This window comes from Pleurodeles waltl, chromosome 1_2 (genome assembly GCF_031143425.1).
Source record: "Pleurodeles waltl isolate 20211129_DDA chromosome 1_2, aPleWal1.hap1.20221129, whole genome shotgun sequence".
NCBI classification, from domain to species: domain Eukaryota; kingdom Metazoa; phylum Chordata; class Amphibia; order Caudata; family Salamandridae; genus Pleurodeles; species Pleurodeles waltl.
This window is the reverse complement of record NC_090437.1, coordinates 891412520-891556698: the sequence shown is the minus strand read 5'-3', so window position 1 is coordinate 891556698 and position 144179 is coordinate 891412520.

The following is a 144179-nucleotide window of genomic DNA, read 5'->3' as shown; positions in this document are numbered from 1 at the left end:
CATTGTTCCAGCATACAACCTTTCTAGGGGCACCGGCCCGTTGTGAAATATAGACATTGTGAGATAATGTATCTGCTCTAGAGGTCTTTATTTTGTGTTCAGGAGCCAGATTGTTTGTTAGGTTTATGTGTCTGATTCAGAGAGCAGCAGATACCCTAACTAGAAATAGTGTGAATCTGAAATGACCAAATATAGCATGCCATGTCAGAAAGGGCTGCTATAAAGGATTATCTTTCTTTCAAAAATGGTTTAGTGCCTAGATAGACCTGCCAGTGTCAATACTCTGAAGATTCACAATTAGGACATCTGCTACTTGACTATTTGTATTATATTTGACCTAGACATCTCTGTACAACATTGACTAAGATTTACTGATTTTTATATATTATAATCTCAGATTTGTGCAATATGAATTTGCTTTTTTGAAATTCTGTTATAGGTTTATCTAATGTAACATTATATTAAATTGCTGTTATGACACCCTATATAGATAATGTACTAAATGCAGAATAATTGCTGAACATTTGGTGTACCTGTTTTAATAGAGTGTCGGAACATTGGGTGGTAGGACCTTTATGGATCCTCACTGGTTCCGGAATTTTTCTTCACAGAAATATGGGGAAAATCTGTGATTTAGCTAAGGTTTGTGTTTGAAGGGCATTCTGGGTAGGAAAGGGTACTAAGAGCCACACACTCTACACAACCATGTACTACTCTAAGGGACTTATTTTCAGAAATGTTTAGGTCCGGCAGGCTTCTGTGGATTCCAGTCGAGCCATGACCTAAATACCACAGATACCCACATCGCCAGAATGGGTCAATTTGAAAACCTTGATATTACCTTCTTGTGTTTGGGGCCTTCCTTTTCACGGGTAATAGCCTAGCCACACAAGTTGGATACTATTATTATTGGGAGAAGTGGAGGAACGCTATGTAGTAAAAACATTTGTAGATTCCCACAGATTCCATTAACATACTCTGCTTTCACCATTGTTTTGCTGTGACATCAACACGCACAACAGACAAGAGGGAAGTCCTGACTGACTTTGGAAAAAAAATGTTTATGGTGTTTTTAACAGAAACATTTTCTTTTGCAGTACTGTTGACGGGCCATTGCAATCCACTGTACTGTAAAGGTACTGCAATGGATGTCAACAGGTTATTCTCTGCCCTAAAGCAGTTAAAACTCACCAAATCCATGCATCTTGATGTCCTGTCCAACAGGAATTAACAACAAGCTGCAGGGATATATGGTGACATTGTACTAAATCCTTTGTTCCATGGTCATAGGGGAACCTTTCCAGTTGCAGACAGTCCCCAAGAAGGTAGGCTTCCAGGAATGGAGAATAGTGAAAAGCACAGTGGCTAAAGAAATGTGGTAGTTGCTGCTCATGACCATGTGCAGCCAAGAGAATGTTTCAGTTGCCACACATGGTCTATTGAGAAAAGCACTAAAGAGAGACTAAAAATATTGAGATGTGCAGAGAAGGTACAGAGAAGAGGTTCTAGAAAAGAGAGGGAAAGGAGAGAAAGAAAGACATAAGAGTAACTAGAAAGAGTAAGCAAGAATAACTGAGAGCAGGATAGACAGGAAGGGGAGGAAAGGTGGGAAAAGAGTGAGAGAGGGAGTGAGGACAGAGATTAGGAGGTGAGAGAAGACAGAAAGTAAATTAGAGCCTCTAGGAGCAAATAGCTAGGCACAGGTAGAGAAAAGGTGATTGGAGATTTTAAGTGGAAATTATGGCTTATTGTGCTTATTGTGCTTTTGGTTTTGCTAATACAGCTGGCCCAATGTGATTTCTTTTTTTTATTGTTTTTATTGGGTTTTTAGAAACATGCAAAAAACATTTTTTTTTAAACCCACAACATATATAACATTACATAATCTCATCTTATAGTCGTATACAGAGGCAGTGACCTTTCTTACATTTTCCTTTTAAGTACATCGCCATTCCAACAGTATTTTAGGTATCATTTTCCTGTGTACCTTTTCAGCCACTCAATACAGCCCTTACCCCCCTCTAATCCTAGAGCTAATAATCAGCTGTGCTACTACTAGTGAGCCCCGGCCTCCCCTTCTGTGGTGCTCTCATCTACTCTGGGGGACACCTGGGCACCCATCGCCGACCATGGGGCTTAACGAGTCGTGGTCAGCTGCGTTGTGGCATGCAATTCGTGTCCATCTTCCCCCTCGGCCCCCGTCGGTGTAAATAGGCCTGGAATGGTGGCCAAATATCCCTTGGGAGACTACACTGTGGGAGAAGTTCACCATAGGCATCTGACTGTAAATTACGATATATCATAGCCTTTATCCACTCCCCCAGTGTCGGCAAAGGCCCCCTGTCCCAGCGTATAGCTACTCGTCTTTTTGCATAAGCAGGCCCACTGCTATTAGTCACCTATATGTCAGGGGCAATTGTCTATCATCGCCAAGGAGGGCCAGCAAAGGGTCCATTACTATCCATTCATCTGCGATTAAACTCAATTTGCTTATATTGCCTGCCCAAAATCATGGACGCCCGGGCAACCCAAAGACATGTGTAGGAACCCAACTTCCTCCTCTGGGCATCTAGAGCACTTTGCATTGTCATGAAGACCATACCTGCACAATCTAGATGGAGTATAGTAAACCTGATTAAGATACTTAAAGTGTATGAGCCTATGACGTCCATTCAAAGATATTGGCCCTTATTATGAATACGGCGGGAAAGACCACTCCTCCGGCGATAGCGGTAACTACCGCCAACAGTCAGGCGGTCTTGGCCACCAAATTATGAACCACCTGAAAAACAGGCAGCCTGAGAACCACTCACCGCCAGCAGAGGAGTGCCGACAACAATGGCACAGGCGGCCACAGGCCGACGGAAAGGCCCTACCCGCCCATCAAATAATTAAGCACTAGACCACTGTCAGTTCCGGGGCAGGAACCACCGTCAGGCAAAGCCAGGTGGAAATTAACCAAAAATAAAGAAAGACTCACCGGAGGCTCACACAATGCGCTGAGGCAGACATCGAGAGAGAGTTGCAAATCATGCCAGTCCTGCTCCTTGACATATACCTCCACGACCGAGACCACCGACGAAGACGATGACGGTAAGTACTGCAACCTACTAAACAAGGGAAGAAAGGGCACAGTTACATACCCACCCACTCCACCCACCCTGCAAAGCACCCACAACCCCTCACAACAGCACAAGCCATACACCCCAGAGCAAGAGGTACTTACCAGACACAAGGCCAAGACAACCTGCCCATAGTACACACATGTGCACATCACCCCCCCACAAAGAAACTATGAACCACGGATCCAGAGTGTGCCAAAACCAACACTGGCCACACAAACCTTTTATTAAGCTCCAGGAGCAACAGAAGTCCAACAGAAGGCCAATGGCTAGTACATAGTTTAAGGTCCAATGGGCCCAAATGGCCCGAACTTGACTCCCACAATTGCAAATGGTACTCCACCCTAAAGGGGCAACAATGGGGCATGCAAGCACCTCGGGGAACAGGGGCAGGGGGCATTGGGGGTGGAGACATACGACTGGGAGAGGGGGCATGGCTTTACATTTGGGAGGTGGAGGGGGGTTTGGGTCTGGTCTTTGAAGCTGGTGGAGTGGCCTTGGACTGGGGTGCAGCAGATGTACCTGGGCCAGCACTGGTTCTCTTGCTCACAGGGGAGGTAGCACGGGAATGGGAAGGGCAGACAGGGGCAGGCTGTGACGTGGGAGGAGTGGACAGGGCAAGGAGGTGGTCCCGTTTAGGGACGAGACGGGGTGGACCAGTGGGTTCAAATAGGTAAAAACGGGATAGGAAAAGTTTTTTATGGGCAATTGGGGTGGACCTGGAGAAAGGAGTGGGAGTGGAGGTAGAGGGAGTGGTCTTGTCAGGTGTAGGTGTGCGTGACGTGGGTGCAGATGACTGTACAGTATGCTGAGGTGTGGTGGATGTGTGTTGGGTGGGTGTTTTGGAACGTTTGAGTGTCTTGGGAGGAGGGGAGTGGACACAGTGGGACAAGACAGGCTGCCAGTGTAAATGGATGTTGTCTGTGTGTCTGCAAGTTTGGTGAGTGTGATGAATATGTCAACCAAAGTCGTTTTGGTGAATGCAGGTGTGGTGTCTTGGGTGCATGAATGGATGTCTGATTTTGTGGTGACTGCCAGACTGGGGTCAGCAACAGTGAATGAGGGTGCAGTGCCTGTGAGTGTGCATGTAGAGGTGACAGACAGGGAGGCAGAAGACGTGGACACACTGGGGGAAGTGGATGTTGGTGTGTGCCTTTGTATGTTGGCTGTGTGTATGCCTGTAGTGGGAAGTGTGGTGCTTGTGTTTTTCAGTGTGCTTCTTGTGAGTTGAGGTGTGTGCATGGTTGTCAGAATGTGTGCTTGGGACGGATGAAGGGAGTGGGGTGCTGGAAGGGGTAGAGGTGGTTGGAGGGGGGACGGAATGACCAGGGACACTGGCTGCCATCAAAGAGGAGGCCAGAGCCTGAAAAGATCTCTGTAGGCCAGACATGGCACCGTGAATGCCATCCAGGTAGGCATTGGTCTGCTGCACCTCTGATGCTATTCCCTGGATAGCATTGACGATGGTTGTCTGCCCTACAGAGATGGTCCTCAGGAGGTCAATAGCCTCCTCTGTGAGGGTAGCAGGCCTGACTGGGGCACGGGATGAGGTGCCTGGGGCGAAGGAGACACCCACCCTTCTGGGTGAGCAGGCATGGGCAACTCGGTGGGGAGCAAAGTGGAGGGCAGTGATGGTATGGGGTGGTGGAAGATGACACAAAATGGGTGGGCCCGCTAGGGTCCGCCACCGCCAGGGAGCTCCCATCGGAGGAGGTATCAGAGTCACTACCTCCAATGGTAGTTGCCTCCCCCGTGGTACTCCCCTCACCGTCCTACCCACTGGTCCCCTTGGTGTCGCTCGACTCTGCCTCTGTGGAACCGTGGGCCGCTGTATCCCCACTCACCGGTGCCACAGCTGCTTTGCCAGATGATGCTGATGTACACAGACAACACAAGAGAACAGGGATGGGGAGACAAAACAGGAGAGACACTTGTAAATAGCTGAATGGAGGTACATAACTGGTTCACACATACACCCACCCTGCAAATATTCCACCATGCAGCACCTACCGCTATACACATGGCTATGCCCCTGACTAGTGTCCACAACCCTGCTCTACAGCTATTTCCTACAGACCAGAGGGACCTGAAGTACTGCTGACCTGTCCCTTACAACCTTACTTCCCATGGGGGCCATTATGTAAAATGACATCAGTCAGAGTCCCTGCCAATAGATAGCATACATACTACAGCACACTCACACATCCATCAAGGAGGCATACCGTGGTTTCTGTACTCACCCCCTTGTGTCTGCTGTGCAGCCTTCAAGTGCCCATCCAGGTCCGGATATGCCACCGCCAGAATGCGGCACGTTAGGGGGTGTCAGGGCCCGACGGGCACCCCTTCCTCATTGGGAGGACTTCCCCAGCTGGGCCTCCCAGGTCTTCTTCGCCCAGCGCTGCAGGTCCTCCCACTGCTTCCTGCAGTAGATGCTCTGCCGGTTGTAGACCCCCAGGGGCTGCACCTCCCTGGGGATGGCATGCCAGAGTCCCCTCTTCTGATGGGAGCTGACCTATGTGGGACACACAGAGAAAGTAACACAGAGGTCAGACAATGCCCATTAGATACAGCTGGCTATACTTCCCCTATGGGCCGGACACTCACAACAGCAAAACAGGACCTCACACATGCAGCATGTCATGAATCCCACGACTGTACAGTGTCAAACGTGCACACATGTTTGCAGCCATCTACCATCATTACAAACATCCATGCCCCCCAATCCACCTACTCACCTGTACCGCTGGTCAACCATAGAGCTTGGCATACAGGGGTAGGACCCCGTCCATGAGCTTGTTCAGTTCCTCCGTGGTGAAGGCCGAGGCCCTTTCCCCTGCCACTCGTGCCATTTCCAGGACCAGAGTCAGGACATAGCAGCACACTCAGTGGAGTACCTGCATGCACGTAATCTGGGCGTCAAGTGAAGCTGGGGTGACAAGATGGCATACGCTCCACGGTGGTGTGCACCGTCACCTCCGCCGGCGAATATGATACGCTAATATACCCCATTGACAACCATGTTAACCAATGAATGGCCACATCGCGGTGAACACCGCCTTACTCTTTTACGCCAACCGCTAGCGGTATGAGGTCACTTCCACTACAACATTTCTGGATTACAAGGGGCAGACATTTTGGCCATTACTACTCAGTTATTAATTTCTCATTTGCCCCATGCAGGCCCTATTGTCCCCAACCCCTATAGGCATGAACAAATATACATTTACTCACCACAACAGTCCTGATGTATCATTGAGGACATGCCACTCCAGTTTAACATCCTACTATGCATATGTGTCATCGACTTGTATGCCAGCAGTACTGAATATTTAACATGTTGGGCAGATGTATGTGTGTTCCTCTCATGTGTTCTCAACTCCTCCTACGTACAGAACCATGTGGCGAGGGAGAGCCCCATCGGTGCTACTATTCATGAACTTTGTGCATTACTGGATCCAGCACTGAGACTGGCTAATCGGAATCAGCATACCATCCCTACTGAAGTGCAAGTTTTATCTGCACTCCACTTCCTGGCCACTGGCTCATTTCAAGTGACAGTGGGCATGGGTGCAGGTTTTTCACAGCCAATGTTTTGCATTATACTGTCCAGATTCCTGAATGCATTTGTACGACACATACAGTCCTATGTGAGGTTTCCCCAAAGTGCTGACCTCCCTGCCATCAAGTCAGACTTCTATGCCTTTGCCATCATTCCCCATGTGATAGGTGCCATCGATGGAAATCATATAGCTCTCATCCTTTCACTCCATGAACATTCAATTGGTGTGTACTGCAGACCAGTGCATCTCACATGTGAATGCCATGTTCCCTGGATCAGTCCACGATTCCTTTGTATTGAGGAACAGCAGTGTGCCACACATGATGGAACAACTACTAGGGGACAGAAGATGGATCATAGGTAAGTGTGTCTGACACTTTTTGGCACATAGCAGACACCAGGCTGTCTGCAACTGTGGGTTGTCAGTGACAGTCCTGTTTTGCCCCCTTTTGCTGGTGATTCTGGCTACCCCAACATGCGTTGGGTCCTGACACCAGTGAGAAATCCTAGGACAGATGCAGAGAGGAATTACAGTGAGGCCCATGGACGTACTAGGAGGGTGACAGAGCGCACAATAGGTCTCCTGAAGGCTAGATTCCATTGCCTCCATATCTCTGAGGGATCCCTGGCAGGGAACATTTACATTGGTGAATAGGTGTTTTATTTGGTGTCAGGGATGCCATAGTGCTCTTTACAGTGATGGGAGTGGGCTACTGGTGGATGTCCATATTGGATACATGGTCTCAGTGATTGTTGGCAGTGGTAATATGTCCATCTGTTATTTACAGTTTTTGGCGTTGTTATTGCACGGTGTGGACGGTGGTTCAGTGGTACACTTGGAGGACAGTTCTTGTCAGAGTCACTTCTCAGAGGGGGCCTTGGTCTTGGCAGGTGTTCCAGTGCCATATCTGGGCCTGAGTGACCTTTTGGGTGCCTGGTATTGGCCTGTATGGGTTGAGGTGCAGGTCTCCTGTGTGTCCTCAGATGGTGGCACAAGTCCAGTTGCTGCTGCTGTTGTTGGCTGGGCTCTATTTTGGCCTGTAGTAGGGGATTCCTGGTCTGTGGGGGTCTTAGGCTGGGATGGGACAAGGTGCAGCAGTGCACCTGCTATGGCGGCCATGGTGGCATTGTGCAATTTTCACTGCTCCATAGTCTCTTGGTGTTGGGCTCTCTGCAGCCTTTGACTCTGCTCCAGGGTGGCCACTATCTGGGCCAATCTGTCCTCGGTATGGTGGTATGCTCCCAGGACCTCAAATATCACATCCTGGACTGCAGCATCCATCCTGTGGCCTCCCCCCAGGGCCATTGATGCTCTCCCACTGGGACTAGCCCTATGTGCCTGTGTCCCCTGCACAGGTCTGGCGGTACCACTTGTACTGGGGCCCTCGTCTTCCTGCCTGTTGGTAGGTGGTGACTGTGGTCTCTGTCCTTGTGTTCCACCAGTCTGTGGCCTGGATACACAGGTGTGGGTCCGGTTGTCCTGGCCTGATGTTGGTGGGTGTGTGGTAGGGGTGTCAGTGGTGTCCTGGGTGGGGCTGCTGGATGGTGACAGTCCAGGACTGTGCGAGGGGCCAGGGTATTCCTCACTCTCCAGGGTTCCCTCTCCAGTGGCCTGGGTGGTGCCTCTATGTCCATGTGGGGCACTGCCACTCCTTGTCCTGTCTGTCAGGGTGGCATGGGCGGTGGTGCCTGTTGGGGGGAATGGACATGTCTGTTACAATTGCATAATCGGATGGAGTGCACAGGGCTGGTCTGTTTTGTGCAGGTTTTATGCTTTTGGGCCATGCAGGGTGCCTTTGTGAGGTTGCCATTGCAATTTGCTTAGGATGTGATGGTGCATTGTGGGTGGTGTAGTGCCTTTATGATTACTTGCAGGGATAGGTGGCTGTGCACAGGGGGAGGTATGTGGGCCTGTTGGTGGAATTGTGGGCATGCAGGGTGACTGGATGTTGTGAATGTGGCCTGGGTGGGGTAGTGGTCCTGGTGGATGTTGGAGGGGTGGGGTGGTGCATGCAGTACAGGTGTGATGGATATGGGGTAATTGTAGACGACTTACCCATGTCTGTTCCTCCAGTGAGTCCAGCGAGGCCCTTAGGGTGCAGGATGGCCAGAACCTTTTCCTCCCAGTCAGTGTAGTCGGGTGGTGTTAGTGGGCGTTTTCCCCAGTCTTCTGGACTGCAACGTTGTGCGGGGATGCCATGGAGCTCACCTTCCCATGCAGGTCATTCCACCTCTTGCGGATGTCGTCCCTCGTGCGTGGATGGTGCCCCACTGCATTGACCTTGTTGACAATGGTCTGCCATAACTCCATCTTCCTGGCGATGGGTGTGTGCTGGACCTGTGCCCCAAATAATTGTGCTTCGTCCACCAGGGTCCTTAGCTACTTTTCTGTGAAGCGTGGGTGCTTGGGGGGTGCCATGGTGTGTGTTTTGAATGGTGTGTTGTGTGGATCTAGGTGAAAGTGCTGTGGTGTGGTTGGGTGTGTGATTCGTCTGTTCTGGTGTTTAGTGTCTGCTAGGTGAGTTCTCAATCTCAGTTGTCCTATTGGCGATGCAAAGGATTGTGGGATTTTGTCAGAGTCACCAGATCCTCGGGGTCTGTGCATGTTCCCAACACTTCCACCTCGAGACAGCTCCAATACTCTGATTAGAATTGTCACAGAGTCTAAGAGAGTCCAAGTGGGGAAAAGGGGATTAGGAAGGGAGCAGCTGGGAAGGAGACCTGTAGGAAGCAAAAAGGTTAGAACACACAATATCACGATTTTATCATATGAATCAATACTAGACTATGACTCTAAACATTGTCATTCTGAAAACATGGACAACTTAAGCATAGACTTAAAATGACTAGGCTTCAAGATGACAGGGTACCTGTGAGGGAATCAAGAAAAGTTAAATGCAACTTTCAAATTCAAGTACCATCCTTTGACTGAAGTTCAGGAAACAATCTGAATGATTTCTAAACCATCATATGAATCAGGTTTTGAGAAAACATATTAGGAACACACAACATTACATCTTGAACGCTGGCTTTTCATTCCCTCAAATTGCCGGAACATGAATTGGGCACATTGCAGATTTTCACATAGGTAGAAAATACCATTGAATGATTTGTGCACCACGAATAAATCAAATTAAAATTGGGAAATAAATCACGCGATCTGCCAACTCGAAAACCACCAAGTAAATGCCTTAAAATGGTAGCGCATAATGAACACCGTGATTGTTGAACACAGGAAAGGAATTGCGCGGCTTACCGATTCGAAAGTCACCAAACGAATGTCAGAAAATGGTAGCGTACAATGAATAACATGAATTACACACAGGGAAAGAATTGCGCGTGTTGCCAGTTCGAGACCACCATATAAATGCATAGGAATGGTAGCGCATAATGAATATCAAAGATTAAAGCACAAGAAAACGAATTGCGCGTCTTGCCGATTCGAAAGCCACCATGTAACTGCCATGGAATGGTAGCGCACAATGAATATCAAGGGTTAAAGCACAAGAAAACGAATCACACGTCTTGCCGATTTGAAGGCCACCATGTCAGTGCCAAAGAATGGTAGCGCACAATGAATAACATGAATTAAGCACGAGAAAAGAATTGCGCGTCTTGCCGATTCGAATGCCACCATGTAACTAACTAGAAATGGTAGCGCACTATGAATATCAAGGTTTAAAGTACACGAAAACTAATCGCACGTCTTGCCGATTCGAAGGCCACCATGTAACTGCCAATGAATGGTAGTTGTTAGACCTGACAGCCTTAGGGTAGTCACCCCTAACTTTTTGCCTGCCTCCCTCCACTTTGTGGATACTGTTTTTGCTGGTTTTTAGACTCTGCGCACTTTACCACTGCTAACCAGTGCTAAAGTGCATATGCTCTCTCTCTGTAAACATGGTAACTTTGGATCATACCTGATTGAACTATTTAATCTACTTATAAGTCCCCAGTAATGTGCACTCCAGGTGCCTAGGGCCTATAGATTAAATGCTACTAGTGGACCTGCAGCACGGATTGTGCCACCCACTTAAGTAGCCCCTTTTCCTTGTCTCAGGCCTACCATTGCTAGGCCTGTGTGGGCAGTTTCACTGCCACCTCGACTTGGCATTTAAAAGTACCTGCCAAGCATAGAGCTCCCCTTTTTCTACATATAAGTCACCCTTAATGTGTGCCCTGGGTATCCCCTAGAGCAGGGTGCTGTGTAGGTAAAAGGCAGGACATGTACCTGTGTAGTTATATGTCCTGGTAGTGTAAAAAACCCTCAATTCGTTTTTGCACTGCTGTGAGACCTGCTCCCTTCATAGGCTAACATTGGGGCTGCCCTCATACACTATTGAAGTGGCAGCTGCTGATCTGAAAGGAGCAGGGAGGTCATATTTAGTATGGCCAGAATGGTAATACAAAATCCTACTGACTGGTGAAGTCGGATTTAATATTACTATTCTAGAAATGCCACTTTTAGAAAGTGAGCATTTCTTTGCACTTAAATCCTTCTGTGCCTTACAATCCACGTCTGACTAGGTTTAGTTGACAGCTCCTTGTGCATTCACTCAGACACACCCCAAACACAGGGTACTCAGCCTCACTTGCATACATCTGCATTTTGAATGGGTCTTCCTGGGCTGGGAGGGTGGAGGGCCTACCCTCACACAAAGGACTGCCACACCCCCTACTGGGACCCTGGCAGACAGGATTGAACTGAAAGGGGACCTGGTGCACTTCTTAGCCACTCTTTGAAGTCTCCCCCACTTCAAAGGCACATTTGGGTATAAAACAGGGCCTCTGCCCTACCTCATCAGACACTTGCTGGAGAAGAAACCGGAACCAGAAACTACATCCTGCCAAGAAGAACTGCCTGGCTGCTCAAAGGACTCACCTGTCTGCTTTCTACAAAGGACTGCTGTCTTGCTGTTGCCCTGCTGCCTTGCTGAACTCTTGTCTGGCTGTGAAAGTGCTCTCCAAGGGCTTGGATAGAGCTTGCCTCCTGTTCCTTGAAGTCTCAGGACCAAAAAGACTTCTTCCTTTCACTTGGACGCTCCGTGCGCCGAAAATTTCGACGCACAGCTTGTTTCGCGGCGAGAAAAACGCCGCACACCGACGCTGATCGACGCGACGCCCTCGGGACGATCGAGACTTCGACGCACAACCTCGCAAGGACAAAGCCGCCCGACTTTCCCGGAGAAATCGACGCGACGCCTACCGTGAGTGCGAAACTTTGACGCACGGCCTCGCAAGGACAACGCCGCCCGACTTCCAAGGAGAAATCGTCGCGACGCCTGCCGTGAGACCAAACTTTCGACGCACGGCCTCGCAAGGACAACGCCGCCCGACTTTCAAGGAGAAATCGACGCGACGCCTACCGTGAGATCGAAACTTCGACGCGCAGCCCCGCAGAACGACGCGCAGCCGGAAAACAAGCAGGAGAATCCACGCACAGACCCGGGACATCTGGTAATCCCCGCGATCCACAAAAAGAGACTGTCTGCGCGCCGGAAAACGACGCCCGACTTCCCCGCGTGGAAAAGAACGACGCAAGTCTTTGTGTGCTGAGGAGAAATCGACGCACACACCCTTTTTCCACGCATCCCTTTTCCTGTGGCCCTCTGAGGAGATTTTCCACCAGATACCAGGTACTTTTTGCTTGAAAGACACTGTATTGCATTCTAAAGACTTAAGACACTTTATATCACTTTCCTGTGATAGTTCTACAATTTTCCATTGCATCTTTATTCTTTTTGACCTACAATTATCCTGATAAATATTATATATTTTTCTAAACACTGTGTGGTGTATTTTTGTGGTGTTATATGGTGGTATTGTATGACTTATTGCACAAATACTTTACACATTGCCTTCTAAGTTAAGCCTGACTGCTCGTGCCAAGCTACCAGAGGGTGGGCACAGGATAATCTTGGATAGTGTGTGACTTACCCTGACTAGAGTGAGGGCTTTTGCTTGGACAGAGGGTAACCTGACTGCCAACCAAAAACCCCATTTCTAACATTGGTGATCAGCGGTGAGGATAGGACTTGTATTTGTGCAGTGACATACAGTAGCTAAGTATTTCACTACCTACCCACAGTTGAAGGTCAACTTGGTTTTTATCTCTTTTTGAAAATCCGTTTTTTCCTGACAATTTTCAAAAACTAAATCCTCACTCAACATGTCTCTGACTGGGTCTCAGACAGGGGACTTTGACCTAGTCCAGTTGGATACATACACGGTCAAACAACTAAGAGGATTCTGCAGGGCATTAAGGGTACCCACCCAAGGGGCCTCCAGAAAGGAGGACTTTCAAGTGGCGCTGAGGGCCTGGGCAGAAGCCCATTTAGAGGATGATGAGGAAGAGGAGCCAGAAAATGGCCCCTCAGAAGGATTTTCACTATCTATGGATGGTGTTACCACTGCAATTGTGCACCCTTCCAGACCAGGGAGCAGTGTCTCCATGCAAAGCCTGACCGCAGAGGAAAGGAGAGAGGAAAGGGAGTTCCAATTGCAAATGGCAAAACTGAAAATTGAGGCACAACAGGAGGAGAGGAGGGCAGAAAGAGAAGCCAAACAAGCTGAGGCTAAAAGAGCAGCCAAACAGATTGAAGCTGAAAGGACAGCCAAACAGATTCAAGCAGAAGCTGAAAGGGCAGCCAAGCAAGCAGAAGCTGAAAGAGCAGCCAAACAAGTGGAAGCTGAAAGAGCTTTGGCTGAAAAGAAACTATTGTTAGCTCATGAACTGAGTCTCAAGGAGCTGGAGATCAAGGCAAGACAGTCTGAATCCAGCAATAATGGTGGCAGCATACAGACAGGACCTGCTGGAGAAAAGAAGGTTCGTATACCCAAAAATGTGGTGCCCAGTTTTGTGGTGGGAGATGACATAGATAATTGGTTAGCTGCTTATGAAGTTGCACTAAGGGCTCATGAGGTTCCTGAAGGGCAATGGGGGGTAGCTATGTGGGGTTATGTGCCGCCATTGGGGAGGGACACACTTCTCACATTGGATCCACCGGATCAAAACACATACCCACTCCAGAAAGCCACTTTACTTGCCAAGTTTGGGCTGACCCCTGAGGGATACCGTCAGAGGTTCAGGGACAGCACCAAACAAACCACACAAACATGGGTAGATTTCTTTGATTTCTCTAGTAAGGCACTGAATGGATGGGTGCGGGGCAACAAAGTAGCAGATTATAAAGGTTTATATGACTTGATCCTGAGAGAGCATATGCTTAATGTTACTTATACCGATTTGCGCCAGCACCTAGTGGATAGTAAGCTGACTGATCCCAGGAAGCTTGCTGAGGAGGCGGACCTCTGGGTTAGCACCAGAGTGTCCAAAAAGGTACCTGGGGGGGACTCCCACAAAGGTGGTCAGGGTTCCCAACAGAAGAAAGAGGGGGGAGATAAACTTACAGATAAGGAACTCTCTAAAGGCCCCCAAAAGAATTCCCAGGGAGGGGGTGGCAACCCTTCCTTTTCCAAATTTGGGAAAAAGCCAGGGACATTTGACAGGTCAGGAAAGTCTAGCCCCAAATGCATGGAGTGTTACCAATATGGTCACTACAAAGGCGATCCACAGTGCCCCAAGAGGGCACCGTCCACTACCGGACAGGCACCTGGGTTGACTAGTGTAGCACTCGGGGGGGAGATGGACCCAACTAGCTTTGGGGAGCAGGTAGAGATTTCCCTAGTGTCCCTGGGAGAAGGAGAAATGGTGCCCAAGGCCCACATGCCCAGAAATACTTCCAAGTACCGGCAGTGGGTCACCATTGATGGGCAGAGGGTGGAGGCTCTGCGTGACACAGGAGCCAGTATGACTACTATCAAGAGTCAGCTGGTGTCAGCAGAGCAGATAGTACCTAATGCATTCCACCAGGTCAGAGTCGCTGACAATCGCGAGAGTCACCTACCGGTGGCTCTGGTTCCCTTTGAGTGGGGGGGGGTCTCTGGTACTCTGAAAGTAGCTGTGAGTCCTGCCATGCCTGTAGATTGTCTGTTAGGCAATGACCTTGAGCACACTGCCTGGAAAGAAGTAGAGCTCAGGTCTCACCTGGAGATGTTAGGGTTACCTGAGTGGGTCTGCATGACCACACGGTCCATGGCTGACCGAGAGGGCAGTCAAGGGCATCTGGAGCCTGGAACGATGGCCCAGAGAGCTGCCAGGAGGAGGGACCAGGGGTGCGGGAAACCGGCCCCCGCTGTTCCCACAGTGGCTGACGGGGCTCCTGAGGAGGAGGCTTCCGAGCCAACTGGGGAAGACATCGCCGCCCTAGGTGACTTACCTGAGCTTGCTGGCTGGCAAGTTGAGGGTGGACCCACCAGGGAGGAATTCTGCAAGGCGCAGAAAGAATGTCCCACTCTAGAAGGTTTGAGGAAACAAGCCTCAAACCAGGCAGCCGGCGACGCCTCTGGCGATCACCACCTATATTGGGAGAATGATCTCCTCTACAGTGAGCCTAAGGTTCCGGGCTTTGGGGCAGCACGTATGCTGGTGGTCCCCCAATGTTACCGAACCTTCCTACTGGGTCTGGCTCACGACATTCCCCTGGCAGGACATTTGGGGCAGGGCAAGACCTTTAACAGGCTTGTCACCCACTTTTATTGGCCCAAAATGAGGACACACTCAGACAAATTCTGCAGATCCTGTCCTACCTGCCAGGCCAGTGGTAAAGCAGGAAAAAGGGTTAAAACCCCCCTGATTCCACTTCCTGTCGTTGGCACCCCCTTTGAAAGGGTGGGCATCGACATTGTTGGTCCCTTGGACCCCAAAACTGCCTTAGGCAACAGGTTCATCCTGGTTTTGGTGGACCATGCCACCCGTTACCCAGAGGCAATCCCTCTAAGGACAGTAACTGCACCGGTGGTGGCCAGAACCCTGATGGGGATATTTACCCGTGTGGGATTCCCCAAGGAAATAGTGTCTGATAGAGGCACTAACTTCATGTCTGCATACATGAAGTCTCTGTGGGATGCGTGTGGGGTAACTTACAAGTTCACCACACCCTATCACCCCCAGACGAACGGTCTTGTGGAGAGATTCAACAAGACCCTGAAAGGCATGATTGGTGGCCTTCCTGAGGCCATGAGGCGTAAGTGGGACGTCCTCTTACCATGCCTTCTCTTTGCTTACAGAGAGGTCCCCCAGAGAGGGGTAGGGTTCAGTCCCTTTGAACTTCTCTATGGGTACCCTGTCAGGGGACCCTTAAGCATTGTCCAGGAGGGATTGGAGAAAGCTCCAAAGACACCCCCTCAGGATGTGGTCAGCTATATGTTGGCCCTCCGCAACCAGATGACCCGCTTCTGGAAAGAAGCCCAAGATAACCTTGAGGCCAGTCAAGAGGTGATGAAACAATGGTATGACCAGAAGGCCACCCTGGTAGAGTTTCAACCTGGAGACAAAGTGTGGGTAATGGAGCCAGTAGAGCCCAGAGCTCTCCAGGACCGCTGGTCTGGCCCATTTGAAATAAAGGAGCGGAAAGGGGAGGCCACTTACCTAGTGGACCTCAAAACCCCTAGGAATCCCCTAAGGGTGCTCCATGTGAACCGACTAAAAGCTCATTGTGAGAGGTCGGAGATCAACATGCTTCTGGTCACAGATGAAGGAACGGAAGAGGAGAGTGAACCTCTCCCCGACCTCCTCTCTGCCCAAGAAGGTGATGGGTCAGTAAGCGGGGTCATTCTGTCTGACTCCCTGACTCTAAATCAGAAAGGAGACTGTTATGAGCTGTTGGAGCAGTTCTCCCCCCTGTTCTCCCTTACTCCTGGGCTGACCCACCTCTGTGTTCATGATATTGACACCGGTGACAGTCTCCCTGTGAAAAACAAAATTTACAGGTTGTCGGATAAGGTGAAGGCCAGCATCAAGGAGGAGGTCTCCAAGATGTTGACTCTAGGGGTCATTGAGAAATCCAGTAGTCCCTGGGCCAGCCCAGTGGTATTGGTCCCTAAGGCTACTACCCCAGGTGCGAAGCCAGAACTCCGGTTCTGTGTGGACTACCGGGGTCTCAACTCAGTCACACGGACTGATGCTCACCCCATCCCCCGAGCTGATGAGCTCGTGGACAGGCTAGGCGCTGCCAAGTTCCTGAGTACGTTTGATCTTACTTCAGGGTACTGGCAGATCGGCCTAACTGAGGGGGCCAAGGAAAGATCCGCATTTTCAACCCCGGATGGCCATTACCAGTTCCGGGTGATGCCGTTTGGGTTGAAAAATGCCCCCGCTACCTTCCAACGGTTGGTTAACGGGGTCCTAGCTGGCAAGAATGCCTTCTGTGCAGCCTACCTGGATGACATAGCTGTCCACAGTTCCAGCTGGGAGGAACACCTGCTTCACCTCAAGGAGGTGCTTCAGGCCCTGCAACAGGCAGGCCTGACCATCAAGGCCAGTAAGTGCCAGATTGGGCAGGGTTCCGTGGTGTACTTAGGACACCTAGTGGGTGGTGGCAAGGTGCAGCCACTCCAGGCCAAGATTGAAACTATCAAGGCCTGGCAACCACCCCGAACACAGACGGAGGTGAGAGCCTTTCTAGGCCTCACAGGATACTACCGCCGATTTGTCAAGGGCTATGGTACCATTGCAACACCCTTGACAGAACTCACTTCCAAGAAGCAACCTAGGTTGGTGAATTGGACAGAGGCTTGTCAGAAAGCCTTTGACGCCCTGAAGGAAGCCATGTGCACGGCCCCCGTGCTCAAGGCCCCTGACTACTCCCAGGAATTTATCGTGCAGACAGACGCTTCAGAGCATGGCATAGGGGCAGTTCTAGCACAGCTAAATGAGGAGGGCAGAGATCAACCGGTAGTCTTTATTAGCAGAAGACTATTACCACGGGAACAGAGGTGGAGTGCTATTGAAAGAGAAGCTTTTGCTGTGGTCTGGGCACTGAAGAAGCTGAGACCCTACCTGTTTGGGACTCACTTCCTAGTTCAGACAGACCACAGGCCCCTCAGATGGCTCATGCAGATGAGGGGTGAGAATCCAAAACTCTTGAGGTGGTCCATTTCCCTACAGGGGATGGACTTTACGGTGGAACATCGCCCAGGGGTTGACCACGCCAATGCTGATGGTCTCTCCAGGTACTTCCGCCTTAGCGATGAGAGCTCCCAAGAGGTCGGGTAGCTCTCCCCACTTTCAGCTGGGGGGGACACATGTTAGACCTGACAGCCTTAGGGTAGTCACCCCTAACTTTTTGCCTGCCTCCCTCCACTTTGTGGATACTGTTTTTGCTGGTTTTTAGACTCTGCGCACTTTACCACTGCTAACCAGTGCTAAAGTGCATATGCTCTCTCTCTGTAAACATGGTAACTTTGGATCATACCTGATTGAACTATTTAATCTACTTATAAGTCCCCAGTAATGTGCACTCCAGGTGCCTAGGGCCTATAGATTAAATGCTACTAGTGGACCTGCAGCACGGATTGTGCCACCCACTTAAGTAGCCCCTTTTCCTTGTCTCAGGCCTACCATTGCTAGGCCTGTGTGGGCAGTTTCACTGCCACCTCGACTTGGCATTTAAAAGTACCTGCCAAGCATAGAGCTCCCCTTTTTCTACATATAAGTCACCCTTAATGTGTGCCCTGGGTATCCCCTAGAGCAGGGTGCTGTGTAGGTAAAAGGCAGGACATGTACCTGTGTAGTTATATGTCCTGGTAGTGTAAAAAACCCTCAATTCGTTTTTGCACTGCTGTGAGACCTGCTCCCTTCATAGGCTAACATTGGGGCTGCCCTCATACACTATTGAAGTGGCAGCTGCTGATCTGAAAGGAGCAGGGAGGTCATATTTAGTATGGCCAGAATGGTAATACAAAATCCTACTGACTGGTGAAGTCGGATTTAATATTACTATTCTAGAAATGCCACTTTTAGAAAGTGAGCATTTCTTTGCACTTAAATCCTTCTGTGCCTTACAATCCACGTCTGACTAGGTTTAGTTGACAGCTCCTTGTGCATTCACTCAGACACACCCCAAACACAGGGTACTCAGCCTCACTTGCATACATCTGCATTTTGAATGGGTCTTCCTGGGCTGGGAGGGTGGAGGGCCTACCCTCACACAAAGGACTGCCACACCCCCTACTGGGACCCTGGCAGACAGGATTGAACTGAAAGGGGACCTGGTGCACTTCTTAGCCACTCTTTGAAGTCTCCCCCACTTCAAAGGCACATTTGGGTATAAAACAGGGCCTCTGCCCTACCTCATCAGACACTTGCTGGAGAAGAAACCGGAACCAGAAACTACATCCTGCCAAGAAGAACTGCCTGGCTGCTCAAAGGACTCACCTGTCTGCTTTCTACAAAGGACTGCTGTCTTGCTGTTGCCCTGCTGCCTTGCTGAACTCTTGTCTGGCTGTGAAAGTGCTCTCCAAGGGCTTGGATAGAGCTTGCCTCCTGTTCCTTGAAGTCTCAGGACCAAAAAGACTTCTTCCTTTCACTTGGACGCTCCGTGGGCCGAAATTTTCGACGCACAGCTTGTTTCGCGGCGAGAAAAACGCCGCACACCGACGCTGATCGACGCGACGCCCTCGGGACGATCGAGACTTCGACGCACAACCTCGCAAGGACAAAGCCGCTCGACTTTCCCGGAGAAATCGACGCAACGCCTACCGTGAGTGCGAAACTTTGACGCACGGCCTCGCAAGGACAACGCCGCCCGACTTCCAAGGAGAAATCGACGCGACGCCTGCCGTGAGACCAAACTTTCGACGCACGGCCTCGCAAGGACAACGCCGCCCGACTTCCAAGGAGAAATCGACGCGACGCCTACCGTGAGATCGAAACTTCGACGCGCAGCCCCGCAGAACGACGCGCAGCCGGAAAACAAGCAGGAGAATCCCCGCACAGACCCGGGACATCTGGTAATCCCCGCGATCCACAAAAAGAGACTGTCTGCGCACCGGAAAACGACGCCCGACTTCCCCGCGTGGAAAAGAACGACGCAAGTCTTTGTGTGCTGAGGAGAAATCGACGCACACACCCTTTTTCCACGCATCCCTTTTCCTGTGGCCCTCTGAGGAGATTTTCCACCAGAAACCAGGTACTTTGTGCTTGAAAGACACTGTATTGCATTCTAAAGACTTAAGACACTTTATATCACTTTCCTGTGATAGTTCTACAATTTTCCATTGCATCTTTATTCTTTTTGACCTACAATTATCCTGATAAATATTATATATTTTTCTAAACACTGTGTGGTGTATTTTTGTGGTGTTATATGGTGGTATTGTATGACTTATTGCACAAATACTTTACACATTGCCTTCTAAGTTAAGCCTGACTGCTCGTGCCAAGCTACCAGAGGGTGGGCACAGGATAATTTTGGATAGTGTGTGACTTACCCTGACTAGAGTGAGGGCTTTTGCTTGGACAGAGGGTAACCTGACTGCCAACCAAAAACCCCATTTCTAACAGTAGTGCACAATGAATAACATTAATTAAACATGAGAAACGAATCACGTGTCTTGCCGATTCGAATGCCACCATGTAACTGCCACGGAATGGTAGCGCACAATGAATAACATGAATTCAGCACGAGAAACGAATTGCGCGTCTTGCCGATTCGAATGCCACCATGTAACTGCCAAGGAATGGTAGCACACACGGAATAACATGAATTAAGCACGAGAAACGAATCGCCTGTTTTGCCGATTCGAATATCCACATGTAAATGCATGAAACAACCAAGCGCACATTCACACGCACAAGAGTCACATCGCTTATCATGCAAAGATTAGGCCCAAGAACTCGAGCGTCCTTGATAACGGGGTCGGGGACCCAGCCCGACCTCCGTTTTACTGCCCTGATCAAGGATCACCAAATGAAGTGAAAAGAGGGCGAGACCTGAAGGGTCAAAGTAGGCCACCGGAACAGGAGCTCAGGAAGTTGCTGCTGCTCTGCACCAGGACCTCTGAATAGTGAGCACTTGGAGCTGGGCTGGGCTGGCTCCCTTATATAGAGTCTTGGCCCAGCCCACAAACTACACCCAGGCATGCTGCAGGGAAAACTTCTAGAAGGCTCTGGAAGGGGACCACACCCTGACACAGTCTGAAAGCCTGCAGTAGTACATCACATGTGAACAGTATTTATATGCATGCTGAACATAAGTCTTCAAGATTAAACTCTGCAATGAAAAAGGTTAAACAACATCATATCAGTACAATGCATAAATTATGTTAGCTTGAAATTGCTAGGTTTTTGCATTTTAGTCGCCTGTAGAGTGCGCACTGCCCTGATGCTGACAGATGTGTCTGTGAGTGTTTTACAGTGTTGTGGATGTGTGTCAGGTGTGTGGGTTTCAAACTTGCCAATGTGTGCAATTCTTACTGTTGAGTTCCATTGCTGGCCGTGGCGGTCTGTACCGCCAATGGTCATTCGAATTCTACTGACTGCTGCGGTGATTTGAGCATCATTATTTGGAGAGCAGGGAGTTTGTGTGCTCGGCGGTGGCGGGGTGGGATGTCCTGCATCTTCGCCTACAAGGTCCTGGTGGTGACTAGTGGCTGGGAACTTTTTGACAGATTCTGATTTTTGCATCTTTATATGGCGGGTTTCTTTTCACCACCAATGGCGGGTTTCAGTTCATTGTCGCCACGGCGGGGAACGTGTTTACCGCCATGTTGATAATGCCCTCCATAGTCTTGGTTCTCAAGCAGCAGTATGCCCATTGTTTGTCAGCTATAATAACATCCAAGTCTCTTTGCCATGCTAATCGTGCTCTAGATATCTCCGATCTACTTGTTTTTTGTATAATCGTCAATGATATGACATGACCGGGTGCAGAGTTTTGCAACAGCGATGACTGAGCGGGGACCGCGGGTGGCTCTTGGAGATCATCTCCTAATCATTCCCTCATCCCGGTGCATGCCCTGTGGTGGTGAAACTTGATGAGAGGTGTGACCAAAGCCCCTCCATCTTGTACTTTTTCCCAGCTTCGCAGCCTGTCCTCCTCAAACATGTCTCCCAAACTAACAATGCCCAACTCCTTGAGCCCCCTCTCCTGTGACAATGGGAACCAGGTGCACCAGGCCAGCGGTGTCTCCAGTGCATATAGTAATGAGTTCGCCTGTCTGTTCATTAATTTCAGCCAGGCATAGGAAGTTGCGTTTAACTAATCCAGTTTCCAGAATTGTTGTTTCAGTTTATCGAAGACGACTTGGGGTAGTATGGATGAAGTCGTCATCCCCTGCTCCAGCCGAAGATGGGGCAACTGCGGGGTCCATGCACCCAATAGTGTGTGAAGTGATCCTGAGCGACCTAGTAGTACGCTTCCAAGTCTGGGGCACTTAGGCTCCCCCATATCATATGGGAGAGTAAGCGTCCGCCATCGCACCCTGGAATGTTTACCTGCCCAGGCCAATCTTTTTAAGAGAGCCCGTAGCCTGACAAAAATAGAACAGGGGAGGAGGATCGGGATGTTAAGGAACAAAAAAAGGAAGCATGGCAGCACCACCATTTTCATGATGGCCACTCTTCCGGCAAGTAAGAGTGGAAGTTTAATCCAGAGTTTGACCGCTTCCGACAGCTGCTGTATCGCCACCCCATAGTTATCTCAGAGGACGATAGCTGGGTCAGAGTGAATTTTAAACCCCAGATAGCGCACCGACTCCTCAGTCCACTGCAGTGGGTAGTCCGTAGATAACCTGGTGGTGCCAGCTGTCAGAGGGAACACCATGGATTTGCCCCAGTTTACGTGGAGACCAGCCTGGCCTCCAAACAACACCACTTCTGAGAGTACTGGTGGGAGATTCCGCGCCGGTTCTCTAACATATATTAATGTGTCGTCTGCATACACTGACACTATAAGTGTGTAATGAGTGAAGTGTAACCCTCTATGGGAATGGTAATCTTGCAGTGTGTATGCCAACTGTTCAGCCACTAACGCATAGAGGAAGGGGGAAGGGGGTAACCTTACCTCATTCCCCTCTCTATTGGAATTGGGGATGTCACCATTCCATTTAACTGTAGTCTGGCAACCGGTTGAGTATACAGCACCTCGATTAGCTTTATGAATATTTCTCCGACTCCCACTCATCACAGGACTGCCTGCGCGAAGCCCCACTCCACAGAGTTGAAGGCTTTTTTGATATCCAGAAACTCCGCCACCGCCTTAACTTTGGGATCCAGGTGCTACATTGCACCCAGGAATGTTTGTAGGTTATACGACAGGCTATGCCCGGGAACATACACAGTCTGCTCCTCACCGATCAGATGGGGGAGAAGGGGTGCTAGCCTATTTGCCAGGATTGTGGCATACAGCTTAGCATCCACATTCATGAGGGACAGCGGTCTGTATGAGGAGCAGCGATCCGCCGGCTTCCAGGGCTTTAATAGGACCACCAATAAGGCCTCCTGCATAGTAGGAGGCATACAGCCGTCAGTTGCCATCTCCTCAAACACTGTCACCAGGTGTGGTATAAGAATGTCTTGGTAGGCTTTATAAAAGGCTGCTGTCAGTCCATCTGTGCCTGGTGCTTTACCTGTCCACATACTTGCCAGAGCGATCCTGACTTCCTCCGGCTGCAGTGGGCCCATCAATCGAACCCTATGTTCATCTGTAAGCCACGACATGGCGATACAGGCTAGATAGTCCCCAGCCACCGCCTCATTTAGCTGTGAGCATGATCTATGTATCTTGGTATAATAATCATGGAACTGCTGTACCACTGACGGGGGATCGCTCCACACTTGGCCATCGTCATCTAGTACTTGCGATATTGTATTATCCTCATGGTGGGGGTGAAGAGTGGATGCTAGTGTAGCTCCAGGTCGTTCCCCTTTAGGCAGGACTGACCCCAGGAAGCTTGCGCAGGAAGCGGACCGCTGGGAGAGCACCAGGGTCCAAAAGAGGTATGGGGGAGACCACGCCAAGGGTGGGCAGGGTCCCTCTCAGAAGAAAGGGGAGATAAGGGCAAACAGGGGGAGTTCTCTAAAGGGCCCCAAACTGATTCCCAGGGTAAGGATTCCCAACCCCCCAGTGAAAAGAAGCCATGGTTCTCCAAAGGGAAGCCAGTGGCATGTGGTCCCCCACGTAAGTGTTATGCATGTGACCAGGTGGGTCATGTGAGGGGGGACCCCAAATGCCCCAAAAGTACACCGGCACCCACTGGTGCACTGTATGAAGTTGACTCTGTCTGCACTATTTCAAAGTGAGGAATAGTATGCACAGAGTCCAAGGGTTCCCCTTAGAGGTGAGATAGTGGCAAAAAGAGATAATTCTAATGCTCTATTTTGTGGTGGTGTGGTCAAGCAGTAGGCTTATCAAAGGAGTAGTGTTAAGCATTTGTTGTACACACACAGGCAATAAATGAGGAACACACACTCAGAGACAATTCCAGGCCAGGAGGTTTTTGTATAGAAAAATATATTTTCTTAGTTTATTTTAAGAACCACAGGCTCAAGATTTACAAGTAATACTTCAAATGAAAGGTATTTCAGGTAGGTACTTTAGGAACTTTGAATTAGCAAAATAGCATATACAGTTTTCACATAAATGACATATAGCTATTTTAAAACTAGACACAGTGCAATTTTCAACAGTTCCTGGGGGAGGTAAGTGTTTGTTAGTTTTTGCAGGTAAGTAAACCACCTACGGGGTTCAAGTTTGGGTCCAAGGTAGCCCACCGTTGGGGGTTCTGAGCAACCCTAAAGTTACCACACCAGCAGCTCAGGGCCGGTCAGGTGCAGAGGTCAAAGTGGTGCCCAAAACGCATAGGCTTCAATGGAGAAGGGGTGCCCCGGTTCTAATCTGCCAGCAGGTAAGTACCCGCGTCTTCGGAGGGCAGACCAGGGGGTTTTCGTAGGGCACTGGGGGGGACACTAGTCAGCACAGAAAGTACAACCTCAGCGGCACGGGCGGCTGGGTGAAGTGTGCAAACACGTGTCGGGTTTGTAATAGAAATCAATGGGAGACCAAGGGGTCTCTTCAGTGATGCAGGCAGGCAAGGGGGGGGGCTCCTCGGGGTAGCCACCACCTGGGCAAGGGAGAGGGCCACCTGGGGGTCGCTCCTGCACTGGAGGTTGGATCCTTCAGGTCCTGGAGGCTGCGGATGCAGTGCCTTTACCAGGTGTCGGGTCTTTGAAGCAGGCAGTAGCGGTCAGGGGGAGCCTCGGGATTCCCTCTGCAGGCGTCGCTGTGGGGGCTCAGAGGGGTCAACTCTGGCTACTCACGGTCTCGCAGTCTCCGGGGAGTCCTCCCTGAAGTGATTGTTCTCCACAAGTCGAGCCGGGGGCGTCGGGTGCAGAGTGCCAAGTCTCAAGCTTCCGGCGGAAAACGCATGTTGTTTCAAAGTTGCTTCTTTGTTGCAAAGTTGCAGTCTTTGGTGAACAGAGCCGCTGTCCTCAGGAGTTCTTGGTCCTTCTAGATGCAGGGCAGTCCTCTGAGGCTTCAGAGGTCACTGGTCACTGTGGAAAGCGTCGCTGGAGCAGTGTCTTCAGAAGTGGGGAGACAGGCCGGTAGAGCACGGGCCAAAGCAGTTGGTGTCTCCGTCTTCTCTGCAGGGTTTTTCACCTTAGCAGTCCTCTTCTTCTTAGGTTGCAGGAATCTATCTTGCTGTGTTCTGGGAACCCCTAAAGATTTGGGGGTATGTTTAGGTCTGGGGGGTTAGTAGCCAATGGCTACTAGTCCTGAGGGTGGCTACACCCTCTTTGTGCCTCCTCCCTGAGGGGAGGGGGGCACATCCCTAATCCTATTGGGGGAATCCTCCATCTGCAAGATGGAGGATTTCTAAAAGTCAGAGTCACCTCAGCTCAGGACACCTTAGGGGCTGTCCTGACTGGCCAGTGACTCCTCCTTGTTTTTCTCATTATCTCTCCTGGACTTGCCGCCAAACGTAGGGGCTGTGTCCAGGGGGCGAGCATCTCCACTAGCTGGAGTGCCCTGGGGCATTTTAACACGAAGCCTGAGCCTTTGAGGCTCACTGCTATGTGTTACAGTTCCTGCAGGGGGAGGTGTGAAGCACCTCCACCCAGAGCAGGCTTTTGTTTCTGTCCTCAGAGAGCACAGAGGCCCTCACCACATGGGGTCAGAAACTCGTCTCTCAGCAGCAGGCTGGCACAGACCAGTCAGTCCTGCACTGAAGGATTGGGTAAAATACAGGGGGCATCTCTAAGATGCCCTATGGGTGCATTTTTTAATAAATCCAACACTGGCATCAGTGTGGGTTTATTATTCTGAGAAGTTTGATACTAAACTTCCCAGTATTCAGTGTAGCCATTATGGAGCTGTGGAGTTCGTTTTTGACAGACTCCCAGACCATATACTCTTATGGCTACCCTGCACTTACAATGTCTAAGGTTTTGCTTAGACACTGTAGGGGCATAGTGCTCATGCACCTATGCCCTCACCTGTGGTATAGTGCACCCTGCCTTAGGGCTGTAAGGCCTGTTAGAGGGGTGACTTACCTATGCCATAGGCAGTGTGAGGTTGGCATGGCACCCTGAGGGGAGTGCCATGTCGACTAAGTCATTTCCTCCCCACCAGCACACACAAGCTGGCCAGCAGTGTGTCTGCGCTGAGTGAGGGGTCCCTAGAGTGGCATAAGACATGCTGCAGCCCTTAGAGACCTCCCCTGGCATCAGGGCCCTTGGTACCAGGGGTACCAGTTACAAGGGACTTAACTGGGTGCCAGGGTTGTGCCAATTGTCGAAACAATGGTACATTTTAGGTGAAAGAACACTGGTGCTGGGGCCTGGTTAGCAGGGTCCCAGCACACTTCTCAGTCAAGTCAGCATCAGTATCAGGCAAAAAGTGGGGGGTAACTGCAGCAGGGATCCATTTCCTTACATGCACCGTCCCAGGGTTTGGCCAGTGTAGCGCTTGGGGAGGAGTTGGTTTCAGGTGGGTGGGAACCAGCTGAGATGACCCTTGTCTCACTAGGGGACAGTGAGATTGTCCAGAGAACCCTAGTGCCTGAAAACACTAAGAAGAACAGGCAGTGGGTGACCATTAATGGACAGAGGGTGGAGGCTCTGAGAGACACACGAGCCAGTGTGACCACAGTGAGGAGTCAGCTGGTGTCTGAAGAGCAGATTGATCCCCGGGTACTTCACCAAGTAGTTGCAGTGGACAACTCAGAGCGCCTGTGCAGAGTGGCACAGGTTCCCTTTGAATGGGGGGGTTTCAGGTTCCTTGAAGGTAGCTGTGAGTCCAACCATGCCTGTTGATTTTTTGCTAGGCAATGACCTGGAGGATTCCCCTTGGAAGGAGGTGGAACACAGGTCTCACTAGGAGATGTTGGATCTGCCTGGGTAGGTATGGGTATCCACCCGGTCAATGGCAGCCCGTCAGGGTAATCAAGAGCCCCTGGAGCCTGAAACAGTGGCCCAGGGGACCGCCAAGAAGAGGAAGGGCAGGGGGCGTGGGAAACCGGACCCAGAAGTTCCTACAGTCCGGGAGGAGGCAGAGCCTGAGGGTGACGCCCCGGAGCCTACAGGGGAACAGGTGGCTGAACTGGGGGAGGTCCCTGAGCTGTCGCAGTGGCAGCAGGAAGGGGGGCCCACCAGGGAAGCATTCTGTGCAGCACAGTAGTCATGCCCTACTTTGGAGGGTTTGCGGCAGCAGGCGGCAGACGAGGTGGCTGGCAAGGAGCCAGGATCACACCTGATTTATTGGGAGGATGACCTCCTGTATAGCAAGCCTAAGGTTCCTGAGCCTGGGTCAGCCTGTGTGCTGGTGGTACCCCAGTGCTTCAGGGCCTTCCTACTGGGGTTGGCTCATGATGTGCCTTTAGCTGGACATTTGGGGCAGGACAAGACCTTTGAGAGGCTTGTCACCCACTTTTACATGCCCCTAATGCGCAGGCACTCAGATGCACATTGCAGGTCTTGTCAGACTTGTCAGGCAAGTGGCAAGAGTGGGAGGAAATGTAAAGCTCCCCTCCAGCCTTTGCCTGTTGTCAGTACTCCCTTTGAGAGGGTAGGCATTGACATTGTGGGGCCTCTGGATCCCAAGACAGCCATGGGCAACAGGTTAATCCTGGTCTTGGTGGACCATGCCACCCGGTACCCAGAAGCCATTCCTTTGAGATCAATCACTTCCCCTGTGGTGGGTCGTGCATTGATGGGGGTTTTTACCCGCATGGGGTTCCCCAAGGAAGTGGTATCTGATAGGGGTACCAACTTCATATCCACGTATATGAAGTCTTTGTGGAAGGAGTGTGGGGTAACCTACAAGTTCACCACCCCTTACCACCCCCAAAGTAATGGTCTGGTTGAGAGATTCAACCACACCTTAAAAGGCATGATCATGGGCCTGTCAGAGCCCATGAGGCAGAAGTGGGACGTCCTCTTGCCATGCCTTCTGTTCGCCTACAGGGAGGTCCCTCAAAAGGGACTTGGGTTTAGCCCCTTTGAGCTGATTTATGGCCATCCTGTGAGGGGACCCTTGAGTCTGGTTAAGGAAGCTTTGGAGAAAGCTCCTAGTAAACCCCCCCAGGATGTATTCAGTTACATGCTGGCTTTTAGAAACCAGAATGCCCGCTTCAGGAGTCTCGCTCAGGAGAACCTGGAAGCAAGCCAGGAGGATATCAAATGGTGGTATGACCAGAATGCCACTCTGGTCGAGTTTCAACCTGGTCAAAAAGTGTGGGTGATGGCACCAGTGGAGCCTACGGCGCTCCAGGATAAGTGGACTGGGCCATTTGAGGTGGTGGAGTGCAAGAGTGAAGTCACCTACCTGGTGGACTTGCGGTCTCCAAGGAACCCTTTAAGGGTCCTGCATGTCAACCGCCTCAAACCTCACTTTGAGCGGACTGAACTGTCCATGCTCCTTGCGACAGATGATGGGGTAGAGGAGGAGAGTGAGCCTCTTCCTGACTTCCTGTCTGCAGGAGAAAAAGATGGGTCAGTGGAGGGAGTGATCCTCTCCCCCTCCCTGACTGAGGAGCAGCAAGGTGACTGTCGCCACGTGTTGGGACAGTTTTCCTCACTGTTTTCCCTGATCCCAGGAGTCACAAACTTGTGCACACATGATGTGGACACTGGGGACAGTACACCTATTAAACAGAAGGTTTACCGGGTGACTGACAGGGTCAGGGCATGCATTAAGGATGAGGTATCCAAAATGCTTACCCTAGGGGTTATTGAGCACTCCAGCAGTCCTTGGGCCAGCCCAGTGGTATTGGTCCCAAAGGCTGCTGCACCTGGTGCCACCCCAGAACTCAGGTTCTGTGTGGACTACCGGGGACTCAATGCAGTCAGCAAGACTGACGCACACCCCATCCCCTAGCTGATGCGCTCATTGACCGGTTGGGAGCTGCCAAGTACCTCAGTACGTTTGATTTAACATCTGGGTACTGGCAGATTGCCTTAACTGAGGGGACCAAGGAGAGGTCAGCATTTTCTACACCAGATGGACACTTTCAATTTAAAGTGATGTCATTTGGGATGAAGAATGCCCCTGCCGCCTTTCAGAGGTTGGTCAACCAGGTGTTGGCAGGACTGGATGGGTTCAGTGCCGCCTACCTGGATGACATTGCTGTGTTTAGTTCCATATGGGAGGAACACCTGCAACACCTCTGGAGAGTGTTAGAGGCCCTGCAGAAGGCAGGCCTCACTATTAAGGCGAGCAAGTGCCAAATAGGGCAGGGTTCTGTGGTGTACTTAGGACACCAGGTGGGGAGTGGCCAGGTGGCACCCCTACAGCCTAAGATTGACACGATTTTGGCTTCGGAGCCTCCCAAGACCCAGACTGAAGTGAGAGCCTTTTTAGGTCTCACAGGATATTACAGAAGGTTTATTAAGGGATATGGTACCATTGTTACCCCCTTAACTGAGTTGACGTCTAAGAAGCAACCCAAGAAAGTGATCTGGACAGAGGCTTGCCAGAACGCTTTTGATGCCCTGAAGGCTGCCATGTGCACAGCACCTGTGCTGAAGGCACCTGACTACTCCAAGGAGTTTGTTGTGCAAACAGACACCTCAGAGCATGGTATTGGAGCAGTACTCTCACAGCTTAATGAAGAGGGCCTAGATCAACCCGTAGCCTTCATTAGCAGGAGGTTACTACCCAGGGAACGTAGGTGGAGTGCCATAGAACGTGAAGCGTTTGCTGTGGTCTGGGCACTGAAGAAGCTAAGACCGTACTTGTTTGGGACTCACTTCCGAGTTCAGACCGACCACAGGTCCCTCAGATGGTTAATGCAGATAAGGGGTGAGAATCCAAAACTGTTGAGGTGGTCCATTTCCATACAGGGGATGGACTTTATGGTGGAACACCGTCCTGGTACAGAGCACGCCAATGCTGATGGTCTGTCCAGGTTCTTCCGCCTTAGTGATGAGAACTCCCATGAGGTTGGGTAGTTGCTCCCCACTTTCAGCTGGGGGGGACACGTGTTAGACTTTTCATCTTTGGTGTGGTCTCCCTTAACTTTTTGCCTCTGTTCCCCAGGTTGTTGATGTGTGCTGGACTCTGATTTTACTGTTTTTGTTACTCTGGGCACTTTACCACTGCTAACCAGTGCTAAAGTGCAAGTGCTCCTTTACAAAATGTGTATGTGTTTGGTTTATCCATGATTGGCATATTTGATTTATTAGTAAGTCCCTAGTACAGTGCACTAAAGGTGCCGAGGGCCTGTAAATCAAATGCTACTAGTGGGCCTGCAGCACTGGTTGTGCCACCCACATACGTAGCTCTGTAATCATGTCTCAGACCTGCCACTGCAGTGTCTGTGTGTGCAGTTTTATCTGTAAATTCGACTTGGCAAGTGTACCCACTTACCAGGCCTAAACCTTCCCTTTTCTTACATGTAAGACACCCCTAAGGTAGGCCCTAGGTAGCCCCAAAGGCAGGGTGCAGTGTATGGTTAAGGTAGGACATATAGTAATGTGTTTTATATGTCCTGACAGTGAAATATTGCTAAATTCGTTTTTCACTGTTGCAAGGCCTGTCCCTCTCATAGGTTAACATAGGGGCTACCTTTAAATCTGATTAAAGTGTAGATTCCCTTTGGGAGGGGATGGACATGTGGAGTTTGGGGTCTCTGAGCTCACAATTTAAAAATACATCTTTTAGTAAAGTTGATTTTAAGATTGTGTGTTTGAAAATGCCACTTTTAGAAAGTGAGCATTTTCTTGCTTATACCATTTCTGTCACTGTTTGTGGATTCCCTGTCTGGGTCAGTGTAGGAAAGTACCATCTTGCCTGGCATGTTACCCCCATATTTCACTGTATATATGTTGTTTAAGTGTATGTGTCACTGGGACCCTGTCAGCCACGGCCCCAGTGCTCATAAGTGTGCCCTGTATTTGTTCCCTGTGTGATGACTTACTGTCTCACTGAGGCTCTGCTAACCAGAACCTCAGTGGTTATGGTCTCTCTGCTTTCTAAATTGTCACTAACAGGCTAGTGACGAATTTCACCAATTCACATTGGCATACTGGAACACCCTTATAGTTCCCTAGTATATGGTACTGAGGTACCCAGGGTATTGGGGTTCCAGGAGATCCCTATGGGCTGCAGCATTTCTTTTGCCACCCATAGGGAGCTCTGACAATTCTTACACAGGCCTGCCACAGCAGCCTGAGTGAAATAACGTCCACGTTATTTCACAGCCATTTACCAATGCACTTAAGTAACTTATAAGTCACCTATATGTCTAACCTTCACCTGGTGAAGGTTGGGTGCTAAGTTACTTAGTGTGAGGGCACCCTGGCACTAGCCAAGGTGCCCCCACATCGTTCAGGGCAAATTCCCCGGACTTTGTGAGTGCGGGGACACCATTACACGCGTGCACTATACATAGGTCACTACCTATGTATAGCGTCACAATGGTAACTCCGAACATGGCCATGTAACATGTCTAAGATCATGGAATTGTCACCCCAATGCCAGAATGGGGAGACAATTCCATGATCCCCGAGTCTCTAGCACAGACCTGGGTACTGCCAAACTACCTTTCCCAGGGTTTCACTGCAGCTGCTGCTGCTGCCAACCCCTCAGACAGGTTTCTGCCCTCCTGGGGTCCAGCCAGGCTTGGCCCAGGAAGGCAGATCAAAGGACTTCCTCAGAGAGAGGGTGTCACACCCTCTCCCTTTGGAAAAAGGTGTCAGGGCTGGGGAGGAGTAGCCTCCCCCAGCCTCTGGAAATGCTTTGATGGGCACAGATGGTGCCCATCTCTGCATAAGCCAGTCTACACCGGTTCAGGGATCCCCCAGCCCTGCTCTGGCGTGAAACTGGACAAAGGAAAGGGGAGTGACCACTCCCCTGACCTGCACCTCCCAGGGGAGGTGCCCAGAGCTCCTCCAGTGTGCTCCAGACCTCTGCCATCTTGGAAACAGAGGTGCTGCTGGCACACTGGACTGCTCTGAGTGGCCAGTGCCAGCAGGTGACGTCAGAGACTCCTTCTGATAGGCTCTTTCCTGTGTTGCTAGCCTATCCTCCTTCCTAGGTAGCCAAACCTCCTTTTCTGGCTATTTAGGGTCTCTGCTTTGGGGAATTCTTTAGATAACGAATGCAAGAGCTCATCAGAGTTCCTCTGCATCTCTCTCTTCCCCTTCTGCCAAAGGATTGACCGCTGACTGCTCAGGACGCCTGCAAAACCGCAACAAAGTAGCAAAGACGACTACTGCAACCTTGTATCGCTGATCCTGCCGCTTTCTCGCCTGTTTCCTGGTGGTGCATGCTCTGGGGGTAGCCTGCCTCCTTCTTGCACCAGGAGTTCTGAAGAAATCTCCAGTGGGTCGATGGAATCTTCCCCCTGCAACCGCAGGCAACAAAAGACTGCATCACCGGTCCTCTGGGTCCCCTCTCAGCACGACGAGCGTGGTCCCTGGAACTCAGCAACTCTGTCCAAGTAACTCCCACAGTCCAGTGACTCTTCAGTCCAAGTTTGGTGGAGATAAGTCCTTGCCTCCCCATGCTAGACTACATTGCTGGGTACCGCGTGATTTGCAGCTGCTCCGGCTCCTGTGCACTCTTCCAGGGTATCCTTCGTGCACAGCCAAGCCTGGGTCCCCAACACTCTAACCTGCAGTGCACAACCTCCTGAGTTGTCCTCCGGCGTCGTGGGACTCCCTTTTGTGTCTTCGGGTGAGCTCCGGTTCACTCCTCTTCCAAGTGCCTATTCTGGTACTTCTGCGGGTGCTGCCTGCTTCTGTGAGGGCTCCCTGACTTGCTGGGCGCCCCCTCTGTCTCCTCATCCAAGTGGCGACATCCTGGGCCCTCCTGGGCCATAGCAGCATCCAAAAACCCTAACCACGACTCTTGCAGCTAGCAAGGCTTGTTTGCGGTCTTTCTGCATGGGAACACCTCTGCAAGCTTCTTCACAACGTGGGACATCCATCCTCCAAAGGGGAAGTTTCTAGCCCTCTTCGTTCTTGCAGAATCCACAACTTCTACCATCCGGTGGCAGCTTCTTTGCACCCTCAGCTGGTATTTCCTGGGCATCTGCCCAATCTCGACTTTGTCGCGACTCTTGGACTTGGTCCCCTTGTTCCACAGGTACTCTCGTCCGGAAATCCACTTTGGTTGCGTTGCTGGTGTTGGTCTTCCTTGCAGAATTCCCCTATCACGACTTCTGTGCTCTCTGGGGAATATAGGTGCACTTTACACCTACTTTTCAGGGTCTAGCGGTGGGCTATTTTTCTAACCCTCACTGTTTTCTTACAGCCCCAGCGACCCTCTACAAGCTCACATAGGTTTGGGGTCCATTCGTGGTTCGCATTCCACTTTTGGAGTATATGGTTTGTGTTGCCCCTATACCTATGTGCTCCTATTGCAATCTACTGTAACTTTACATTGATTGCATTACTTCCTTTTGCTATTACTGCATATTTTTGGTATTGTGTACATATATCTTGTGTATATTTGTCATCCTCATACTGAGGGTACTCACTGAGATACTTTTGGCATATTGTCATAAAAATAAAGTACCTTTATTTTTAGTATATCTGTGTATTGTGTTTTCTTATGATATTGTGCATATGACACCAGTGGCATAGTAGGAGCTTTGCATGTCTCCTAGTTCAGCCTAAGCTGCTCTGCTATAGCTACCTTCAATCAGCCTAAGCTGCTAGAAACACCTCTTCTACACTAATAAGGGATAACTGGACCTGGTACAGAGTGTAAGTACCCCTTGGTACCCACTACAAGGCAGGCCAGCCTCCTACAGTCAGTTTGACAGTTGGGCTGGTTGCACCTCACACTAGACAGTGACACAAAGGGAGCTGGGGTGTAGCCTGCATATTCTGATGAGCCATCTGTGCTAGGAGGGAGGGGAGGAGTGGTCATTCACACCTGAAAGGGCTGTGCCTGCCCTCACACAATGCAGTCTCCAACCCCCTGGTGAGTGTCTGGGGCCTTGCCTGGGCAAGGCAGGATTTCACATTCCAAAGAGACTTTACTTTGAAGTAGGCCTACTTCAAAGGAGAAATTGGGTATAAGAAGGGCACCCAAAACCACAGACTTTAGAAACACTTCTGGAACCAAGAGGAACCTCTGCCTGGAGAAGAGCTGAATAGCTGAGGAAGAAGTGCTGCCCTGCCTGTGACTGCGCTTTGTGGAGCTTTCGTGCAGTGCTGCTTCTGCCAGAGGGCAAAGACTGGACTTTGTGTGCCTTCCATCTTGTGAAGAAATCTCCAAGGGCTTGATTTAGAGCTTGCCTCCTGTTGTTTGAAGTCTCAGGGACAGCAAAGACTTCTCTCTGCCAGCACCTGGAGTCTCTGGAGAGACTCCTGCTCTGACAAGTGGTGCCCTCTCCAGTCCTTGGGCCCTTGAAAGGAAAGCTGGTGGAAAACCAAGAAAATCGACTTCGGACGACTTCGGACCGACGCCGCTGCTGAATCCGGTGACGCCACCTGCACCCGATTTCGTGACCTTCGCTGGAATGCGACGCTCTTCGCAGGCCCGACGCCGCGGTAGCCCCTCTGAAGTCCGCAACTCCGTGGAAGTCGCCACACCACGTCGTGAGCGACGCCGCTCGAAGTGCACGGATTCAAAGTTTCGCACAGACGCCGCGATCCCCGACTTCACGCATCGGCTTGTTTTCACTCTTCACCAAAGGTACTGTACTTGGGGGTCTATGCGACTCCGTGTCCGGCACCGCTGGTATCGGCTTGTTGGGAACGACTCCATCACGACGCCGTGTTAACACCTCATCAAAGCATTTTTGTTTCTAATCGCTATTTTTGAGTTTAATATTTAAAAATTCATAACTTGACTTGTGTATGTTGGATTTTTGTAATTTTGGTCTTGTTTTGTTTAGATAAATATTTCCTATTCTTCTAAACTGGTGTTGTGTCATTTTGCAGTGTTTTCATTAAGTTACTGTGTGTGTTGGTACAAATACTTTACAACATGCACTCCGACGTTAAGCCTACTGCTCTGCCAAGCTACCAAGGGGGTAAGCAGGGGTTATCTGAGGGTGATTCTCTTTTACCCTGACTAGAGTGAGGGTCCTTGCTTGAACAGGGGGTAACCTGACTGTCAACCAAACACCCCATTGCTAAACACCTCCCCAGAGCTCGGGAAGGTCAGCCCATTATTGCAACCTGGTGCTCAAATCATTGTAAAATTTGGGGTCATCGTAATTGGGACCATAAACACCCACCACCAACAGCATGCACTTCCCTATAGTATATTTAGCCACCACGTAGCGACCAGCGGGATCTGCACACATTTCCTGCAGGCTAATACCCTCTCCTTTACGGACCCAAATTAGCACACCCCTCGCATGGGACGTGAATCCTGCCACACACACAGACCCCTGCATCCTCTGCTGCATCTCTTCCTTATCACTGGGGGCTAAGTGCATCTCCTTCAGAACTGCCACATCTATAGTATGTCTATATGTAGTACGTAAATATGGAACCACTTTGCGAATCTTTCTGTTATCATTGAGGCCGCGAACAATCCAGGTGAGTAAGCGTAGCGGCACAGGACTCGCAGAACATAGTTGTTCCACATACTTCTCCATGTTGTCTATCCGAGTGGACTCCACTACACCCACAGTGTAAGTAAAAGTTTGTCCACTTTCTTTTGGTTTGCCCCCAGTGCACTTTGCTCATCTTCAGCCTCTGACACCCTCCAATCAACCTGGTCCAGGCGCTCTGAATGCCCATAGAGCCTGTCCGACATACGATCCATCCTGTATGTCAGGGCATCTATTTTCCTGTTGATTTTTGTGAGGCTGTGCTGCATTACTGTCAGAATTTGCTTTAAATCTGAGGGTGTTTCTCTCTCAAGGTCTTCTAGTGTCTCTGCAGGTGCGTTCACCCCTTCATTCCGAGTCTTGTGTGCCTTTCGTGACTCAAATTGTAGTTTGGCTTGTATTTTACCTCTTTTGCCCATGGTGCTATTATCAGCTCCGCTGTTATCTCAGTCCTTCTGGGCCTAGGCATTCGTTGTCATTGCGTGTCCAGCACCTCCTCCGGTCTCAACCCTGTCTAAGTGCCGCTCCGTTACCCGGGCCGCTCTATCGTCACCTCGTACTTCGAGGCCTGGGACAGAGTCCTATCTCATGGTCTATCTTATGGCATACGATGCACTTCGTCCGAACCTTGTTATTTGATCCACATTGATTTTTACAAATTATTAATGGTACCAACTTATTTGTTACTACATCTTCTTGCTGAGAAGTGCTGATACCTTCCTTTATAGTGTATATCAGCCATGTCTACATTTGCTGGTATACTAGCTAGAAAGTACAACCTTCTTGTTTAGAATTCAAAGTTCTATTATGGAGGTGACTTGGCTTTCTAGTGTCCATTTCAATATGGCAGTCTAATAACTGTTTCATAACATGGAGTGTGACTTTTATCTGCACCTGTGGCAATACTGAATAGTTCCTCTGCAAGTACATATTTCCTATTTCTAGTACACATGGCAGGCATCCATGCTTTCTACATTCGCTAATCAGAAAAGTGCATGCTTGTAAACAATGTCAGTCATGTAGTGCCACTTTGACGCTTTTATGTAAGGAGCATACTGCATGTGAAAGGGATTAGCATGTCTAGAATCCCAGAAGTGGAGGATTCTGTAGCAACCAAATGGGAGGTGCCATGTAAGCATCAGCAAAGAGAGAGTAACCACTGAGCAGGCTTGTAAATGTAAGCTATCGTACAACCACTCAGAGCCTTAAAGGCAGTGCTGCCTGCCCATCCATCCAAGGCTCCTTTAACTGGAGATGAAACTAGTGTCCTCAGCCAGGCCATAGGCCTCACATGGACGTATCTAAGGCTCCCAAACTCACCTATCCTTTACAATGCCCAACTGTTCTCCTGGTCGATGTCTGATGAAGGTCTTCTTTTGTACAGCACCTGAGGTTAAAGCATACAAGCCTGAGCTTTTGTTTTTTTTTACATTTCCTGTGAATTTTTAGCAAAATATTCAAAAACATGTTTTTTTGACCCCCAACAGGTCTGGTGGGGTGGGAAGGGTATAGCTACCCTGTCCTATATATTGTTTATTATTTTTGCTAGAAGAAGGGACTGAGTTCTGATTGCTAAGATGGCTGCCACCACATGGTTGTTGATGTGGTGGCAGCCAATCAGATCTCATCTTATGATTTGTTGACTCTGCGGATTTTCTTCAGCTTGATATATACAATGTTTTTGACACTTAGGGCCATATTCACAAGACACAGGGTGGTGCAAAAAGTTCCTTGCTGCGCTACCCTGGGCCACCGGGAAAGGGCAGAAATGTGCTATATCTACCACATATGGCATGTTTCTGTCCTCTTCCCCTGTGGTGCTGCACAAATTGCTGCCATGCGCCAATGCAGGCATTGCAGGGATGATTGCTTTGGTGCAGGAAGGGATTTTCTTGCACAAAAACAATCAATGGATGCGATTTCCTCCTTCTATGTGTGCTGTTGAATGCAGCACACATAGAAAGAGATAAAAACGGGGAGAAATAAAGATATTTCTCCATGTTGTGTCACTCTTACGCCACCCCTGGGGAGGTGTAGGCTTTTGATGTATTTCCAGGTTTATGAAATCTCTTAAATCTGGGAATGCACCAAAATCCATGGGTGTCGGGTGAGAATACCCATGCAAATCACATGGAAACCCCTCCCTGACGCAAAGTACTTGCCCTGCGTTTTCTTACTCCATATCTACAAGGCCATGTAAAGCCATGCAAAGTAGCTTTGCTTGGCCTTGTAGATATGGGTGTGCAGCCTGTGCCGCCGGTGCATCACAAAAAGTGACACATCGGCAGCACAGGCCTCTTGTAAATAAGGGCCCTCATTTTTTAAGAAGCACTGAATGTATTTACACTCAATATTTAGGATCCAGAGTCTTTCTCCTGGAGGCCTCTCATGCTGCTGGGAAAACACTCTTTTTATGATTTTTTACTTCATTTAAGTTATGCAAGTCAGTGGTTTAAGCTGATCCAGCACAGAAAATTAAACAATGGAGTGCAGGCCACTGATGGTGAAAGTTTAGAAATGTACCCCGCATGCTAAATTCCTACCACCTATGTGAGCCAGTTCAGCTATGGTCAAAACGAGAAGCCCCTAAAAATATCAGATTCATGATTATGCCTTGCAAATCCGCAACTGTGGGTTGTGCAACTGTGCCATATGTGCAGTAATGTTTTTTTCACACTGCTAATGCTCTTTGTCACATTTGTTCAGCTATGCAATTGTGTGGGCAATATGTGGTAGGGGTTCTGAGTGAAAAATAATTGTTCACATTCCTGTAGGTTTTTCAAATCCAGTATGTAAAATGCACACAGCATGGAGAGGTTGCCTCCACTGAGGAGCACTGATATCTAGAGCGTGAAAAGATGTAAAGACTTATTTTTACACATTTAAAAGTATAAAAAACTATTTATTAGACACATGCCATCAGTAGTAAAGGCCTCTTTAGATTTTGGCACTAGGAGGCTACTGCTTCTGGGAGAGACCCATTGAAAATGCAAATGCTCTAGGACAACCAAATATATGAATTGATGGGTATGTTTGAAAACTTTGTAACACAGAGCTGACCTATCTCTAATGCAATTTGATCTAATGTAATATAATGTAAGGTGATTGGAGACCGCTGCTTGTCACCCGTCAGAGTATCCAGTCGCTGAGTAGGTGAGAGTAGGCGTATGGTGAGGCTGGGCCTGAGTACAAGCAGTCTCGAGGGTGCAAGAAGACTTATTGAAAAGACAGGTCTTCAGCTTCTTGGGGAATTCAAGAAGTGAAGAGGAAGCACTGATGTGTTGGGGGAGGTCATTCCAAGGATTGGCGGCCAGTAGGAAAATGATCATCCCCCCATTCTGCTTCTGTGGATGCTGTGTGTGTGTGTTTGTGGCTGGCCTAGGTGGAGAATAGTTGAACTCCCTATTCTGCTTCTGTGGATGCGAGAGGGAGGGTGTGTGTCTATGTGTGTGTGCCTGTGTCTGGGTGTGTGTGAGAGTGCAAGTGATGCTGAGCGAAGTTGTGTGGTGAGTTGGTGACTGAAGTGTGTGGGTCCCATGTTGTGAAGTGACGACTGCATTTCTGGGAAGTTTGAACTGATTGCCTTTCTGGATGGGGAGCCAGTGGAGCTCTCTGAGGAGTGGTGTGGGTTTGGCACTGAATGTCACTGGCAGTGGTGTTTGGATTGTTTGAAGTCTGTGAAGAAGATGGGTTGGGGTGCCAGCGTAGAGTGCAGTAAATCTGCTTGTGATTAGGGCCTGTGTGATGAGACCTCTGGTGTCCAGTGGGAGCCACTTGAAGAATGTATGTAAATGCAGAGGATCTGGAAGCATGAGGTGGTGATGCTGTTGACCTGGGACTTCATGATGAGGTGGTGTCCAGGATGAGGCCTAGCGTGGTTAGTTGGGTTGGATGTGGTCTGAGTTCGGCAGGACTCTAGATGGAGTCCAAGGTGAGCTCTTATTCCAAAATATCAGCAATTCAGCTTTGTTGGAGTTGAGCTTCAGCAGTTGTCTTTCATCCTATTGGCCACGCTGGCAATGCATTGTTTGAAGTTTGTCTTGATGGTGACAGTGTTGTGTGAGAGGGGAAAGATTAGTTGGGTGCCATCAGTGTAGGAGATGATGTTGATTCCATGGGATCTGATGATGTTAGATAAAGGAATCATGTAAATGTTGAAAAGTGTTGGGCTGAGTGATGATCCCTGTGGGACTACGCAGATGAGGTGCTTGTGCTGTCATGTGAACATTGTCAGCATGACTTATGATGTTCTTCCTGAGAGAAAGGCAGCTATCCATTTGAGTGCTTATCCTTGTTTTCCACTGTGTGTAGTCTGGTGATGAGTGTGTGGTAGGAGGCTAGGTCAAAAGCAGCGAAGAGTTTGAGGAGGTTGAGGGTGGTGGTCTGTCCATGGTCAAGGATGTTACGTTTGTCCCCTGTGGCAACGATGAGGGCTGTTTCAGTGCTGTGGCTGGTTCAGAATGCAGATTGTGAGTGCTAGCGCAGGTGTTTTACAAAAAATTATTAATGAGTATTGATGTCTTCTGAATAATAAGTTTGTGTAGAAATATAATAACGTAGAAAAATAATGCATGCATTTGAAAATGTGATTACGATGAAAGGCCACCAATGTTAACGAAATGTACTAATCAAGGATTTAATAATATAAAATGTTGATTATATGTTTGACTAATGTAGTAATATGTCATATTAAGGGTTATGCAGTAAGCTTTATTAAATGTAGGCCTTAACTTAGCGAGTGTCATGGCCTACTTGCCACTCCTCATGTCAAAGCTGTATTTCTTAACGTTTAAGAAAATGGCTATCCTAGAGAGTTAAACTGTGATTTTTATTGAATTGTTTAAATGTGCTCATAATGGAAGCTTTCTCATGCGAACCGACTGCTAGAAGATGATGTTCCTGTGAATTTAACATTTTGTGTGTAAGAATGACTTTCTCAGGGGGAAGAACAATGGAGATACTGACTGGAGTGGAGGCTGCAACAATTTTGTTACCTTACCTGACAAACCGGATGATGAGGAGATTGCAAGACAAACCAGTCAACAACATGTGAATAGAGGAATAGTAGAATTCATAGATTTGGAGTTTTAGTTTTATTGGACAAAGTGTGAACATGCGCTTAACTGACCAATAGGGATTTGGGAAGTAGTTTTAGTAGTTTTAATATAACAAAACTACACTGAGAGAAGACAGATTCATTGCCTATTTTCTTGCTGACTGTAAGGTCAATATTTCTTGTGCGTCTCAACAAGAGGCGTGCTTAACTTTAATGCTTAAAGACTTTGCGTTTTCTGAACTTTGATGCTGAATCCTGGTCCTTTCTGATCGACTGATGTTCTGAGGACGAAGACTGACTCTGCTTGCTGATCCACACTGAGGATAGGTATAATGTAGTAGACTGTTGATTATTATGCATATTTTCTTTTTCTTTCTAGGTACCAACTGTATTGTTTTGATAGAGCCATAGTTAGATTTTTTCCAAATTTGTGTTACTAAATTGTTTTCCATGAAGCCCAACATGCTGGTGCTAATCTGTAGTTAGTTAAGGATCCTCACTAATGAAATTATGCTAATAGGGATTAATGCTTGATGAATTTCTCTGCTAAACTTAATGTGTGTAATTACTTCGATGCAGTTGACTTTGTTATTAATTTGCATTGTAACTTTAGAATGTGTTGTAGTTCAAGCTTTGATTAGATTATGTTTTTTCCGCTGCTTTGGATAGCCAGCATTGTTTCTGTAAGTGTTTCATTTGATATTGAGATTAATCTACATGACCTTATCATTGTTATTTAGGGAAATAAATATTGTAACTTTTACTAAAAGGTGTGGTTATTCATGACTGAAAGGTCATGGTGTGTGACAATTACGGACTCCATTGATTATTGATGTTATTGATTATTGTGAATTGATTATTGATTATGTACTGGAGCTATGGTAAGAACATCTTAATTGTGAGTCAAAAGGTTCATCAACCTATTTGCGCCCCTTTGTGCGTTTACTTTTTAAGGTCAGACGCACTAGCATGAGTAACCCAGGAGTTTGCAGCATTCTGGATGGTCAGAGAGTTGTCTAATAATGGTCTTCTTGATGGCTTTGGCTGGGAATGGGAGCAGTGAGATGAGTCAGTAGTTGATGGGTACTTTGAGGTTGGCTGGTGTGATAAAAGGGACTTGTGCATTTGGTCCTAGGCACATGCTTGCATTAGCACAATGGTTGGTGGATGTGGCCCATTGCTCAAATCTTTACTAAAAACAATAGCTTCACTTAACCATTTGATACATATGACAACAGCAGAGTGCCAGCTACCACCTGTATCGGAGCTAAATAGAAGCAATGACCAAACAACCTCTGTGTTATGAGCACCCTTCTAGATGTGTGGAAGAAGGACTGAAAGAAGGTTGTTCTTTTAATGGTAGTCAGTTACGTGAGCAATTATAAAGTTACAATTAGATAAGTAGATAAGACTAATGCCCTATTAGGAGCTAGATTTTACAGCCTCAGTTCCCAAGTAGCATCTGTTCAGAACCAGGGAGGGCAATATGAGGGCATTATGCCCCAGATTCTGCTTTCCAGGGCTCCTCTCTCCTTCCACAAAATGTATTTTTTTTATTTTTTATTTTTTGTAATCACAAGCAAGCCTCCATGACAGTTTTTGAGACCAGACCAATAGATTGCACCAGAAACAATGTTTTCTCTTTTTCTGAAGTACATTTTTAATACTTAGGAATAGTTGTTGCTTACAGCTCCTGGGCAAAGTGGAAGAAGCATCCAGAGGTCCCCATATACAATTTTGCCCCCTTGCTTTGTACTAACATCTAACAAGCCAGCTTCAGGCCAACCCTGGCAGACAAAGATTGAATCTCTAGATGGAGCAAGATGGCACAATTGACAGCCTATGAGCAGGATATGACTCATATTCTGACAATACTCCAAGCAGGGCTGATGTGGACAAATCACAATATGCCCCAAACAAACCAAGATAGAATGGTATTTTGATACTCTCTAAGAAGACAATAGACGTTTTATGTAGCCTTTCAACCCCGTTTATCCTATCTCATTCACGTCAACATATCCTTGTTGTTATGGACATCCTAAAACTCATTAGGGCTCGCCATGTGATTGACCCTATTAATAATCTCCAGCCTACAACTGGCTTTCACACTGATAAATGTTGGTTATGTAGGTTGACAAAATACATCTAATAATGCATAATTGCCTGTCTGTAATTAAAGTATATTTACTCAATGGCTGCTGTATGTTTGCGACCTGGGAGTAGGTTTCACTATACAGAACTGTTTTTCAACTCCATGTGGTGTTATTTAGCATTTAAGTACATTGATATGTTTATCCCCTTGACTAAGGGTCCTATTTAGATGTCGGTGGATGGGGTAACTCCATCACAAATGTGACAGATATCAAGTCTGCCATATTACGATGCCTTTCTGTCCTATACGGGTCGTGATACGGTGGACGGGATATCTGTCACATTTGTGATGGAGTATTCCCTCTGCCAACATCTAAATCAGGTCCTAAGGGTCTGATTTAGTTTTCCGCAGACGGGTTACACCTCCACAACGGTGACGGATATCCTGTCCGGGAATAATGGGATTTATATTTTGGTGGACAGGATATCCATTACCGTTGTGATGGAGTAACTCATCCGCCGAAATCTTAAATCAGGCCCTTTAGGCCCGATTTAGATCCTGGCAGAGGTAGTTACTTCATCACAAACATGACGGATATACCTTCCAGCGATATTACGATCCCATTATAGCATATGGGGATCGTAACACGGCAGATGGGATATCTGCCACGTTTGTGATAGAGTATTTCCTCTGTCAGGATCTAAATCAAGCCCGACGTCTTTTACAACTCGCAGCTAATAACCCTCACCAGTAATAATCTCCTGGTGGTAATTGCACGTCCCTGGCGGTAATGCACAATTGCAACAGATACACGCAGTACGCCCGCCAGAGCATTAAATACATGTTACACTGTAAATTCATGCTTCTGGTGGTAATGCGCAATTGCAATAGTACTAGGCAGTATGCCCGGCAGAGCATTAAATACATGTTATTTAACACTGCCATGAATTCTTATTTGATGAAGGTCATATAATCCTATCCACTCCCTGACCAGATGAATTGATTATAGATATGTGTCTGTCCGTTAACCGTCTCTTCTCGCTGTCCTTCAAGTTCGATGGTGAAATGATTCAAGTTTTGTGAATCGTGCAAAAAGCACCTTTGTAATGAAGTTACACGTGAGCAACAACGTGCCGGGATTCTTTCCCTGCCTCCCTCCTCCACACAACCCCCAGGCCTTTCTCCCACACACATGCTCGCATTTCTTTCTCTCCCACTTGCAGAGCAGCATTCATATGCTACCTTTCCCGGCTCCCCTCCCACACTGTTCTTGCCACGCCGAAGCGTGCTCAGCGCTCGCTATTATTTCTTTAAGACGATTTCAAGAGGTGAAGGCCGCCTCTCTCTTCAGCAGGGTTTACAGCCTACCCTCTATTGTTACTCCTTCTGCAAGAGAAAATAGCAGAAAAAATGTCACTTCATTTTTAGATTAAATTCAGCTGGCAACATTTAGAATTGGAGATGTTGACCAGTGCATCAATTAAATTAGTTTAAAGATGTATAACATATGCAGGTTTATATTGTTTTCTCCATACATAAACATTTTTATCTTCCCAGCTGCTGAGATAATTCGCGGGTCTAATCTGACCTAATGTTAGCCCTGTGTAATCTAGAGGGAATGATTTAAAAGCCAGAAGGTGCCCCTGCTCTCCAGATAAGCTTGAAGAAACCCATCTGGTAAATGGGCAAAACCTTGATATTTTATTTTCTAAGCACCCCCTTGGTGTTCAAGGACAAACAGTCAAACGTTAGGCTAATTCTTCAGACAAGCTGAGGCTAATACTTTTAACACGAATTCAAATCTGAATGCTTATTTGACCTCTAACTATAAAATGAGGTCAAAGTGTAAATTTAAGCTAATAACATAATTGCTCGGTCCAGTGGTGCATGGAAGACGACCACTATAATATTTTCATGGTTTTCAAACATATGCAAATAAAAGCGTTTTCTTATTTTGAAAGCAAGTATTTAAAAATATATTAGCAGGATGGAAACTAAAAATCAGGCGCTTGTCGTTTACAGCTGAAGTAAATGGACAATAAATATTCCTGTGGGGCCAAAACAAACCTACACACATTTCTCTTTTAAACAACTGTATTATTATATTTGACGGAATAGTACCATCGAACCAACATATCGCCTGCAAACACACGGGTCATCAAAGATGAGAGCATAAAGCTAACAACATGAGCTGCAAGGTGACAAAGAGGACATGGTGTCAGTTCATAGGCTGTAGCAAAGCGGCTGCCACGTTACGCAGCAATGCTGAGAATAAGGACCCTCCACATGAAACACAGTAATTGGTGGCAGACACAATATTTATAGAGAGACCGACATCAGTTATGACCTAAGGACAAAATTGTGGGTGACTTAGAATAATAGCAGAGTAATGAACATCAGCCTTGAGGCGGGGAGAGGTACCAGAGTGGTTGGGCACTGATGGGCTCAATATGGGAGCGCAGCAGGACAGGCAAGACACAGTGGGTAGTTGTAGGTTGCGATGACTGCCAGATCATCAAGGGGGTCTAATATCATCTTTCATGGCTCCCTGCAGTTCAATCAACATTTCATCCCAGCATTCAGCAACAGAGTGCATGCGAGGACCCTGGCTTCTCTTTGTAGGCCGCACTCTCAGCAGGGACATCTTAAGGACTTTGGGGGCCCTGGATCAACCATATTTTGGGGGCCTTTTTTGGAACAGTTGTGAATATATGATCCAATTTCAGCTTTCATGCCCTATTTGGCCAAGGCCAAGTCACTGACAGTGCACGGACACACTTGTCTAAATTCAAAATATATTTTGCTCTAAAATTCAGGAATAGTGAAGTGTTTTCAATATTGTAACACAGCAGCAGCTCACTGCTATTACTTCAAATAGTCTCTATGAAATAATCAAATTTCTTTCATATCAAGTCCTGTTTTAATCTAAAAAAAACTTTTTATGGATGTTGCATGAAACCTAAACACAACATTTCTCTGCAAAATATCTGTAATAGACTCTCACACATCATCCACATTAAACATATATTAAAGGAAAACTGTATTTAAAGCTATCTGTTTAGGAATTATTCAAGGTCATCAGGGCAAGACTCCCTGCAGAAAAGAGCTGGCTCTCAAAGGGCCCCCTGAAAGGCAGGAGCCCTACTCCAGAGCCCACTTTGCCCATGTCTTAAGACGTCTCTGCTCTCAACCTTCATATACTTCAGCATAGTGCCCAGCCACTGATGCAAGTAAGGGAGGCAGTTACTCTTCCAGTTCAAGGCTATGAATCAATTGGCAAGCAGGAGAAAGAAGTCCACACATTTGGATTCAGCTCTGTGGGTTTTTGAGCGTTTGAAAAGGACTAGCAGGTTGCAATCGACAAGCATGGCGCCAGTTAGCCCAGTGATTTCTGATACGAGCTGCACCACCAATACCAAAAACTAGAGAGGTGGAGGCAGCGCCAGGTCATGTGTAATTGGTCAGCCTCAGGAGAACGACATCAGGGCCATTCACAATCTGCATCAGGCATCCATGTTATACAAGCATTTGCAATGCAATGGGTCTTGCGTTTACTTGAGTCAAAGCTATTAGCGTTGTAGACTCCTAACTGGACTTTTATTGCCACATAAACTGAAAAGTAAAACAATTCCACATAAGCGAGCCGACGGCCTCCATTAGTGCAAAGCAAACACATGAAAGGAAACATAAGTTTGCTGGCAGTGAAACGTATTGGCATAAGTGCAATTATCCATGTAACCGACAAAAGTACAATTATTCATGTAACCAAGTCGACGTCATGCAAAGCGCTCAACCACTGTCCAGCGAGATTGCACTACCTATGAACTAAAGAGAAAAAGTAGTCCAGAAACCATACCGAAAACATGGAGCCTAATATGTTTTCAGTAGTTGGGCGGTGCGCTCAAGGCGAGCTAAACACCAAAAAGGTATGCCGTATGCATGCCTTTCACTAATGAAATCAAGTGATTTGTAAAAGGCAAGCTGAAGAACCAACCAAACTGATGGGCAGGACATGGGTGTGGTTACAAGCCCGTAGAGAGATAACAACAGGGACTGAGCTCTTTGCGCTTGACCCTAAAAGTGTGGGAGTCAAGTGTGCTCAGTGTAATACAAACAATTGAATGCACTGGGCTTACCACCTCATTGAACGGTACAACCACCTTACCGCACAGTTTCATGGCACACAACACCATACCCCATCAAGATGGTCAATGGAATGCACAGGTTTGAATTTCCAACAGCGGTCAGTGACAATTTTATTGAGCATGGTTTAATTTTTACCTAAAACGGGTCTCGCATTTGCTCGCGTTAGAGCTATTAGAATTGTAAACGCCTAACTGGACTTTTCTTGCCACATAAACTAATAATAAAAGTAAAGCAATTTCACATATGCGAGACGATGGTCGTCAAGGGCGTGAAGGAGACACAGAAGAGGAAACAGAAGTTCGCTCACAGTGAAACTTATCGGCAAAAGTGCAATTATCCATGTTACCGGCAAAAGTGCAATTATCCATGTAAACAGAAAAAGTGCAATTATCCATATAATAGGGTCAATGTCATGCAAAGCGCTTGACTTCTGCCCAGCGAGATCACCAGAAACCAGCTGAAAACACGGAGCTTCACATATTTTCAGTAGTTTACCTGTGCGCTTGAGGAGGGCTAAACACTGGAAAAGGCATATATGCATGCCTTTCACAAATGGAATCAATCGATTTTTAAAAGGGAAGCCCATGAACTAATGAAAGTGATGGGCATGACATGGGCGTCGTTAGAACCCCACAGAGAAATTACAACATGGTAAAGACCGCTTGCGCGAGCTGGAACCCTAAAAATACTCCATCTTCGATTAATGCCAAGGAAAGATTATTCCCGTTATCAGATTATACTTCTCGAATTAGTAATTTGTTTTAATTGTACACTATTTTGTTTTGGTTTGTCCACTTTATGAACTTGGACAGTGCACAGTGCTCAGTGTTTAAGTGTGCGCCACTGAGTGATATACGTTTTTGGATTGCTAAATTTTAGCTGATGGCTTTCTCCATACTGTGCAATCTGAGCACGATAATGTGGTGCTGAACTGCTGGTTAAGATTCAGCTCCTGGACTTCAGTCCTCTGTTTAGCTAGGCTGAGTTTTCTGTTATAAATATGGTAGCAGAACAATGATCGTTACAAAACCATACACCATTATGGTAAAGAGACTATCTATCCGCGACATGATAATGAACCACAAGTTCACAATTTTAACATAAATATTGGACAATAAAAGATCGGATTACCTATTTAACACAATCTACATAATTTGGTAAGTAGTAGGCTGGGTTAAGCACAACCTCTACATGTTGTCTTCTACACCAGATGGTTTGCTCACCCTAATATCTGCAGGTACTAACCCTGTCTAGGGTGCAGTGGGGGTAACAACGTGATGTTTCTGCTCAGATAGGACTCTGTACAGCAAAGGTTCAAAGGTTCTGCCTAACAATAACCTTGTCTGAATTAGGTAGTGTTAAGGAGAGGGCGGGCAGATTAGTCCATGTTAACAGGACATGTTTCTAGCCCTAGTTTTCAGTTAACTAGTCTGAATTTTTTTAGTTGACTTCTTCGTTTACTTTCAGTGAAACCGAATAGGCTTGTGCACCCAACAGCAGCAATTTCTAAGAAGAAAGGGCTGGAAATAGGATGTGCGGCTGACACAGAACAATCTGAAAACCCTTGATAGGGGAGTATAAAGTCACACAGTGCTTAATTTGAGCCAGTGTTTGTAGATGTTACACCAGTGCTCATTTTTGGGGACCCAGGCATATTTTTCCTCATCATATATTGACCGTGAGCACGAGAGAGAGAAAAACACACAGGAAAGAAAAAGGAGGCGAAAGACGAATAAACGGGCCCAGAGGGGGAAAGCAGGGACCAGCAAAAGTGAAATAAAGGGGCATCAGTGCTTGGTGAATTCAACACTATGCAGCCTTGGTATTCAGTGCCCCGACTTTAATAGCTCCGCTGGATCAGAGCTTTGGGCAGGTGCACTCTTTCTTTGACAATGCACAGCACAAGCCTCACAGGTCTTCTTGGTTGGGCTGTCCTCTGGGACAGTATGATGAATGCTTTTTTGGTTCACTTCCATAGAACTGTAATAAGCGGTCGTATTCTGGTGCAGAGCAACAACATGAGACATTGTCTACGAGGCACAAAATACTTCTGATGATAGAAACTGGTGAAATAGCTACATCCAGTCCTGTTCCTCGAAGAAATATGTGAATATTTGTGTACAACATAAAACCATGCACTGAGACCAGTCCAGATGTGTTCAGGGCACATATAAAATGGCTTTTCTATTTGATGGACACCTGCTCCATTGACTCAGGTATCCCATCATTGCTTCAATTGACAAGAAGAAGGCTTTCAACTTTTTGGGCTTGGAATATTTGTTCCTGGTATGACAGAAAAATTGATTCAGACTCCCAATGCTTCAGTGGATTAAAAAAATTACTATAGGTCATCCCCAGTTGCCAGAGTGAGAAAGGGCAAGTTATTTTTGGTTGCGGTTCAGAAAGGCGGAGTCTTGTTTCAGGGGTGTCCTCTTTTTCCAATCTCGTTCTGGCTGGTGATGGGGCCACTGACAGTGATTATTTGAGGGATGGTCACGAGTCATGTCATACACATAGGCAGGGAGGTACATGCAATCTCCCTGATGTGCTAAAGTATTTTCAAGGCGTGAAAACTCAACTGCAGTGAGCCTAACAGCTATTGAAGGCTTTTGCCAAGGTCTCGGATTGTATGCGAATAAATCCAAGGTACTGTTTATTTCTCCTGAAGATGCCACGGGTGCTGGATGTTAATAGATTGCCCCGATCTCAGACAGCTAGGATGGAAACCTGATTCTGTTAAATACTTAGCGATATGGGTCTTCTGCCAAAAAAACAGATCGAATAGACGGTAGTATTTCAAGGGCCCTATCAGACACCTGCGGCTCGGTGGCTTTCTGAAGAAAATAACTTGTGTCAGTAATGACAAGGATAGCGATTGATAAAATGGTGCTTCTCCCGCACATCATCAATTTATTCACAGCAATACCTGTATAATTATTGGTTTGCTTCTTTGCCAAAATAGAGGCAGTACTAAAAGTTTTGGTTCGCTCTAAGACACGGGTTACCATTATCCAAACTGCAATGCCCCATCATTGATGGGAGTTTGGCTGTGGCGGCGCGGCTCCAGTGGATGATGTGCTCGAAGGCTGCCTCAGCACCCCCTGAAACCAAGCAGGTGAAGCTCTAGGAGACATTCCACTTTTGTACTGTGTTATCTCTGCACCCACACGTCTGCTCTTCTGATGAGCATTACCAGAAGTGGCCAACAGATGGTTGCACAGAGGTTCACATAAAACAAAAACAAAGATAGCATATGCCCCACACTGACACCAAGAACAATCACTAAACTTAGGAACTTAGAATTAAATACCGACATGCGTAGCTGGGAAGAGGCAGGAATTGCCACAGCTGGCGGTGTGTATAGCAACACAGAACTGCCCAAACTCCAGACACTGCAGCAGAAATGTATAATACTGGCAGCCCAACTCCTGACATTCAGTGCAGTTAGACGTGCCATAAAGAAACTGTATCTTCAACGGAATGCCTTTTTCCCGACCAGTACAGTTCTGGAAGCACCGTTGGAGTCTGGCCGCACCAGTGAGACACTCACCAAATTTTATCCAGCACTAAACCTAATGAAACTCGACTTCAGTACACTCTAAGTGACCGGGGTGAATGATTGAAACACATGTATCTCAGACCAGAAATCCAGAAATGGAAGTCCCGAGTAATATTTCTTTTCAACTAATTCAGAACAACATAATTTATTACATTTATTCAACACCTTGGCCAGTTGCATGAGACATTTCAGACTGTTCAAGACTGCTGCGCTGGATGTAGAGTGAATAATGAGGGTCTCCTACGGATGTTTTGGACCCACCCTGGACTGCAGTCTTTTTGGGCCCATACCACACAGGTCATACACATATCTACTAATAATATCCAACTAGGAAGTTGCCCAAAGACATGTGAAGCAAATTAGTACTGCCCATTTAAGCAACCATGATTTTTCTCTTACAGCTACCCGTTTTGTTTACCTCTACAGTGTGTGAGTCTCACTACCTAAGTCTCACTCACAGTAAATTCATGGTAATTGGACTGCATATGTTTACAGCCAGTGTCTGCCTTTCAAGATAAGGCTGCTGCTGCGCAACTACGGTGAGAGGCACTAGGATAGTTATATGAGAACACGTAGGCACACGCTTGTGCGCACATGTGCTGGCTGCATGTGCAGGACTACCATCGGCTGCAGCCCTGAAATTGTGCACAGGTTGCCTGGCATATAAGGGACTTTGCAAGGATTGGTGTTGACCTGGGGGAGGCCTTAAAATATTAGTGGGTGTTAGAAATGGGGTTTTTGGTTCGCAGTCAGGTTACCCTCTGTCCAAGCAAAAGCCCTCACTCTAGTCAGGGTAAGTCACACACTATCCAAGATTATCCTGTGCCCACCCTCTGGTAGCTTGGCACGAGCAGTCAGGCTTAACTTAGAAGGCAATGTGTAAAGTATTTGTGCAATAAATCATACAATACCACCATATAGCACCACAAAAATACACCACACAGTGTTTAGAAAAATATATAATATTTATCAGGATAATTGTAGGTCAAAAAGAATAAAGATGAAATGGAAAATTGTAGAACTATCACAGGGAAGTGATATAAAGGGTCTTAAGTCTTTAGAATGTAATAAAGTGTCTTTCAAGCACAAAGTACCTGGTTTCTGGTGGAAAATCTCCTCAGAGGGCCACAGGTGAAGAGATGCGTGGAAAAAGGGGGGTGTGCGTCGATTTCCTCTCAGCACACACCGACTTGCGTCGTTCTTTTCCACGCGGGGAAGTCGGGCGTCGTTTTCCGGCGCGCAGACAGTCTCTTTTTGTGGATCGCGGGGATTACCAGATGTCCCGGGTCCGTGCGTGGATTCTCCTGCTTGTTTTCTGGCTGCGCGTCGTTCTGCGGGGCTGCGCGTCGAAGTTTCGATCTCACGGTAGGCGTCGCGTCGATTTCTCCTTGGAAGTCGGGCGGCGTTGTCCTTGCGAGGCCGTGCGTCGAAAGTTTGGTCTCACGGCAGGCGTCGCGTCGATTTCTCCTTGGAAGTCGGGCGGCGTTGTCCTTGCGAGGCCGTGCGTCAAAGTTTCGCACTCACGGTAGGCGTCGCGTCGATTTCTCTTGGAAAGTCGGGCAGCTTTGTCCTTGCGAGGTTGTGCGTCGAAGTCTCGATCGTCCCGAGGGCGTCGCGTCGATCAGCGTCGGTGTGCGGCGTTTTTCTCGCCGCCAAACAAGCTGTGCGTCGAAATGTTCGGCGCACGGAGCGTCCAAGTGAAAGGAAGAAGTCTTTTTGGTCCTGAGACTTCAGGGAACAGGAGGCAAGCTCTATCCAAGCCCTTGGAGAGCACTTTCACAGCCAGACAAGAGTTCAGCAAGGCAGCAGGGCAACAGCAAGACAGCAGTCCTTTGTAGAAAGCAGACAGGTGAGTCCTTTGAGCAGCCAGGCAGTTCTTCTTGGCAGGATGTAGTTTCTGGTTCAGGTTTCTTCTCCAGCAAGTGTCTGATGAGGTAGGGCAGAGGCCCTGTTTTATACCCAAATGTGCCTTTGAAGTGGGGGAGACTTCAAAGAGTGGCTAAGAAGTGCACCAGGTCCCCTTTCAGTTCAATCCTGTCTGCCAGGGTCCCAGTAGGGGGTGTGGCAGTCCTTTGTGTGAGGGTAGGCCCTCCACCCTCCCAGCCCAGGAAGACCCATTCAAAATGCAGATGTATGCAAGTGAGGCTGAGTACCCTGTGTTTGGGGTGTGTCTGAGTGAATGCACAAGGAGCTGTCAACTAAACCTAGTCAGACGTGGATTGTAAGGCACAGAAGGATTTAAGTGCAAAGAAATGCTCACTTTCTAAAAGTGGCATTTCTAGAATAGTAATATTAAATCCGACTTCACCAGTCAGTAGGATTTTGTATTACCATTCTGGCCATACTAAATATGACCTCCCTGCTCCTTTCAGATCAGCAGCTGCCACTTCAACAGTGTATGAGGGCAGCCCCAATGTTAGCCTATGAAGGGAGCAGGTCTCACAGCAGTGCAAAAACGAATTGAGGGTTTTTTACACTACCAGGACATATAACTACACAGGTACATGTCCTGCCTTTTACCTACACAGCACCCTGCTCTAGGGGATACCCAGGGCATACATTAAGGGTGACTTATATGTAGAAAAAGGGGAGCTCTATGCTTGGCAGGTACTTTTAAATGCCAAGTCGAGGTGGCAGTGAAACTGCCCACACAGGCCTAGCAATGGTAGGCCTGAGACAAGGAAAAGGGGCTACTTAAGTGGGTGGCACAATCCGTGCTGCAGGTCCACTAGTAGCATTTAATCTATAGGCCCTAGGCACCTGGAGTGCACATTACTGGGGACTTATAAGTAGATTAAATAGTTCAATCAGGTATGATCCAAAGTTACCATGTTTACAGAGAGAGAGCATATGCACTTTAGCACTGGTTAGCAGTGGTAAAGTGCGCAGAGTCTAAAAACCAGCAAAAACAGTATCCACAAAGTGGAGGGAGGCAGGCAAAAAGTTAGGGGTGACTACCCTAAGGCTGTCAGGTCTAACATGTGTCCCCCCCAGCTGAAAGTGGGGAGAGCTACCCGACCTCTTGGGAGCTCTCATCGCTAAGGCGGAAGTACCTGGAGAGACCATCAGCATTGGCGTGGTCAACCCCTGGGCGATGTTCCACCGTAAAGTCCATCCCCTGTAGGGAAATGGACCACCTCAAGAGTTTTGGATTCTCACCCCTCATCTGCATGAGCCATCTGAGGGGCCTGTGGTCTGTCTGAACTAGGAAGTGAGTCCCAAACAGGAAGGGTCTCAGCTTCTTCAGTGCCCAGACCACAGCAAAAGCTTCTCTTTCAATAGCACTCCACCTCTGTTCCCGTGGTAATAGTCTTCTGCTAATAAAGACTACCGGTTGATCTCTGCCCTCCTCATTCAGCTGTGCTAGAACTGCCCCTATGCCATGCTCTGAAGCGTCTGTCTGCACGATAAATTCCTGGGAGTAGTCAGGGGCCTTGAGCACGGGGGCCGTGCACATGGCTTCCTTCAGGGCGTCAAAGGCTTTCTGACAAGCCTCTGTCCAATTCACCAACCTAGGTTGCTTCTTGGACGTGAGTTCTGTCAAGGGGGACACAATGGTACCATAGCCCTTGACAAACCTGCGGTAGTATCCGGTGAGGCCTAAAAAGGCTCTCACCTCAGTCTGGGTTCGAGGTGGTTGCCAGGCCTTGATAGTTTCGATCTTGGCCTGGAGTGGCTGCACCTTGCCACCACCTACTAGGTGTCCCAAGTACACCACGGAACCCTGCCCAATCTGGCACTTACTAGCCTTGATGGTCAGGCCTGCCTGTTGCAGGGCCTGAAGCACCTCCTTGAGGTGGAGCAGGTGTTCCTCCCAGCTGGAACTGTAGACAGCTATGTCATCCAGGTAGGCTGCACAGAAGGCATCCTTGCCAGCCAGGACCCCGTTAACCAACCGTTGGAAGGTAGCGGGGGCATTTTTCAATCCAAACGGCATCACCCGGAACTGGTAATGGCCGTCAGGGGTGGAAAAGGCGGACCTTTCCTTAGCCCCCTCAGTCAGGGCGATCTGCCAGTACCCTGAAGTAAGATCAAACGTACTCAGGAACTTGGCAGCGCCTAGCCTGTCCACGAGCTCATCAGCTCGGGGGATGGGGTGAGCATCAGTCCGTGTGACTGAGTTGAGACCCCGGTAGTCCACGCAGAACCGGAGTTCTGGCTTCGCGCCTGGGGCAGTAGCCTTAGGGACCAACACCACTGGGCTGGCCCAGGGACTACTGGACTTCTCAATAACCCCTAGCGTCAACATCTTGGAGACCTCCTCCTTGATGCTGGCCTTCACCTTATCTGACAACCTGTAAATTTTGTTCTTCACAGGGAGACTGTCACCGGTGTCAATATCATGAACACAGAGGTGGGTCAGTCCAGGAGTAAGGGAGAAGAGGGGGGAGAACTGCTCCAACAGCTCATAGCAGTCTCCTTTCTGGTTTAGAGTCAGGGAGTCAGACAGAATGACCCCGCTTACGGACCCATCACCTTCTTGGGCAGAGAGGAGGTCAGGGAGAGGTTCACTCTCCTCTTCCATTCCTTCATCTGTGACCAGAAGCATGTTGATCTCCGACCTCTCAAAATGAGCTTTTAGTCGGTTCACGTGGAGCACCCTTAGGGGGTTCCTAGGGGTTTGGAGGTCCACTAGGTAAGTGGCCTCCCCTTTCCGCTCCTTTATTTCAAATGGGCCAGACCAGCGGTCCTGGAGAGCTCTGGGCTCTACTGGCTCCATTACCCACACTTTGTCTCCAGGTTGAAACTCTACCAGCGTGGCCTTCTGGTCATACCATTGTTTCATCACCTCTTGACTGGCCTCCAGGTTACTTTGGGCCTCTTTCCAGAAGCGGGTCATCTGATTGCGGAGGGCCAACATGTAGCTGACCACGTCCTGAGGGGGTGTCTTTGGAGCGTTCTCCAATCCCTCCTTGACAATGCTTAAGGGTCCCCTGACGGGGTACCCATAGAGAAGCTCAAAGGGACTGAACCCTACCCCCCTCTGGGGGACCTCTCTGTAAGCAAAGAGAAGGCATGGTAAGAGGACGTCCCATTTACGCCTCATGGCCTCAGGGAGGCCACCAATCATGCCTTTCAGGGTCTTGTTGAATCTCTCCACAAGCCCATTAGACTGGGGGTGATAGGGCGTGGTGAACTTGTAGGTTACACCACACGCATCCCACAGATGCTTCATGTACGCGGACATGAAGTTAGTGCCTCTGTCAGACACTATCTCCTTGGGGAATCCCACACGGGTAAATATCCCCATCAGGGTTCTGGCTACCACCGATGCAGTTACGGTCCTCAGAGGGATTGCCTCTGGGTACCGGGTGGCATGGTCCACCAAAACCAGGATAAACCTGTTGCTAAGGCAGTTTTGGGGTCCAAGGGGCCAACAATGTCGACGCCCACCCTTTCAAAGGGGGTGCCAACGACAGGAAGTGGAATCAGGGGGGTTTTAACCCTCTTTCCTGCTTTACCACTAGCCTGGCAGGTAGGACAAGCCCTGCAGAATTTGTCTGAGTGTGTCCTCATTTTGGGCCAGTGAAAGTGGGTGACAAGCCTGTTGAAGGTCTTGTCTTGTCCCAAATGTCCTGCCAGGGGAATGTCGTGAGCCAGACCCAGTAGGAAGGCTCGGTAACATTGGGGGACCACCAGCACACGTGCTGCCCCAAAGACCGGAACCCTAGGCTCACTGTAGAGGAGATCATTCTCCCAATATAGGTGGTGATTGCCAGAGGCGTCACCTGCTGCCTGGTTTAAGGCTTGTTTCCTCAACCCTTCTAGAGTGGGACACTCTTTCTGCGCCTGGCAGAATTCCTCCCTGGTGGGTCCACCCTCAACTTGCCAGCCAGCAAGCTCAGGTAAGTCACCTAGGGTGGCAATGTCTTCCCCAGTTGGCTCGGGAGTCTCCTCCTCAGGAGCCCCGTCAGCCACTGTGGGAACTTCTGGGGCCGGTTTCCCGCGCCCCTCGTCCCTCCTCTTGGCAGCTCTCTGGGCCATCGTTCCAGGCTCCAGATGCCCTTGACTTCCCTCTCGGTCAGCCATGGACCGGGTGGTCATGCAGACCCACTCAGGTAACCCTAACATCTCCAGGTGAGATCTGAGCTCTACTTCTTTCCAAGCAGTATGCTCTAGATCATTGCCTAACAGACAATCTACAGGCATGGCAGGACTCACAGCTACTTTCAGAATACCAGAGACCCCCCCCCACTCAAAGGGAACCCGAGCCACCGGTAGGTGACTCTCGCGATTGTCAGCGACTATGACCTGGTGGAATGTATTAGGGATTATCTGCTCTGTGGACACCAGCTGACTCTTGATAGTAGTCATACTGGCTCCTGTGTCACGCAGAGCCTCCACCTTCTGCCCATCAATGAGGACCCACTGCCGGTACTTGGAAGTATTTTTAGGCATGTGGACCTTGGACATCATTTCTCCTTCTCCCAGGGACACTAGGGAAATCTCTACCTGTCCCCCACAGCTATCTGGGTCCATCTCCCCCCCGAGCGCTACACTAGTCAACCCAGGGACCTGTCCAGTAGTGGACGGTGCCCTCTTGGGGCACTGGGGATCGCCTTTATAGTGACCATACTGGTAACACTCCATGCATTTGGGGCTAGATTTTCCTGACCTGTCAAATGTCCCTGGCTTTTTCCCAAATTTGGAAAAGGAAGGGTTGCCACCCCCTCCCTGGGAATTCTTTTGGGGGCCTTTAGAGAGTTCCTTATCTGTAAGTTTATCTCCCCCCTCTTTCTTCTGTTGGGAACCCTGACCACCTTTGTGGGAGTCCCCCCCAGGTACCTTTTTGGACACTCTGGTGCTAACCCAGAGGTCCGCCTCCTCAGCAAGCTTCCTGGGATCAGTCAGCTTACTATCCACTAGGTGCTGGCGCAAATCGGTATAAGTAACATTAAGCATATGCTCTCTCAGGATCAAGTCATATAAACCTTTATAATCTGCTACTTTGTTGCCCCGCACCCATCCATTCAGTGCCTTACTAGAGAAATCAAAGAAATCTACCCATGTTTGTGTGGTTTGTTTGGTGCTGTCCCTGAACCTCTGACGGTATCCCTCAGGGGTCAGCCCAAACTTGGCAAGTAAAGTGGCTTTCTGGAGTGGGTATGTGTTTTGATCCGGTGGATCCAATGTGAGAAGTGTGTCCCTCCCCAATGGCGGCACATAACCCCACATAGCTACCCCCCATTGCCCTTCAGGAACCTCATGAGCCCTTAGTGCAACTTCATAAGCAGCTAACCATTTATCTATGTCATCTCCCACCACAAAACTGGGCACCACATTTTTGGGTATACGAACCTTCTTTTCTCCAGCAGGTCCTGTCTGTATGCTGCCACCATTATTGCTGGATTCAGACTGTCTTGCCTTGATCTCCAGCTCCTTGAGACTCAGTTCATGAGCCAACAATAGTTTCTTTTCAGCCAACGCTCTTTCAGCTTCCACTTGTTTGGCTGCTCTTTCAGCTTCTGCTTGTTTGGCTGCCATTTCAGCTTCTGCTTGAATCTGTTTGGCTGTTCTTTCAGCTTCAATCTGTTTGGCTGCTCTTTTAGCCTCAGCTTGTTTGGCTTCTCTTTCTGCCCTCCTCTCCTCCTGTTGTGCCTCAATTTTCAGTTTTGCCATTTGCAATTGGAACTCCCTTTCCTCTCTCCTTTCCTCTGCGGTCAGGCTTTGCATGGAGACACTGCTCCCTGGTCTGGAAGGGTGCACAATTGCAGTGGTAACACCATCCATAGATAGTGAAAATCCTTCTGAGGGGCCATTTTCTGGCTCCTCTTCCTCATCATCCTCTAAATGGGCTTCTGCCCAGGCCCTCAGCGCCACTTGAAAGTCCTCCTTTCTGGAGGCCCCTTGGGTGGGTACCCTTAATGCCCTGCAGAATCCTCTTAGTTGTTTGACCGTGTATGTATCCAACTGGACTAGGTCAAAGTCCCCTGTCTGAGACCCAGTCAGAGACATGTTGAGTGAGGATTTAGTTTTTGAAAATTGTCAGGAAAAAACGGATTTTCAAAAAGAGATAAAAACCAAGTTGACCTTCAACTGTGGGTAGATAGTGAAATACTTAGCTACTGTATGTCACTGCACAAATACAAGTCCTATCCTCACCGCTGATCACCAATGTTAGAAATGGGGTTTTTGGTTGGCAGTCAGGTTACCCTCTGTCCAAGCAAAAGCCCTCACTCTAGTCAGGGTAAGTCACACACTATCCAAGATTATCCTGTGCCCACCCTCTGGTAGCTTGGCACGAGCAGTCAGGCTTAACTTAGAAGGCAATGTGTAAAGTATTTGTGCAATAAATCATACAATACCACCATATAGCACCACAAAAATACACCACACAGTGTTTAGAAAAATATATAATATTTATCAGGATAATTGTAGGTCAAAAAGAATAAAGATGAAATGGAAAATTGTAGAACTATCACAGGGAAGTGATATAAAGGGTCTTAAGTCTTTAGAATGTAATAAAGTGTCTTTCAAGCACAAAGTACCTGGTTTCTGGTGGAAAATCTCCTCAGAGGGCCACAGGTGAAGAGATGCGTGGAAAAAGGGGGGTGTGCGTCGATTTCCTCTCAGCACACACCGACTTGCGTCGTTCTTTTCCACGCGGGGAAGTCGGGCGTCGTTTTCCGGCGCGCAGACAGTCTCTTTTTGTGGATCGCGGGGATTACCAGATGTCCCGGGTCCGTGCGTGGATTCTCCTGCTTGTTTTCCGGCTGCGCGTCGTTCTGCGGGGCTGCGCGTCGAAGTTTCGATCTCACGGTAGGCGTCGCGTCGATTTCTCCTTGGAAGTCGGGCGGCGTTGTCCTTGCGAGGCCGTGCGTCGAAAGTTTGGTCTCACGGCAGGCGTCGCGTCGATTTCTCCTTGGAAGTCGGGCGGCGTTGTCCTTGCGAGGCCGTGCGTCAAAGTTTCGCACTCACGGTAGGCGTCGCGTCGATTTCTCTTGGAAAGTCGGGCGGCTTTGTCCTTGCGAGGTTGTGCGTCGAAGTCTCGATCGTCCCGAGGGCGTCGCGTCGATCAGCGTCGGTGTGCGGCGTTTTTCTCGCCGCGAAACAAGCTGTGCGTCGAAATGTTCGGCGCACGGAGCGTCCAAGTGAAAGGAAGAAGTCTTTTTGGTCCTGAGACTTCAGGGAACAGGAGGCAAGCTCTATCCAAGCCCTTGGAGAGCACTTTCACAGCCAGACAAGAGTTCAGCAAGGCAGCAGGGCAACAGCAAGACAGCAGTCCTTTGTAGAAAGCAGACAGGTGAGTCCTTTGAGCAGCCAGGCAGTTCTTCTTGGCAGGATGTAGTTTCTGGTTCAGGTTTCTTCTCCAGCAAGTGTCTGATGAGGTAGGGCAGAGGCCCTGTTTTATACCCAAATGTGCCTTTGAAGTGGGGGAGACTTCAAAGAGTGGCTAAGAAGTGCACCAGGTCCCCTTTCAGTTCAATCCTGTCTGCCAGGGTCCCAGTAGGGGGTGTGGCAGTCCTTTGTGTGAGGGTAGGCCCTCCACCCTCCCAGCCCAGGAAGACCCATTCAAAATGCAGATGTATGCAAGTGAGGCTGAGTACCCTGTGTTTGGGGTGTGTCTGAGTGAATGCACAAGGAGCTGTCAACTAAACCTAGTCAGACGTGGATTGTAAGGCACAGAAGGATTTAAGTGCAAAGAAATGCTCACTTTCTAAAAGTGGCATTTCTAGAATAGTAATAATAAATCCGACTTCACCAGTCAGTAGGATTTTGTATTACCATTCTGGCCATACTAAATATGACCTCCCTGCTCCTTTCAGATCAGCAGCTGCCACTTCAACAGTGTATGAGGGCAGCCCCAATGTTAGCCTATGAAGGGAGCAGGTCTCACAGCAGTGCAAAAACGAATTGAGGGTTTTTTACACTACCAGGACATATAACTACACAGGTACATGTCCTGCCTTTTACCTACACAGCACCCTGCTCTAGGGGATACCCAGGGCATACATTAAGGGTGACTTATATGTAGAAAAAGGGGAGCTCTATGCTTGGCAGGTACTTTTAAATGCCAAGTCGAGGTGGCAGTGAAACTGCCCACACAGGCCTAGCAATGGTAGGCCTGAGACAAGGAAAAGGGGCTACTTAAGTGGGTGGCACAATCCGTGCTGCAGGTCCACTAGTAGCATTTAATCTATAGGCCCTAGGCACCTGGAGTGCACATTACTGGGGACTTATAAGTAGATTAAATAGTTCAATCAGGTATGATCCAAAGTTACCATGTTTACAGAGAGAGAGCATATGCACTTTAGCACTGGTTAGAAGTGGTAAAGTGCGCAGAGTCTAAAAACCAGCAAAAACAGTATCCACAAAGTGGAGGGAGGCAGGCAAAAAGTTAGGGGTGACTACCCTAAGGCTGTCAGGTCTAACAGTGGGCATTCATAGATAGGTAAATAGGGCTCTCTGGAAAATCTGTGGTGTTTTTCACTGTATTATACATATAGCTGAAACCTACCTTTAAGTGCAGTCTTCTCCAGTTAGACCTACACAGTCCAGCAAGGTGTTAAACAGGGAAAAACATGCATGCCAAATTTGATTTTGCAGTTCTGAACACACTAAATCAACTTCACATGGGACTTCAAGAAAAGTCACATTTTTCTGGCTCAGCACATAGCCATATTCCAGATCTTTGTTCTTCTTACTAGGCCGAGTTAATTACTCTGCTCTCCAGCAGAGAGAAAAATGGCCTCCCTGCACAAAAGGATCATTAGCAATCATTGGCTCAGTTCCTGGGAAGGAAGGGGTGAGGAGGAAAATCTGCATCTGATAATTACCTTGTCACACTGCACCTGGGCTGGGAAAGTCCAGGCCCACTGAACAAAGAAGGAAGCCCAGGCATTTAGGGCCAATACAGAAGAAGCTGACATTTGACATCTTGGCGGGAAGGAAAGAGGTAGTGATGTCAGCTAGGAGTTCTTTCCAAAGAAAAAGTGAAGTCACCATTATGGATTGTCCCAGAATTCTGTGCTGGAGGGTTCAGACAGAGGTGGAGGGATGAAATGGCATCCTAGGTTTGGCACAAGTGTTAGACAGTTGAGAAGACCCTGTACCTGGGTGGCAATGACAGAGAAAGGAAGACCAGCTCCAAAGAGAAGCCACGTGATGCCCTTTGAGAATGGACTTAGGACTTTGTCACCACCTGACCCACCACACTAGGATGTCGCTCTCTATTGACCTGAGAATCATTTGCCCTGAGAATCAGTCAAAAGACATACAGGGTTATTACAACTTTGGAGGAGGTGTTAATCCGTCCCAAAAGTGACGGTAAAGTAACGGATATACCACCAGCCGTATTACGAGTTCATTATATCCTATGGAACTCGTAATACGGCTGGTGGTATATCTGTCACTTTTGGGACGGATTAACACCTCCTCCAAAGTTGTAATAACCCCCTTGGACTCCACTGCCACCCCAGGTACTTTGTATAACAGCCAGGAGAATGTGGGGGCTGGAGAGGACAGGCAGGAAGGTGCTCTGATGCCTGATTGTGGGGGACGCTGCACAAGATGACCCCACCAACAGGAGAAGAGTGCCAGGAGCCAGGCAAAGGAAAAGGCTGGCACAGAAAGGTACTAAAGTCAGCTCCCTGCAGAGTGCACCCCTTTTAGAAGTCAGATGACCTCTTGAAAGTGCCCCTGTTAGCTAGCCCTGGTCACCAGGAACAGAGTGAGCCATAAATGAAGAAAATTGGGCCACTGGACCAGACATATGCTGCATTGAATATTTGCAGCTTGGAAAGAAAAATGTGCATGTAGCATTCCACAGGTTCCCTTGAAAATACCCCAGGGGTAGCCCACGGCCTGGGGGTTGGTGCAAGGAACATTTCATGTATTATTGTCAGGGTGTGCCTGGCCCCCAAAGAGGATCATTTGACCCAGGGACTCCCTACCCTGATGCCCAGCACAGCATTGACTGGAGCCCGGAACCCCATCCCTGGACCTCGATGAGAGGAGGAAAAAGGAGGATCTTGGCTGACACCTCACTCCTGCACTCCTGCAATGTGTGTTCCCCTTTCTTGTGCACTTGTCTGGGGGAAGCAAGCCGTGCACCCCAGCATTGACACCCTGTCCACACAAAGCAGGCAGGGGGAATAAAGATGCCGGCTCCCATGCCAGCAACCAGTAATGCTGGATAGATGGGGAGCCAGGTGGGGAGCTGGCAGGGCAGTAGGGAGTGGACTCCTTACACTGCCCTAGTATTACATGAGGCTGTGGATGCTCCTTATTAGCGACACCCAGAAATGGAAAAATAAATAAAATAACAACGCAGTGCAGGGCCATAGAAAGAAGTGGCCGTGTTGCTAATAACTTATTCATAAACCTGTGCTTGGAGCATCCATGCAGGCTAGAATTGCTTTCTTTTCTTTTCTTGTCGTGCTCCAAGCTGGGCAGAGGGACCACCAATGCCCTATAATGAATATGTGGGGCTGTAAGGTGTGCAGAAACCTCCAGAAAAGTTAATTTTAAAACGCTATCCTTACTCTCCTAAAGGTAACATGTTTCCAGGAGCGGTATACATCTGAGAGGAGCATTAACACCAAGTTGCTTATAATGTTTCCTTGATGCTTGTGCTGTGAAATGTCACGGTTGGTCTGCTTTCATTTACAAACGTTTTTTGTAAATTTCTGCAGTAAAATCGACCATTCATGGTCAGACTGGCCTATTGGGCAGCCAGGCAGTGTCCATCAGGCTGTTCTGACTTGTTAGTTTGTAGGCCTGTTTTATGGTCTGCTGGGCAGTTTTTTACAGTTGATTGCAGCAAGTCCACACAATCTTCAATACCTTGCAAAAGACTTACACAACATCTTCAAGTTCATAACTGCCCCAATATGTAATCATGGGCCACTTTTTAAGTTATCTGATTCACTGAGGTGGCCACTTTTATTTTGGTGCTTGGCATATTTTCTGTCCCTGTCTGTCGGCATTGGAGTAAATTATTTTCAAAAATTGCATTCAAAGGGAGAATCCACTCTTATTCCTCTTTTTTAGTTTAGGCTCAGTCACTGTGCTTGTTTGCGCATTACACTTGTCTCTAAAATTCTCACTCCACCACTTTTAAAATCCACTAGCTGCCACTGGTCACACTGCTTGTAGTTTTTGATACCTTATTGGTGGTCTCTTCCTCAGGCCGCCACCACCTAAACAAAGCACAGCCTGAGTCATAGGAGTGATTAAAAGGTGTGGTGCCCCTTGACATTGGGAGAGGTATTATACTCTGGTGTAACACCTCTCTCAATGTTTCAGTATTTCGGATAATACTGAATTGTGCAGTCACTGCCTCGCAGTGCAAAGAAGTGACAGGCACTATATCTACTGGTTCCAAGTCTTTGCTCTCACTCCCAGCACTGAAGCTCCTTCCAGAGTCATAGCCACCAGCGGCTTCCATTTGTCCTGCATTAGCTCCTTGCAGTCCCCCTCTTCTAACAAGCATCTTCTTCATTTTAAGGCATTTTCAGTGCCCCTCCTAAGTAGCAAGTCAACTCCTTCCTTCAAAGCAGGCCAAAAGCAAGCCTTCTTGACAGTCTATGGCTCTTCCAAGATCTCTGCTACTAAACCTTGTCAAGGGGAGTTGGGAGTCAATACCTGAACCCTGGTCCACAAAAGAGATTCTGTGTCACCAAAGCAGAAGGAATCCAGATGTTTGTAAAGAAATATTAGCACACTGTTTAACACTTCTACTCAGTTTGCAGACAGAGAGACTGATTTAGAGTTTGGCAGACAGATATCCCGGCTGCCGTATTGCAAGCACATTAAATCCAGTAGTAGTTGTAATACGGTGGATGGGATGTCAGTCATGTTTGTGATGGAGTATCCTGCTCACCGAACCTAAATCAGACTGAGAGTTTGTCTATTCCACAAGTCTATCTCTGAAACTGGTTTTAGGCAGTTCCTGAGGTTTGGTATTCCTTCTTGACTCGTTCAGCCATAGCCTTTGTCTTGCAGCATTAATGGGAAAATGGGGTTAAAGTTGGAGTCTCCTTCCAGTCGAGACCAAGAACAAAAGCACAAAAGTCTTCTGCAGCTAAACCACTTAACCTAGCATGGGGGAATTGTCTGGAAAAGAATGATGCAGAAAGAGGGCAAGTATATTCCCTGCAACATAAAAGGGTCCTCTCGTTCCTAGCATTCACACGGCCTAGTCCTGTCCATTTCAAAAGATCTGACAATGATGCTCAAGTGCAGTGTTAGGACAGAAAACACTCTTGCATTGTGATAGACATGCACCCCTGCCCTGAGTGCCCCAACTGTAACGGCATCTGGATCCCTGATGCTGATTTTTGTTGTCATGGGTGAACAAAGATCATGCGTGCACGACATAGGCCTGTATCACAGATCGAGGTCTTTTTCGACCGTCATAGGACTCTTACTATGGGGGTAGGGCTGCTTGGTTTCAGACGGCAGCACCACCTCGTTTGGGTGACTGAGTCAGTCCCACACCGACTGGAAAGCAGTCATCCTGACCTTCGCATCTAGCTAGCAGTACCTCACCCAAACCTAGGACGTAAAGGTGAATTGTGGCAGCCTAAAAACATTGCACTCTGACTCCTCAGGAAAGTTATTGTGGAACAGATCTTGCTCTTTTCTCTTATTTAAAGGCAGACAAAGAACTGCAGGATAATTGTCAGTGCATTTATTGAAGCAACTGCATTCAATGATAAAAGGCATGAGCTGCAATTATTAGGAAGATGAAACATAACATAGTGATGACTGTGACCATTAGAGTAAAACATATAAACAGTCCCAACATCCTGACATAATCATGAGTCTAAGAATTCCTACCTACACTTCTAGGAACTAACATGAGAGCATAGCAGTGTTAGCCCTTCTGCCTGTAATAGTCTATGGAAGAAGCCCCCAACCCCATACCTGGGAAAAGGCATGGGTCTGCCTGTTGGCCTGCTGGCTGTTCTCCAGGATGGTTGGAAAGACAAGGCCAAGATCAGTAAATCTGTTGACGGAGAGGCACACAGTGTAAGAGGCTGGCTGGGATGTCCCCTCTGCCCTTCTTCAGCAAGTGTAGTATTTATAAAATAAAACGCGTTGTGTTCTGAGAATAGGCCTGACGTGATAATATGTCTATGGTTAGATGATTGACTCCATAACTCTTGGATCAGCAATACCAAGTAAATTATTGTGTGCAATGACAGCCTTGAGCAGGGCACAGAATGAAATGGAGAAAGGCGGCTGATTAGAATATAAAAATAACCCTGCTGAAAAGCAAGCAGTGCTAAAATAAAATAAAATTAATAAACAAATAAAATATGTATATAGGTAAAAGGGCACAGGCTGCAGGTCAGAAGCTAAAATAAAGGTGGCCAATCTAGGTGCTAAAAAGGAATCCTCAACACCCTCCCCATTTTTGGTACAAGAGTGCAGGGTTCAAGCTCTAAAATATACCATGCTAATACTACTTAAAAGCATGCTAAAATATACATAAAAGATATACAAAAATATTGTTCAAGTTGACAAGACCAAGACCTGGGGCCAAATTCAAAACAGTACAATTTAATATTATTAGAAAAATATTGAAATGTCAAATTAACAAGTCATGATCTTGCAGGAGGTCTCCAAGCATATTGATGGAAAGGGAATCCAGAATGGACCCCACTTCGTCAGGCAATAAATCCACCAGCTCATCAGATAAACGGAGGAAGTGTTGCATAGCTATTTTAGGCATGTTTTGGACACATTGTTTTACCTAACTAGGCCTCCCGCTGTGCACTTTAACCCAGTTACATATTATTCAGCATTACTTTATTTTTCTAGCAATAGTTACATTTGTGGTGCTGTTTTATTTTCTCTATCTCATTGTTCTTTCGTCTAGGAAAGCATCACGTTCTTAGTAGGACATTTATTTCACTTTGTGCTTTCTCCAAGGCTACAGTCACATAGGGTTGCTGATAAACTTGGTATGCTGTGTCTCCAACATTCACAGAAAAGCACACACTCATACGTGAGGACCATTTCTTAGAATGTCAGCTGTTTTATTATAAAAACACCCCTTTGTACCAAACACTTTGGAGGGAGATTCCAGCCAGATGACCACGACTGGATGCTGATTACTCCAAGCTTCACTACAGCTACTTGCTTAGACGTCTGAGCCCTGATCCAGATGTGAATGGTGCCTTTTTAGACTTAAGGCCTTTTGTTTAGGTACAAGGATGATATTCTCCCGGGGGAAACCCCAAGGGCAGATTAGGCTTAGTATGCTGTGCTCATACTTAGCGTAGGTGAGGGGTTATAGATCCACTCCCCTGTTTAGACAGTGTGGTAGGACTGTTTTTGTGTTTTACACTTCTAGTCACACGCTTGCTCCTATTGTGTTTCATCATCCTCGTTATTGCTATGCATATGCTTCGATCTAAGATGCAAATATTTTAATAAATGCTTATTAAAACATATTCTGCCTTTAGTGTCTTTGCCTGAGTGAGATCTTGGCACTTGAGGAAAGGGATGAGAGCTGATGTACAATGATTCCATGGGGAGTCTATCTTACCATGAGCCCAATTGCCACAATTGTCTTGGTCCGAGATGAGGCTCTGCTAGTTAGCCGGGAATCCCGGATTAAGCCAATAAGTGTCACCTGTTGTGGAATTGTACTCAGTACCCACAACCCAGGTGATACTACCGCCCAAATCCAGTAGCCTCATTAACCTAATGAGAACCGCCGCGGCAGAAGGAGCACACATGTTCCATTGTTTCAGCCTCAGCTCCAGTCGAGGAGGCAGCGTTTCATTCAATGCCAGATGTTGAAGCACCAGGATCCAGCAAATCCACAAAGGGCGGCTCATGGAATGCATCCCGCAACAACTGTATTCTCATTGGACAGTTCCAGCAATGAACCCTCATCGAGAACATCATCAGAATTACATCCATAGATAGTACATGTTGTAAGGCAAAACACACCTGCAGTGCAGTTTTGAAAGGGTACCACAAGCAGAGAAAGACTGGCTGCACACAATTGAGTACGGGTCGAAATGACAGTGAACAGTTCCTGCCTATTTCTTCCAAGAGCGATGCTCCAAAGTGCTGCATCATGCGATCACAAAACAGGTTGACTAGTGGGAGCGCCATAATTTTTCGCTGTTGAGATGAGCAGCCATTGCGAATCCATAATAGCAACAGCAGGATACCGCCAATTAATGTCAATGTAATCAGAAAGCCTCCAAAAACGCTCAGAAAGAGTGAATGGATGGCTGAAGGTATTACTCTAAAGACGGTCTGGAAAGTGCTGACCCATAACCAACAGCCTTAAAAAAGTGTACAATCCCAGTGGCGTTAGACGCATTAAAGACTAATTCACTGAAATGTTTTGGATAGTCGGTACTTAAAAGGGACTGTATCTCTTCGGATGACTTTGCCACTTGGAGGTCATAGGGTTCACAAGCTGATGTGAGAGCCACATGTTTGTGAAACAAAAGAGCTTTCAGTCTGCTCAGCTTGTCAAAATTTACATTGTATCAGTGTCAGGTCATATATCCGCTACTTTTATCTCATGCATAAGTAAAAAAGTATGTTCCAGCAACAAGTCTCAATTTTAGAGGCCGAAATTACACAAGGAACACCTGGAGCCATTCCACAACAGCCTTGATCGCTCAGCATTAAGTAACTCCCATTTGGAAGCAACTGAAACACTGGGTGAATCAAAGGAACAGGAATACCCTTCAGATTGCAAGTACACGACAAAGCATTACATGCTCTGTGCAAGAATATCTGTTTACAAATCATAGAATGGCTCACAGAAGTCTTGCATCTGCTACCGCTAAGAAAACCTCTTTCTCGCCTTGAAAGCATTTGTAAGATCACTAACACACTTCATGAATGTAACTGTATCCTAGCTGTTTGAATCTGCCTGCAGGAAAATGTTTTAAACATGAAATGAATTGAAATGTCGAAATCGGCAGATTATTCACTCCATTTATTAACCCCAATGATAATGGTATTTCTGCCACAGTAAAAGGCAACTTTTCTAACTTTTCGATGTTAAGCATGATGTAACTAACTTCTTTCTCAGCCATTATCTGCTCTCTCCATGTCAAAACAATGCGGCAAATAACTCTTTAGACTTAACGTGCTTCCAAGGTATGCAGCCATTTTTAAGCACTTGTAATGTCCAACTCAAATGCGTAATGGACCTAAGCCGACTTTGTCTATGATGTAAAAGTGACATTTCATTTTGAATAATGTCAATTGAAGAAGACACAATGTTGTTTAATGTGTAAATGCATTTGGGCAATGTGTTCGTACCATTATCGACAACGGCTAGATCTTTCTCTAAATTCTCTATTTGCCTCAAACATGCAGCAGCCTCTATTTGCAAAAGTATCTATTTTTCATTATATATATTGCGAATAAGAAACATTGTAAGCGTGGTTTTCTGGCACCTAAGAAGAAATTTTGTCAGTCATCTGAAATTAGACTAAGGTGTTCTTTTACAGCTGTTAATGTGGAAGATTTTAACCATTGTTGACAAGATTTGCCCATGCTGTCTGTTGTTACAATACCAGTGTTGTGTGATGACGTAATGAGGGTCCCGTCTGCTCGCTCTAGCACCCCGTATGGAGTTAACAAAATGCGCATTGGCAACCATTTGTGACTCCTGGCCCCAATAACCACCCATTATGACCTGAAAGTGTTGAATTAAAGGTACTATTTTTAACCCCACCATTGAGCTGTTCTTCAGTGACATTTGAAATCTCTTGCCAATTATTAAATTTAGTTGGTGAGGGAATATTGGACACATTCATTTCCTTTATTTATACCAAACCTAAACAAGTTGTTTGTTGTATGGTGTCAGTGAGAAATATAATTCATAACAGAATAAGTCATGCTGTAAATAAAGCCTCCCTATCCTGTATTTGCCAATCTTTTGTTCCCCACACACTCTTTAAGTCAATCGACTTCATCCAATACCCATAGCTTTCTATACCCAAATGGGAAACAAATGAATCCAAATAAATCAATTTAGTACTCTTAGTAAAATGATCCGTCCTTTAGTCGGTGGTAATTTGAACTAATAACACCCAGCATCTTTAACACCATGCTCAGTAAAATAAGGACACTTTCTACAAATGTTTTAGAACCTACCACCGGTGGAGCCGAACAATGTTCCCACTGTGTATAATTATTATAAACTATATTTGAGGGTACCAGCTCGGCGTAGAAAATTATGTTTGTAATGGTGATAACAGAATATTTCCCCATAATTTGCTGTATTGATGTAAACATCCTCACTTTCAAACACAGTATAATATTGAAGCTCAGAAAGCATAGAATCAACTGTTCTTACAACCCAGTCATCTGAAACAACCCTGGTGTAATAATATAATTCATTGAGACTTTGAAGACATAAGGAATTTGAATCATTTCAGTAGAGCTGAAGATATCAAATAGCACTTTATCCCAAACAATCACATCAAAACTTGGAACAGCTCAAATGTTCACAAGGGACAAGTCTTTTCGGAATGTATGTAAGGATAGGTAAGGCTTTAAAACCTCATGCACCACTTCAACAGCAGATTGTTCAAGAAGATAATGACCATGAGTCAGTAGAAAGAAAGCAATGGCAAAACAAATCCAAAACAGAAAGGCAAGCAAAGTCAGAAGTATCCACAGATAATACCATGGGCAAACCAAATAGTTATGTTTAAGCTACATGTTAAGCTTACATGCTTTTGAGACAGATATTGTAGATGATGCTGAAGAATTTGGAGAAAAGTCTTCAGTGCCAGCTAAGTAACCATAAGCAGTTTATGCAAAAACTGCACCTGGTGGAGGTGAAAGGGAACTGGTAGGTGTAGTCATTGGTGGTTCATAATAAATTGTTTCATCCATTTGTGTTGCATTTAAAGAGTGCAAATCTAGATTTTGGACATTTGTTGTCGATGAAGTGGTGACAGGAATTAACAAAAGTTCATTCTCTGCCCTCCCCGAGCTCAAGGAAATAATTTCATGGTAGTGAGAGAGGTACAGGCACTACCAACGAGTCTGCGTAGTCCTCTGTGCAGGATCAGCCACATGGTGCAATTTGACATTGTTAAATGAAACAAAGCAGTTTTCTTTCAAATCAGGCAGTGATGGTAGAATGACAGTTCTGATACTGTGTACTCCCAGGACTGAAACATGTGCTCTGTACATTGGGTCAAACTTCCTCTTCACAGGTATCGTCTCACAAACAAAATCCCCAACTTTAGGAATCCAGCCTGTGGTTGGTGGCAAATCCCTAATTCCCACGGTGATGACATGTGCAGATTAATTTTCATAACGGAACTGTTGCAATTCGTGCAAGACAGTGACACGTTCATTTATGTCAAACGGTGTTTCTGAAGCCACCGTGCCAGATGTATCAAGATCTAGCAAATACATAGGTATCCCAAGCAGGACTTCATATGGGGTACGTCCTCCCAAAGACCTTCTAGGCAATTTATGTAGTGCTCTCTGGATTCTATACAGGTAATGGAGCCAATCATGACCTGAACCTAATACTCTAGCTGTTAAGGATTGCTTTAAGTCTTTGTTTTTCCGCTCCATAATCACAATTCACTTGGGATGATATGGAGATGAGTAATACAGTTCAACACCCATCGTTGCCATGGTGTCTCTTAATGCCCTGGGAGAAAAAGCAAGGCCCTAGTCAGTACGGAATGCTGCAGCTGCATGTGTCCCGATGAAGACTTGCAAATCTTTAATAACAGTTAGCGCATCAGTCGATTGCTGTGGCATTCCCATACAAATCTGGAGCATGAATCAACAGCAACAAGAATATATTTGTATGCACTATCTGGTTGTAAGGACCGCAATGGTCCAGGTACACACCTTGTATTGGTTATTTGGAAACTAAGAGGGGTGTCTGAGGTAGGCATTTGATGGTGGATCCTTTAATTTGTTGACAAATGTCACAACTAAGGCACACTGCATGTCTGCTTCTATAGACTTGGCCACCAATAGCATTTTTGCAATAGGGAAATAGCAGCTCCCACACCAGCAGGAGCAGAAGAAGCTCATTCAGGTGCACCTTTGATAAGATCTAATCTTTCGTCTTGGTTGGGCATCACACGATCAGCCACCCCTGGTATTGTTGCAAGTGCAATATTGTGGGCACTTGTCACGACTCACGTGCTGCTTGCGCCTGGAGTTTGCAGATCTTGAGGCATGGATCTTGAGGGTTCGGCTTTGGCCCAAAAAGGGGCGACTCTTTCTGGTAGCCACGGTGCTGTAGGCAATGGAACGCCAAGAACAGACCGTGACCTAAAGAAAGTAGCGCCAGAGGGAAAAAAAACCTTCAGAAGAAGGGGAAAAAACCTCCAAGAGAAGATTCACAGAGGATTCCTGAAAACAAGAACAGAGGAACAGGAATCACAAAGAACTGACGTAAATAACACAGAAATGGCGAATTCCAGAACCAAAGGCTAGGAAATCAGGAGCGAGGACACCATCTGAACAGAGAGTGTTGCAGCGCAATGAAGAGAAGAAAAAACCACCCTTAAATACCATAAAACAGGAAGTGACCCACAGGAAGAAAAAGGACACCATCTTGGATAGGGAAAAGTAGATAGAATAGAATAGGATAGAAACAATAGAGAATAGGGAAGGAGGAATGCTGGGAAGACAAGGGTAACCTGGGAAGGGGCAAAGACATAAAGGAAAGTGCAAAAAACAGACCCAAAAAGAAAGAAGACAGAAGAAAGAGGAAGAAGCCACAACAGGTAAGAGGGGTTAGGAGACACTAACAGAAACGGAGGGAGAGAACAGAGCGAGGCCCCAAGTAAGCTCTGGGGCCTCGTAGGGTGCAGGAAAGGCTCGGGGCGTGCCGCGTCTTAAGGACGCGAAGCGCGGCCCGAGCTGAACGCGCGGCTTGTGCCGAACGCTCGGCTCGCGCCGCGCGGTGCGGCGCAACAGTAGGCCCCCCTCCCAAAGGCCCTGGTATGAAAGGAAATAAACGGTGAAAGCGCTGAATCAGAAGAGGAGCATGAACAGAAGATGCATCTTCCCAAGAACATTCACTGAGAGGATAACCCTTCCAATGAATCAGATACTGCAGACGTTTGTGAAAAAGTCGGGAGTCACAAATTTCCTGAACCTCATATTCAGGAACATCATCCACTAAGACAGGAGGAGGACAGGAAAACTGACGGGAATAAGGATCAGGCACATAAGGTTTGAGTTGGGAGACATGGAAGACTGGATGAATCTTCCACGTGTGAGGCAAGTGAAGACGGACAGTGACAGGATTAAGCAACTGGAGAATACGGAAAGGGCCGTAGTAGCGAGGTGTGAACTTGTTCTGAGAGAGACGTGAGGGTAAGAATTTAGAAGAAAGCCAAACTTTATCTTGTGGATGGTAGTCCGGAGTGGTCCTACGTTTCTTGTCTGCTACTTTCTTCATATATCGTTTGGTGTGTAAAAGATTGGATCGAATCAGTCTATGGATTTGTAGAAGGCGGTTGGAAAAATAAGTAATAGCGGGCAAGGGAGTGGGAGACCGAGAAAAAGTAGGAAAAGAGGTAGGATGAAAACCATAAGAACAGAAAAAAGGAGTGGTCTTGGAGGCACTATGGACTGAATTATTGTAAGAGAATTCAGCAATAGGAAGATAAGTGTTCCAGTTGCTTTGAGTAGAGTTGCAAAAACAACGAAGGTATTGTTCAAGGCCTTGATTCAGACGCTCTGTCTGTCCATTGGTCTGAGGATGGAAGCCCGATGACAGAGCTCTATTGATATTAAGTGTCTTGCAAAAATACCTCCAAAACCGGGAAATGTACTGAGGTCCTCTATCAGATATAATGGTATGAGGAAGTCCATGAAGACGGAAAATGTGGTCGATGAATATCTGGCTTAGTTCTTGGGATGTAGGAAGCTTTTTTAGAGCAGTGAAATGAGCCATCTTAGTAAAAGAGTCCACAGTGACCATGATTACCCGGTTTCCTGCTGAAGGTGGTAACGAACACATAAAATCAGTAGAGATGGTGTGCCATGGAGTTGGCAGAACCGGCAAGGGCTGGAGTAATCCTGCAGGTCTGGTTCGGGGAATCTTGACTTGAGCGCATGTGGGACACGCCTGAACGTATTTTTCAATGTCCAGTTTCCAAGTAGGCCACCAGAAAAATCGTGATAGCACTTCTTGTGTGGCCTTAATGCCTCTATGACCAGCAACCGGTGAATCATGACACATTTGTAATGCCTTTTCTCTAACTCTGTTAGTAGGGATGAATAACAGATCTTGATAATAATAGTATCCTTGTCTCTTATGTAATAGAGGCCTTAAGTTCTCTACTTCGTCATCAGATAGATTGGAGTATTCTAGTTGTACCTCCTCCAGAAAAGACTGAGCTACCCCAATGATCTTATTAGGTTCCAGTAGATGTTGAGCTGGGGCAGGTGTACAATCTGGATAACGACGCGACAGAGCATCAGCCAGAATGTTTTGGGAGCCAGGAATATGTGTAATGTAGAAATCATACTGGCTGAAGAAGAAGGCCCAACGAGCTTGACGACTATTTTGGCATACGAAATTTCGTAAGCATTGTAAGTTTCGATGGTCTGTTCTCACTTCAAAGGGCTCCTTGGAACCCATCAGGAATTGTCTCCATTCTATACAAGCTGTTTTCAGAGCCAACAATTCTCTTTCTAGTACTGAGTAATGTTGTTCTGCAATAGAGAGTATATGAGACAGATAGAAAACAGGATGTTCAAGACCATCATCCTCCTGTTGTTGGAGTAGGACGGCTCCAATGGCCTTTTCAGAAGCATCGGTGACGACAATAAATTGTTTGTTGGTATCTGGATGTCTTAAAATGGGAGCTTGCGTGAATGCTTTCTTTAAATCCTGAAAGGCTGTTTCGGCAGCTTTAGTCCAGACAAACCCTTTAGTTAGACTTTCCTTCTTTAAAGTGTGAGTTATATGGCTAGTTTGTTTTGCAAAGTCTGCGATGAATTGCCGATAGAAATTCGCTAATCCTAGAAAACATTGTGTTTCTTTAATAGAAGATGGAGAAGGCCAATCTAGAATAGCTTGTACTTTTTCTGGATCCATAGCTACGCCTGTGGGACTTAAATGATAACCCAGATATTTGACTTCCGTCTTGTCAAACTCACACTTCTCGGGTTTGCAAAATAGTTGATGTGCCCGGAGTCGTTGAAGGACTTGTTTCACATGGAAAGAATGGAGTTCGGGATTTCTAGAATAAATAAGAATATCATCTAGGTAGATGACAACTGTCTGATTCAGGAGATCAGAAAACACTGAGTCCATAAATCTCTGAAAGATTGCGGGGGCATTAGTAAGACCAAAGGGCATTACTCTGTATTCAAAGTGACCAAATGGAGTCCTAAAGGCCGTCTTCCACTCATCTCCTTCTTTAATGCGTAAAAGGTGGTAGGCTCCCCGTAGATCTAGTTTGGTAAACCGTTGGGCCCCTCTGACTGCCTCTAAAATGTCCCTAATGAGAGGCAAAGGATATCGATTCTTAATAGTTATCTTATTCAGGCCTCTAAAATCCAGGCAAGGGCGAAGATCCTTTGTCTTCTTGGGCACGAAAAAGAGAGGAGCCCCGGCCGGAGAAGACGATGGAACAATAAGACCACTTTGAATATGTTCTTCCAAGTACTCCTTTAGTACTTCCTTTTCCGTTTCCGTGAGGGAATACATCCTTCCAAAAGGAACGATAGTGCCAGGTTCCAAGGGAATAGCACAATCATAATCTCGATGTGGAGGTAACACTAGTCTGGAGGGTTTTTGGAATACGTCTTGAAACTCCAAATAGTGTTCAGGAACTCCTTGGACTGTATTAATGGTCGAACCGGTAGTACCTTCCGTGATTATTGATCTCTTGGGTGACCAATACTTGTCAGAAGCAAAACAGTGTTCGTGACAGAACTGTGAGGACAAGGAAACCGTCCGGGTAGCCCAGTTCACATATGGGTTATGTCTGATGAACCGCGGGATTCCAAGAATGATGGTATGATTGGGGGAAGTTATAAGGTCAAAGGAGATGTGTTCCTGATGGTTACCGATCTGTAAACTCAGCATCAGGGTAGTAGTATCAACTGGACCCGATGATATCAAGGATCCGTCCACCGTGTGTACTTGTTCGGGAATCTCCTTAGGTTGTATAGGAATTTGTTGAGTAGTGGCCCACTTCTTATCCATATAAATTCCACTAGCTCCACAATCTAGAAGTGCCATAGTTTTCTCTTGACGGCCATCAGGTAATTGTAACATGACTGGTACAATGAACAAGGATGTAGTATTGTCATTAAAGGAACTGATGGAAGGTATAGCTGCTAATCCCGTCCCCTCCCTTCTTACAGAGGACGGGAAGTGGCGTTTCCCGATGGCCTTGAAGGACGTACTGGACAGGTACGAAGCATGTGGCCGGCAGAACCGCAGTACAAACACAACCCCTTCTTTCGTCTATCTTCTCGTTCGCTAGTGGAGAGAGGGCCTCGAGTTGTATCCACCTGCATGGGTTCTCCTTCGATGTCTCTGACAGGAGGGCGAGGTTCCTCAGAACGATGCGGAAAAACTCGTGAAGTGCTTGGTTGGAAAGACCCTCTACTCTTTCTCTTCTCTGCTCTCTGTTCCTGAAGGCGATACTCGATGGAAAGGGCTTGATCCATCAGGCCACGAAGATCTTCCACTCTGGTGGAATGTACTAGTTCATCCTTTATTTCCTCTTTGAGTCCTCTACGAAACAAAGTCACCAAAGTACGTTCCACCCAGGTGGTCTCTGCCGCTAGCTGACGAAAGCGTGTTATGTATTGAAGGACATCTTGTGAGCCTTGATGAATATCGCATAAGGCTTATTCCGCTGAAGCCTCCAATCCTGGACGACTAAACATCTGCTTGAAGCGATTCACGAAGGCCGAATAGTCCGACAATACCGGATCGTTAGATGATACCATCGGGGTTGCCCAGGCCAAGGCAGGACCGGATAAGGCACTGATGAGATAACCCACTTTTGTTCTGTCTTGGGAGAACTGGGTGGGTCGGAAGGCGAAGTAAACTGTTAAGGAATCAAGGAACTCACGCAGTTGGGTTGGCTCCCCAGAAAAACGATGGGTAGAGGCGGAGAGCGTCGGAACGTCACCACTACGGAAAGCCAAAGCCTGTCGCAATGCAGCATTCTCACTACGTAGTTGTTGTATTTCTTGAGCTTATTGTTGAATTGTCGTCAGGAGAGATTGATCCGGATCTGCAGCTGCTACCACAGTGTCTTCCATGGTGTTAGAAGACGTCGGAATGGTTAGGCGCTGCAATCTGTCACGACTCACGTGCTGCTTGCGCCTGGAGTTTGCAGATCTTGAGGCGTGGATCTTGAGGGTTCGGCTTTGGCCCAAAAAGGGGCGACTCTTTCTGGTAGCCACGGTGCTGTAGGCAATGGAACGCCAAGAACAGACCGTGACCTAAAGAAAGTAGCGCCAGAGGGAAAAAACCCCTTCAGAAGAAGGGGAAAAAACCTCCAAGAGAAGATTCACAGAGGATTCCTGAAAACAAGAACAGAGGAACAGGAATCAAAAAGAACTGACGTAAATAACACAGAAATGGCGAATTCCAGAACCAAAGGCTAGGAAATCAGGAGCGAGGACACCATCTGAACAGAGAGTGTTGCAGCGCAATGAAGAGAAGAAAAAACCACCCTTAAATACCATAAAACAGGAAGTGACCCACAGGAAGAAAAAGGACACCATCTTGGATAGGGAAAAGTAGATAGAATAGAATAGGATAGAAACCATAGAGAATAGGGAAGGAGGAATGCTGGGAAGACAAGGGTAACCTGGGAAGGGGCAAAGACATAAAGGAAAGTGCAAAAAACAGACCCAAAAAGAAAGAAGACAGAAGAAAGAGGAAGAAGCCACAACAGGTAAGAGGGGTTAGGAGACACTAACAGAAACGGAGGGAGAGAACAGAGCGAGGCCCCAAGTAAGCTCTGGGGCCTCGTAGGGTGCAGGAAAGGCTCGGGGCGCGCCGTGTCTTAAGGACGCGAAGCGCGGCCCGAGCTGAACGCGCGGCTTGTGCCGAATGCTCGGCTCGCGCCGCGCGGTGCGGCGCAACAGCGCTTGGGTGGTAGGAATATTCTGTAGGATATGCTTTTGGTAAGGGATTACCTTCAGCCGGAGCTTTCATGGCAGCCAGTGTTTCATCATCCAGTCTCATATAAGAACGAGTAACTGCAGCAACAGAAGCTGCAGGCTACTGCAGATTTGGCAGCTTCATCAGCCAAAGTGTTTCCTGCAATGTGTATTCCAACAACCTGGGGGCCCAATGCATGTACTAAATGAGCCCTTGGCAGCTTGTCTTTGAGATCGGCTACCTTTCCCCACAAGAATTTGGGCCTCATTATGACCCTGGCGGTAGAGAACCGCCAGGGCCAACGGGGGCGGGAGCACCGCCGACAGGCCGGCGGTGCTCCCTTGGGCATTCTGACCGCGGCGCTTTGGCCGCGGTCAGAACGGGAAAACCGGCGGTCTCCCGCCGGTTTTCCACTGCCCCTAAGAATCCTCCAAGGCAGCGCAGCTCGCTGCGCCGCCGAGGGGATTCTGACAATCCTTACCGCCATCCTGTTCCTGGCGGCTCGCCCGCCAGGAACAGGATGGCGGTAAGGATTGTCGTGGGGCCCCTGGGGGCCCCTGCAGTGCCCATGCCAATGGCATGGGCACTGCAGGGGCCCCTGTAAGAGGGCCCCGGTAGTATTTCACTGTCTGCGTAGCAGACAGTGAAATACGCGATGGGTGCAGTAGCACCCGTCGCACCTTCCCACTCCGCCGGCTCGATTACGAGCCGGCATCCTCGTGGGAAGGGAGTTTTTCCCTGGGCTGGCGGGCGGTCTTTTGGAGACCGCCCGCCAGCCCAGGGAAAAACTCATAATACCCTCCGCGGTCTTCTGAACGCGGAGCGGTATTATGGAGGGCGGCATCCTGGCGGGCGGCCTCCGTCGCCCGCCAGGGTCATAATGAGGCCCTTTGTGTTTGATGCTGTTTCCTTTTGAGACTCTGAACTGATTCAGGCGCCAGTAGTGTAGATATTTATTGAAGGACTGCACACAGTAGTGCAAATTGCACACAATCACGGTTGAAAAGTCAGGATCTGTGTTTTCAGTGCCAAGATTAGAGCCTTAAGCTCTGCACGTTGTGCTGTGCAATACCCTAGGGTCTGCATGTAGGTTTTATGAGGTTGGAATTAACTAGGGGTGGGGGCGAAGAATACCACTCCGCTGGCAGAGTTTGCAAAGTTTTCCCCTTTCCACACTCTACTCTCCATGCAGAGTTCCGAAAACTCTGCGATGTGACGCAGAGCGGAGTTTTTTCTGTTGCGCGCCTTGCCAATGTTAAGCTGTACAGGAACATCCTAGAGCCACTGGCATACTGCCAATGTTACTGGTTCCCCCTTAAAAGTACTTAATATAATTGAGGACACTGTGGCAAAATTGCCCATTAATTTCATCCCCAAATCCAGGGAGGGCCAGCCCTGTATTCATCTTGTATTTGTTTTAACACTTCCGGAAGACTCACAAGTGTTGGCGTACCGTGTGTAGTAGTGTAAATTGCACCAAATACTGCACCCCAAGTGGCACAGTTATCTACTGAGAGAACCATCCCAAAAGGCAAGCACATTGTGAGAATTCTATATTTGTCTTGGGGCCCCATATGATGAAACACTGCTTTCAGCGTCTTTATTTTTTGTGCTAACCAAAATGGACTTTCTTCAGGTTTAGTTGTACCTTATCCATTATTGAATACACAGGGGGTCATTCCGACCGCACCGCGGTCAAAAGACCGCGGCGGCCATTCTGGCTTTCCCGCTGGGCCGGCGGGCGACCGCCAGAAGGCCGCCCGCCGGCCCAGCGGGAAACCCCCTTCTACGAGGATGCCGGCTCCGAATGGAGCCGGCGGAGTCGAAGGGGTGCGACGGGTGCAGTGGCACCCGTCGCGATTTTCAGTGTCTGCTAGGCAGACACTGAAAATCTTAGTGTGGCCCTGTTAGGGGGCCTCTGGCATGGGCACTGCAGGGGCCCCCAGGGGCCCCACGACACCCGTTACCGCCATCCTGTTCCTGGCGGTGAAAACCACCAGGAACAGGATGGCGGTAAGGGGGTCGGAATCCCCATGGCGGCGCTGCAAGCAGCGCCGCCATGGAGGATTCCCTGGGCCAGGGGTAAACCGGCGGGAAACCGCTGGTTGCCCTTTTCTGACCGCGGCTTTACCGCCGCGGTCAGAATGGCCAAGGAAGCACCGCCAGCCTGTTGGCAGTGCTTCCGTCATTTTAGCCCTGGCGGTCGCTGACCGCCAGGGTTAGAATGACCCCCACAGTCATGGAACTTATCCCAGTTGTAGCCAAATGTAGTTCTGCTGGAGCAGCCCTTGCTGGGCGGTGTCTAAAGTCTGCATTATGAATTGTAGTAAGCACCTATATATATCTTCTAAATTATTATATAAGTGGAGTAGATCTGATACTGACATCTGACAATCTAACATTTTGTATAACGCATTCAAACCGATTTTGGTGTGGTATTTCAAAATATGCATATGCTCTGTATTGTGCACATACGATTGCTATTGTGTAATTGTGGGAAAAAGTGTGTGTTTCCATCTGATGCAGGAAAAGTGTCTCAGGAATAGAAAAATTCTGTTCTATATGCATCATGTGCCTCTACCATGAACATAACATATCCACCCTAATCAGTGAGTCCATGAGCTAATAGATGTTGTGTGAGAAGTTGTCTCATATTTATTGGAATTGCTACCCATTGAGGGTCCGCCATATTTTAGAATGGTAATTTCAGAGATAGAAACACCAATTTAGGGAAATCCTTTTAAGGTTCAAGCTTGAACAACTGTTAGAAATGGGGCCTCTAGTTGGCAGTGGTTTGCACCCTGTTCAAGTAGGGACCTTTACTCTAGTCAGGGTAAAGCAGTTGCACAGATAAGATAACCCATGCTCACCTGCTTGGTAGGTGGCAAGAGTAGTGAGCCTTATCTCACAGGCAATGTATAAAGTATTTGCACACACACACACAAACACACACACACAGTAACACAGTGAAAATACCACAAAAGTTCTCCACACCAGCTTAGAAAAATAACCAATATTTATCTGTGTAAAACAAGACCAAAACGACAAAAAGCCAACATACACAAGTAAAGATATCAAATTTTAAAGGTTTAAATTACTCTTAATCCATTGGAATCATTTTTTGTATCTTTTGAGCAAAAAGTACCTGGGATGCGTAAAAAAAACAATGACGATGCGGGCCACAGGGGAGGTGACCCTCCGATAAAGCAAAGTGATGCGTTAGTACCTTACTGCTCAGGGGAGGTGATGCATCAATTCTTTCCTCACAGGTGAGGCGATACATCGGTTCCTTTTTGGCAGGGTAGGTGTTGTGTTGATTACTTCCTAGCAAGCAAGGTGGTGCATTGATTTTCAGACACACAGTCTCGTTCCTTACTGCAGTGCAGGGTCGATGAGAGATGGATGCCCAGGGACGATGGTTGGAAAATCCAAACACGCTGTGATGATGAGACCGCAGTGACACAGGTGCTGCATCGATTCTGCAGGTGCTGCATCGATTTTCAGCTCCCAGACAGGCGCTGAATCAATTCTGCAGGCGTTGTGTCAATTTTTCAGCGCATTGGTGCCTGTATTTATTCCTTCAGGCTACAAGCTTACACTTCCAAAGTCAGGACTCTCAGCAGAAGAGCCCAGGCACTGGCAGATAAAGTCTTTGATGTACCGGCATCACTGCTCTGTTCATCTTCTTAACAGGAGGCAATCTCAGTTCAAGCCCTTCAAGAACCTTGGAAAGCAGGATGTAGAAAGCAAAGTTAGTCCTTTCACTACCAAGACAGAAGCAGCAAGCAGCTGGCCAGCACAACAAATCACAAAAAAAGCAACAGACAGAGTGGCAGTCCCTCCTACAGCATCCAACTCTTCTTCCTGACAGAATGTCCTCAATCCATAAGTATTCAAAATATGTGGTGTCAGGGGTCCAGTACATTTACACATTTCTGTCTTTGAAGTAGGCCAACTTCAAAGAGAAGTCTTTGCAGTGCACACGACCCTGCCTTTCCATGTCCTGGCCCCAGACACACTCCAGAGGGTTAGAGACTGCTTTGTGTGAGGACAGGCACAGCCTTATTCAGGTGCAAGTGTCAGCTCCTCCCAACACTCTAGCTGAGGAAGATCCATCATCCTGGTGATGGGCCATCAGGATATGCATGGTACACCTCAGCTCATCTATCATCCTGATCCAGACATGTATTCCACAGGGTTAAGCAAGAAAATGCCCATTTTCTAAAAAGTGTCATTTTCAGACTTAGAATTAAAAAAACAACTTCACCAAAAGTTATATTTTGAAATTGTGAGTTCAGAGACTCCAAACTCCACATCTCGATCTTCTCCCTATCGGAAATTACACTAAAAAGATATTTCAAGGCAATCCCCATGTTACCCTATGGGAGAGATAGTCCTTGCAATAGTGAAAAACTAATTTTGCAGTATTCCACTATCAGGACATGTAAAGCACACCAGTACATGTCCTACCTTTAGAATACACCGCACCCTGACAATGGGACTGCCTAGGGTCTACTTTAGTGGTAACGTGCATGTAGTAAAAGGGAAGGCTTGGGCCTGGCAAGTGGGTGCACTTGACAAGTCAAAATGGCAGTTTAAAACTGCACACACAGACACTTTAGTGGCAGGTCTTAGACATGTTCACAGGGCTACTCACGTGGGGGGCATAATTAGTGCTGCAGGCACACTAGTAGCATTTGAGTTACAGATCCTGTGCACACATAGTGCACTTTACTACGGGCTTACTAGTAAATTATTATGCCAATCTTGGAGAAACCGATCTCCAGTACATTTTAGATAGGGAGCATATGCACTTTAGCACTGGTTAGCAGTGGTAAATTGCCCGGGGTCCTAAGGCCAACAAATAAAGGTCAGAAAAAATAGGAGGAAGAAGGCAAAATGTTTGGGGACAACCCTGCACAAAGGGCCAGGTCCAACAACAACCTACAGCCTAAGATAGGTACACCACCAACATCTCTGTATAAGGTAATTAGGGTGTTTTTAGCATGCAAAAGATAGAGGAGCTCGGGAGGTCCATAAAGTTAGTGCCTGACCAATGTTGGAGGTGCCATGTTATAAGACTCTTACCATGGGGGTAAGACTGCTTTGTTTCAGCCAGCAGCACCAGAGCATGTGGGTGGCTGAGTCAGTCCTACACCAAATGGAAGTTGTCAGCCTGACCTTCTCAGCTAGCTAGCAGCACCTCACCCAAACCTAAAAAGTAAAGGTGATTTATGACAGCCTAAAACATGATACTCTGACTCCTCAGGGAAGTTGTGGTGGAACAAATCTTGCCCCTTTTTCTTATTTGCAACAAAGGCTTGTACATGTGAAGGCAGATAAAGAAATGCAGGATAATGTTCAATGCATTTATTGAGGCAATTGCATTCTATGATAAAAGGCATGAGCTGCAATTATTAGGAAGTTGAAACATAACACAATGATGAATGTGACCATAAGAATAAAACATATATGCATGCCCAACATCCTGACATAATCATGAGTCAAAGAATTCCTACCTGCACTTCTAGGATCTAACTTGAGAGCATAGAAGTGTTAGCCCTCTTGCCCATATTAGTCTATAGAAGAAGCCCCGACCCCATACCTGGGAAAGGGCAAGGGTCTGCCTATTGTTCTGCTGGCAGTCCTCCCGATTGTCTGGAGACACAAGGCCAAAATCAGTGAAGCTGTCGACGAAATGGCGCACAGCATAGTAAGGTCTGTGTAGTGTTTATTTAATAAAACATGTTGTGTTCTGAGAATAGGGCTGACATGATAATATGTCTATGGTTAGAAGGTTGACCCCATAACTCTTGGATTGGCAATACCAAGAAAATTATCATGCACAATGACAGCCTTGAGCAGGACACAGAATGAAATGTTGTGGAGAGGAATTGACAACAATGCTTTCGCAGAAAGGCAGCTGATTAGAATATAAAAACACCCCTTCTGAAAAGCAAGCAGTGCTAAAATATAATAAAATGAAGAAACAAAATAAAATATGTATATAGGTAAAAGGGCACAGGCCGCAGGCCTGAAGCTAAAATAAAGATGCCCAATCTAGGAACTAAAAAGAAACCCTCAACAGGACCATGAGGGGTACTCAAAGCGCTACCTTCATAGTGGCGGAAAATGACTACCTTTAGCAGGAGCTTAGCAGCTTGAGCGAGTTGTGTCACTGGAGTGAGGCCTACAGTCTCATTCATTCAATGTTCTGCTGCTTTGTGCTTAACATATCCTTGGCCAACATCGGTTTGGGTGTATGTCTGACTGTGAATGGCACACCACAGGGATGGGGCAGTGCTGTGCAGTGTCTGTATGTTATCTGCATGTGCTAGGTATATGTGTGCCTGGGAATGGTAAAACACATGGAAGATGCTGGGTTCCATTTTGGGAAGTCCAGGACTAACTGGAAGAACATGAGGAATCTGCCTAGACAGATTTGTGGACTTTTGCATTCCTGTGAGCAGAGTGTGACACATAGGAGGTAGGGAGATACAGGCCCTTCAGTATGCTTCCAAGAGTGCTCTTTGATTCAAAGAAAGGGCATTAGGAAGGGGTCTGGGCACAGTTCAGGAAGGAGATGAGGCTGCTAACAGAATCATAAAGAGTAGGTCTGAGGCCCTGGGGTAACCTTTTCATACACATATCACTCTGGCTGACATTTCACTATGAACCTCCAGTCTCTCCCATGGCCTGTGTAGTGGGGTTATCAGATTTGGACTCACTCCTGCTTTGATTGACTGCTGTATGGAGGAAGGACAGGGCAGAGGAAAGGACACTTTAAAAGGAAGCAGACCCTCAATATAAACTACAAAGACTCAGAATCTAAATCAAATTTGGAGTCTGGAAATTGACACTCTATTCCATTTCAATTTATGTCCCTCTACCCTGCATCGCTCCACTCTACACCACTGCACTCTACTCTCTGCCACTCAACTGCACTCTATGCCAATGCCCAATACACCACTACACTCTACATCACTGCACTCTATGCCAATCCATTCTAAGCCACTCTATTCTACTCTGCACCACTGCATGCTACAACACTCCACTCCACTGCACTCTTCCCTGCACCACTCTACTTTGCACCACTGTATTTTGTGCCATTGCACTCTGTGCTACTGTACTCTACTCTGTACCACTATAATCTATGATGCACCAATTCACTCTGCACCACTCTACTGTACACCACTCCATTCTGCACCACCACATTCTACTCTAACCACTGCACTTCATGCTAATACATTCTACACCATTTTACTGAAAACCAATGCACTCTATGCCATTGTTCTATACCGCTGTCCTCCACTCTACAGCACTCTGCTCTATGCTATTGCACTCTACGCTACTCTATTCCACTCTGTTTTAATCCAATCTACACCACTCCACTTTATGCTACTGCAATCTACAGCACTACACTATACACAACTATACACCACTTTGTTCTGTGCCACTCTACTCTACTCTTCACCACTCTACTCAATGCCACTGCACACTACAGCACTACACTATACACCACTTTGCTCAAAACCAATGCATTCTACACCACTAAACTGTATGCAACTGGACTCTACTCTGCAACACTATATGTCACTGTATTTTACAACACTCTACACTTTTGCACTCTAGACCACTCTGTTCTACTCTGCACCACTGTACTCTACTCAACTGTGCGCTACACACTTTACTCTACACTACTCTATTCTATGCCACTCTACTCTACACCTATACCAATACACTTCATGAAACTCACTGCACACTCCACAACGGAACTGTCAGCCACTAAACTCTGCACCATTCTACTCTGCTCTGCTCTATGCATATGCTCTCGATGCTACTGCACTTTACTCTGCACCACTCTATTCTATGCCACTCTATGCCAATGCACTCTTCTCTGCACCACTGTAGTCTATGCCATTCTATGCCACTACACCTTACTTTGTACCACTCCATACAACTCTGTGGCACTGAGCTCTATGCCACTGTGCTCTACTCTGTACCACTCTACTGTATGCCACTCCATGCCACTGCACTCTACTCTCCACCACTCTATGCCACTATACTCTGTTCCACTGAACCACTCTCCTCTACACCACTCAATGCCATTGCACTCTACTCTGCATCACTTTACCCAATGCCACTCTAATCTACAATGCACCACTGCACTCTGTGACACTGAGCTCTATGCCACTTCACTCTAAAACTCCCTGCTCTACTCTGCACCACGCTACTCTATGCCAATGCACTCTACTCTACTATGCACCATTGCACTCTTTGCCACTGCACTCTACAACACTCCAGGTAAGACCACCCCATTCTACTCTGCACCACTCCACTCTACACTATCGCACTCTATGCCACTACTCTATGCCGCACCAGTCTACCCTGCACCACTTCACCCTACGCCACTTCAGTGTACTCTGAAACAATCTGCTCTGTGCTGCTGCACTTAAGGCCACTGCACTCTACACCACTGTAATGTATGCTGCACCACTCTACGCCAATTTTTCCCTTCTCTGCTCCATTCTACGCCGCTGCGCTCTATGCCACTCTACTCTAAACCAGTACATTCTACGTGTATGTACTCTACACCACTTTACTCAAAACCAATGCACTCTATGCCACTACACTCTATGCTAACTACTCTGCACCACTGCACTCTATGAGACTATACTCTAATCTACAACCCTCTACTGTATGCCACTGCACACTACATCACTCTACATCATTGCGCTCTATGTCACTGCACTCTGTGTCACTCTATTCCACACTGCAGAACTGTCCTGTATGCCACTGCTCTCAACAGCACTCTACTCTGCAGCACTCTTCTCTATGCCTATGCACTACACACCACTGCACTCTACACTGCTGCACTATACACCACTTTACTCTGCAAGACTGCACTCTCCACCACTGCACTCCACACTATTGCACTCTGCACCACTACACTATATGCCACTAGTCTACTCTGCACCACTCAACTCCATGTTACTCTACTGCACTCCACGTCAATTTACTCTACACCACTCTACTCTGCATCACTCCACTCTATGCCACTGCACTCTGCACCACTCTAATCTACTCTGCACCACTGCATCCACATCACTGCACTCTACTCTACACCTCTGCATCCATGTCACTGCACTGTATGCCACTCTACACCACTACACTCTACTCAGCACCTCTGCACTCTATCCTGCACCACTCTGCCCTGCACCACTTTACTATACTCTGAAACAATCTCCTCTGTCACTGCAATCTACAACACTCTACTCCACCCTGCACCACTCCACCTTACACCACTCCACACTGCGCCACTACACTCTATGCAGTTGCACTCTACATCACTGCAATCTACACTACTCCACTACAATCTATACCACTCTACTATACGCTACTCTACATCACTGCCCTCCACACCAATGCACTTCACACCCTCACTCTCTCTTCTTTCTTTCCTTGCGTCCCATAACACAGACCACTTTACTCAAAACCAATGCTCCCTGGCCACTGCACTTCACAATCTATTCTGCACCACTATACATTATGTCACTTCACTCTAGCCCACTCTACTGCACTCTACGACACTCCACGCTATGACACTCCCCTCCACTATAGTCCACTCTATGCATTCTACTCCATTAAACTCTACACCTTTCTATGCCACTCCACTCTATCACACTCCACTCCACAACACCTATTCCACTCTATGCCACTCTACCACACTCTACTCCCTTTATGCCACTCCATTCGACTTTACTCCACTTTGTTCTACAACGCAATACTTCACTCTACTCCTTTCCACTACTCCACACTATGCTGCTCCAGTTTACAACACTGTACTCCACTGTACTCCACTCTGTGCCAATCCACTCTACTGCTCTACTCCATTCTACGCCAATTTACTCCACTCTATGCCAGTCTACTCTACAACACTCTCCTCCACTCTACGCAAAGCCCTCTATGCCACTCCAATAACATTTGTTCCCTGACTGGTGTAGGTCCAGGTCCAGATATTCTTCGTACCTCAATTATTTTTCTAGTGGCTTGTTAGAACAGCGATGTTTTATGCACTGGCTTCGAACCCCTAAGACTGCCTTGCCTTTCCCTGCTTTGGCCTGAATAGAAATTAAGCTGTTCGGATAAGTTTATCACCATCAGCACAAATTCAGATCCGCTTTCGTGACCCCCTGCGATGAGAGCCAGCTGGAGCGGCCTCTCAGCCGTGATTCTCTCACGTGCTCATTTGGAGAGACGCTTGGTTCGTCTGCCTTCTGTGCCCGCCAGAGCAGCGGGACCGCACCTGGACAGTGATGCATGGGTTACTTTCCTTGCACATATCAAGAGCTATTTCAGTAGTGAAAATAGTGAATATATGAAAGGGGCTTTGCTTTCAAGTGAAGAGAACCATTCCGTGTGGGAAATGTTCCTGACAAGAGGTCAGTAATTGTTAGGAACACGAGTCGCTTCGTTAATTAGGAGCTAAGTGCATAATGCTCTCTTTTTTATTTATTTTTTAGGTTTTCTCATGGTCAAATATACTGTGAAAATGCATTCAGTATAGGTGGGCTGTTCCCTACTCTGCTAAATGTCTAACACAATATCAAACTGAAATATTTCTATAATTTGTGAGGGGAATGTGTCATAAAGATGCCTGACAAAAATACCTCGATGGAGAATTCCCTTCAATTAACTGATGAACTAAAGAAAATGAGCACCACACTTACTTCAAGTATAGCGAAATAAACAGACAACATTCGTTATAATAATTATAATAATTAAAACTAAGGGTTGGGTTTGGGAAAGGGTAGTAGGTATTAGGTTAATGATTCGTTTTAGTTAAGAGGGATTCCTTTAAAATGTACGCTAAATGTTCCCGGGACGGTTAGATTTGGAAACGAGACTGAGGAATAGGGTTCAATTTAGAGTTGAGGACAGGGACTGGCCGACGGGCAAGAAAACTATTAATGCCTCAATCACTTACTGACATGTTCATTACTCCTGCTCCTACTTCCCCCCAGACATTACTTGTGAGGTTAATCCCATTTTGGGGCGGGTAATTTAGTAAAATATTGTGAAAGAAAGTCCCACTCACCCCTAGCTGGGCACCACAACAATCTATCTTCCCAGCATCCTCGCGAAATACGAAACCTTCATGAAGACCTGAATGAAGAGACAGACGTACGTGGTCATAATGACTGGAAAGAGGTTCAATAGGGCTACCAGTAATGCTGAACAAAGGTGTTATAAGAAGGCCAGCCAGCAACCCTGCATATCTCAGCCAAGGTTTCCCTCTAATCTCAGTCCCTTAAGCAGCACACCAGTGGAATGGTGGACCTAATCCATTGACTAGTAGCCATATGACCTGCTGCCACATATTTCACAAACAAATGATCGCGCATTCTGAAAGATCAAGATCTGCCAGGATAAATCAAAAGGCCCAGCTTCACTTCTAACAATTGCCATCTCTTCTCTTCTGGAAAAGAAGGAGAAGGATAGAAAGCTGGGAGGCCTACTTCCTGAGCCATATGTACTTACATATATACTTACACATTTTGAAATAAAGGTTAGGTCAGGTGGCAAAACCGCCTGGTACGCTTAGGTGGACAAAAAGTAAGCTCTACCCATTATAGCACTTAAAGAAAGATGTACAAAGAAATTTCACAATTGTAAACACTGAGATTTGCTAAATCACAGTGTTGTGACTGGAAACTTGCTTTTTACTATGCATTAAACTCATTTTTCGAGTTGGAAAAACATTTTGTCTCACAAAAAGGTTTTACCAATCCATACCAAAGTACAGTTAGGAAGGAAGATGTGTGAGCAGGACCTTTCCTAACTTCTATTAGGTATTCATGTTTAAATAGACCACTGATCACTTAAAAATTCAAAGGATACGGAAACTATTTCATATAGAGGAAGGTGTCACCTATGGACAAATTCTTCTTTGTAAATGCTGTCAGCAGCTTCTGCAGGGCAGGCAGTGCTTCCTGGGACACTGCCTGCTCTCCGTAACATTTTACAAATGCAAAACTCCTTTACTCCTTTTTCAAAAATAAAAAATGAAAACAGCACATGTTCCATTAATGATTACAGGCTCTTGTGGCGCGGCCTACAGCTGATGGAATAGGAAGTATGGTCTGTAAGTTCCTGCAGGCCTTCTTGAACCATCACTAATTGTGACAGATAATGACTTGTGGCCTGAGTAAAATGCATAAAGGCTGTACTTGCAACTGGGGGACCCCATGCAGGGGTGCTGAAAACATTGTTCTGTAATTCATTGGGCACTTCACCGTGCTGAAGAGAAGTCGGGTGCAGGCCGTCAGGATGGTACTTGCCCTAAAGTCAAGCTATGGCAGTGTGTTGCTCAGAGACTGTTGCACTTGTAGCGGAGAGAAGGGGATCCTGAGGCACCATCCACACAGCAAAGTGGCAGGAAGAGCTGGGTGGTGCGGTTGCTGACGCCCCACGGCCAAGTGGGAGACAGAACCTGCAGCAAGCAACAGTCGGTTTTGGAAGAGAAGTGGACTTAGGGGTTTCAGAAAAGAGTGGGTCCGGGGCGCTGTGAATGTCAATCATGCACTGAGCCTTGAGCAAAGTTTCTGTGACTGGAGGTGCTGGCGTCACCAGAGGTCAGAGGGTGCAGACGCTGAGCAGAGGCAGGGTGACCACAGACACGTGGGTGTTGTGATGTATTGACTGCAGGGGCCTATGCACCAGCAGAATTAAGTCAGGCAGCACCGATGAGTATGCAGGTGGAGTGGGGGGAGCGTCCACTTGGGTAGGGGTGCCTCGAAGCCTGTTGTGAATCTCCCTTCTCCCTCAACATTCAAGCACTACAGAATTGGCAACTGAGAACTACAGGAGCCTCTGTGGCGTGGAAACACGTACATAGGCTTGTTCACGGTTCACACTGGCACCATAACTGAAATGTAGGAGAAAAAGTGCTCCGCAGGAAGCATGACCTAGACAAGAGGGACTCCTTCAAGAGGGACTCCTTCACAACTTGGATGGTCTACAGAATCAAATACCCACCACCATCAAAACGTCAATGTGTGGTCCTGACAACCTCCAGCGCGCATGTGGGAACTATGCAATGACTGCTACATTCTCTAGCACATTACAAAGCCAAAGGACACCCTTGAATTATGTAGCCACTCATAACTGTGAGACTCACAGCATAGCTGCTGTGCTGAATGGGCACTGTAATTTTCCCCACCATCTACCTCTCACCATAGTGTGCCCAAAGACGTGGAAGGCAGGTACACACCCATCATCACTGGCGTTGATGGAACAAACTTCAGAAAGCCCAGAACGCCTACAGACCTCATTCCAGGAGTGGGAGTGCTATTACGACTGACACTGTCTTACAAGCTGTCATGGACACTAAAGATTCTCTTGAAGCCAAAATTGACTGTTACGGGCTGATCAACACTGGCTGAAAGGGCGACTGAGGCAAAATCTACTCTTTCTCAACTTTCTTCTGCTGTGGTTTAAGTGAAAACATTGACAGAGGAAATGCAAGAGAGGATCAGGTTCCTCGAACACAGAGCTGAAGATCTAGAGGCAGTTCACATCATAGCAACTTTTGTTTTTTAGGAATTTCAGGGCGCAGCAAGGGTAAGGACGCTATCACCTTCTTAGAGGACTGGATAAAAACAACCTTTGGCACAAAGAGATTAACTGCTCACTTTGCTATTGAAACAGCACACAGGTTTATGAACAGACAGTCTGCACCTGGTGAGCCGCCATGCATCTTCATCACCAAGCTACTACATTTTAAAGACAGGAGTAGCATCTTCTGAAAGACCAGAGTGAAGGGGCTCTTGGCCTTAAAAAATTCTAAAATGATGGTCTTCCAGGAAAAATGCTAACATTATGGTTTTCCTGGATTATACTGCTTCAATACAGAAGCAACACAATTCTTTTTGTGCAGTTAAAGTAAAATTGTGTGAACTTGGGGTTCATGCTCCTGTTCGGGACATGCTTGGAATTCATGGTTAAGGGTCAATCATTACACTTCACTGGCTCCAAAGAGGCCTGTGACTGGGTTGAATTATCGGAGGCTGGTGGGGGTTGGAGACCCTCTCCATCTCAAAGACCCAAACAGCCTCCCCATAGGGATTGCAGGAGATGTGGAGGTTGCCTTTACCACTGCTTGAAGACACATTGTTTAAACACACACTTCAGGAGGAACTCATCCTCTTCTTTTAGACAAACATGGGGTCTGTGTCTAATCCCTTTTCACTATTGGACACCTTCAAGGTATAGGGAGATAAGCCTGAAGTCCAAGATAGGTGTAAGCAGAGTCTTGAATGCACAGCATATAGACCTCAAATACAAAATGGTAACAACTGAGCAAGAGGTAACCAACTCACCGAACCTTTTGGTAAAACTAACTCAAGAGCGATGCACCTTTGAAGAGCTGTGAGAGAGGCTGTGCCTTTATGATTATCAGGAATACAAGACTAGCCACCTGTTGGCCTGCTCATTTGAGGTCCCTTTCCATCGTTCAGCTATATCAGCTGTACAATTTCCTCTGGGTGGCCCTGCAGAGAATGGGATTTGAACACAACATCATTAGCTACTCTATGCAGCCCCAATGGCCCAAGTTCAGATGGGTGACATAATCTCTGATGTTTAGCCATCAAGCAGTCAAGCAGGGTCCGGGAAAAAAGGGGTCCAAAAATGCTTTTTCCCCCATTCATTTTTCCATAGGGATTTTGAACAGGAATAGCGCAGAAACCACTGAACGGAATTACACAAATTTGGCAGAAAGATAGCTCTTGGTTCAGAAAGCGCCCTTTTTGTTATTTGGTGTAAATCTGTTCGGTAGTTTTAGAGAAATTAAAGAAAACCCAAATTTGTATTTATAGGCATGCAAAGGATTCGCGACCCCTCCCGATTTCGTGCTGAGATCTGATTGGCTGCAAACACTTGTACAAGGAAGTGTTGGCAGCCATGTTGGGACTCTGCTTCAGCCGAGTCCCAGAATTTTTTTTTGAAAAATAAGAACAGGGGCCAGGGTACGGACACCCTGACCCCTTAGCTCTGGTGGTGGGGTCCCAGAGCACCAAGGTCTGCCTACAGAGGGAGGCCATGCAACCCCCCCAAACAAAATACCCGTGGGGGGGTCACATGGCCTCCCCAGGACTGAGATTAACCCTGAGAAGTGGGGCCACGCAGTCTCCCTCCTCCCAAAAAAAATAATTAGGCAGGGCCCCAGGAGATGTGAGAGTAAAAATCAGCCGGGGAAGGGGTTCATGTGGACCTGTAACCAATTACTGCTGTGCATGGCCCAAGGCCATTTGCAGCGTGGGGTTGAGTGGATATAGGGGTTGGCTGAAGGGGCTGGCCGCTGGGCACGGCCTTTGTGCCCTAAGGTAACTATAACTCACGCCCTCGCAATGCATTGCTAATTACCCCACAAATGATGGCACTCATGGCATCTTTGATAACATCACTGATAATATCAATGTAATATTTGCAGTAACATTTTTGATGAAAAAATTGTGCATGGTGGGAGCATGAGTTATAGTTACCTTAGGGCATGGGTTATAATTACTTGAGATAATTACATGAGATTAAGTTTACGTGAATTTCTATATTTATTTTAATTCTATTTCCTAAATATAACGTCCCTCTAACCTTTGTTTTTTTGTTCCAGTGAATTATATATATATATATATATATATATATATATATATATATAGTTACTATTTATGCAAGACCACAATAGGCCTGCCACTACTCCTCGATTAGCTCTGCAAATCTGCAAATCTGGGGTCCATTCAGGTAAACACATGAACACCTCCAAGTCCTGTGTCTTCCTGTTGACAGAAAGCATGGTAGGTGTCTTAGCCCTTTGCGCTGAGCCTCACTCTCACTGTAGAACACACCATACTTAACTACCTAGTGGGAAGGGTGTATAGTGTAAAGTGACAAACAAGGTAACTTTAAATGAGTGCTGATGTTTTGGAAGACCACTATAGGCTTCGAGAGCAGGTTGCCATTGTTTGTCATCGGCCATTTGGCACTCGCCTGGGGCTGCTGCCTGGATTTTTTATACCTCTTTGTAATATCCCACTGCAACTTTTTTTTCAAGACTTTTACTCATTCTTTTCTGGATTAATATGGGGGGTGGTGAGGAGGAGAACATTAGTTTTAGACACTGTCATAGGACTCTTACCATGGAGACATGATTGCTGGTTTTGCGTGGCAGCACCACGGCGTGAGAGGACTAAGTCAATCTCACACCATTTGGCAGCTGTTGGCCTAACCCTTTCGGCTAGCTAGCAACACCTCACCCAAACCTAGAAAGTAAAGGTAATTTGTAGCAATCTGATGCATGGCACTCTGACTCCTCAGGGAAGACGTGGTAGAACAGATCTTACTCCTCTCTCAGTAAAAAAGCATGATCTGTGATTACTAGGAAAATGAAACACAATATGATTTTTATTGTGACCAAGAGTGTGAAACAAAAAATAAATGTCTGAGCATCCTGTCACACTAGTGGATCTAAGGGCTACAAGTACGAAATTTCAGATTTGTGACTCGCAAATTGCGAGTCAGAGCAACTCGCAATTTGCGAATCGCAAATCCGAATGTAGGCTAGTGTCCTTGACACTATTTGCGATTTGCAAAGGGGTCGCAAATGCCCACCTCATGATTATTCATGAGGTAGGTCGCAATTTGCAACCCCCTTGGAAATGGCGGCCCTCACAGGGATGGTGGCCTGCTGGAGACAACAGACCACCATGTCTGTGACTGCTTTTCAATAAAGCAGTTTTTGTTTGTAATGCGGCCCATTTTCCTTAAAGGAAAATGAGATGCATTACAAAAACAAAAAATGTAATGTTTCTGTTTCATTTTTGCAGAGCAGGCAGTGGTCCGTAGGACCACTCCCTGCTCTGAATTTTTTTTATCGGTGACATTCACAAAGGGGAAGGGGTCCCATGGAGACCCCTTCCATTTGCGAATGTGTTAGCACCAGTGTGACACTGGTGCTAACTGCAATTGTTTTGCGACTGCGTTCGCGGTCACAAAACAATCATACATGGGACTGCAAGTCGCAATTAGGAAGGGAACACCCCTTTTTGTTTACCAAATCGCAAAACTGTCTTTGTATATGGGGAAGTGCTTTTTCCATATCACAAACAGACAGATGTGCTGTTTGCGACATGCAAAAAGCATCGTATGTGTGGCACCAAAATCCCTACCCACACTTCTAGCTTCTACATGACAGCATAGCATTGATAGCCCTTCTCTGTCCGTACTAATCTCTGAGCCCCATAACTAAATAATAAGCAGGGGTTCGCCGTTGATCTGCTGGCAGTCCTTCTGACTGGCTGGAGTGATGAGGCCAAGTTCAGCAGAGCTGCGACAGCATGGTACAGCGCAAGATGGATGGCTGGAATGTCCTCTTTAGCCTAACTGTGCCAGTGTGACTTATTATAATAAAACATGTTTTTTTCTATGAACTGGCCTGACTTGATAATACGTCTTTTCTGTGTAAAGTGGAGTTTGTACTCTTTGACAGGCAATACTTGGTAGATTGTCATACACAGTCATGAGCAAAGCACAAGATGAGAATGTTGTGCAAAAGGAACTAATAACAATTCCTGCATGAAAAGGCAACTGATAAAAATAATAAAACACCCCTGCTAAAATGAAACCATGCTAAAATAATAAAAAAGGGTAAATGAAAATGAAGTAGGTAAAAGGTCACGGGTCGCAGGCCCAAGCAGAACACTAACATAGGTCCACAACAACACCTTACACCTTCCTATAGATGAAGGGTGGACTGAGATTCCGTGACTTTGAGTTCTGCTACTTGGCAGCACCATAGTGTGGCATGGTAATTTGGTCCTGGTGCCTCATTCAAGCTCACATGTCTGTAGAGAAAATTGACCACCGTGGATGTCTGTGAATATGTGCTTGATAGAAAGTGCAAAGCCCTAGTCACATCCTGTCTCGTGTGAGCTGCATGCTATAACTGATACTGATACCTATGCTGGAGGCCTGGAATGCCAGTATACGCACCAGAGGTCTTCCAATGGGTGTTAAGCTTCTCCCAACTTATGTGTGACTGAAATGTCTCTGGGGACTTTTTTCCTTTTGCTGAATAAACACAGGCACATGGCATCACATCTGGGGAATTCTTCACTCATGCTGCATTGAGCAGATCCATTACACAAACATGGGAAGGGCAACAGAATGGAACCCCAGTCCGACATGCTATTGCTAAGCTACCATTATCTATCAGCCTAAGCTGCTAGACACCCTATACACTGATAAGGGACACCAGGCCCAGTTATCCCTTATCAGTGTATAGGGTGTCTAGCTGATAGATAATGGTAGCTTAGCAGAGCAGCTTAGGCTGAACTAGGAGACGTGTGAAGCTACTACAGTACCACTTAGTGTCATATGCACAATATCATAAGAAAACACAATACACAGTTATACTAAAAATAAAGGTACTTTATTTTTATGACAATATGCCAAAGTATCTTAGAGTGTACCCTCAGTGAGAGGATAGGAAATATACACAAGATATATATACACAATAGCAAAAATATGCAGTATAGTCTTAGAAAACAGTGCAAACAATGTATAGTTACAATAGGATGCAATGGGGAAACATAGGGATAGGGGCAACACAAACCATATACTCCAAAAGTGGAATGCGAACCAGGAATGGACCCCAAACCTATGTGACCTTGTAGAGGGTCGCTGGGACTATTAGAAAATAGTGAGAGTTAGAAAAATAACCCTCCCAAGACCCTGAAAAGTGAGTGCAAAGTGCACTAAAGTTCCCCTAAGGACAAAGAAGTCGTGTTAGAGGAATAATGCAGGAAAGACACAAACCAACAATGCAACAACTGTGGATTTCAAATCTAGGGTACCTGTGGAACAAGGGGACCAAGTCCAAAAGTCACAAGCAAGTCGGAGATGGGCAGATGCCCCGGAAATGCCAGCTGCGGGTGCAAAGAAGCTTCTACTGGACAGAAGAAGCTGAGGTTTCTGCAAGAACGAAAAGGGCTAGAGACTTCCCCTTTGGTGGACCAATCCCGCTCGCCGTGAAGAGTCGTGCAGAAGTGTTTTCCCGCCGAAAGAACGCCAACAAGCCTTGCTAGCTGCAAATCATGCGGTTAGCGTTTTTGGACGCTGCTGTGGCCCTGGAGGGACCAGAAGGTCGCAAATTGGACCAGGAGAGAGACGGGACATGGAGCAAGACAAGAAGCCCTCTCAGCAGCAGGTAGCACCCAGAGAAGTGCCAGAAACAGGCACTACGAGGATGCGTGAAATGGTGCTCACCCGAAGTCGCACAAAGGAGTCCCACGTCGCCGGAGACCAACTTAGAAAGTCATGCAATGCAGGTTAGAGTGCCGTGGACCCAGGCTTGGCTGTGCACAAAGGATTTCCGCCGGAAGTGCACAGGGGCCGGAGTAGCTGCAAAAGTCGCGGTTCCCAGCAATGCAGCCCAGCGAGGTGAGGCAAGGACTTACCTCCACCAAACTTGGACTGAAGAGTCACTGGACTGTGGGGGTCACTTGGACAGAGTCGCTGGATTCGAGGGACCTCGCTCGTCGTGCTGAGAGGAGACCCAAGGGACCGGTAATGCAGCTTTTTGGTGCCTGCGGTTGCAGGGGGAAGATTCCGTCGACCCACGGGAGATTTCTTCGGAGCTTCTGGTGCAGAGAGGAGGCGGACTACCCCCACAGCATGCACAGACAGGAAAACAGTCGAGAAGGCGGCAGGATCAGCGTTACAGAGTTGCAGTAGTCATCTTTGCTACTATGTTGCAGGTTTGCAGGCTTCCAGCGCGGTCAGCAGTCGATTCCTTATCAGAAGGTGAAGAGAGAGATGCAGAGGAACTCGGCTGAGCTCATGCATTCGTTATCTAAAGTTTCCCCAGAGACAGAGACCCTAAATAGCCAGAAAAGAGGGTTTGACTACCTAGGAGAGAGGATAGGCTAGCAACACCTGAAGGAGCCTATCACAAGGAGTCTCTGACGTCACCTGGTGGCACTGGCCACTCAGAGCAGTCCAGTGTGCCAGCAGCACCTCTGTTTCCAAGATGGCAGAGGTCTGGAGCACACTGGAGGAGCTCTGGACACCTCCCAGGGGAGGAGCAGGTCAGGGGAGTGGTTACTCCCCTTTCCTTTGTCCAGTTTCACGCCAGAGCAGGGCTAAGGGGTCCCCTGAACCGGTGTAGACTGGCTTATGCAGAATTGGGCACATCTGTGCCCAACAAAGCATTTCCAGAGGCTGGGGGAGGCTACTCCTCCCCTGCCTTCACACCATTTTCCAAAGGGAGAGGGTGTCACACCCTCTCTCAGCTCAGAGGAAGTTCTTTGTTCTGCCATCCTGGGCCAGGCCTGGCTGGACCCCAGGAGGGCAGATGCCTGTCTGAGGGGTTGGCAGCAGCAGCAGCTGCAGTGAAACCCCAGGAAGGGCAGTTTGGCAGTACCAGGGTCTGTGCTACAGACCACTGGGACCATGGGATTGTGCCAACTATGCCAGGATGGCATAGAGGGGGCAATTCCATGATCATAGACATGTTACATGGCCATATTCGGAGTTACCATTGTGAAGCTACATATAGGTAGTGACCTATATGTAGTGCACGCGTGTAATGGTGTCCCCGCACTCACAAAGTTCAGGGAATTGGCTCTGAAAAATGTGGGGGCACCTTGGCTAGTGCCAGGGTGCCCTCACACTAAGTAACTTTGCACCTAACCTTTACCAGGTAAAGGTTAGACATATAGGTGACTTATAAGTTACTTAAGTGCAGTGTAAAATGGCTGTGAAATAACGTGGACGTTATTTCACTCAGGCTGCAGTGGCAGGCCTGTGTAAGAATTGTCAGAGCTCCCTATGGGTGGCAAAAGAAATGCTGCAGCCCATAGGGATCTCCTGGAACCCCAATACCCTGGGTACCTCAGTACCATATACTAGGGAATTATAAGGGTGTTCCAGTAAGCCAATGTAAATTGGTAAAATTGGTCACTAGCCTGTTAGTGACAATTTGAAAGACATGAGAGAGCATAACCACTGAGGTTCTGGTTAGCAGAGCCTCAGTGAGACAGTTAGGCACTACACAGGGAACACATACATATAGGCCACAAACTTCTGAGCACTGGGGTCCTGACTAGCAGGGTCCCAGTGACACATAACAAACATACTGTGAACATAGGGTTTTCACTATGAGCACTGGGCCCTACCACTTCCCAGAAACTAACACTGGATGGGCGCAACTTGAAGGGTCAGAACTCACCCAGGCTGGGTCCAGGTGCAGGTTCAAGATGGTTGGAGCCTTTTCTATCCCTGAGGCTGAGATCAGGAGGCCAGCCAACTAGACTTTGGTTCAGGAGTGCACTAAAAATGGGTCAGAGGGTCCAATTTTTATACCTGGTGCTTTCTTTGAAGTAGGAGAAGTTTATAGAGATTCCTTTTGGAAAAGTGTTTGGAATTTCCTGCCTCCCTGCCCTGATTTCAGCCTGGCTACAGGCACAAAGGACTAGTGTGACGTTCTTTTTGTGTGATCAGGGCCCTGTCTATTTATGTGCTCATGGGGCTAGGCACAACTCCACCCTCTTTCTCTATCCTGCCAGTGATGGCCCAGTCAGTCACACTTAGTCTCTCTATTGTGTGACTGCCAAGGAAGAATGAGAAAAGGTCAACTGTCACTCACACCTAGTCCTGTGACCCAGTAACAGACTGCAGGCACCAAATAGGACAGGAAAATACCAGCTTTCTAAAAGTGGCATTTTCAAAAATATGACTTAAAATCGGACGTTACCATTAAATAGGATTTTTAATTACAATTTCTCTGTCACCTAACATGATTTTTCTACCTGCTCCCAATCAAAAGTTATCACTTATTAAATGTAATAAGGTAACCCAATGTTATCCTATGGGAGTGGGACGCCTCACAATAGTAAAAAATTAGGTTGTGAGTTTTCCACTACTAGAAAACGTAAAACATAAAAGTACACGTCCACCATTTTAATTACAGGACACCCTACACTATGGGCTGTCTAGGCCCTATGTCAGGGGGGGCATATGGTATACAAAGAAAGTTTAAGCTTGGAAATGGGGTTATTTTGCAAAGTCAAATTGGCAGTTTAAAACTGCTAAGTGGCTGTAATGGTAGGCCTGGGACATGTATTAAGGAGCCACTTAAGCGGGTGGCACAAAAGGTGCTCCAGGCCCTCTAGTATCATTTAATTTACCTGTCCTCGGTATATGGTATAGCACTTGTTAGACCTGGCATCCTTGGTGCGGTATTCCCTAACTTTTTGACCAGTGCTAAAGTGCAAGTGCTCCTTATCTGAAATTGAATGTGTAATTGGCTTTTCCATAATTGGTATATTTTATTCACTAGTAAGTCCACAGTAAAGGGCACTAGAAGTACCTAGGGCCTGTAAATCAAATGCGACTAGTGGGCCTGCAGCACTGATTTTGCCACCCACATGAGTAGCCCTGTTAACATGGCTCAGACCAGCCACTGCAGTGTCTCTGTGTGCAATTCGACTTGGCAAGTGCACTCACTTGCCAAGCCTAAAGCTTCCGATTTTATACACGTAAGGCACCCCTAAGGTAGGCCCTAGGTGGTCCCATGGGCAGGGTGCAGTGTATGCTAAAGGTAGGACATGTACTTGTGTGTTTTTACATGTTCTAATATTGAAATACTGCCAAATTTGTTTTTCACTGTTGCAAGGCCTACCTCTCTCATAGGTTAACATGGGGGCAGGCTTTAAATATCCTTAAAGTGCAGTTTCCCTTTGAGAGCAGATGGAAATTTGGAGCTTGGAGTCTCTGAATTCACAATTTAAAAATACATCTTTTAGTGAAGATGGTTTTTAGTTTGAAAATGCCACTTTTAGAAAGTGGGCATTTTCTTGCTTTAACCATTCTGTGGCTCTGCCTGTTTGTGGATTACTTATTTGGATCAGACTGACAGTTGGGCTGTTTGTGCATCTCCACTAGACAGTGATACTACGGGTGCTAGGGTGTAACCAGCATATCCTGCTGGGCCATCCGGACTAGGCTGGAGGTAGGAGGGGTCACTTACACCTGAATGGGCTGTGCCTGCCCTCACACAATGCAGTCTCCATCCCCCTGATGTGTGTCTGGGGCCAGGGCTGGGCAAAGCAGGATCCTGTAAACAACAGAGACTTTTATTTGAAGTTATAACGCCGCACTCAGAAGCAGTGACTCTTTCTGTCATCGCGGATGGAACACGTTACCGAAACTCGGAGCGCCGTTCCCCGCGTTTTTTGACTACACATTCTGGGAAGCATATATTTTGCTCCCAGTCGCATTACACTTACCTGTAGCCCTTTTTTCTTCTTTTTTGGTGGTGGGTTTTTCTGTTTTTTTTGCCTGTCTCTGTCCATGTTGTGTCCATCTTGTCTTCTTCGTGTTTTTGTCCCAGCATTCTGTTTTTCTTTTATACTACTTTTTTTTTCCTAAACTGGTCTATGGGCTCTTCCCAATTCAAGATGGTGTTATTTCCTTTTCCTGTGATGTCACTTCCCTTTTCTCAGTACTTAAGTCAGTCAGTCTTGTTCCACCTTGCGTTGCAAACACTTCCTTTTGGTTGTGCTGTTCGCTCCTGTTCTTTGGCCCTGCTTCTTGCCTTGGGAAATTTTTGCCTGTTCTTTGTTTCTGCCTTGGGAAATTTTTGCCTGTTCTTTGTCTCTGCTTTTTGCCTTGGGAGATTTGCCTATTTTTGTTTCCTGTTGTCAAGTCCTGTTTTTTCTTGTTTTTCTTCAGGAGTTCCTGTTTGAGGTTTTTTCCCCAGTTTTGGGTTTTTTTCCCTTTGGGACTCCTTCTGGAGGGTACGGTTTGCTTTGGTGTAGCCTGTCAAGCAGCACCGTGGCTACTAGAAGGGGTCGCTCTTATCTGGGAGTATCCAGAACCTGTAGAAGACTTGGTGTATTTGCCAACCCGGTATCCAGAAGTGAGAAGTCCAGCGCAGTACGTAACAGAAGTTGGGCAAGTATTGGACCCAAAATCCCAGACTTCATATTACTTCAAGGATTCAAGAGGAACCTCTGCCAGGAGAAGAGCTGAAGAACTGAGGAGAAGTGCTGTCCCTACCTGTGCTTTGTTGGGCTATCCGGCAGTTGCTGCTTCTGTCTGAGAAAGGGGACAAAGACTGGACTTTGTTGTGCATTCCTGCTTGAGAGGTATCTCCAAGGGTTTGGTATGAACTTGACTCCTGTTTTTGAAGCCTCAGGAGCCAGTGCCAGTGCTTGCCAGTGGGTGCCATTCCATTTCCTGGGGCCCTGGAAGTGAATTTCTGGTGAAATCCTGTGAAGCGCCGCCGGACGACTCAATGCAACTTTGCTAAGAATGCTGCTTCATGAAACCCGTGATGGCATCTACACCTGGATCCGTGGATCTCGCCAAGGCACGACAATCCCACTTCAATGTAGGCCCACCGTCACCGCAGCCACTGACGCCCGCACGATCTCGTGAATTGGAGAGTCGTACCCCCGACGTACGTGACACCTGTCTCCGTTGCAGCGCGTGTGACCTTGTGATGTGATCGCAATCCCGTGAGGTCACCTCGCAGCATCTTGACTTCCCTGGACTTCGAATTTGCCGGAGGTACCAAGGGACCAACTCTTCGCAACTGACACCACTTCACCTCCACCGCTCCGCAGCAAGGATTTGACGCCTCATCGTGACGCCTCCGCTCCTTCTCCCTGCAGCACCAGAACCGACGCCGCATCGGATCCAGTGACGCCTCACTCTCCAACTGCGTGCACCGGCCTCCTTTTCACACGTTTTGTAAAGGTGCTGTACCTGGAGTCTGTGTGACTCTGTAAATGGTGCCAGTGGCATCGCAATGTGGGAAACGGCTCCATCACTACGCCGCTTTAACATCAGATTCCAGCATTTGTGCCTGTAAGCACTATTTTGTTGTTTTTAATTGCTCAAGTCATATTTGTAATTGTGTACTGTGGATTTTTTTCATATTTGATCTTGTTTTATTTAGATAACTATTTACTATTTTTCTAAACCTGTGTGATGTCCATTTTGTAGTGCTTCACTGTACTACTCTGTGTGTTGGTAGAAATACTTTACACATTGCCTCTGGGTTAACCCTTTCTGCTCGGGCCAAGCTACAAAGGCGGGTGAGTGGGGGTTAACCTGGTGTGCTTCTCCTTTACCCTGGCTAGGGTGAGGGTCCTTGCTTGGGCACGGGGCAACCTGATTGCCAACCAAAGGCCCCATTTTCAACACCACTTTACTAGGTACTTATAAAATGAATTATGCTAATCAGGTGTAAGACAATTTTACCATGTCTTAGGATGTGAGCACAAGCACTTGAGCATTGGTTGGCATTGGTAAGGTGCACAGAGTCCTAAGACCAACACAAACAAATTTGGTAAAAATAGAAGGGGTGAAGGCAAGACGTTTGGGGGAAGACCACCCTAAGGCTGACGGGACTAACATGAATTAACAATTTTAAAATAAACATGAACAAATACTACTATTGGCGTATCACTCTCGGAACAATATTCTTATTTATTCCACAAGTCATTTCCCCCATTTCTAAAAAAACTTCTGCTATACAACAACATTGGATTCAATTATATCAGGCTTGTCTAAATTATCAACATATCTCCAGTTCAAAATAAAGTTATATTGCATTAGCAACGAATAACACCCTACATATCCATAAAGTGCAGTGCTTACTCACACACAGCTCATGTCTATAAAACTAATAAATTGACACTACACCATAACGTAAACCAGTACTCATACTTAGGGCCGAATTACGAGTTTGGCAGTCTCATCGCTATTTCGCTGCTGTGGCAGTCCGGAGTACTCCATTGCCTTGGTGGTCTTTTGCCTGCTGAACTTAAATGTCACCGCTGGCCCAGTGGCAGTGTTTCTAAGGGTAGGGGACCGGCACAGGATGCAGTCAGCAATTCAAGAATATATTTTTCATACATATCGATACAGATGAATACATTTTGACTAAATAGGTGTCAAATGTACACAAATGTATGACATACTTTGTAGGATGACTTTTCCATTGCTGGAGTCCGGACCATATGTGCCCAGTCCAGTCAATGGGAGAAAAGTGTGAATACTACTTACCTGGATTTCGGTCCTGACAGGGTTGTTTTCTCTGGGATAAAGTTGCTGCTGTGAAGGAGGGCCCTGGTCAAAGGGGTCCACATTGGAGACTGAAGGAAAATGAAGGAAATGGATACGTTTGCACCCTCTTTCCTTCGATTCTGCCATCTCGAAGCAGGCGGTCTCCCTGTCGGAGTCAGCTCGACGGAAAGGAACTTTGTAATTCGGACGTAGTACCTTGTCTGTAACGCCCTCTGACAGCTGCTTTTCCCCATTCTGATGATGAGGTAGTCGGTGAATGACTGGCGGAATAAGCAGTACTCTGGCGGTCTCTTGCTCAGCAACCCGCAACGATCACAATTTAGTGACCTGACCATCAAGTTGGCTGCAGGGTAATCCAACGCCATTTCGACAGCTGTACCCTTTCCATCAAACTCATAATCAGGCCCTAAATTCATCAACTCTATCACTGCTTTCAGTTATTTCATCTATTCACAATAAAAAGCTGTGAGGCATTTTACTTAGTGCTCGACGACCAATAATTGACAGCAACAGCAAGAGGGTTAAATTTTTACGCATTACAGCGATTTAAATATTGAAAAAATATCACCTGGCTGTTCTGCGTAGTGCACCCCCATATATCTTTAAGGCTCATAATATTATTTTCTTTTAATGCTGGGTCTAATTTACGAAGTTAAACGTACACTTTTGTGTACGTTTTCTATTGTTTTGCTATTCACAAACCCCTCCCTTAATAGGAAGTTTACTACTGCAGAGATTCCACAGTTGTGGCACAGAACTTCGCACATACAAAGATAGTTCTATACTTTTATGTACGGAATTCTCCACCTCAACTGCAGAGTCTCCGCCGTTGTAAACTTACTATTAAATCGGAGTTTGTGAATAGAGAAAAAATAGCGAACTTACACAAACGTGTAAGTGTAAGTTAACCTTTGTGAATCAGGCCCAACTCTTTTGTCCTGTTAGTCCTATAAACCCCCCAGTACAGTAAATGGTTTTTTTGCTTGAAGGATGGAATTCATATTAAATAAACTTGGAGTTTAAAAAAAAATCAATGTCATCTGTATAAAGATAAGTCCATATAACAACTGGAAGGAGAGCTGAAGTGGAGTTATTCTGACCTAAGTACTGTGCTAGGTGTTCCAGCAAACAATAAGGTGGAGAGGGGACATCTGTGGCAGATGCCTCTCTTAAGGGTTATTTAACCGGCATGTGAAATATTAATAATCAGTTGTGCTGTACCCCCTTCATATAAAACATATTTATTGACCTCATGATCTGGGAGGAAAATTGAAAATGTTCTACTATTCAAAATAAAAATGTTCAGCTCATGAGGTCAAATGCATTTTTGGCATCCAGCAAGGTAATAGCTGCTGGTGTTGCATCAGCCATAACAAAATTAATGAAGTCAGACAGCAAATGAGTATTAATATATAGACTCCATCTACTGATAAACCTATTGTGCTCTTTACAGATAAGAAGAGAGACAAATAATATTTATTCAATTCACCAATATCTTATCATCAGAGTTTAAGAGCATTATTGGCTTACTTGTTGTAGGCTCCATTGTTCATATTGCCTGTTTAAGGAAGTTAATCAGTACTCCTTTGTGGAATTAATTAGGTATCCGTCCACCACCCAATATGGAGTTTAAAAAAGTGGTCAAAGATTTAATAAGGAAGAGAATAAATGTTTTGTTAAATTTTGGTCCAAAACTATCTTCTCTGTGAGCTTCACAGCTTGACAACTGTCCTATAGTTTCCTTCACCTCCTTTTCAGATATTGGGCAGCCGCTTTAGGCATCAAGCAGGGATGGTTTAGCTCTTTAAGAATTGATCCATCCATTGTTCTAAACACAAATCCTCTGGCTGTGGGTCTTGATAAAATCTAGTGAAATAATCAAAAACATGTTTTCATTTACCCTGCCTCTTCATCTGCCTCTTCATTTCATTGGTTAACATTAGGACCTTTCATTTTAACAATGTCATTTTGATTCTTCATTTCCTTTGTACGTCAATACAAGAATCATCCGTCCTCCCCGTCCATTCCTCATAAACCTGTTTCCAAAATGTCTGGTTGTTTACAACTTCTCTTTGGAGATTAAAAAGTTCTCATTTTCTTCATCATCACCCACCATATTTTAGGGAAATGGCAGCTCTAATTATTACTATGGCTGATAAGTTATATCTAACCCCTCCTGTAGTGAGTGTACCTCTTCCTTTTCTTTTTTAGATCTGTACGCTTTTAGTGATATCAGAACTCCCCTAATAGTATTTTAAAAGCTACCCACACTTGGGTTTCATCAGCTGTTGACTCATTATGCATTAAATAAGGTGACCCTGGAAACATGTCGATTCTAGAGGCAGAGTGAAAACACCTTGAAAAACAGGTGTAAGATCTAATTGTGGATTTCTTCAGCCTCCAGATCTCACAAATCTGTATACAAAACCTTTTTTTTGGTACTTCTCTTACGCTGAGTTCAATGAGGGTTAGAGGAAACTAAAAGAGGGTCCAGTAGAAAATTAAAATCTACTGCTATTATGATATCACCATGTAGATTGCACAATTCCCACACTAGCTTCTGGAGCGGCTTCTCGTTATTATACACCGGGCCATAGTAGGATGTAACATTCACTCTCCAACTCTCAATTTCACTGGGAGAATAATCCATTAACCTTTGGTATCTTTATTAGGGGCCTGGTATTTCAATGGGACGTTTTTTGACAAAATCATTACCCCTTTTGAGTAAAGCTAACAGAAGAAAAGAACCTGTCACAAATCCATGGGTATTTAAACTTATCTTTTCCCTTCCCTTAATAATGTGTGTCTCTTGTAAAAGAATGATACTTGAATTGTTTAAACCAGGCAAAAATGTCATCCCTCTAAAATGTATTATTAGGGCTGCTTGCGTTGAAACAAATGAGTGTTAATTTCTCCATGAGTCAATAGTTGCTCCTACTAAACCTAATACTGTAAGTGAAAATAAATACGCTGAGTCTCTTCTTGCCCACCTCATCACATCCCTGATTTTTGTTGCTGGAATAAGGCTTAACCTTTCTTTGTTCCCTTCCCTTTTGCTTTACCCTCCTACCCCTCCACCGTATGCCAATCTTCCCCAATACCTACCCTTTCAATAAACCTATCTGATGCCTTGGATGTGCCTAGTCCCCACAAGCTGAGCCCACCACTAGCTGGCATGTAATTGGTATGTATTCTCATTTGTGAATCAGTGACACCCACCCCTAGTTCTTAGAGTTGCATATTGTAGTCAATAACATTTCAGCCTCAGATGTTTCGGAAAAGGTGTAAATTCAGCCTGACCAGAGCACTTTTAATTCTTCCAGTTGAATAATCTGTGCTTGAGCTCCGTTTGCTCGAATTATACAATCATTTGCTAAAATACTGGTGTCATTGGGAGGTCTCAAAAAGAGGCTTCAGAAATATTTTTGTTAGAAAAATCACTCTTTACAAAAATAGTTTTGAGTTGAATTGCCTTACTTAGAACTTTTTCTCAGATTCTGAAATCTTGATAATGAACTAAAATGGTCCGACGTTTTTTTCCCGCCTTAGGCTGGGTAAAGGGTAATCTGTGAGAACCAGTGATTGAAAGGTCTGTTTGAGGTTCTTTAAGAGCATTGTTTGAAACCAGTATCGGTACAGCGTCAATCATTTCATATTTTTTTTCCATTCTTTCAGCACACCCACCAATCGTAGATTAAATCCTTGCAGTCGATTTTCAAGATCTTCCAGTAGCATTTTCATCTCATTTTGGAGTTGCAAAACCACTTGAGACTGGAGAGCTTGTATATCTTATATGGCTGTGAGTCTCTGCTTAACTTCCTTGCAGCAATTTTGATTCTCTTTTACCTGCCATTCTTATTTGTACAGATTTTTATCCTGTATTTCTGAGTTGAAGTATTGAGAGCACCTTACTGCTAGATTCAGCTGGTTCAACTGGCTGGCTATGCTGGTCTGTTGCTCTTGGAGCTGTCTGTTGTGCGTGAAGGTAAGCTACCTTCTTTGACACTAAATATGTCTTGTTATTCTCCAAAACCTGAAAGATATAAGACATAATAGGTGAAGCTGAGACATTGTTCCTGCTGGTAATTTTAGCTTGGGTTTGTATCGAGTCAGACATTCCCTTTCTCAAGCTCAAAGTGTCCTGCTGAGTCCACTGACTTTCTGAAGGTCCTTTGAGGTGGAAGTGTCCTATCTGCACTGGATTTAAAAAATCGGATATTGTTGAGCAGAGATATGGTGGCCATTGGAGCAATTAGTAGAAAGAGGACATTGTGACACTTTCAGAATTTTCATTCACACCAACTAGTCATTAGGATCTTCAATGTTGATTCCTGAACATCCATCCCTTTTCTCTTTTATATGTGTGGTAACAAACAGTTGGGGGCAGTATAGTTGAGACTCTGTCGCCTGTAGGTCTCCCAACTGTTTTTTCTACTGCTTTGTTTCCTGCTATTGTACCCCCTCTTATTAGTGATCTTGAAGCCTCTTTAATAATTCAAAAGGGGAACAGACCAGGCGGTGGAGGCTCAGGCCCAATAGCTTGAATTGTTCTAAGAAGCTGTTGATTTTTAGATCTAGATGAGAAGCCCTCCCGAGGCATTATCCCTTTCCGATGCAGGGATCTTGTGTACAGCGTCTCCTATCGAAAGTAAAAAATGTGAGAGCAGTCACAACTACTTTAAAGAACAAGTGTTTACCAATGACAGTAATTTAGCATCTCAATCCCCTGTGATTTTGCATGTGGATATGGCTTCATCTGGCACAAAGAGTCCTAAAACTGTGTCTATATTGAAAGTGTACAAAAATATTCTTTAAAAACATTAGTTTGGGCTCCATGGTTTTTCTTTAATTTCTCTCTTTTTTCTTCTCTTCTTTTTCTCCTACCCCCCAACATTAGTTCTAACAAATAAATCCCTGTTACCCCTGTATCAGTTGCCGCTATGCACCATCTTTTTAAAAACAAAAGTGAAAGAAAAAATGCGGTTATTGACTTAAAAAAATCTCTTACCTCCAATTTACTTGCACCGGATGAAGGGCAAACAAGAGGGAGGTAGAAAAAACTGCCAAGGCGGTGGGAACACAAGAATAGCATGGTTCCGCAGAAGGGTCAGAGAGCTAGAGAGTGATAGGGGACAGGAGGAAAAATGAAGAGTAACACAGTGCTGAGAAACTTGAAGCTTCAGTATGGAGGCAGCGTCCAGGCAGCTTCTAGTGAGGCTCCAGGAAGAATCCAATAACTTTGAACTCCACTGTCTCATTCAGCCACCGCTCAGAAGTCTCAGCCAGTGCAGAAATGAGGTTGGAAGACACTTCTTTCTTTAAGATAAAATATCCTTTCTTTATTTATGATATAAAGTCTACAAAACACCCCAGCCAACAGATATCTTCTCCTTCGCTCTCACCTTCCAACTGTCACATCACCTTAGTTACTGTAACCAGGTTCTTATGACGTACACTCTCCACAAGAATTCTATATACAGAATGCCACACATCTCCCTTCCTTCATAAACAAAAGAAGAAATGTGATTTAACAACAGTAAAGAGGTCTAAGTAGGGGTAACAATAAATAACATAAGAATACATAAAGTAAAGAGGCATAGAAACTAAACAAATTCATCTAAAATTTTAGGGCGTTTGATAACCCTTGAAGACTTTCTCAATAGAAAATGATTTTCAACATTACTATGTTTTCCCTCTACATTATCATTTTCCCCACAAGCAGTTTTCACTTTAACAACTCTCCCAATATTCCACACTTTGTGGTCTTCAGTTCTAACAGCATTTCCCAGAATTTTTTTAACTTCAAGAGGCTTAGAGAATTTCAAATATTCCTTTGACAGGCCAAAGCGAGGATTCTTTACCCTGACAAAATCACCTACTCGAATCACTACATTCTTCACTGCTTTCTGCTTATCAAATCTGATCTTTCTTTCAGAAACCTTCTTAAGTTCTTTCAGACACTTCTGCTTATCAATACTCAAAGATTCAGATTTTGAACCAACCTTGTCATTTACTCATGAGGAACACACTAACGTGTTAGGTTTTCTCTTTCTGAATAACTCGAAAGGTGAAAAACCTGTAACAGAATGAGGAGTCAACCGATAAATCTTGATCCTACTCGACACTTCTTCCTTCCAACATTTATTGTTATCTAAAGCCATTTGGATAGTTTCCTTTAATACTCTATTCAGTCTCTCCACCATACCATTGGTCTCGGGATGATAAAGAGACATTGGGGGTTATTCTAACTTTGGAGGAGGTGTTAATCCGTCCCAAAAGTGACGGAAAAGTGACGGATTTACCACCAGCCGTATTACGAGTCCATTATATCCTATGGAACTCGTAATACGGCTGGTGGTATATCCGTCACTTTACCGTCACTTTTAGGACGGATTAACACTCCTCCAAAGTTAGAATAACCCCCATTATGTACAATGCCTCTTTCACTCAAGAAGCGTTCCATGTCCTGTGAGACCAATTGTACACCATTATCGGTAAGTATAGAAGAAGGAAACCCCTCTCTGTCAAAAATATCATTGAGAAAACCTATTACATCACGTGTTTCTATGGAAGTAGTGATTTTAAATTCAGGCCAACTTGAATACATATCTAGTAACACAATTACATATTTATCAGAGCCAGAGTACCTAATTGGACCCAAAATGTCTAATGAAATTTCTTGCCAAGGTTCTTTCGGAAGCTCCCTCACTTTCATGGGTTGGACTCTACAAGTTAGGGTCTTGTCAGCATTGGAACATTCTGCACATTCCCTAACACATCTTTCGATTAACACATCCATACCTGGCCACCAATACATAAGTCTCAACCTCTCTTTTGTTTTAGAAATGCCAGGATGGCTCTCATGAGCAATAGAAATTTGTTCATCTCTCAACTTCTCTGGAGGAACAAGCCTAGTACCTCTCAATACAAGATCGCCATAAGTTGACAATTCATTTCTAACTCTCCAGAATCCACATAATTGTTTGTCATTCTTTTCTGTACCATCCCATCCACTTCTGATTTTTTTAAAAACTTTCTGTAAAACTTCATCAGCGAATAACTCCGACATCCACTCATTCTCCTGGATAATACCGTCTCTGATCACACATACATCAAAATCATCTCTACCATACATGAAAACATCTTCATCCTCCAAACTGTAACGTACTAACCTTGAACAACAATCTGCAAGATTGTTTTCAACTCCGGGAATGTACTGAACACTAAATGTAAATTCCTGCAAAGCTACCACCCATTTTCTGATTCTACCAGATACAGCATCCAAACCCTTTTTCTCAAAAATCTCTTTTAACGGTTTATGGTCCGTTCTTATCACAAATTTACTACCCCATACAAATTTTCTTAGTTTATTCACTGCCCAGAACACAGCTAACGCTTCCTTTTCGATAACTGAATAGTTTAATTCTGCCCCTTTCAAGGACCTGGATAAAAAGAGTATTGTTTTTTCAACTCCATTATGTGTTTGTATCAAGACAGCCCCAAGGCCCTTGGCGCTAGCGTCAGACATAATTACCGTATCATGTCCAGGTTGAAAACTATGTAAACTTGAAGCACATTTTAAACTTTGTTTCATTGAAATAAACTCCTCCTCACACTCATCACTCCAATTAAAGATGACTCCCTTTCTCACTAATTCCCTCATACATATAGTTTTGTCAGCAAAATGATCCACAAATTTACTGTAAAATTCTGCCATACCGAGAAATTTCACCACCTCATCTTTTGAAGAAGGACTGGAAAAATTAACAATAGTATCCACCAACTCTTTCTTGGGTTCAATACCCTTGGAAGAAATTTTGTGTCCCAGATAGTCAATTTCATGAAGATTAAATTTGCATTTTTCTGCTTTTAAGGTCAAACCACTCTCTTCCAGTTTCTGAAGAACTCAGCGTATTCTATCATTGTGTTCATCTCCATCCCTACCATATACAAGAATATCATCTTGATATATCTTAATTCCTTGTAATCCTTCTAACAGTCTTTCCATGGCACGTTGAAACACAGCTGCAGCTGAAGCCAGGCCAAAAGGCATACGGATAAATTTGTAGGTACCAAAAGGAGTAATGAATGCTGTTAAATTCTGAGAGTCTTTATGTAAAGTAATTTGGTGGTAAGCAGACGTTAAATCAATAGAAGAGAAGCAATTCGCATTTCCTAACAAAGATAACATTTCATTAATGTTGGGCAGAGGATAATGATCCACTACTATACATTTATTTAGTTCTCTCAAGTCAATACAAAGCCTTGGTTCGCCATTGGCCTTCACAGCCATAACCACTGGCGCCAACCATTCAGTGGCTTCCACTTCTTCAATAATCCCATTCTGTTTAAGTTTACCTAATTCTGCCCTCATTTTTTCCTTGACCATTAAGGGTACACCTCTTACCTTACTGAACACAGGCGAAACATCTTTCTTCATCTTAATTTTATGCACGTAACCTTTCATACACCCAAGTTTGTTTTGGAAAAGATTTGGGAACTCTTGCTCATATGATGGTCTCGGACTGTTAATCTTGACACACTCATCATTTCCCACGGTATCAACACACACATCATCTTTCAATCTTACGGATGGATATTCATTTGGATCAAGATATACTCTCAAATCTCTCTGGTGAAACCAACTAATAAGGGAATCTCCTCTCATAGAAACATAAATTTTCCCAACTGTAAATCTACCTTTGAATTGAATTGAGCCAACGAAGTAACCCAATAACTTAATTGTTTTTCCACCATACCCTTTAGGTGAAATGTCAGGTTTGAAAAGTTTTACAAATGTTCTGAGATTTTTTTCAAATAGAGTTCTAGGAATAAGTGTAATCTTTGCTCCAGAGTCAAACATCATGGGAATATGTACTCCCTCCACCTGTACAGTTTCTATTGGACCACAAATACCATTTTCAACCTGTAAAACAAATTCATCTGGAAACTCTTCATCCACCAAACTTATTTCTTGAACCTTTTATTTTTTACTATCTGCACTCCTGCAGCAAGAAGTAACATGTCCTTTCTTGCCACACTTCTTACAAAACGCTTTCCATCCGACACAGCCTTTGAAGTTAGCATAATGACCAAACTCTCCACACCTGTAACACTTTCCTTGGAAATTACCCTTCAAATTCGCCTTCACCACTTTCTGAGAATTCACCCTCTCTTCTTTATTCTTCCTCTGACTAACCAGATGTACATCATACTCTTTTTCAGATAAATTTGTCCGCCTGATTTCTTCAACACAGGCTGAACTATGTTCATGCATTTTAGCAATTACAATTACTTCACCCAGAGGAGGATTATCCTTGTTCCAAAAAGATTCTCTTGCTTTCTCAATGCTACAGCCCAACATGAATTGATCTCTTAACCTTTCTTCTGTATTGCTCCCAAAATTACATGAAGATGCTAACTTCCTTAGGATTGTAATATAATCTTCTACAGATTCACCTGGGTATTGAACCCTCTTCCCAAAGTGATACCTTTCTAAAACTGTGGAAACTTTAGGTAAATAGTGCAAATCAAGTTTCTTGATACAAATTTCAAAATCGTTGAGCTCACCCGCATCTTCAGCAGAAAGCTCAGGAAGATTTTCAAAGACCTCCTGACCTTCAGCCCCTAAACAATGTAACAAAAGTGACATCTTGCGCTCAGCACTCAACGAAGTGCCACAGACCCTTGCATAATGTGAAAATACACTTTTCCATTTTTTCCATGGAATTTGTGGTTCTCCAGGAGAGGTTAAGAAAAACAGGGGGCATGTTACGTTCTGCATGGTGAATGATAATAGTAAGTAAAATACCAGTGTCTCCTTCCAGGTTATTAAAATTTGTAAAGATGTCCTAAGTACTCTGCAAAATACTCTTAAATAATAAAATCTTGTAGATTAGGTTTTACTCTTTGTGCGAAATAGATCTACTCAACACAATATAACATTTTAACCAAAAGAATATAAATCAATATCCTTGAAGAGAAAAAAAAAAATACGATTGTAAAACTTAAACTTTAAGAAATTAGAAGCCTTTCTTTGCTTTTAAACAATTTTCAGACAACAAAAAAACATTACTGTAAGTTGAAAACAATTCAAGAACTAAAGAATTATAGTTCCAGCTAAAGGAAGCATTTTTTTACGACCCCAGAGCTTCCTGTGTTCCTCAGCACCACTATCCGGTACCCGGAACAACTTGTTCAAGACTTCACAAATAGTTTCGTGGCTCTGCTGTGGAAGTTAAGCAAACACGGCGGCTAGAGCAGCCGTCACTTGTTGGCAAATCCAACTCCGCTGCACCTTTCTGCGCTGTAAAGTGAGACCCACGGCTCCCTCTTAAGCTGAAACCAGCTGACGAGCTGGATCAGCAAACTGCTTGCCTTCCGCTTCCCGTGCGGTAAAAGTTGACAAACTGAATCAGCACACCGCCTGCTGCGTGGCGAAGTTATTGTGCCGCAGAGTGCCTCCGTCTTCGGTAAAACAACTGAGGAAACCACCGTTCATCTAGTGGGAAAACCGCTGACAAGCTGATCCAGCTCAGAGAAAACGCGGTTTCAAAACACCGCGCTCGGACACTCAAACAACCTCTGTACAGCAGCCCGAACCTCGATCTTTTTTTTTTTTTTAACGCCTCGACCGAAATGTCAACAAACTGATACCACGGCTTGTTGTCAGCCACGAAAACACTGAAATCAGGTGAGCCACCACGAAGTTTCAGAATACCATTAGTAGTGTTGGGGTGTTCATTCTTCATTTGAAGTAAAATGCCGGTGAATTCTTCATCCTCGTCGCCAATGAAATGAGGTTGGAAGACACTTCTTTCTTTAAGATAAAATATCCTTTCTTTATTTATGATATAAAGTCTACAAAACACCCCAGCCAACAGATATCTTCTCCTTCGCTCTCACCTTCCAACTGTCACATCACCTTAGTTACTGTAACCAGGTTCTTATGACGTACACTCTCCACAAGAATTCTATATACAGAATGCCACACAGTGCAGCACAGAAAGCCAGCCACAGCTTTGGGATAAGCTGGCCCCAGATCTAGGAAGTTCTAGGGGAGAGTCGGTGCTGCTCCACTGCAAAAGCAGCCTCCAGCAGCACCCAGATGTGGACCACTCTGATAACTCTGTGTGCCTTGAAAATAAAACATTGGCACTGCCTCTGGCTGCTCAATCACCATGAGAGTGGCTACATGCAGCTCAGCCGGCTCTCCTTTTATTTGTCTCTGTTGTCAAACAACGTATGGTGAGGCAGAGAGCCTATGATCAGGTCCGTATGCTTGGTCAGTGTGATTGGGGGGGTATGAGCTTCAGAATTTCCAACAATCATACTGGGACATCTTAGAAAAACACATTATATTAGAAGCAGGACATGGAAAGAGAGAGGAGTGCAGATTTTTAAAGGTACTTGAAACTCAATATTTTTCAAACTAATCAACATTTCTTAAGGGCTTCAAAACATAGACAAAAGAAAGTGTGCATTTTTGCTGTGAGGGCATGCAAAAATCCCCAGTGAAATCCTACAGCCATTTCACATTACTTGACTGAAAGTACTTGACCCCAACTATTTACTCCTGAGTACATTTTTAGGGGTGTGTGGCACCACAAACACTCCCACCACCCCCTTGGAGCTACTCCCCTCTCTAGGATGGTACATGCTGGGTTGCCATGAAATCCTTACGACAAAATGGCTGTCTAGAACTTCCCCTGCTATCTACCCTGTCACTGTGCCTCAGACCTGAAACAGCCAATATTACTTTTAAATTTGAAGAATACCAACATACCCAAACAATGTCTAAACAGATACTGGTCAGACTGGTCAGATAGATGATCTTCTTGAAAGCCATGAGCAACAAACTGAAAGAACTAGCTGAGAGTCTCTTTAATCAACAATGCACAAAATCACTCTGGGATCCTGACTGAAGAAGCTCACAGACATTAAGGGCTGGATTTAGATGCTGGCGGATACCATCCCGTCACTGCAACGGTCCACCCGCCATATTTAGACGTTGACAGTCCCATAAATGAAAGACCACATTTGAATCGCCGTCTCTGCCAAGAAACACCATCCACAATGACAGCGGGAAAGGGAAAAGGGGATGCTGCAAGGACCACTGTCAGACTTCCAGCCGTGCAGATTTAGACATGCCATACTGCCAATGAAAAAGGGGTGGTCCGACCTCCACTGCTTAGTTGGCAGATTGAGGGGAAAAGGGGGTGAAAACTCACCTTTTTTCCTCCCCCCCATCTTCGACTAGACACAACAAGACAACACCTGCCATTATTGCTGCACCGACCCATGGTGAACACACAACCACCCCTCCAAATGCCCCCTCCCCCGTTGATGGACTCGAAGGTAGGGATGCCGCATTGCCAGAGTATGTTGGGAAGACACTGCACTAGAGGTGGGGCCCACTAGAGACATATACATGTCAGAGTAATTATTTTTTATCATTGTGGCATGCATAGGTCAGGACACGCGGGAGACAGACATTGACAGGGACACACTGGTACACAACAAATAGCGCACATAAACACAACTGTCACTATGTTGACAGCATTCATGGGCAAATGAATGCTGGCACCACAATGATGGCACATTCACACCTGCCAACTGTGTCCATGTGTGCACATTTGCTAGGGGACCTGTACCTGTCATGTTGTGCTGTGAGTTGTGTGTGTAGGTAAACATGTGTATGTGTGGATGCGATGCGATTGGCTGCTTGAGGTGGGGTAACGGGTGTGTGTGAGTTTCTTTTAGTAGCTGCGTGTGTAGTTGTGTTGTTCGTTGTGGATGAGTCATGTGTGGGAGCAGTGTAAATGTTGTATGTATGTTGTGTCATGGATGTATGTCAATATGTGTTTTCAGCATGTACGGGTAGTGTTGTGTCGGAATGGCAATGGGTAATTGCGTGGATGTGGTGTGTTGTGTAGTGTGTAGTGCTGGAGAACACCTATGGCTAAGAGACAGAGTGTGTGTGTCAGTTACCTCTCTTCCATAGCTCCTGCTATTGTATGAAGCCCATAGAGTCCCGCCGCTGTCTCCCACCATCAGAGAACCGCTGCCATTCAGACTGCCAGCAGAACTGTAACATCTAAATACGGTGGGCAGAAGACTTACGCCGTGATGGTATTTTCTGGTCCACGCCCGATGTGGCTTGGTGGTGCGACTGACAACATCTAAATCAGGCCCTAAATCTTCTATTGGCTCTGAAGATTCAGCTGTCTCCAAGATGGACATCCAGTCACCATGAGTGAACATAACTTAACTAAGAGGGAGACTGGATGTCACGTGAAAGATACTGGCAGATGTACAAGAAAGGATAGACTCTGCCTATTTGGAGCCCGATATAGGGAGACCACACAGGGAAACAGACAATTTAGGAGACAGTTGCAAGAGATAACGTTTAGATCTCCAGTATTCCAGAAAAAAAAATTGAAGGAGATGACCCATTTGTTTTTAGTCAGATTTCTCCATGGGTACTTAAGTTTAAACTTTGAACCTACATAAATCTCATATAAGCTCACAGTGTATGTTCATTATTGTCACATAATAGAAGATGCCCCAAACAAATATTAACATGGTTTCTATGCCATTTAAAGGCACAGAAGTTTATTCAGGTGAACAAAAACATGCCTCTTTTCATTACGGCGACGAGAAGATTTACAACAACATGAACAGGAAGAGATTTCTAGTTTGGTCTTTTGTTACCTGTAGCAATGCTGATTTCCAACGATCCAAAGAATACAATAAACCTGAAGACCTAGAAAAGTATTTGTCTCCATAGACTCCTCGGATATCAATACTTCTCAACCAGAACCACCCAAAGATACACCAACCCCAAAGATTATTGTACGAGTAGAGTCAGAGGAAGTGGATGAAAGAGCTAGCCTGGAGACCGTTCCTAGACCCTGGGCGAGTAGTGGAAGAAACAAAAGACGTCAACCCAGCCAAGAGATAGGTCCAGGTCGCCACTGAAAGACCCAATCAGTAGCTGGTACTTTACCTTTAGCATTGGGTTCAATTTAGTTAAATATTGATCTCTGATGTTTAAAACTGGTGGCATTTCTGTTTTTCGCAGGTCTGATCAAACAAAGCCTTATAATAAAACCGAGATCTTTCATTTCTAGAATGTCTTCTAGAATAAGAGTCTTGGAAAATCAAGGGGGCGAGCGCATTTTAATATGCAGTTAAACTATGGTTATCTTTAGCTGTGCTCAAACAGCGCTGTCTCTATAAAACTACAAACTCTTGCATGCCATCTTTTGCACAGATTATATTAGACTCCGTTCTTAATGCGCTAGTTTGATTCTCCTCTCCATCACTCCTGACACAAAAATAAGTCTCCATTTGCTCACCTTATGGCCCTGGTCTGGCAATGTCCGCACTTTCAGCAATAAGGGGTAAGGGTTCTGGACCCGGTATAGGAATTGATAGAACATGAGATAGAACTTGGGCTGGGCTGGCTGGAAAGGATATCGGGCGTTTCCCAGGCGGCTGTTGGGGTGGGGCCGGTTTTGCAGCAGTGGGGCGGTTTTGTTACTGTGGGCCCCCAGTAACAAAGGCAGCAGTGCTTCACACTTGCAATCTCTCCCTCCACCCGGGGGCTGGTCTGACAAAATTGCCAGAGCTGGTTTGGGTTCCCAGTCCGGCTCTGACTCCCTTAGAGGCCCTTTCAGGTTATTTAGCCAAAGGCGGCTAGAAGACTAGCTGCTTTGCCATTGCTTTTGGCTAAACGTCAAAGCAGAAGACTTTTGGATAAAGAACTCTATTCCTACAGTGAAGGGGTGCCTCTAAAATTAAGCCTGAAGCAATGATAATGCAGAGACTTAAGCTTCATTGCATCCAGACTTAGCAAGAATAGGAGACCTACGGGGTTTACTCTGCATGTACTTACTCAATACGAAAGAAATAACACGGTGAACAATAATTCTGATTATCATTTAGATAGGGAGTTGTTTATAAGTGAACAGAAATCAGAAACATGTATATGATATAAAGTATTACAATACGTTAAAATCCTATCAGTTAGGCATTATCACTGAGTTCACTGAAGTTTTATTTTGCACAAAAGGAAGTGCTTTAAGTAGTAAAGTTACATTTCCAGATGCAAGATACTTCTCCGTACTATTACTTTAAGTCAGGACTCTACTTTGTAATTGTCATAACCTATTCTTACCTCAGTGTTGGTTGCTACTTGTTTCCCCTCCCCTGCTTGTCCCCACGTATCAATCATTGCCACATTAAGTAATTACATACTCAATATACTCGATTATTGCAGACCTTCTTCCTTTAGACAGGGCTGCGGATAGTAATATTATGTTATCGAAAGGTATATGTAAAACTGTGGATCCATCAATATCTGGTCTATCGTATTATGTTTCAATAAATAATTGTTTGGAAAAAGTTGCAGCACTGAAAGTAGATCAAAGTTGTGTACCATATTTGAAAAGTACCCCAATGATGGGGAAAAGTTCTGTGCTTTAAAGTGGTGTTCCATGAGAATCCTGAATGGCAACACTTAGCTGACTGGACAAACTTTTGTTTTGCAACCCCTCCTCTCAATGTCTTGGCTAATCGGGAGAACCTCCCCACCAGGAGATAATCTGGTGACTGCAGAGGAGGTGGAATCAGTGGAAGATTCCAATGTGGATGGATTCATAGAGATATTAAAAAAGGAAACATTATCTTTCATGGCCAAAATGTAAACACTACTATTAGCAATATGGAAAAGAATGGAAAAGGGGGAACGAATATGAGAGCTTCTTCGGTCATTCAACAGTTAATGCATCAGTTCCCCCATTGCTCATGCAGTATTGTTGGAGACAGAGAACAAAGCTGAGGTAGCTCTGCATCGTTTGGGGTTGGAAAGAGGTTAAGGAACGGAGTCCAAACCTCCTGCATATGCCGTGCAGGATGGTTGGAGATAGCAATAGGTCTTGGGGGGTAGGCTACATCCAGCTAAATCAGTTTGCCTAAATATTGTCTTACCCCTTTAAACAAGTTGCTGTTAGATACAATAGATGACACTCTACCCCCTGATCTAGCCCTTCCAAAGTTTGGAAGCATGTGCCTCCCTGACTGTTCATGTATGCTACTGTTACCATGTTATTCGATCCCAATAATCCATGGTGGTTGTGGATGTGGAGATTGAAATAGTCTAGGGTACACCACACTGCTAGCAAGTATCTCCAATTCGCAGAATGTTGAATCGCTATCAAAGACCACTGCGCCTAGGTGGAAAGACAGTGGACAGAGTGGTATACCTGACCATGAACTGTGAACACAAGTGAATCCATATTACCATGGACCTTCAATCTAAGTTGTGCTGGGGCCATATACTTCTCTAGTAGCAAAGAGATCAGATGATGCAGACACTCTCTCCTCAACTGTGGAAGAAACTTTCTGTTCATTTCTATTCTGCATTAAGCCCTAATGAAGATAAGATCCTGGGATGAAGTCAGTTGACATTTTAGAAGATTCAGGAGGAATTCATGATGAGCAGTTCACAAGCAGATCACCTCCAGACATTCCAGAACCTGATTCCTTGATGAACATGAAGAACTCTACTTGAAAGTCTCCTCTGCTTCAGTCATCCAACTCCTCAAACGCTGGTTGCCCATCTGCCTGGCCTGGATGTTCAGCACCTACCGGAAGCTCAACCCAACCAAGACAGAAGTCCTGTTATTTGCCAAGAACAACAAACAGGATGCAGTGTAAGTTTGGCTCAATGACATGAACCTTGACAGCTTTGATCCCCAACTTCCACTCAATACCAGATCAGGTGACATCACCATGGACAACAACCTCTCCATCTAAGAGTACATTGCAAAAAACAAAGACAGCTTGTAACCAGCTCTCTCTTCTAAAGAAAGGCAAATTGTCTTTTCCAGAAAGTGACTTCACAAGTGCTGTTCATCCTGTAGTGTGGTTAGTTTTACAAATTCATTGCGCTTTAATTTCAGGCTTTAGGCGTTTGTGCACTTCGCCCTGAATATATTTTATTCATTTGCTGACAGCTTAGAGCCTCTGTGCACTTTGCTCTCCATGCTTTTTATTCGGCTTCGTACTGTTATTTTTCAAATAGCCAGTTCTACGGTGTTGTTTTTTTATTCATATCACACTGTTTTGCCTACTTCAGCCCTGGAGTTCTCCATAACATATTTACTCAGTGCTTCAGTCAAGGATACAGTCTGGTACATTGCCGATAGACGTGGTAAGAGTTTAGACTTGGCATTCCTGCGTAGGGACATTTTGTGATCACGATGACATATTAGTTATAAAATCACTTCCTTGTCCCAATACACGCAGGAGGGAGATTCCGACCAGGGAACCACAACTTGACGCTGACTGCCTCGTTGCAGATGCTGAACCAAGATCACAGGTCTTTGCTCAGGTATGAGGGCTGATGTCTCCACAGTGATTGTAATAGGCAAGCTAGAAGCTTAACATGCTGTGCTCTAGATAGAACAAGCAGAGGGAGAGTAGAAACTGTTTGACAATATGATAGCTTTGTTTTTATGTTTTACTCTCCTGGTAACTATTACAATCCTACTGTGTTGTATCGTTCTGGTTATTGCGGCTCACGCCTTAATATCTAAAATACAGTCGTTTTATTAAAACATTATATAAAACTTATACTGTCTTTGTCATTTGTATATGAGATCATATTGGAAATAAGAGAGTTGGTTTGGATCTGAGTAACCACGACTTCCCTGAGAAGTTCCAAAGATGTCATGCGCTCGGCTGCCAAATCATTCCTTCCACATGGGAGAAATGAGGCACTGCTAGTTAGCCGGAGCAAAAACCGGATTTAGGGTGACAGAGTTCTTTACACGTGGGTCAGACTCAGTCCCCCACACCGTCATAGATCCTGCTACCTAGAAATCCAGTAGTCTAATTTAGAATAATGAGAGCCCACGCGACAATCCTATTGTACTCTCACATCCAGTTGGTGGTAGTGATGTACTCAATGACATCCCAGGCTCCATAATGGCACGTAGGGGCAGCCTGTATATCTTGACCATGTTCTGAAGAAATATTATAAGATCAACCCTGAGAGAGTGCAGGAGCGTGATTTAAAATCTTTCAGTCTAATGGATTATTTTAAGTTGTCTTGAAGTGTGAAAGGGAGTCAACAACAATAATACATTTCAAATCTTGTGAACCCAATTTGACCTCACAATAAGGACCAGGAATCAGTGACTGAAGTTAAAAGATTTATTTTAGATTATTAATCAATCCAGTATATAATGATGTCAAGAATATATTCAATAGATACAAGTGAATACAGGCTGGCAAGCTGAAATATCACAATAGTTCAGTCTCAATAGAATAAGGTACACAACTATAATAGCCACTGCAATAGAGTAACTAAGAATTAAAAATAGTTGTTCCATAAAGAAACTCCAGTTCTCTCTCCTAAACATGCAGTAATTCCAAAGTCATCAAATTAGGGCTCTAAATTAGGAATAAGGATGGGTTGGAGAAGCGGTCTCAGGGGAATTCGGAAATGCGAAAAGGTGTCAGCATAGTGAAGACTTCAGTAGAAGTCTTCTAGAAAAAGGAATGTGTTTAGCATAAAGCTTCACACTTGAAAGAAAAAAAGGTACTCTGTACTCAACTGAAACTTCAGCAACAATGATATCTCTTCTCACCCCACCAGGGACCAATTATTTCACTTCTTGTGGTGTGCATTTGCAATATCACCTGAGTTTACTATCCCACAAAACTTAGGCAGTTACTGAAACCTTTAGTATCTCTCATTCCTGGTACACGCTGAATAGGAGGCTTCATCGGCTCATTAGGTCTCCACACTCCTTGCCAAGATTTCTCTTCTCAGCCCTTACTGTCAGCAAACTAATACATATAACAATACTCCTTTCTCCAGCTAATGAAATCATGAGAATGCTCCTGCAAAACAAAGAACCTGCTGACCAAGCAAAGTACATTTCAAATTGAGGCCATTAGTTTGTTTACATAGACATCACAACCAGCAAGCCTGCTTATCTTGCAGACAAGCTTAACATCTGTGGTGCTTCTCAGCACACCCACAGAACCTGGTGGTTCTCAGCACAACCGCAGCCAGGACACCATCAGATGGCATCACCATCAGACACCATCAGATTTTGCGCAAAAGGAAGTGCTTTAAATAGTAAAGTTGCAGCAATAGAAGTGTAAAAAAAAAAAAAAAAAAAAGGTTTTTTCCATCTAAGCATCAAGAATCTGGAACAACATCCTCATACCCATAAGGACAGCCTCAACACTGCTCCAATTTAGGAAAGAGTAGGATAGTCACCTCTTTAAAGAGCACTGCATTAGTGCATTCATTGACTTTAGACTTGTCCTTGACCATGTACAGTGCTCCACTGTCTTTTGGCTAGGTTCATGCTATAGAAATAACATATGCATACATACATACATACATACATGCATGCAAGAAGTCAATTATCCAAGTAGAGATGCATGTACCGTCCCTGATGACAAAGTTTGAGTACTGCAGTAACTTTCCTTTTGAACATCAAGGTGCACATTTTAGATCTAATGGTAGAAATCTGAATTGGAAATTATTCCCCTGTACGCAAACTCTGAGGGCTTTCTGATGACAGATGCAGTGCAATTGTGGTTTGAAAATATGCATCCTGAAGATTTATTATCATTGTGTAGTCCTCCAAGGCTATCAGTGAGATGATCTGCTGCAGGGTGCCCGTCACTGATTGTTTTTCATGTCTATAACCATCTTGAACTCCTCCTATCCCAATACTTGTGCACCAGAAGACTATTTAGCAGAATCCATACCAGACAGTCCTGCTGCAGGCTATAATGATTGTTTGCTTTTGAAAGAGAGGCTAAATCACTTTAGAAAAGCTTCCTACTTGTTAGGACAACATGGTCGGAATCTGCAGGAGGAGAAGAAAACTCAATGACAAATCCTGTCCTGATTATCTGGCAAACACAGTCATCTAAAATAGAGTCCTCCTAGGTTGTTGGGAAGTGCTAACCAGGAATCCGAGGCCAGTTTCAGCATAGCCAGGACTTTGTTGTTTCATCAGAAAGCCCTTTTTTGCTTTTGAGGAAGACGATCAGTGTATCCCTTTCTCCTCTATTCATGAGACTTGTCATGGGATTGTTGTCATCCAGAAGTCTGGTTAAAGGACAACTTTCTCCCTACATTGTTACAGTACAAAGTTTGATGTTGTTGCCTGAAGGGCAAAGTATATAGTCTGTGCATTTCCTCTTCCAATTCTACACCTAGAAACGGTTTTCCTTTAACAGATAGAAACAGATCCATTGATTTTAGGACTGCGTCACTATGCCAGTCTTTAGCATGATGCTCATACTACATTGAAATAGGCGTCTGATAGGAACTCAGTTTTCCATACATTCAAAAAGGAAGGAAAGGTCTGCTGCATTCTCCACACACTTAAATAACTTACATTTCAATTTGAGGTTAATGATCGGGCAGTAAAGGCTCTATAAATGCCAGCTCAAAGCACTAACTGTAAACCAGAATCACACGTCTTCAGAGGAGTGGGTTCTTTTAACATGGCCTTGTTAGTTAATTAACCTACTAAGCTTGACACCAGTGAACCTACTGGTATGGAGTGAGGCAATTTTCTGTCCATATCCACTAGGGGATGTAAGCAAGTCAAAAAGAGAGATGTAATAATACTGTCCAGATAGTTCCTTTTTTCACAGTTTTCAAGCCAAACCAATAAAAGCTGTTCCTGGTGAGGCAAGGTAGAAGAGAAACTCTTAAAGACCACAGTGTAGCCACTGGTTACAGTGCGTAGATGAATTAAATTGAAATAACCAATCTGAGCATGTACCTTTGTAAAAAAATAAACACTGTATCTGCCGCTTAGTAGATTTTCATTTACTGACTAGTGTCTTTCTTTCCTCCAGTCAAAATGAAAGTATGCATAAACACTGTATCTGCCGCTTAGTAGATTTTCATTTACTGACTAGTGTCTTTCTTTCCTCCAGTCAAAATGAAAGTATGCATAAGCGTGACTTTGGTCTGTCTCGCCTCAGACAGGCCATATTGAGAATCAGGGGAGTGACACAGGCCCCTGCAGCCTCTGCGTGTTGGGGTGGGGCAACCCTCCAGGAGTCCACCAAGCTTTCAAGTGTGGGGGGGAGACAACCCCCCAGGAGTCCACCAAGATTTCAAGTGTGGGGGGGAGACAACCCTCCAGGAGTCCACCAAGCTTTCAAGTGTGGGGGGGAGACAACCCCCCAGGAGTCCACCAAGATTTCAAGGTTGCCCATTCAGAAATATTGAAATTAATATCTATGAGCCGCATGAGACTTAGGGGCCCTCATCACATTCTGCAAGGGGGCCCCATCATTTTGCATTACACCACAGTTGCACATCGGCAAATAAATAAAGACTGTACTCCCAGCTCCATGTGCCATACCTTCTGACGGAGTTTCTGTGTAACCCCAGGATTAGAACATAGATTAATTGGTAGCAGACCACTGATTACCATGCCAACGAAGTAGGATGCTTAAAGTTGCTCAGCTTGAAGGGATCACTTGAATTACCTCCCCAAGCATCACCCCTCATCTATAAGACCTTTTCACAAACTCAGAAGGGAAAGAAACAGAGTAGGTAAGTCAATGTACGGACCCATCCCAGCCTGACCGAGAACAAACAGTTCTTATCACAGCAATATCCAACATCCTTGGCCAATATACCCTGCTCCTAAGCAATATCATTCTGAAAGGGTGGCATGTTAGACCTAGCCCTTTTTGCAAGGTCATCCCCAAACTTTTTGTCTCCTTCCTCCTATTGTTTCTCACCAGTTTTTGTGGGCTTTAGGACTCTGGGCACTGTACCACTGCTAACCAGTGGTAAAGTGCATAAGCTCTCTGTGTAAATTGAATTGGTGATTGGTTTATCCCCGATTGGCGTGTAATTTATTTACTAGTAAGTCCTTAGTAAAGGGCACTAGAGGTGCCCAGGGCCTGTAACTCAAATGCTACTAGTGGGCCTGCAGCACTGGTTGTGCTACCCACATGAGTAGCCCTGTAAACATGTTTCACACCTGCCATTCAAGTGTCTGCGTGTGCAGTCTTGCACTGCCAATTCGACCTGCCTTCCCTTTTTATACACGAAAGGCACCCCTATGGTAGGCCCTAGGTAGCCCCATGGGCAGGATGCAGTGTATCTTAAAGGTGCGACATGTATTGATGTGTTTTACATGTCCTAACAGTGAAATACTACCAAATTCGGTTTTCACTGTTGCAAGGCTTATCTCTCTCATAGGTTAACATGGGGCCTGCCTTTAAATGTCTTCTAAGTGCAGTTTCCCTTTGGGAGAAGATTGAGATTTAGAGTTCGGAGTCTCTGAACTCACAACTCAAAAATACATCTTTTGGTGATGTTGGTTTTTAAATTGTCTGTTTGTAAATGCCACTTTTAGAAAGTGGGCATGTTCTTGCTTACCCCATTCTGTGACTCTGTCTGCTTGTGTATTCCCTGTCTGGGTCAGACTGACAGTTGGGCTGATTGTGAATCTCCAACAGGAAGATGGGGTGTAGCCTGCATATCCTGATGAGCCATCTGGGCTAGAGTGGAGGGAGGAGTGGTCACTTACACCTGAATGGGCTCTACCTGCCCTCACACATCGCAGTCTCCAACCCCCTGGTGTGTGTCCGGGGCCAGGTCTGGGCAAGGCAGAATCTTTTGAACAACAGAAACTTTCCTTTCAGGTTTGCCTACTTCAAAGGCAGAAAGGGGTATAAGTAGTGGACCCAAATCCCCAGATTTTTAGATTACTTCTGGAACCAATAGGAACCTCTTCCAAGGAGAAGAGCTGAAAAGCTGAGACGTGCTGCCCCTGCCTGTGACTGTGCTTTGCTGGGCTATCCTGCTGTTGCTGCTTCTACATGTGAATGGGGACAAAGACTGGACTTTGTGGTATATTCCTGCTTGAGAAGTTTCTCGAAAGGCTTGGACTGAGCTCGCCTCCTCTTTTGAATTCTCAGGGCCATCAAAGAATTTCTCTGCCAACACTTGGACTCTCTGCTGAGACTCCTGTTCTGCCAAGTGGTGCTTATCCACTCCCTGGTCCCTTGAAAGGTGAAGCTCGTAGAACAAGGACTGAAATTCACATACAGGAAACTGTGCAGGGAAAACTTTGATGCACCACCTGCAACGTGGCTGTAAAATCGACGCGCCACCTCCCTTGCTGCTGAAATTGATGCACCACCTGCATCACGGCTGAGAAATCAACGCATCACCTGCATTGTGGCTGGGGAAACAACACAACACCCACTTGTGGCTGCTGAAAACAACATGTACCCCATGCAGCGTGGTTTTCCATCACCATGCAGCCGGATTTTACACGCATCATCGCTGGGCATCCAAATCACCATGAACCTGGGCAGATCCGAGGTGCCCCATCTGGAAATTGATGCATCGCTCTCTTGCAGGAGATAAAAACGACGCATCGCCTACCTGAATGGAGAAGACACAACGTACGGCCTTACTTGCAAGTAAGGAATCATCTCATTTGCTGACTTTTCTAATGCACGCTCACCCGTGCAGCTTTATTTTTTATGTTAACCAGGTACTTTGTGTAACAACAACATTTCCATTGTTTTCTATGGAGTAAGAATCTATTCTTTTGAAAATTCATAACTTGACTTGTGTATATTGTTTTTTTGTCATTTTGGTATTATTTGATTTAGGTAAATATTGGCTATTTTTCTAAACAGGTGTGGTATTCATTTTAGAGTGTTTTCACTTTATTACTGTGTGTGTTGGTACAAATACTTTACACATTGCCTTTGAGATAAGCCTGACTGCTTGTGCCAAGCTACCAAGGGGGTGACCTGGGGTTGTCTTAGGAATGTAATTCCCTTACCCTGACTAGAGTGAGGGTCCCTGCTTGGACAGAGTGCAAACTGACTGCCAACCAGAGACCCCATTTCTAACAGGGCCCCTATACCTAAATCTTGACTCGGAGTTCAAACAGTGCCCCTGCTTAAAGAAGCTTGACAAAAAATACCCTGGGAGTTAATGCCCAATGGGTTTATTAAGAAATGTCCAAAAACTATTTTCATGCATTCTTTTATCTAGTTTGTGACGTGCTGAATAATGTTCTATTTGATTGTCAGGTGGGGTTTAGAAAGACAATTAGCACAGTGGACCAGGCATTTATGTTCTATCTGCTTTTAAAAAACGATGTTTTACTTAAAAACGAGCCTCTGTGCAAGGTCATTATAGACCTAGGTGTCTAGGAACATTTAAGAATATTCCTAGACATCTACTTTGGAGATCATTACATGACTTGGGTATAACACCTGGCCTAATTAGAGTCTTGGTAAGACAACACAATGCAAATTATGATATGATGCAGTGGGGGCCATTTTGGGTAATACAGTACCATTTCATGTTAAAAAAGGTGTGCGGCAAGGTTGCTCGCTCATCCTACTGCTTTTTTCCATGTAAATTAATCAAGTAAATCAAGTGGTGGAATGTGTGGGTACTAGCATCATGGATGTACCATTGCTAGGTGGTTTCGAAAGTTTCAACCCTTCTATTTGCAGCTGACCCAAATTGGTTATTGGTCTCAAAGACATCAAGAGGCCTGCAGAATCTCTTTATAAATTGCATGAAATCAGCAGGCTATGCTGTCATCAACATTGCTAAAGCCATGTTGATTACTTTTAAACCCCACAAAGGGTTTTAGAAATACTTTTGTGATTGGATAGCTCATCTTTTGAGGAAGTAAAAGAGTTTAGCTGTCTAAGTTTAAAGCATCATCAGGAATTACCTAGTACGGCATGCAGGCACAATAGCACACTGGAAAGTAGCATGGTGGACAGATGTTCTCCACTGCCTTTGAAGTCTATCAGGTGCAAAGCCAAAATGTTTTACATTCTGGAGTGGAAATATAGGGTTATAATAATCTCACACTATTGTTCACATACAAAAGTAGTTTTATGAAATGCTTTTGTTTCTGCCACACCATAACCCTAGCACCCCTTGATAATGGGCCTTGATATCATCGACATACATATCTTAGCTAAACTGAGATCGCTGTTATATGACGTCATGATCTGAGGATCCCTGAATTAAGCTACTTGAGAGAATGTCTACATGATGTCTAGGGCTCATCATATCATGGCAGGTCACTTGGTTGCTTTCGACATGTTTACAAACTCTTGAGGTGGAGAGGTTTGCCAAGCTATGGTCTTCTCCAGAGTCTGGTTTCACTGGCAAAGCACAAAGCACATGTATTCAAAGTTATGCACAAGCTATAGATGCAGGAAAGGTTGTTTGCAAATGCCCCTGAAGGGTCCCTAATGCATACATTTTTAACCAAGAAAAGTACCCCCAAACCTGAGCCCTATTTGAATGAAGTTGAGCCTGCATTAGCAGGACCTTGTATATTAAGAGCCGTATTTACAAGACCCATGCCTGCACTACCGGGGAAGGACAGAAGTGTGCCTTATCTACAAGATCCTCTCCCCCGATCTGGTCCACAAATTGCTGCCATGCGCTAACACAGGCACCCCTGCACCATGATACAAGGGTGAGTGCGTTGTGGGGAAGATTGTTTTTGTTCAGAAAGGGACACCTTCCTGCATAAAAACAATCAATGGAGGTGATTTCCTCCTTCTAGGTGTTCTGCAAAATGCAGCACACATAGCAAGAGGAACAAATGGGGAGAAATAAAGATACTTATTCCTGTTGTGTCACTCTTACACCACCCCTGGGGTGGCATAGGCTTTTGACGCATTCCCAGGTGTACAAAACCTTTTGAATCAGGGAATGCGTCAAAATCCATGATGTTGCATGGGAACACCCACGCAACATCCATGGAAATGCCTCTCTGATGCAAAGTAAGGCAATGCAGTGTCCTGCGCTGCGTTGCTTTACTCCATCTCTACAAGGCCTTGAAAAAGCCACACAAAGTGGCTTTGCGTGGCCTTGTAGATATAGATCAGCAGCCTGTGTCGCCGATGCATCACAAAAAGGGATGCACAAGTGGCACAGGCCGCTTGTAAATATGGGCCTAAATTTGGCTTCAAAAACTAACTTTACTTTCAAAACATTTTACCCATAAGTAAAGGTCCTCCACCCAACCAGACTGTATTGTTAAAACTGTATCGATTAGAGTGAGAATAGGAAAAGTTTTTTGTTCTTGCATCCAATCTATGCCACGCCGAGGGACAAATGGATCTGTCAATTGATGAAAACCTTTGTGGGAGCAATGTGAAGCGGGCATTGTCGATAAGCAAAATGTGGTCTTTGCAGTATCATACTATTTATTGGCTGCTTGGATGAGAAGACGCCGTTTCATTGAGTCTTGATTGTAATATCACAGGTTTCTCCAACTAGTGGATCGCAAGCTATCAGTAGCTCCCAGACACCTTCAGAGTAGCTTGCGGCCCTGAGTTTTGCATTATTATCATCAGGTTGCAAACAGCAGGGTCTGATAATGAGCAGTGCTCAGTCAGATTTATTACCCAGGCTGCAGCTGAGGCACAGGGTAAAAAATGGAAGCACTGAGGTATTTAACTCTAAATAAACATCCTTGTCAACTCAATACTGGAGGGTGAGAACAAAATGATGTTTCTGAATGCTGTTATACTGTATTGGAGAAGATATAAATGAATAGTTACCTTAATGATTAAGCTAACTCTTCATTTTAATTTTCTGCCATTTCAACATGTCACATTTACAAACAGCAGGCCTCTTGCTCCCAGTGGCCAATAGAGACTGTGCCATATATATAAAACTGAAAAATGCAGCACTTTTTTATATGGGAGAAATTTGAAGTGCAGAAAAATGTTTCATATTTTTAACATTTTTGCGGAACATTTTTCGGCACTCACATAAAATGGTTGTAGGTTTGTGTAAAACGTATAACGGTGCCACACATGGTGAAAGGTATGTCCTGTGCCACAAGTACATACAACACAGGCTCTCAGTCACTCATACACATATATCCCACTCATATGCACACATGTTCATATATGTCCAAAAGACCATGCTCTCGCTGACACACATGGCAGCCTTGTCATATTGCCCTAGTCAAAGTGTTTAGTTCAAACCATAGTATCTGGCTCTATGGACGTAAAGGGCTTAAAGTCAATGAAGATGGCTGTGGGGGTGTCTGGTAAGAATGTGCGAGTTTTTTGGCCTTCAACAGCTCATTGTGAGTTTCACTGATCAGAAGTAGCTCTCACTACAGAAAAGATAGGCAACCCTTGTACTATCATAATAAATGTTGGAGCCATTTTACAAATTTTTGCTTTATGATATTTTACTTGTTTTTACTACTTATTACCTGAAATACAAATTACTGACTAAGATTGTTGTCTCTGGACAAAAAAACTCTCTGGGAAAGGTAGACTGTTTATGGTTTCCAGCTGGAGTTGGGTGGGGTTTCCTGAGTTTTTTGTCACAAGGTAGAATTTGCCTTGTAAGTAAGGACTGGAATGAGTGCGCCAGACCTGGGGTAATGTTAGGATTATTGGTAGGGCTGTGGGTATAGCTAGCATTAAGGTTACGGAAAGGGATATGATTAAAGTTGGTGAAGGGGGAGGGTAAGGTTAAGCATAGACAGCTTTTAATTTTAGTCATTGGTTGCAGGTGGTTTGAACTAGCTCATTTACTCCACCAGGACTCTGTGGCTCCTGTGGTCAGCAGTTGTGAACGTACATTAATGTATTGTCCTGTCCTGCAAGAGTGCCCCATACAGGCCAAGGCATAGAGCATATGAGTCATTTCAATCCATAACTGCAATGATATGGGATGGAGCATTGTGTATGTTTTGACAGGTCCTGTTATTAGTTTTCATGGATTAAAAACTCTGGGTTGATTTGTTGGCTGGAGGGGTGGTGCTGGCTGTGCAGATCATACATAGTATGGTGGAGGCAGCAACAGGTTGCTCTTTCACTTGTGAGGCTAAGCAGGAAGACACACTCTGCAATGTTGCCTGTTCCTGCCATCCACTTAGCCAGTAGCTACTAGCCACCTAGCCACCGAGTCCCAGCATGCCTCACTAGCTGCACTTGTGCTGCAGGAAAATGCTGATACACCTGTTGCCCACTCTGAGCTGACCTGGCGAGTTTGCCAGTACACTTAGCCTCAGCCAAGCAATCGGTCTCGTAAACATGAAGAGTGAGTCTGGCCAATGACTCTGGCAATGTCAGTCAGCAGTTCTGATTGCAAGGGAGCCCAGTGTTGTGGAGAAGTTAGAATCTAACTGGACTGAAGAATTGACATAATGCTGGCGTGTGCTATGTAAGGACCTGACCCAATGATTACCGGAAGTGAGACTGCCACAGAGGCAGAGACCCGGGTCACCAGCAAGCAGTGTCCATCCCTTTCTGTGTGCTCTCCTTTCCTGAGTGTCCTGTCTCGCGCGATCCACACATTTCACCCTGCTCCCACAGTGATGTGATGATCTCTGATCTCATTGGAAGTGAGCCACGGCTTTTGAAAGCAATGTTTAAAGTACAGAGGCAGTCCATGCTGTAACTGTTAGGGCTTGCAATACCAAGGAAGACGCAGTGAGAGGGTTGTATCGGCTATATAGTCTGAGGTCAGATGCCAAATGTGAAGAACCAGAGGAATTACTAATATCTACATGCACAAAGAGCATCTGTATCCTAAAAAACAAATGTGTTATGAAGCAAAGTCAACACATTCGTCCTTCTACAGAGAACACTGTTTCCATCACAAAAAGGAGGAAGCGATCATTGTGAGTTATGCACATTATATTTTTGCACAAATTACACCTTACCAACAAATGTTAAGTAAAATATATGTCAAATAAAGATAAAAGTAACACACAGAAAATTCAAATTTCGAAATAGCAATACACATTTTTCTTTCTGCATGACCTGACACAAGCACGGAAGGAGTCGTAATTGCGAGAACTTACAACAGGAGTGTGAATGACAGTCACATGAAGTATTCTCTAGTGGCTATTCATAAAAGGGTGATGTCTAAGTTTAACCTAATAATTCTGCAAGATTGTGCAGAATTGTGCAACAGGAGTAATTCTGAATTTATCTTTATTTTCATACCACAAAGGACCACTCACGTCTGAAATGGATGCAGGGATGCATTTTGCATGAAGAACTAGTGCTCAATTAAACAGAACATGAACAGCAGTGCAAGGTGAATGCGCACTTGGGGTAGGATTTCCCCCACCTTACTCTCTGCATTTAGCACTAGTTTCTTATCACAAAAGGCACGCTCACATCCAAAATGGATGCGAAGATGCAGTTTGCACTAAGAAGATAGTGCCAAATGCAACAAAACATAAACAGAGGCATGTGCAGCTGCTTGCACTCACTAAATGTGCTCTTGTGGTAAGATGTTTTCCCCCCCAAATTACTCATAACTATGTGAGTGTGCATAATCATGTTATTGTCAATAATTCAATGTCAAAGAGCAATGTGGGATTACTGGAATTGCTCCGATTACTCTGGCACAATTAAAATTACTCCCAGGCCAAATTATGTGCAAAGAAGTTTCAAATGGTCTATACACGCTTCTGCCATTTCCAAAATGTTCCCAGCATGTTGGTCTGCTTCAACACCATGCTTGTCGTGACTTCGAGCAGCATGGGACTTTTCACAGAGTGCAGCTTTGATAAAAATGCAGTACATCACTTTGATACAGCACACTTTCTGAGGCTCATGAATGTTAGCAACACACAAAATGTGCAGAGAGCGAAATCTGCTTAGCAGCAAACCAAATGTTTGCTCTGTTGCATGGCTGGATTTAATGTGTGTTTATTATACTTCTTATCACTGTCGGATTGGGAGTGACGAATTAGCAATAATAATCATCACTTCAGGAGGTCGGTGCTATCACTTGATCAAATATAAATATTATTAGTTTGGGCTGCACATTGACATGTGACACACACACACACACACTGTTAGACCTGACATCCTTAGGGTGGTGTTACCCCAGACTGTTTGCCTGTATCTCCTGTTTTGTTGCTGTATCTTCTTGTTGGCCTTAGGACTCTCAGCACTTTACCACTGCTAACCAGTGCTAAAGTGCATGTGCTTCTCCCTTAAAAGATGGTGACATTGGTGTATCCACAAATGACATATTTAATTTACCTGTAAGACCCTTGTAGAGTAGTATATCATATGCACAGGGCCTGTAAATTAAACGCTACTTGTGGGCCTGCAGCACTGATTGTGACACCCACTGAAGTAGCCCTCTAAACGTCTCAGGCCTGCCACTGCATAGCCTATGTGTACAGTTTCACTGCAACCTCACTTGACATTTAAATACTCTTGCCAAGCCTTACACTCCCATTTTATTACTTATAAGTCACCCCTCAAACAGGCCCTAGGGTGCCCATAGGGCAGGGTGCCATGTAAGTAAAAAGGCAGGATATGCTTCCCGGTCTCCATGTCCTGTTAACGAAAGACCCCTCAAGTGGTTTTTCACAACTGTGAGTCCTGCCCCTGTCATAGGCCGGCACTGGGAATTCATTACAATGCCTTTAAATTGTAATGCCTGATTTGAGAGGAGTGGCTGGGTCACGTTTAGTACTATGGGAATAGTAATAATAAATCCTCTTTACTAGTAAGATAATATTTGTTACTACTATTTTAGAAATGCCACTTTTAGAAAGTGGACATCTCTCTGTCCTCACTGCCCTGTTAGCCTACAGCCTCTCTCCAATACACGTGTGGCTTGGGTGACAGTTCCACTTGTGCATTCCCTTCATACACCCACAACACATTATACTCAGCCATATCTGCATCAATCTGCATACTGACAGGTCTTCCTAGGGAAGGGGTGGGAAGGATCTCACACTTACATCTCAAAGGGTGAGGGCTGGGGCCTACGCAAAGAGACTGACTTGAAAGGGGGACCTGCACACTTCACAAGAACTCTCTGTTGGTCATTCCCCACATCAAAGGCACTTTTCTATAAGTAGTGGGCCTCATGACCCACCAGGCAGTACACCTAAGAAGGAATACTGCTGGCATAGAGAGTGCTGTGTCAGAAGGACTGCCACCTTGCTGTGTTTCGCTGTTTACAGGAACTGCTACGTGATGTTGCTGAGATGCCTGCTGACCTCTGCCCAGCATAACATCACCTCAAGCAACATCAGGGTGTCTCCAGGGCCTTGTTTGCGTGCCCTGCTCATCCACGAACTGCGTTCAGTGCAGACCAATCAGCCGCAACAGGACGTCTTCAGGAACCACAGAGGCTGCCACTGACAATCTGCTAGATCATCTGATCTACCTAAGGAACCGCCACTCACTGCAGGAATCCCTTCATCATGGCGGCCTCTCCCCTTAGCTCAACAAAGTGGTCCTGCACACTCACCGAGACCGCTGCTACGCACTTGAGCCTCCAAGGGATCTAGTGTCAGGCCTCTCCCACTGCAACAAGGCCCTCAGTGGTTCCACCGGGGTGCTTGGCCCATCTCCAACAGGGAAGCAACAGTGAGGCTTCCCCCCTCTGGTTCAGCACCTGCGACTTGTCTGAGGTAGGACTCGGCTCAGCAGTCGTGCCAGTGCACTTGGACCGCCCACCTCTGGGAATCTGCTTCCGCCCGCAACCCCATAACTCACCAGAGCTGACGAGTCTAGGGCCAGGTGCAACAAAAGGAGCCCTCATTCCTTCCATCCTCCCTCTAGTCCCGCTCACACCAGCATTTCTTCCCACAGCGCAGGGAGGGAAGCTGAACTGTAACAAAGACACCATTCCCACCCGCTCATTTGTCGAGAACGCGTCCAGAGAGTTACTGTATTCACCAGAGGTGAAGCACCTCCACAATTTTTTGTTCCAGAGCATGTGGGTGTACCAAATGACTCTGATTCTGACAACAATACTAGGTTATGTACTTTAAGCCTCATAGATTGGATTATTGCCATTTTTTATCTTATTTAAATCTATAAAATATCCTATATTATTTTTCTAACACCATGTGGAGCCGGTTTTTGTGGTGTCTAAATTGAGTTACTGTGTAAGGGGATTGCACAAACACTTTACCCATTGCCTTCTAAGTTGAGTCTGCCTGCTCTGTGCCGAGCTACCAGAAGGTGAGTACAGGCTAATTTAGCTAGTGACTGTGGTGTATCGACTTGCCCTGATTAGGTGCATACCCTAGCCAACCAGAAGCTCCATCTCTAACACACACACATGCATTCATTTATTTTTCCAAATATAGTGATGCCAGTAATAAGCCAGCAACCAATTGCATGTTTGGGATAAATATGTCATAATCCCATGTGAGTTGCTGTCTTCATGACATTGACATAATGTGCTGACCCAAAATAGTTGGTGTTTCAATGTGTTAACAGCAAATTAGCATGACTTGTCATTTGTACATCCCTGGAGCAGGTCATGTGTGCATTTCTGTGTTTCTGTTCCCTGGTTCTCTGTGGTATGATTCTTACAGGGTGCAGTTTAGCCATCAAATAACTTTTGGAAATATGCAATGTCCTAGAATGATCCCTTTACAATAGTGATGTCACCATTATCTTTTGGAGACCTGATGTAATATTACAACCCGACTCATGGCATCCAATACTTTACCCAGTGTCCATGAGAAGGCGGCAGCAGGATTTCAGCAGACATGGTGTTTGTCCTATGAACAGAATCAGCAGCAGAGAAATGCGGTACGGGCAAGACCTTCATGAATAGACATAGGGCAGACGGAGTGTTGGTGTCGAGGTCCAAAGCGATCTGAATACAACCCAGCCTATTTGGTTTGCTCATGGTGGACAAGATGATAAGCGTTCTGTGCATCAGCTCTTTCCTCCTTTCTGCGAAAGCAACTTCATCTTTGACAACTTCTGCAGCCTTCCGTGTTGCTTCAACATTGCTCTGTGCAGCACTTCTACCCCAAGAGCAAATGTCAGAGGAATATCAGGCATGTCTCTTTTGTCTCAAGTTCAACAGTGAGAGGTGTCTCTCCTTTTAACTTTTTTACACTTCATAATTGGTAAAAAAAATACAGATCTAAATATTGTTGTAAACTGAGTACATGTTTTCGATTGTTCCACGTAATGCTTGAAATTGAACTATAGAAATGCAGTTACACCTTGTCAGAGTACCTGATAGTTGCTGAGAAGTGCTGGTATTTCCCCCATCAAAAGCATTGGAGAGTATATGATAATGTATACTATTATACAATCAACTCTATCTAGTTGGGATTGCATGGATGGAGTATCCACATATGGACATTGTCGAAGACAACATACGAACAAAATGTACAATGTAACTGTCCATGTCTTTCCTCCTTTTTAAAAAAAAATTCGCTCATAATTCTTGTTGATTGTTTTTTTCTGACCGCAAACGAACACGAAATTAAAAAAAAAAGACATTTTAATAAGAGCATTGGCGCAGTGCTGAGAAGTACTGGTAACATCCCTACCAAGTTAAAGAGGTACAGATGCTGACTAATAGTATCTATCCATTTCAAGCACTGGTTTAATAGCATAATTTAATTATCACTGTGGTTATGGCTACTTTCGTAAATGTGAAGCCAGCACCTTTAAAGCTTTGAGTAGAAACAAATATCAGCACTTTTGAAAAAATTAGAATTATTCCGCAAGCTAATAGTTGACAATAAACTGCAGTATGACACAAAAATGTTGAATTTGCTGTTAGACTAAACCTAAAATGGAGGTAAGGGTCTGATTCTCAATAAAAAGTCATAACTTGCACCCACAGATTACTACTGCCTTACATGAGCAAAGCTTCACAACTTTTTGAAAATTTTAAAACTTCCAGATTGCACCTGGAAACCTACCTCAGTGCCAACTTTCCAATCATAATCTAGGAGAGGATTTGAAAATTCCGTATTTTGAAGTGTAAATGTACATATTTGTTCTTTGCTTGAAGAGAAAGACCAGGTGCAATTGCACAGGAAAACGTGTGTCTTTATTTTATTCACAAGGAAAAAAACAATCACCTTGGAAAAACTTGTTCAGTTTCAAACTCACCAGTTCCCTTTGTGCCCTTGTTAGAAGTAAATCTCTGACCCTTACTAGTGTGGGAAGTTCTCAGAGTTTGTGAAACCCACAAAGGTGTAAGTTTATAGTTGCTATCAAAATTCCATAGCACTCCCACCCTGGAATGACCATTCCCTTCCCACGGGAGAATTACTCACATGAAATCCTTTTACAAGCACCAAGACAACGTCTGTGAATTACAAGGGTATGTTGGACCTTTAAAAGAAATACTTGCAAATTAAAATTGCAGGTGTAAATACATTCGCGAATTGGACCCTAGAGCTTTTAAACCGAGAGAAACTGACTTCAACCTATCATCAAAAATATTAATCTATAGGACTAGTTCCTGTAGCAATGTGAAGTTTTATTGTATTAGACAATGCTAATACAGTAACAGAGTAGGTTTGCTAGCTTGAACGACGTTTCCTTTGAAAAATGGGGAAGGGTCAGAGCAATATATTAGTTATAGTTTCTTTTCAATCATCCGGAAGTAACAGGAATAACAGTTCCCATGCATCTCCGCATCAGATTCCCCTGTCTGTATACAGCAACCCTGCAGGGCCTGAAAAGCCTCTTTTGTGTGAGAAGGATTGGCGCTTCGCGCCGCTGTGTGTTGGAACGAAGCACGCATTTACAACCCTGAGTCTTGCATAATGATTGGCCTGTGTTTTAGGCTCCTGGCACACAGGACGAATAATCTCCATTGTGCGTCTGGTTAAACTGATTGCGTGCGAGAAGAACTCTTTTGGCAAACCATCAACACGAGCAACAACAAAAAATGGGCAGAGTTAGGTTGGTGGCTCAGCCACTTTGCTGCCCGAGTCAACCACAGGTAGAAGAGAAATGATGTGTCTGGTGCTCTAGTTCAGTCAGTTGACCTATAACAAAAATGAACATCAGAATTATATTCTGATTGCATTTATATATAGCGCTTATTGTCCTGAAGAGACTCTACGGCAGGTAGCATGTTACCCTAAATCCCAGGGTGGTGGTTAATCCAGTGGGCATTATTTATTATTGGTTATAGAAATCAGTCTTGTGCTCTTGAGGAAATCATCCCAGGCATTTACTCTAGTTTATTTGTTAGATTAAATTAATTGGAGCTCCGGGTGATCATTATTGAGTTCATGCAAATGGTTGGTGGTTTCAATAATATGTTAGAGAAGATTAGCTATTGCTTGGTTGCAGGGTATGGTTTCAAAAAAGGAGATGATGTAATCTAAGAGATGAGGTGTGGGCAATTTGTAGAATTACAGTAATAGGGTGTAAGGCAGACATATATGCAAATAGAAGAGGCTAAACTCAAAGAGAGTAGGGCATGCAGAGGATGGAGTGTAAGGCGAAACATTTGATAGAAAGGTAGTAGATAGAACAATCATTAGTTTGACATAAAGGCCAATTTTCATGCAGGGATTTACAATATAATGAACTGTAGAAGGAAACATTTGCATATATCAATTGACGTATGCCACTATGGCATTTGTATAAAGCTCACCACAGGCATGTTTAGAAGCTGAAAGACCATCTGCATGGATAGCATGCTATGCCGAGATATGCACAATTATGTAGACAAACACCTACCTCGCCACGAACAGCCCTCGCAAGTATTATGCATCACAGGTTAGTGTAACGCAACATAATGCATTTCCACAATAGCATTTAATGTCACACATTGCCACTCTGACTCATCCCCAATCCATTCTACTACTTTCATCTCCTAAATAACTCTGCCTAAGCTCTTGCCTCAGCTTCCACATCTAATTTACCCAAACCTCACATAACTACCATGATCTCCCAAACAACCCTACTATATTATCCCTCATTTATCTCACCCTGCTACTATGATCTCCCTAACCCCTTCCACAGACTCTTCCCTCCTCCATCCTCCCTTTACTCATCCCAAGCCTAAATCCTATTACCATAAACTCCCAACTAACACTTCCGGATTCTTTCCTCCTCCACCCCTCCATTACTCCAGTCAACATAACTAACAAACTCTCATATCCACGGCTCAAACTAACTCATATTAATACTAAAACTGTACTCATATTTCACTATACTAATGCATCACTAATTCTTGTTGGGTTCCGGAGTAGCGTGCTACTCGCCAAAAAGCGCTTCTACACCTCGTCAGGGGTAGTAAGCGCTATATAAATACTAATACAATACAACAATATATTATTAGTGCTGAAATGGCTCGAGGTGCTCTGCTCAATCAATGTGGCCCAGAGCAACTCGAGCTGTGCGGAAGCTGTTGAGCTCCACAGTCAGAGAGCCCATCATATGCGAGGACTACACCCTCCCTTTCAACCCATCCCCTTCTGCACAAACTCGTAACTAAAGAGGCCACAGGCAGGCTGCCTTTATAAAGTGTGCAGTTCGTCACACCATCTCAGCAGTGACGTGCAGCTGCAGCATGAGGACTTCAGGTTTTCATGTAACTTTGAGAGTGTCCGGATCAGTAACAGACTCCTAAAACTGCCAGAGCATGCAGCATGTGCAATTTAAGCCAGTGGTGAGACAATCTTATCGACATATGTATCTTTCCCCCCTTAGACAAGTTGCAAATCAGCCAGATTTTTCCTTTTTAAAATATTGCCTCGAAACCCAGTGTTTTCACTGTGTTGCCCTCCAACACACACCACAATTCAGACTCTCGAGCCAGGTAGTACAGTGCACCCCTCTTTTAATTGTACGTTCACTTCATCCCTGGACACTGTGTGAGGATAAGAAATGCCATCTGTAGTGTTGTGCAAACTTTCCCGGGAGTTAAACTATGGCACTTCATCTGCCTAGTGTGCTAAGCAACACTCTGCAGTGTACCTCCCGATCTGTTCAGTTATTTTGTGCTGCATTCCTCCCTCTGCTCTGGTCAGCACCGCATCCCTTCTTCCAGTGCACGCACTGATGTTTCAGGGCACTATCTGAGTGAAGGCCAGTAGGTTTCTGACATTGAATAAGCGCTTGAAGAGCTTTGCAGCCGCTTCCACACTCCTAGATCAGTTCCGCAGCCAGGGTGCCACGGGCCCTTGTGCAAGTAAGGAATTACCACCGCCCCTGGCTATTTACGTGGTGAAGTACAGTAATAATTAGGGTTCAATGGGACCTGGTGCCACTGCACCTGCTGCACCAATATGCCCCTGTCCAGGACCAAAACTCAGCACAGAAGGGGATCATTTTTGTATACTACCTCATTACACGGACACAACTAAAGTGTCACACATAAACATTTAAATGTCACACATAAAGACACTGAAACATTGACAAGTCACACATAAGCCAGACAAAAACTTTGCAGCTCCGCACGAAAACATAAATGTAAACTTGCACAAAGCACTTACTGGACGTGCATGGAAAAGAATGGAAACACAATATCTTACTGAATAAATAACATGTGGAGTTGGGTATTAGCTGCTAGATGCCAAGTAAAGACACACAACGAAGGTAGATGGCATGAATTTAAACATCGTTACCTTCAAATAAGAGGAAATATGTTATCAGACATATCAGAAATGAGGATTCAAAGGCCTTACCCATATATTCTATTTCATAAAGTGGCGTGCAATCACCGAAAAAGCACAGGATGTCACACAATGGAGATCTTCTCTATGATCTATGGTATGACAATGATTATGTGGTTCATTAAATGGGAACACAAAATAAATATCGTATAGACTTGTGGCCTGCCACAAACAACAGATAATGTCTCATGCCTGAGCACACTGCTCACAAAACAATGCTATTTGCTGCTATGTGCATAATTATTGAGGCAGGTTTTCCACATTTACACTTGTAATTGGACTAGGTGGTGATTCCATCCATATGCATGTTCGCTAATGTGTGTGCTTCTAATTTAATTACACACCCATAGTATCTGGTATACGTTTAGTGTATGCTTTAGGCTAGTCCTTAATCCGTTATATAAATATTGTTGGGGCAATAGCAAAAGTTGTTTCTGTTATGCCCCCGACCTTAATTTCAACTCCCTTTCATGCAGTGCTTTAAATGGGAAAAAATAAGTGCAGGTACTCATTATCATGAACTAGTAGTGTGGTGGGTGGGGCTAGGGGCGGGGCTTAGAGCAAGACATGAGGGTACTTTATGACTTATATACCAGTTGCAGCACATCCCAAAGGCCCATGAGAAATGTATTTAAATAAACAAAACAAGTTAACTCGTTACACAAACGAAAGCTAAACACAATGATATTTTAACATTTCTTTTGTTTTGTAATATTTGCAGCTTCTTAATACCATACTGTTATTTGCTGTTGTTTTGCACAATACTATATATTATTGAATGTGCACACACACAGAAAGAAACAAGCAGACATGCACACACAAAGCGCTCCACACAGTCCTCCTTAAAGTCTTCCGATTATCTCCCTCTTTCGCTTTTCTCACACAAAAACACACACATACAAGCAGGCAAACACACACACATAAGCAGACCCTCGTTCAAAAGACTCAGGTGGGATTAATGCCATTGTAAACTTCTTTCCTCCCATGGCTTTCTTAGTTGTCACTTTCAGCTGGGCTGCCTCTATTCCTGTGTTTTCACAAATGTGTAAATGTAAATGTGATTGACAGCACAGGGCCGGAATGGACCTGTTCTGTCAAACACAGCGTGATGGTGAATACCCGGACATTAGGCACTTAATGCCTGCTGAATAACTCAGCGGGGTCAGTTTAGGGCTACAGAAGAACCTTAGCTGTCAGAGGCAGGTTCAACTCTGACAGCCTAGTGCTCACCAGCACTAGCAGCTAATGAGCCTACCGTTCATGAGTACCGGTACTCTCCTTGGCAGCAAAGAAGTGCCGGTACTCAGAGTGAAAAAAATAAGAAGTGCCGGTACTCAGTACCTGTGAGTACCGGCCCATTTAAAGCACTGCTTTCATGTCTAGTTTATCTAACAAGTAACTTAGAATGCCCGAAGTATCATCAAGGTTGTAGGTAGCTAGGGCAGAGCCTGTCCAGCATCACGAGAGGTCACTTGCACCAGAATGTGAGTGTGGCTGCTTAAACCTGATTAAACCTCTCAGATGAGAAGGTGACAATGTTGTTGGGTATAGTAGAACTGAAAAAGGCAAAGCAATCCACAAAACATGCCAATCTGCATTTTTTAAATCTATTAATTATCCTTGAACATTTCATAATCTTATGTTGGGCCCAGGGAGACATTCTATTTCTAAGATTGAAGTGAGGACACATTCGGCCTCTATAAGGCCTGTGGAAGATAAGAAATTATTTTCTTCCTCATGGGAATAGTAGTAGCTATTGACTGTACGAGGAGTCATTTTCAATGTAAAAATCCTAACCAGCCCCAAGATGTGCTTTATCTGCCAGAATCCTGGAAGTGAAGAGAGGAATATACTTTAATACAGCCACATCGGCGCAGATTGAGCATAGTGGTTCAGCTCAGAGTCTGTGAATGCAATGAAGTTGAGTCCAACATGACCCATCACAATACAGATTCCAATTTCCAGGCCCACAGAGACAGGCGACAAGAAATACAGTAAATCTAAATGCCTGACCCTTTGTGCACACTAATACACAACAAAGAAGAGTCTAATGAACTTTGCTTCTCCTGAGCCCACGCTAATAATTCACATATTTATTTATAATTCTTCATCTGCTCTAGTCTCAACTTTTCCATCTACCTTTGTCACCCTTTTCACACTCCTGAATCTCGCATCTTTGTACAGGGTTCTGCTCGCTAACATTCCAGCCACCTAGGACATTGGTCATCACATCTGGCCTCAGAAATCAAGTTGAAAAGTTAAGAATGTCAGTCTTGGCTTCCCAGTGCTGGATGCAAAGGAACTGTCTGTGGCTAAAGAGTGAAAAATCTGAGATACTTCTCATAGGGATGTGCCACCAGTTACCTCTGATAGAGCGTTCCGTACTAGTAATTTACCTGTATTTGGACCCTCTTTAGGCCGATGAATCTTTTGGCTAAGTGGGACTCTCTTCGCCCGAGATCAGTCAATTTAATGTAATCAATAATCAATAACGAACATAAGCAATACCCTGATCAACATAACACTTGACAATTAATCCAGAATACATTTTGGCGAACCCTGACCTTTCAGTCAGGAATAACCACACCAGTTTATTCAAAGTTAGTGAATTTATTTCCTTATATTAACAAAGCTAGCACAATATAGATGTGTCTCAACACCAAATGTTAAACATAAATGAACATTAATAGCTGTCCATAACGGCGGAAAAGATGCAATCTATGCAGCATTTGAATAACAAGGCATTCGATAATAGCAATGCAAATCACTAAAACTATAATCTGTAATGAGCTAATTGCGTACATTGGTTAGCACAACAAGGTCTCAAATTGCATCGTGCAACAAAAGGAATCCTCATCTAACCTCAAATTAGCATCGGCATGTGGGACTTCATGCAAAAACAATTTAGCAACATTAATTTGGAAAACTCCTAACTAGGGCTCTTATCAAAAATCAGCAGTTGGTTACCTAAAAGAAACACAATGCAATTGTACAATTTCCTTTCATATTTACCAATTACAATCAGCATTCAAGGAAGTCTTCGTCTCACAGGTACCGTTTCTCGA